Source organism: Pseudonaja textilis, chromosome 2 (assembly GCF_049901715.1).
Source record: "Pseudonaja textilis isolate UNSWEBS1 chromosome 2, rPseTex1.2, whole genome shotgun sequence".
Lineage (NCBI taxonomy): Eukaryota > Metazoa > Chordata > Lepidosauria > Squamata > Elapidae > Pseudonaja > Pseudonaja textilis.
The window spans coordinates 163,086,141-163,230,319 of NC_141991.1; the positions used below are offsets into that span (position 1 = coordinate 163,086,141).

Consider the following 144,179-nt stretch of genomic DNA (forward strand, 5'->3'; position numbering starts at 1 on the left):
GTTATTCTTTTTAATACTATATTTCATCACTGTAATAATGTGCAGAACTGCCTTCTGCTGCAAACAAAGTCACTTTTCCCAATGAGCAAGTATTAGGAACTTCCAAATCCTTTAAGGATTCCTTAGTTAATGTTAGAAGAAATATCCTTCTGAGTTCAGTTCCAAGTTCAAAGACACTGGAAACATGGAGGCTGTTTGGAAAGATGGTTTAATGGTGGACAGGACCACATGGCTTGGAGCTCCAGTGAAAAGGATGACCACATGCTTCAAGATGTTGGGTGAAGGAAAAGAAGGGCCAAGATGCTGAGAGCCCCTTAGTTATATACCCTCTGTTGGGCCCTACTTCAGTGTTTCCTGTTCCTGTGTAAGAAATGTATCACATTGGCTGTCCAACTCCCAGGTGCTGGGGTCTTAGCTAACTTTGTAGGCTTTATCTAGACCACATGGCTTCACCTGAGTGATGGCTGATGCAATCTTCCCAAGCCAGGTGGTGAGATGGGTGGAGGCCTTTGTTATGCAGAATACTCTGGCCCAGGCCTTAATGGCCTGCCTATTAACAAAGGTGGGGGGATGAGCTTCTACTTCTGAGGGGAGTTTCTGCTTCTCAGTTTCTACTCTTTTTAGGGGAAATATTCAGCCTTTTAAATATTTCCTAGGATATTTCACTTTTCTAGGAGAGGTGTAGGTGCTAACTTTCTACAATAATGAGCACTGGATATATCCTTGCATTTAAAAAAATGTCAAGCTGAAGTCACGGTTCCCATGACTTAGTAAAATAGCTTGTTTTTACTTCCTTGATGTGACATCCTGTTTTAGTACTGGGACTCAATTTCATGTGCGTACAAGTCTCAGAATGGCCTTTAAGATAAACATTTGATTTTCAAAAAGATTGACCCAATTGCTGGGAGTTGAGAGATATGCAAAGGGAAAGGTCAAAACATATGGCCAGCCCAGAAATGAAAGCACGTCAGACTGCATGGATTATGGCTGTAGTTCACAGGATCACATGAGCCTTTGAGTTCAAAATTGCATTTGTTCTTAAGTCTATGCCTCTCAGAGTCCCAATGAATTGATACCTGCCAGAATATATTTTTATTCTGGTTGTATGATAAAAATAATGTATGGTGATACCCTTCTTGGTCAGGGACAGAAAAAAGAGAAGTGCAAAAAAAAAAGGCCTGCTGGATCCTTTGTTGAACATGAGCCAACAATGTGATGCTGCTGCAAAAAAAGCAAATGCAATCCTAGCCTACATAAACAAGTCAAAATCTAGACAAATCATCCTTTCCTTTAGATTTTGCATTGCTCGGACAATACCTAGCATACTGACTTCCATTCTGAAAAACCACATTTTAGGAAGAACAATGACAAGTTGATCTCATATGCTAGACAATGGACATGATTCAGACACTGATTTCATATAGTGAACTGAATTCAGTTAGATTTACTTTCACCCCAATATGCAAAGAATTAAGAGCAGAACTATTGTACTATACCTGGAACATTAATATATAACCAGCTGGATCAAGCCAGTGGTAGGATTCATTTTTTTTTACTTCCGGTTCTGTGGGCGTGGCTTGGTGGGCCTGGCAGGGGAAGGATACTGTAAAATCTCCAGTCAGAGGTGGTATTTGCCAGTTCTCTGAAATACTCAAAATTTCCGCTACTGGTTCTCCAGAACTGGTCAGAACCTGCTGACTATCACCTCTGGATCAAACTGAAGACATTCATATGTGTATATTAAATTGTGAATGCTGAAATGCATATTATTGGATCTCATCTTGCAAAGGCATGAAGGATTGTATCTGGAAGATGGTTGGAGAAAACAGCAGACTGAAATTCAAGAATAAGCTCTAAAAAATAAAGACATATATTATATAGAAGAAACCTGGGGGCTTCCTAAACCAATCTTCTTCAATTTGGTGCTTCCATTCATAATTTCTAATGTCTATGTTGTTTAACATATTTGGAAATCACCAGATCAGGGTTAAGCTAATTTAGCCAAGGAAACATGAATATATCTTTACTTCAGTGACACAATTAGATGCACACTTACTTCCCCTTTTAAAACTAGGGGACTTCAGGTTCACTGGATTTACAGGTGTAATTGGAAAGCACATCCCATCACTGTGCATGTGTTTATAATTGAGTTAACCAGACACCTTAAAAAAAGGGAAAGCCAGTTCAAATTGGCAATTTAAATACGTTCATCTTCATGTTTGAAAGAGAAGTTCACCTCCTTTCCCACACACACCTTTCTTACTTTCCCTGAGAGACTGCTGAGAGTGCCTTACACATTATAATTACTAGGTGTGGAATGGAAACTCACTTTGAAATGGCAATACAAATCCCCAAGGTAATTATTGTTTATGTTGTATAAGAGAGAGAGTAACATATTGCTTTGGCAATGCACATGACTTCCTAATATGCAACTATTACACATCCACACGAACTTTTCAATTGCCTCAATAGTTAAAGTTACACCCTCAGGAAAGACACAGGTCTCTGTGTTCTCTCTCACACACACACATGCCCCCTCCCCCCCTCTCTCTCTCACACACACAGAGTGGGGTGGTAGAGAGAGAATATCTGATGGATGTTATGAAACTGATGTTGAAAGCATCCTTATAATTCTTGGCCATTAGAAAAATTTAGCCAAAGAACACCTTTTGAAGCTGTTTTGGAAGATCTGGGATCAACTAGTTTTGTTCAATACTTTTTGAGCAGAATAGAAAACTATCAAATAAATAGTTGGATAGCATGTTATTTTAGAATTCAGGGCTATGGGCTGGGAAAGGAAAGAATGTTGCCCTGGACTCCCCCCCCCCACACACATAAAATTAATTTCAATTACAATAGATTAAAAAAACCACGGAGAGAAGTCTGCAGAATTTTGTTATTGAACTCAATCTGGGAGAAAATCCAACTCTGCTCTTAAGATGTTTGATGGCCCACTGATTTTAATGAGAGTTTTCCTATTTTGATGAGGCCCTTAGAATAGTTACACCCATGATAAAATATTGCTACAAAAGGAGATGACAAATCAGAAGTACAACAGGAAACCACAACCGTTCAAAGATGACAAGGTCACTTCTTTTCCCAATCGCCCTCTTTTCCTCCTAGTACTGAATGTGAACTATGTGATTCAATCTTATGTGATTCACAAGAGGCCCACTCTACAAATGCTTGTGCATTTTAAATCAAATGAAGGTATCCAGAAAGGTTACAGGGAAGATCATTTAAATTAGTAATTGTGAGCTAAATCCATGCACCTGAGAGGGTTTTTTGGAGGGGGGAGGGCAGAATCCAGATCACTGAATCTCAGGTTCGTTTAATCACCAAACCTGGCAGCTAAAAATAAAAGACTGAGGCAAAGCAAGAGGAGTGCCTGCAAGTTTTATTGTATATTATAGCGGGGCCCCGTGAAATGATTCCTAATTGGCGTGTTTTTGATTTTTTTACTAGAATTATATAATTGTTTTATGAACAATCGGCAAACCAATCTTTATTACGGCCACACACCAGCATACACAATGCTAGTCAAAAGCTTGTTGGGAGAGGTTCGGGGCCGCCACAAACGCCGCATGCTTGTCGATCGATGGACGCCAGGTCAACCCTGAGTGAACCGTTCCCTCCTTTCATCAGCGCCCCAACGCGCCGCGTTTTCCCTTAAAGCCGGCGGCTGCCGAAAGTAAATAACGTTCCGCTTCTGAGGAAGAAACGGCCATAAACCCCGCCTTGCTGTAAGCTTTCTAATGAATGAAGGCGAACAGAAGCGCCGAGGCGTCGTTTACTTCCCCCACCCCCCCGCTCCTCATTGTGACGTCGCTCCGGCGGCGTTCCATTCACGGCGAGAGAAGCAAGAATGAGGCCGGCCGCCGGAGAGAAGGGAAAGGAGAGAGGAGAGGATGTGGGGGGCGGAGCCAGGTAGTAAAAGGAATCCTCCCCCGCACTCGAGCCGGCGTGCGGGGAGTATTGCCACTACCAGCCAGCTCCGTTATTAATGACTTGAGCCTGATCCGGCGCGGGAGCCAAAATGTTCTAAGGCCTTAGCCGTTTCCCGGGCCAGGAAGGAGAGCCTGCGCACAAGCCGGCAGCCATGGTGGAGCTCCGGGAGATGGACTGCAACGTGCTTCGGCACCTCCTGCATCGGGGGGACTGCAACGGCGGCACCAGTAGCAGTTCCTCCACTCCTCCCGCTGGCGGGAAGTGCCTCCTCTTGGACTGCAGGCCCTTCCTCGCTCACAGCGCCGGCCACATCCGCGGCGCGCTCAACGTGAGGTGCAACACCATCGTCCGACGGCGGACCAAAGGGTCGGTCAGCCTGGAGCAGATCCTCCCGGCGGAAGACGAGGCGCGCTCCCGCCTGCGTTCGGGTCTCTACTCGGCCGTGGTGGTGTACGACGAGCGGAGCCCGCGGGCCGAATCTTTGCGGGAGGACAGCACCGTGTCGCTGGTGGTGCGGGCGCTGCGCAAGGACGCGGAGCACACCAACATCTGCTTGCTGAAAGGTAAGGGTGGGTGCGCACGAATTTAGCCCCGGAGTTAGGTCAGGCCTTTGGACCCTTCAACCCCATTTCCCGGTACGCTGGACCCAGCTTGAACCAGATCACCCAGCGGATGATGGGTTTAAAAAGGCCGGTGTGGGAATGGGCGGGGGGGTCCCCGGGGTTTAAATCCTCGCACAGCCTGGGAAGGACAAGGCCACTTAAGTATGTTCCTCCGTTCCCCACACCCCTCGCGATTTGGAATACGCAGCACTCTCCAAGGGTTGGGGTGAACTGGAAGGACCCCGCCGTCGCCACTTTGCGACGGTGGAGGAGGGCCGAGACAAGTCTTCGAGTCGGGCCCTTTCCCACCTCCCCGCTTCTCCGTCCCTCCTTTTCCGTCTCTCTGCTGGCTTGCAAAGGACTTCGCCAGTGGAGCGCTGCCGGGGGCGGAATGAAAGGGAGGAGGAGGAGGAGGTCCCCATCCCATCCATTCGAAGGGCACAACGTGTGAGCCGCGTGTCAGTCCCCTCTCACGCCCTTCTTCACTTCCGTCGGGCGTGGTTTGAGCAGCGATGACGCCAAGGGCCCGCGGCTGTTCCCTCGCTTGGCTTGGCGCCCCTCAGCCCGCCCGCCCGCCAGCCACCTGACTCGGGCTGCGGGGCAACAATGTCAGGACGCCCGTTGCTAGAAAACCAGAAGTCGAAGCTCCTCGAGAGAATTTCTCAGACCGGACCAACACCCCCCCCCCGCCCCCAAAGGAAAGACCACTTCCTGCAGACTCATTTCACTTAGAGCAGGGGTCCCCAAACTTGGCAACTTTAAAGGCTTGTGGACTTCAACTCCCAGAATTCCCCAGCCAGCATAGCTGCAAAAGCATTGCTGGCTGGAGAATTCTGGGAGTTGAAGTCCACAAGTCTTAAGGTTGCCAAGTTTGGAGACCTCTGAGGTAGAGGTTTCTGACCTCCCCTAATTTCTCAGATATTTTTTTTCTCTGCCCCATGGCTTGGCTAAGAAGTCAGGAAAGAACCTCCAAGGAAGGTGGGACTGTGTTCCTAATCCACAAAAGGAGCGTTTTCACAGAAGGCCATTTTAGAAAATCTTTTCTTTTGTGTATAGAGAGAGCATTTACACCAAGACAAATTCCTTGTGTGTCCAATCACATTTGGCCAATAAAAGAATTCTATTGATCAATTTTATGAAGAAAATGGCTTGGGGTGGGGGGCGGGTCACACTGTTTGTCAATTCTTGGAGCTTTCCAGTCAAATTGCCCTCAAAGGAAAGTAAATAGTCCAGCAGTCAACAGGATGTGGCCTTTTTTATAGACTAGAACAGAATTGGTCTTGGTGCAAATACTCTCTGTATACATAAAAGAAAAGATATATTTGTCAGGAGTTGAGAATCATAAGGTACGACACTTAATGATAGTTATAGGATACAATAAGCAATCAATTACACTAGGAAACAGTCAATATAAATTGTAAGGATACAAGCGATAAAGTTACAGTCATACAGTCACAAGCGGGAGGGGGTGGGTGATAAGGATTGATGACAAGATTAACAGTAGTAGTCGTGCAGTAATACTAGTTATACGTATAGCTGTATGTGAGAAAAGCAGCTAGGAAATTAACCCAGAGCGAGAAAAACTATTCAGTTATGGAATTGGGTTATCTAAGGTGTTGGGACAAAAAGTTAGCAACAATTCATGCTTTGATTAATAATGGTTTCCCTTATAATCTTTGCCCCTCAGCTAGTTCCCATTTCTTGCTTGGGTGTGGCCCAAGGAAACCAGGCGGTAGGGGAGGGGGGTATTTCCTGCCCATCTGACTTATTAGCTGGTTGTATTCTGAAGGCAGCTGGTGACCTTTTGAATTACAAAAGCTTTGGGTGGGTGGAAGGGAAAAGGGTGAGAGATCCTGTTTTATTGTTCCCCAAATGGCCTCTCCCCTTAGGAATGCATGAGAATAAGGGTGGCAGTGGTGGGAAGTAGCCCTACGTTTTATCTGTAGGGGTAGTGCCATGGCTCCAGGCCATGTATTTGTATCCTCTGGAAGGAAGTTTTTATGGGCTTCTCTGGAAAAGTCACCCCTTCCCCCTGCTGAGTCCCTAAATAGCCCTCACCAAAATATTCCAGCTCAGAATAGGATTTATTTTATGGCTCCTTCTGAGCGACATCGGAAAGACAGCTCCCTCAATTATAATTTAAACATTTTCAAAACTTTGTGTTATAGATGAACAGAAAGCCCTACAGTTTAATCAGATTTGCTAATTACTGAAACTAATAGTGGATGATAAAAAAAAACATGAAACTGGAATCTTGAGATAAATGGTTATAATCTCTAATATAAGGGAGGCTCTCTTAAAATAGAAATGATTCATGGGACAATTCTCTGGCTTTTAAGGCTAGAAAATTGTGTTTAAAGCAGACAAAAAGTCAAAATAAACCAATACCACTGATCAATTTCAAAAGGCATTTGTACTCATTTGACAACTGATTAGTTCTTTTTGCATCTTGGCTTCCTTTGTGTTTCGCTTCAGTTGAAATAATAGATGATTAAGAAGATTGGGGCTTTAAGTTGTAACATTTGTTATCTAATTACCCAATTCCCATAGTTGGAATTCTTGTAGTTAATTCCCAACCCTTATAGAAGCCTCGTGTCTTTCTGATTCCTGAAAATGCTTGATGTTGCAATGCAGTTTTGCTGAAAAAAATGTCTGCTAAAGTTGGAACTGGTTGGGAGTGGGGGCTTGGAAAGTGGAAGACTGCTTAAGCTCTTTATAGGCTCAACCAACTATAGAGGATCAGGTGCCTCTTTAGAATTTAGTTTGTTGTTTCATGGTGGCCTTGGCTTCTCCTGGGCTATGCTAAACAAAGCTAGAATTATGAACATTTGACTAATTTACCTAACTTTGGTTTCCATGTTTGGTTTGGGCATGTCCAGAATATGGACCTTACTGGAAAGGTGTCATTTTGCATTTAGCCTTGGAACGCATATAGTCCTACTTTTTATTTATCTAAATTCAAGATTTTTTCCCACACTGGGAGTCTATTCTATTGAACAATTCAATGCAATTTATTTTTAGCTTACTGCTCTGGGAATAGTGCATTTTTGCAAAAAGATCTTGTCAGTGGTAGGGTTCCTACAAACTCTGAGGTTGATAGAAAATATTTCCTGATGCTTATTCTTTCAAAATTTTAAGGGGAATTGCTACATTTAGCATTACAGAAGCTTCAGAACTGGGGAGGAAGGGTGTCTTTCCTGTTACTTTTCTAGCTTCCTCCAATAGGTTTTGGGGAAAAACCTGACTGTTTTAATTGAGATCTAACCAAGAGAATGCAAAGTATTTTCCTGGATCAGCCTTCTTCATAGAATACCCTACTGTTATGTGCATTTTAGCCACTTTTATTATAACGTCTCCTGTGGCTTATGTACCAAGAAACCTTGATCCATTAAGATCCTTGGACCAGCTGAAACAATTTAATAAATCAATAAATAAAATAATGGAGGAAGAAGAAGGATGATGGCCTTGCACTTAAAAGCCTTCTCACTGCGGGTATTTCTGTAGGACAAGGTGAAATTACTCATACTAAAAATTCATGTGGTAAAGAGCATTTCAGTTCTGTATGAATGGTAAAACTTGCTGTCCCTGGGAAGATAAAATAACAATTTGGAGAGTTCTTGTTAATGACATTTGGCAGAACTCAGACGAGGGTGGTGTGTCCATCCTTATGCTCCATCATTTCTCAGCAGCTTTCACTAGCATCAATCATGGTCCAGCTGAGAATGATGGGCACCGTATTATGGTGGTTCTTGCTGATTTGTTGGTTGCAATGGGTATTGATGGAAGGAAGAGATCATAACCACAGCCTGTTATTTGCAGTATGTCTCAGGTCGAAAGTCACTTTTGTCTTTAACCATCTGCATGATACTTCTGGGTGAGTTAACCTGTCATTTGGGAGTTCAATATGACCAGCATGGGGATGATACCTAATGATATGGCTTGATAGAGAGCCATCCACGTGATATGGTCCATGTCCTGTATGGAGGGCAGTGTCTGGAGGTTGTTCAAATCAGACTTGGGCTCAATCCTAACAAGAACTAGTACTGGTAGATACTTGGATTCCTCAGTTCCCAGGATTTTCAATCTTTAGTTCTGGATGGAGTAACACTTTCCCGTTTGACACTAGTGTATACTTTGAAAGCAAGAGGCAACTTTACCCAAGAAGGCCTTTGAAAACATTCATCTAATGTGTCTGTAGTGCCCATTTCTAATTCAGGATGCTTTTACATGGTCACTCATGTCCTAACCACTCCAAAAATGGACAGTTGCAATGCAGTTTATATTCGACTGCCCTTGAATACCACCCAAAAGCTACACCTGGTCCAGAATGCGGAGGTGTGAGCAGTGATGGCATGCTATGTCATGACCACAGGGCACCACTGCTTTGCAAATAGTACTGGTTGCCAGTTGACTTCCAAGTGCATTACAAAGTCCTGGCTATCACCTATAAATCCTTTCATGACATACAGCCTGGTTATTTGAGGGACCATCCTTCCTTGACGGTTTCTGCTCACCAGGTTCTCTTGATCAAACAAGATAATCTATTAGAGTTTAGGATGCATGGCTGCTCGATTGCAGGACATGCCCTCTGGAACTGCTCTCCCCCAGAATGGCTTCTATCCTGATCTAGTTCTGAAAGTCTGGGACAAGCCTGCCTAACATGTAGCCAATTACCTGACAAGGTTTTAAAGTAACACATTCACCATCACTCTGAAAGACATACTGCTGACCAGCCCCAGGTCCTAACATGGCAGGTGATCTTTTGCAGGCCATGTAGGTTGGTCTGTGCATCTTGAGTGTTCTCCCAGGACGGACGGACGGACACACACACACACACACACACACACAGAGAATAGTGCTTTGGTACTCAGCTCCTTTGAAACTCATTGAATTTGGTAATCATTTTGACACAAAAATTTTGTTTTTCTATTTTGTTGCCATCTGGAGTCAGGCAGCTTCTAAATTGTATGAACAAAATTGACCCAGAAGTTGGGATTTCTAGTTTGGCAAATTTTTGGTGGAGTATTTATTAAATTTGTATGCTGCCTATTCACTATTGACTAGTGACTCCAGAAGTAGAAAATGAACTTTAAGAGGATTTTGTGTTAACAAATTTGCTGTGAACTTTCCAGAAGTATAATCATGTTAATTGGTATGGTAACTAAAACAAAACCTTTTGGCACGTTAGAAAGTAACATAGCTTGGGGTGGAGGGAGGTGCTTAATATAGGTAGATGAATGAATAATATTAGCTACAGCTATGTGTACATGGTGGGAAGGAAAGCAGTGAGAGGTGAAAAAAAGACACCAAAAAAGTAGGCTTGGTTCAAATGAAGTTTGAAATGTAAACTAAGTCACGGTAGGTTCCTTGGTAACCTTCCAACAATCATGAAATCACCAATCCCTTGGTAACCAAACATTCATGACCACGCACTCAGTTTCATTGTGTTTTTAGAGTACAGGTAGTCCTTAACTTAGAAACAGTTGCTTAATGACCATTCAAAATTATGACAAGCTCAAAGTTACTTATGAGTCATCCTTGAAGTTACAACTGCTGCACGGTCATGTAATTGCATTGCAGGAAATTGGCTTGGATTTACAAAAGGTTATAGAATCCTGATGTCACATGATGACATTTTGCTGTTGTTTTTTTTTTGCTGTCTTCCTAAAAAACCAGCCATTAATTAGTTGGACTATTAAAAAAGATTAAATAAAATTAAATTGGGAAAGTGGGCACTTCCCTCTCACACTTTCTGAAATATAAGGCCAAATTCCCAAAGGTTGGTACTAATTGCCACTGGTCAACTACAAGCCTGATTTGGGCAACCGTTTTAAGGTGGTCAGTGATGTTAGAAGAGAGAGTAATTTGGAAGAATGTAGCCAACCTCATTTGCAATGGTGCCAAGCAAACATGGGCATATCCAGAGAATTACCTTTGAGGGAAGCTCTACGTTTAATTTTTGCCAACAGTGAAGCACATTTCATTCCTCTGCACTCCCCTGAGTTTTTTTATTATTCTCTCAAATGCTTAGTTTTGTGAAAGAACATTTTTAGAAATTGTATTTGACTACCAATAGTAGTACTAAATATTTTATTATATGCTGTACTAGGTTTCCTGGTGTGCCAGTTGATTGCTGTTGCTTTCATTATAGCTCTCTTGGTCTCTGGTCCTTTTGATTTCTTTGGCTGTTGTGCTTCGACAGCTCTTCAATATTTCCTTTGTATATAAATGCCTCTATAGATTAACCAAGGATTCCTTTCATTGAATAGAAACCACAGTTAACCATAGCCAGCAGTCAGAAGGTTTCAAATAAAGTAGAGCGTGTTGATCTGAGCCTTTTTTCTTTGTCCTCTATTTTATCCAGTGTGGTGTGACCCATGTCTTCATTTCATATTTGATTTGTCTCTGCAGCCATAAGATCAGCTAATTGTTTTTGAAGTCAAAGCCAGCTTTGTATAAATGCAAATAGAAGCTTGTTTTTCCTCCAAAGCACTAATATAACAGATGGGAAATGAGCAGGGGAATTAGGGATCTGTATCAGTAATATTAACTTGCAGGTCTTTTGAAGACACTTGTGCCAAGTCTTGAGTGCAACTCCAGTCTTCTGCTAAAACTGTCTAGTTTTAGTCAGTCTAGGAAGTCATGCACGGTTAGACCTGATTAGGGTCCTTGATTAATTGGTATGGGACATCACCAGGGAAAAATCCTAGGTTGTAGGAAGTCAAAAGTTCCACAAGAAGATTTCATACTATTGCCAAGAAAATGTCATGAACAGGTTTACAGTGTCATTAAAAACTCCAGAACTTCCTTGACTTTGTGGTCTCTTTTGTTAAAGTGAGTCATATCATTGCCACTGTGCTGCGGCATTATCTCTTCCTCTGCTTTTAAGCAAACATCTGTGGCGATGGCCATTTAGTATGCAAGTCTGAAAACACATTTATGCATGTTGTGCATATGTTGGAGGTGGGCCGGCCTCTGTGTCTCCTTGTGCTTTGGTAATAGTTGAATAAATCTGTAGCATCTTGTAAATGATCACCACCACTTTGTATGTTTTCTTTTTTACTTTCAGGTGGCTACGAAAGATTCCAGTCAGAATATCCAGAACTCTGCACAAAGACAAAATCTCTTACAACAGCCTCTACTTTGGCACCCGTGGAGCATCTGGACCATAGCTGCAGTTCCTGTGGGACACCACAGCATGATCAGGTAGGCTGGCTTTTCTCTATGCTTCAAAGCCGTCTGCTGTCTGAGGCAAAAGGCTTCCTTTTATTTATTGATGGCATCCATATCCCTCTGGTGATATATACAGAGGTTCTCCTCTTGAGGTTGATTTAATCGGGCTTGGTGGTGAGTCATAGGTGATGCAGAACAGCATCCAAGGTAAAATGTGTTTTTTATAGTTATAAAATCCTAAAATGAAGGCGGTATTTTTCTGCGTACAGCAATGGCAGCTGTAGGAAGTTTCGCAATCCTTCCGGAGATGTTAAGGTTCTGAACTGGTAATACGAAGCAAACAAAATCATTTTCAGAACTGATGGAACTTCTGTTGGCTAATAGAGTTATGAGAGTTGAGCACACATAGTTGTAGAAAGGACACTGGAGGAACACACGGGCTGGAATTTCAGGTTCTCCAAATCCATAAGGGCAAGTTGTTGTACTGTTCTCTAATATTGTGGAGGATTCTCCTCTTTTATTGTATCTCACCTTGTGAAATAGTTTGACCTGAGATCTAGATTGGTCCTCAAGCATCCAGTCAAGTGGGGATGTAACTCTAGATTTTCCCATCTGCTCCCAAATTTAACCATGACATTGTTCATATTGGGCAATATAAATTTAGCAGTATAGTGAAGCACTAGAGGGAAATCAAAGGAACTTACTTGCTGTGTGGTCACAAACAGCGTAAGTTTATTTTCCCTCCGCACAGCATTGTTGACCAGAAAGCTCTGGGTAATTTGTTGTCAATTGAAGTGAAATGGGAAGACAAATCTATCTAATTGAGAAATGGCAATATTTTTATTGCACTTTTCCTTTTCTTCGCTTCTGCTTTTGAAATGAGAGATTCAGGTGTGCTCCTGATGGGTGCGTAGTGATGCAAATCTGTAAATCCCTGCATGCGCTTTTTAGCCCAACCAAGAAAATGGGCAGGACCTGTGAATCATGCATTGATGTTCTTGGTTGGACCCTTGTTTTGTGTCTTGGCCTCCTAATGAAGATGTGCAGGCTAGATATGGTTTATTTTGGGAAGCACTGTTGGCTCTAGAGTAGGGGTGTCAAACTTGCGGGCCAGATGTGTCACGTGCTGGCCCTGCCCATGCCTGGTTTAGCAAAGGGGAAAGAAGTCCCGGTACATACATGACAATGCAATACCCTTGCTCTAGAGTTAGAGAGCCAAATTAAGTCAAGGGCATAAGGGGTATGAAGTGAGACCCTGTTCCTGATGTTGGGAATCAGTTGGGATTGTTGCTGCTGTACCAGCCTCTCTGGTTCTTGATTCGGTCTCCCAAGCTAATGGTCACCCAGAGGTCTTTGTGGTGACCAGAGCTCTCCTTGGAAAGGAGGATTTCGAGGTTTACAAGGGTTTGAGGCCTTTCTGGATCTGGAATTTTATCCTCTTTGGTGTTGGATGGAGTGGTACTGGCCAAACAGACCTGGTGCGTTATCTGGGGATCCTAGAATCATGACTCCTGCTGGAGGAGCAGGTGGCAGTCATAGCTAGGAGGGCTAGCTATGTGTAACTTCTTGTTGTGTTCCAGATGCAACCTTCCTTGTGCCCTGAGTCGTATTTACTCATGCCATGATCCTCTCTAGAATTAATTGTTGTAATACGCTGTAATACCCTTGAAAAGTATTTAGAGGCTCTAGCTAGTGCAGAATGCGGCTGAACCGTTATGTCTGCCTTTGTATGGCATAAATTACATCTCTTTTTCGTGAGCTCAGCCAGTTGCCGGTTTGCATCTGGGTGCAATCCAAGGTGCTGGATTTGACCTTTAAAGCCCTACATGCCCTGGGACGAATATTTGAGGAACTACCGCTTCCTCGTTACATCTATCCATTTCATCAGGTTGAGCAGCAGAGGTATGCTATCGGTCTCATCTACTAAGCAGTTTTATCTCTGATGGGACCTAGGCAGCGTCCCTTTTGTACTGTGGCCCCTGCCCTATGGAACATCACATGACTACAGGGGTATGTGATACTCCTAATTTTGAGAAAGGGTTGTAACTTTGGGGGTGGGATTCCGTCATATCTTTGAATGGTTGATAAGCGGCTGGATATTAAGCAAGGATTACCTGGATTGTATGAGTTTTGTCCTGCAGCTGATAGAGATTGAATCAATAAAATTAAAACATGGCTTCATGAGCAGGGTATTTCATAACGTCTTCTAGACTCTTCTTCATGTTGTGTTGCAAGCTACCTTTTGGCTTGTCTGATTAGATCCAGATATTTATACAAAGAAGCTAAGAACAGAAAAGGTACAACTGATTTCAATCAGTTGTGAAACTTGAGGTAAAATAACTTGCAACCCAAAAATCATATAGCAGATGTATGTTATTTTACATCAAGGTGTGTTTGTGTGTGTGTATAGTGCATTTATGTAGATGTACTAACTATTAAACATAAAGTATCTTAATTACAACAGCATCAACAAAAAGTCTAGGATTGCTTTGATTAAGATGGCTTTGATTCTGGCAAACACTGGTTCACTAACAGAGTTCTTTGTGTAATTTTTAGGGTGAATGATCTTTGTGATTGATTGATTGATTGGAACTTAGTGAGCTTTCTTTGCCTAGTAGGAGAAATTCTAGCCCACAAGTATTTTAAGGTTCAGGTGCCATAAACCTGCATACTTTCCAAAAAGGAAAATGTATTCAGTGACTATCATGTTCAGGGACAGGAGAGGGAGGTACTTTTATCTCCCAAATCCATAATTTTAGAATGAAATTATTTTAGCTTTAACTCTCTGCAAGTAAGCTTGTTACACACGTTTCCCTCAAGAAGAGATTAAGACTATTATAATCAAGGAATGTACAAATCTACACACTGACAAAGAGGCAGTGAAATTCCTTTTCAAGCCATGTGTGTAGCAGAAATTAGGCAATAAGAACAGCTTATTCCTTGTAATCCATGTAGGCTAAAGAGAGTTGTCCAGGTTATCCAGAGACAATAGTGAAACAGACTTGCCCTCATTTCTGATAAAAAGCCGTGGTGGCGCAGAATGCAGCATTGCAGGCTAACTCACTGCTCACTCCAGGAGTTCGAATCTGAGCGACTCAGGGTTGACTCAGCCTTCCATCCTTCCGAGGTCAGTAAAATGAGGACCCAGATTGTTGGGGGCAATAGGCTGACTCTGAAAACTGCTTAGAGAGGCCTGTAAAAGCACTGTGAAGCGGTACATATAAGACTAAGTGCCATTGCTATCTTCTGCAGATCTCAATCCTGAAATAGTTCAAGTGGAGGAATCCAGTGATGATTGATGAAACCCTTTCTAGCTGCTAGTACAGCAGGCCATTGTATTGGCTTGGTCTGAGCTTAGCACACACAACCAAACCTGCAGTGCCGAGTTAGAGTTATGAGTTAGAGTTACATACAAAAAACAACAGTACTGTCATTAAGGAAGTGATAAAGTGCATTCCAAAGTTATTTGCTAGCAGGTACGAAAGTTTATTTGGAGAAGGGCAGTAAATGTGCATTTTTCCCCTTGCTGTCAGCAACTGATATGGAGCCTTGGGTATATGTTTCACAGTGCTGTCTGTCCAAAAACCTGATTAGGAGTTACATGTTCACTGTGACTCAGCATGCGGGCACTTCTAAATAAAATTTAGGCAGGCATTTTTTGCGAGCACCCGTTTTTGTTCTGTCATCTTAACTACAAAGTGCAGAATATAAACCTATTGATCCCCCAGTTTGGGTTTAGGAGGTGGGGAGGATTTTGAATATTAACAATGATGGGTAATATCAGAGAACAAATTTCTCTAGTTCGTGGTTGGCAATCTAGAAATGTAATTTAACTGCAAACAACAGAGTCTGTGTGGTGACAGTTTCTGATTTTTGGATTGAAACAAACATAGGTGTGGAAGGAACATGTTGCAGTCTGTACAGTTAAAGCACAATTTAGTTAGAGAGTAATATTTAGTATCTTGAGGTTAGTGAAAAGAAGCCATGAAGTGGATGTTGGCTGTTTGGGGCAATTTTTTCTGAATGGTCAGAGAGCATCTGGACTTTGACTCCATCTTTTCTTAGCAGGACGGGCAAGTTCCTTTATTGCCGAACTTCAGATTTAATCTTCTATTTAAATATTCTCTAAACAGAAATGATATTTTAAAAATTAAATTATGAAATAGTGAAGAGCTAAAGCTATATGGAAATAGATGAGCAGGTGCAACCAAGTCATAATTGAATGTGAAAAAAATTAAATTAGCAAGAGAAAAAATTCCCAGTGGAGAACACTCCATGTGCATCTAGACCAGGAGCCTACAGAAGTTCAGGTGATGTCCTTTTGGAAGGAATTGGCGAGATGTTGACCACTGTTCAGTGTGTTGTTGTTTTGTTCATGAGGTCCTGTGTTTTTTTTTTTTTCTTACACTGTCTCCTCTTTTTCATTTCTTCCCTCTTCTTCTTCTTCTTCTTTCCGTAGGGTGGCCCGGTGGAAATCTTGCCTTTCCTCTTCCTTGGCAGTGCACATCATGCGGCTCGGAGGGACATGTTAGAGGCCCTGGGAATCACGGCCTTATTAAACGTTTCCTCGGACTGCCCCAACCACTTCGAAGGACACTTTCAATATAAGTGCATCCCAGTAGAAGATAACCACAAAACTGACATCAGCTCCTGGTTCATGGAAGCCATCGAATACATAGGTGAGATCATGGTAAAGTATGGCATGTTTGTGGAAATGATTGGATTTCATTTTATTTTATTAAATTTAAGCCACCTAATAACTAAGATCCTGGGCAGTTTACAACAAAGCATACTAAAAATTTGAATAAAAACATAATAAAATCAAGTATTGGAGTAGTGATCAGGTTAGAAGTGGGAGACTGAGTTTTTGCCTTAACTTAAGCACAAAGCCACCTTGGGCCTATTCCCTTTCCCTCAGCTTTGGGAAGCAGACAATGGCAAACCACTTCTGAAAAACCTTGCCAAGAACACTGCGGCTACTTGAGCAGGCAGTCATCAGGAGTCAAGACTGACTCATGGGTGCGCATGTACACACCCAACACAAAGCCAAAGAAGCCATCATACAAACTAGGCAGCTGCAAGGCAAGTCATTCCACGCTTAAAAGCATGCAAATGAAAAGCCAATTAAATCTGAGGAAATAGGTTCTCACCTGCTGCCTGAATGGCACTAATGTGTGCACCAATCAAGTCTTGCTGGAGAGTAATACGAAAAATGGGGGTGTTGCCACAGGGAAAAAAGCTCTCTCTCTCCTTGAACATGGACTGCCACGATTGGATGCGAGTTGTAGAGCCCAAGTTTCTAATCCTAGAACTGTATTCTTCAGAAAGTGTTTGACAGAATTTGGGCTTACACCGTGCCATGTGTTTTTGTGGATGCGACACTTCCTTTGTGTACAGCACAAATACTCTTAAAAAAAAAAAAAGCAACATTCTCAACAGCTTTACTATCGCATGTTAGTTAGATCTCTTTGAGCCTAGTCTTTCTGCTTTCCGATTACATCTGCTCCTTTGCTGTATCAAACAGAACAAAAGCCCCAGAGTGCTGTTTCTGGGCACGGCGGGAGGGAAAAATAGAGTTTCATTAGCACTAAAAGCTCTGTTTCCCCAACTTTCAAACATCTGATAATAGGACTAATAGACACACCACTCCAGAGCTTTGAGTTTTTTCCAGATAACAGATAATCAGAGTTGGAAGGGACCTTATAGGTCATCTAGTCCAACCTCCTGCCCAAGCAGGAGACCCTACATCATTTCTGACAAATGGCAGTCCAATCTCTTCTTGAAAGTCTCAAGTGATGGGGCTCCCACAGCTTCTGAGGGCAAGCTGTTCCACTGGTTGATTGTTCTCACTGTCAGAAAGTTTCTCCTTATTTCCAGGTTAAATCTCTTCTTGTTCAGTTTCCATCCATTATTCCTTGTCTGGCCTTCGGGTGTTTTAGAAAATAGCTTGACCCCTTCCTCCCTGTGGCAGCCCCTCAAATATTGGAAGACTGCTATCATGTCTCCCCTGGTCCTTCTCTTCACTAGACTAGCCATGCCCAGTTTCTGTAACCATTCTTCATACGTTTTAGTCTCCAGTCCCCTAATCATCCTGGTTGCTCTTCTCTGTACTTTTTCTAGAGTCTCAACATGCTTTTTTATAATGTGGTGACCAAAACTGGATGCAGTACTCTAGGTATGGTCTTACCAGTTGTAGCCGTATGTTTTATGTGGAGAGAGATATATATATTTTCTTCCATTCTGTCACTGCTTTATTAGTTGATTGGCCATTCATTCATTTGATTTGTATAACCACCCATCTCAGTCCAATTGACTCAGGGAGGAGTGCCGCAGAATTCTTGCGTATTACCAGGAGCATCATTTGAGACCAAGACAAAATTCTGCAGGCAATTCAGAACTGAGCTTGAATAAAGGAAGCTATTCTCCAAGTTTCTTGGAAAGATCTACTTTCTGAAACAAATGAGGGAGATCTTCCCAGTCACTATTCATTCCACCATTCTTGTGATATGAACAATAAAATTTGCAACCTAATTTAGGTTGCTTTGTGCAATACCATGTATCACACCTAGAACTACGTTTAGAAATAGCTTGCCTCCCATGGAGGAGTCCTGCGTAGATATTTGATCAAGGTGGCTGTATAAAGCGACCCAATAAATAAAGTGAGGGCAGGCGAGATTTCCAAGGCCTCGGGGAAATTGTGGCTCATAGCTCCAGAGTTGGGTCAGAGTTGCACTTTTAAGGGTTGTGAAATGCGCTAATGCTTCTGCTCTGCTCCCCTAGATGCTGTTAAGGTGTGTCACGGACGGGTGCTGGTGCACTGCCAAGCTGGCATCTCCCGATCAGCTACCATCTGTTTGGCTTACCTAATCATGAAGAAGCGAGTCAAGCTCGAGGAGGCCTTTGAGTTTGTCAAGCAACGACGGAGCATCATCTCTCCAAACTTCAGCTTCATGGGTCAGCTGCTTCAGTTTGAATCCCAAGTGCTGACCACTTCGTGTGCTGCCGAGGCTGTGAGCCCCTCAGGAACGCTAAGAGAGAGGGGGAAGGGCTCCTCCACACCTACGTCCCAGTTCGTCTTCAGTTTCCCAGTCTCTGTGGCCGTGCATTCCACTTCGAGCAGCCTTCCTTATCTGCATAGCCCTATCACCACCTCTCCCACTTGCTAGAGTAAGCCTTTGGGGTTACACCTAGGGACATTGAAGGACAGAATCCTACAGCCCCGTTGGCAATCACTATAGGCAATAAAGAACTCTGCCCGCCCCCCCTCTGGTCCCCTCATTCCCTTACAGCCAAATGGAATGCACCAAAGACAGTTATAGTCAACGTTGCAGCTAGGACGGAACCCGGGGGGGGGGGTGGGGGGAAACAGTGGGTTCCGGCATGTCCTTTCTTGGCAAGATGTTTTACCTCATTTTCTAAAACTATATAAAAAGCTTGAAGTTTTAAAGTCCTGATAATGTTTTTGGGTGTTGGGGAGGGAGAAGGCGAAATGTGGTTGAACCATCAGGCTGTGAGCCAGTGCTCCCAATATTTTGGACTATAGATTCCAGAATTTTCAGCCAGCATGAACCTACAGTCTCCAAATAGGTGAAGGTTGGAGTATCTGCATAGGTGTGAAGAGCCTGCTGGGGCAGGGCGCATTTAAAAAATGATTGGGAAGGAAAGCTTTGGGTATTATGTGAACAGAGCCCCCTCTCTCCTTTTTTACGCTTCTGCATGAGCAATAGTTGTGTTAAATAAAGCAGCTATTAAAAGTAGCTGCATCTTTTGGTCAGGCTTGCTTGAAGTCAGAATCAAGGGCTGCTTTTAACAGATGCACAAGAAGTCTTGGGTTTACACAAGGTCCAAAACAAGGCATCCAATCTGATTTTGAAATGTGCATTCTCCTAGTTGACTGCACCTGATCACCTTGTAGCAGCCACAACACCCGGGGTGGATGTATTTTATTAAAGTGCCTGGTTTTTTGTTTTTTTTTTAAATTCTTGATTGGAATTTATAACGTCGTCACCTGTTTTGCGAAGCCGAGGTTTTGCATAAAGGGAAAAGAATGGAAGGCTCACTATGAAGTGACTTTCAGATTCTTTCTCTGTGTCTTAAACCAGTTTAAAATAAAATAAAGGATTCAGATTTATGAACATAGGGAAGATGCTATTTTTTGAAGTAACTAGGGAAAAGTCAGGGACCTGGAAATGCTTGCTTGTCCTCCCAGCTTTTGCCTCTGAAGGTGATGTGACAAGAACAACGTTTTTGTTCATACTTATATTCTTGGTTCCTGATTATGCCTCTCTGGTGTGATAACTTGATTCTGACTTCAAGGAAGCCTTTTTGTGTCATCTGAATAATAGTAAACAGGCTTCACTGACACAAATGGACAGGCAAGATTTTTTCTTCTTCACCTAACACTGGGCAAAACTCTGCATGCCAAGTGGTTTAGTATCTTGAGACACCAGGGAAGAAAGCATTATCTTATTTAGTGGGGCAAGAGTAAAGACAGCTTCCAAGCAGCATCCCCAACAGTGAGCTGAAGATGCTGGTCTCATAAGCTCCCGTCAGTATAGCCGATTTGTAAGCATCATGGAAGCTGTCAGAATATTTGGTGGGAATCAGATGAGAAAAGGCTGAATCTTCCCCAGGCATGCTGGCTCGGGAATTCTGGGAATTGAAGTCCACACTTCATAAATATACCATGATTGAGCAACACTGCTCTATAAAATAATCCTTCACGTGGATCCTCAAAGAGGATGTAAGTGTTGCACTCTCCCTCCCCAGGAATCTTATATAATGTGGAAACTAAAACCTTTGCAGCAACCTTAAGAGAAAGCATGTAGGGAAATATTTTTCTTCAAGAGCGATACCAGCCTGTAAGATTCCTAGATAGCAAGGATATAACCCTTTGGTTCGTTTCAAACTCCTACAATTTACTGGTGAAGCCAATTTTAAGCAGGGTTTTTGAGCAAAACATACAATTCCCACTGGGATTTAGCCCTCATTTCTTTTGCGTATAGCCCCACTCTCTAAAATTGGGCTAGACTCAATAAAAAGCACCTGGCCTTTCTCCAGTCCCACATTGCTCTCCCCACCCCAAATTGGACCCATCATGTTATGCCAAAGATAGCCACATGAATCTTCTACACTTAAGCTAGTCTTTCAGACTAGAATGGTTTCAAGTTTTGCTCCTTGATTATATAGCTGGGTAGAGTTTACTGTGAAGAGATCTTTGACTTCCTTAAAGATTAGCTTTTTACTGTCGCACGTCAGGTGCCTATGGATGATAAGTGTTTTCACAGGCAGGATCTTGCAGGTTCTGCCTCCTGTGGGTACAAAATGGAAAGTTTGCACACCCCTTTGAACATGATTTGGCCTTCCCTTCAAAGTTTTTGATACTACACCCAGCCCAATTGTGTATATTTTATAGGATGTCTAAAATGCATGTGTGTGTTTTTTAGATTGTGACTGTTTAATTTATTGCTTGATAATTAGTTGAAATAAATTTTCAGCTGTGGTTACCTTTCATAATGAAAATTAAAAGGCTCATTCATTCTTTTTTTGTGTACTTAACGACGGTTGCAGTGTCCCAGAGTCATGTGACCATCTTTTGCAACCTTCTGACAAGCAAAATCAATGAGGAAGCCAGATTCACTTAACTATTACTGACTTAATTGCAGTGACTCACTTAACTGTGGCAAGAAAAGTGGTAAAATGGAGCAAAACTCACTTGACTGTCCTGTAAGTCGAGGACTACATGCATTGGTTTTGCATTCCAACCAAAGCGGACTTCCAATTATCGGGATTTTTTTTTCCTATTTAAAATGGGATGTTTAAAAAAACCACATGCCTTTAAATGATACTTTGCAGATAATTTAGGTAGGTTCTAACAATGTTTTTGAATCCTGCAAGCCCACTGGAAGTTGATTTAAGGCATTTTTAAATTTTATTTCCCACCTTTCTCAAGTATTCAAGGTTATTTTGCTTTATTTATTCCAAGCAAATTTGAGTTGAAAGGTATTTCACTTTCATTTGTGACACATGTTCATAAGGAAACAATGATATAAGGTGGTTTAGATCAGTGGTCCCCAACCTTTCTTGCTTGGGGGACTGGGGGGGGGATAGGGGATGGTTCGGTAAGAGCAGCATTTGCACGTGTGTGCTGCTCATACAAGTGGAGCTGTGTGCACTTGTCCACCACTTGTGCGTCCCAGTTCTGAACAGGCCATGGCCTGATACTGGGCCATAGCCCACGGGTTGGGGATCACGGTTTATATAATGAGCAAAGCAGGAATATATCTGGCCAAGTATATAATGCACTAAAACACAAGGAGAATAGTTCCATGGTTAATATATCATAATAAAAGTACACATGTTCAAGTATTAAAAAGGGGGAATTTATTGATTCTTTTCTGTCACAAGTACTATATGTCTGACATTAAGTGAAAGCACAGTAAGAGCTAACTCAGTTGTTACATTGGCTTTATGCAAAATTCCATCACAATGTTAAATTAAGAGCTAACCTAACTCTTAAGAAAAAAAGGAAATAACCAACTTCCCAACTCCAACTCACAGACAATGAAGAAACCATACTGAGACTTCATATGTTCTATTGCCAAAAGAAATCAAGAATAATACAAGGCTAGCTATGCAAGCAAGTTACACAAGATTATTTTTAAAATGCAAAGCTAGTACTTTAATGCCTATAAAAATAAATGAGATGCCATGATGATCTAAAGTGATATTTGTTTTTGCAGAGGCCATCAACCTATATAAACAAAGTCACCAATTCTGAAAACTTGCTGGAAGTCTTGAAGGCATTACAAATAAATTAAAAAATATTGAAATTGCACTATAAACAAAGCCTTTAAAACCTTTTACCAGTAACTATTTTTCTGCAGAACCAGTACGCAAAAACATCTACTTTGTTCAATAAATTACAAAAACGGTGGTCGGTGACATACAGATATTCAGATGTATATTTTGTCTTTTTTTACTTCAAACCTTCTGACTAAAAGGAACATGAAGGGAAGACAGGATAAGGAAAATGTGCCTTATATTATGGCACAAACTTTTATGGAACATTTCTGCTCCATAAACAAGCAAATGCTATAATGTATTTGTTAGCCTTTAAACTGCTAAAAGCCTGATTCAGTAGATGTTGTACAGCTACTTCTTTGAAAACTGTTCTGTTACTTAGTCTGCCTCATGTTTTCCCCAACTAATAAAGCATGAAGGAAACTACACCATAAAACTCTTGTGCAAAGCACAGTTATGCATTATGAATTTTGCTCTAAGTCATTAACATCTGGCACCAAGTGTAAATTTTATAAATAGAACAAATATAGATGATTCTATTTCTCATAGCTTACTGTTTTATCTTTATTTTTTTGAATAATTTGGTGTAATTTTGGCATCATAGGAGGGGGCACTCAAGAAATGAATAACACCGGAGCCCTGCTTTCAAACCATAGAAATTTTGATTCTAGAATTTTAGCTATGGTTGTTTTTCTCTCACATAAAATATTTGTAATCTGATAGCTACACAACTTATGTTTTACTGGAGACACAACGATTAGGAAGCCAGGCAGTTCCAATTCTATATTTTTCCAAAGCTATGAAAAAAAAGTACAGCATATGTAAATCTTGTTTCCATTGGCTGCAAAATACTGAGAAGCTGTTACCGGTATTAGAAAAAGGTGACTATATATACTCTCTGTTTTTAGAACCCACCCAAGAAATAAACTATGGTAGATAAGTTTGTGCACTGTACTACAGTAATTTTAAAACAAACCAACCCCATTATGGCTTACAGTTGTATTTGAATTCTGGAAATAAGGTCTCTAGCAAAAATGGAGTCTCTTTTGCGTAGTTTATATTCTTGCTTTAAAAGAACCAGCTGCAGGGTTGATGGTAGAATGCCTTGTTATACTTTTCCATAAGGAGCTGCCATCATGTAAGGAAATACTAGAAATGTTAACTCTTCTATTATTAGATAGCAACTTTATGAACTAGATAGTAATTGCATAAAACACGTAGCCGATGGCAATTTCATTGGCTTTGTCCACATTTACAATAGCCCATACACAGACACTACCCACAAAGCAAGACATTTGGATCACAAGAATCATTGAAGTTATATAGTCAGGCCTTCAAGGTGATGGACTCTGGTAGTGGACTTTGCATGTTGGCTTCATTCTTGTAAATAGGAACTAGAATTCAAATGGTACATTTGTTTATGCTTTATGCTGCCGTGAGAACATGCTTCAGCAGACTGCATTTGGTTATTTATGTAGTTGTGTCTTAGTCACACCAGGATATGATAATACGCAGTTGTGGCTTGTGGGAAGGAACTAAAAAAATAGTATTAAAATAAGAGAGGACAGAATGTCGTGCATGTACATCAAGTTGAAGGCATATGTAAAAATCAAATTTTCCAAAGTGACAAATTTTAGTAGGCAGATGGAATTGAAAATGTTTTGCCACCTGGGGAGAAAATTCTCCTACCACACTGAGAGAAAATAAATAGCTGGTGATTTGTTGTCTTTTAAATCTCAATCATCTACCTACTGGTTGAGTCATCCCTGCATTTATTCAATTGATTCCTTAAGGGCTGAAACATATATCATGGAAGATCTATGAACTAACTAACACTCCAGTTTTTCTTTTTCCAAGTAGGGGAAATCCTTCCAATTGTTCTCTTTGTGACATTTCCCAACTGAAAATTGCCTTCTTGGAACTGCTGCTTGGCCTACAATGGATAAAAAAAAAGTGTGAAACACACAGCTGTAGTGATTGGCCTGAACATTCACCCCAATTCAAGTCTGTACATTACAATCAGTCATTATACTGGTATCAGCTCATAGATCTCCTATGAAATTGCTGCTTTACCTGAAGATTCCAATCTGGAAATTTTTTTTCTTCATTCTAAAAACAGCAGCTGCCCATCTTTGGACAATAAAATGTTCTCTCGTATCTGTTTAATATTGTTGTTTCTCAGAAGGAAAAAAAAAATCCATTACTATTGGAATATCATCATGGAAGAAAGCAATTCACGATGCCATCTCAGGTATTCAAGAATGCTGAGGGTTATACAACAATAAAAATGATGACCATTCCCAAGATTCCTAGAACTTTCGAGGTTTGTAGAGAAAGATTTAACCTTATTTAAATCCAAGGTATGCAAAACATTTGAAACCAAATATCCCATGGTTGGAAATTACATAAAAATAGTCTAAGAGATTATATTCATAAGGTACCATTTCTGAATTGGTTGGGATTTCTAAAGAAAGCTGTAATATATTTTGCATTTCAGATTATGAATATATTCAGAGAATTCAGAGGCTTCAATGGATGGAAATTTTAAAATATGCTGTATTTTTCAATTGATAGCTATTTTAAAAATCTCTTTTATTCCACTTCTATCCTCCAGTTTATATGATAGTCTGAGGAGAGAGCAACTATGAGACCACCCCATCCTTTGTTTCTTCTATGAAACAATTAACTTAGAGAAAAAGCCAAATCTATTTGTTTTTGTAAATCCAAGCAACAAACCAAAGCAGAAAGTAGCTATCAGCTTATCCAATCTCTCCTCCTTTCTCCTCTCCTCACAATGGCATGTGACACTAGGGCAACCAAAAATAGCCAAAGACAGTATTGTAGCTTGCAACCCCCATTTCCCAGCTCCCAGGATTGTAATTAAAAAAAATATGCTCAACAGATTATTCACCAATTTATATTTATAGGTATGCACCTAAACATGTAATACAACAAATGTGTTGTTGCAAATACATACATCATATAAACATATTCATCAATGAATTGGCTGTAGGGTCCCTTTCAAAACTAAATGTTGCTGCAAGCAGATTTACTGCTATTTGTACTAAGTGTAACCGTCACAAATGTTCGAGGTGCTTAAAATTCCTAATTATGGTTACAAGTGCTAGAATCAAGCCCACATACTGTAGATAATGGTTATATCCAACATTGTACTGTGACATTAAGCCCGTCAAGTTTAATTTCTGAAAAAGTCTCAATCTATACATCTCCCTCAGAGTGGGACAAAACCAATGAATGGCACTAGATTTATGGCATCTTATCATCTCTTGATGTAGCTGGGATTTAAACCCCAGTGGGTTGAAGAAAGCCCCAAATGTAATTTATTTAAGGCTAACACCACTTTTGTTACTTTGAAGACTGTGCGTATATATGACCAAAGCACTTATCAGGTTTTCTATTCAGAACATATTGAGAGATAATCTACTGCATATATTAGTTTAAGTCTTATCCCAAAGAAATATATTTCAGAATCAAGTGTAAAAGTCCTTTGCAGCAATTGTCAACTCCTATATGTGGGAACATTAACTGTTGTGTTACACTGAATGACATTAAATGCTATGTTTGCAATCTATTTTAGGATGCCCGTTATTAGGCTTTTAGATCTCTGAAGACTTGAGTGCATGTATATTTAAAGGAGTAACAAAAATTACATTACTACAAGACACAAGTAACTGAAAATGGAATTCCTTGGACAGCACCTTTTAGTCTACACGAAACATGTTACAAAACAGGAGCAATGTGAGATCCTCGGAATTTAGAATTTAAATTACCCATCAGATTAACCATCACACTGGAGGAAAAGACAACCACAGAATCAATATTCTCTCTTACTGGAGAAAGAGCATTAGGCTTCCACATCCATGTGAACCATTTGGATTAAATGTGAAAAACAGCCGAGTCCTAATTCATATCCACGTGAAGCTGTCAAAATGTAGAGTTTCACAAATATTTGCAATTCAACCACAGTTAGCACTTTGCCCAGAGCTGTGCTTAAAAACAGAGATTTCTAAGTGAATGTTCATCATCTGTATCCTTTCCAAATTTGGATATTTATTTTAGAGGTAAATGATCTTGGTGAGCTTTGGGCCTTATGTCACCTCGTGCCGAGAAACCCAGGCAGACTGAGTGACCTCAAACAACAGAAGCGAAAATGAAAGATTCACAGCAAGTTACCTTGTTTCATCTTCTGGCTCAAGTGCTGAAGTTGACAAATGTTTACATGATTTTTCTTGTAAACTGTACATTATTGTAATATGCATTAGGTATATTTTTCTAATATATATTAGAAATATCTTTGGAGGAAGATTTTTGGTAGTGGCTTTGTTCATCAGGTAAGACCATTGCCCATTTCCAAGCAGGTGCCAGTAGGTTTCATAATATAATACCTTTACTTTCAAGGAATAAAAAACTTCCACAGAAGAACTATATTATAAGCAAACTTTCTTTGGCTGTTTTACTTACCAAAGATTTTGCAAAGCAATATTGCAGTCTCTCTCCATTATATATTCTACTTCTAGATCTCTACTACTGTTCGTTTTTCCTTGAAAGTCGTTGAATTTTTAAAAATGATGTTTTGGGGAGGGCAGGGAGATAGTTTTCATTGGCAGATTTTGTGATATATTAATGACGATGACAATGATATGTAAGTGGATTCGTCACAAAGAAAATCTGGGGGAGGATGAATTTAATGGATAGAAATCAATTAGAAACTAAGTAGCAGTCTTCTGCAATAATACAAATATATGTATGTATGTATATACACACACTCCTTGATATAACCAGCTTAACTGGTCTAATTAGTCTACTGGGGATAAGGGGCTAAGGTGTTGGAGGATATTTGCATGGAATTTAACCGATGAATGAATCCAGACGTAATATAAGGAATAACAGAATATTCCTATTGAAGGAAAAAGGGCCTCAAGCAAGCTTTACAGTTAACTTTTATACTCTAATACGCCCTTTATGGGGAAAAAATGGTCCTTTTGGAGTTTACACACATGTGAGAACTAGACTAGGCCTCTGGCTCACATCTCTGCTCCCTTGCTGTTCATTATCTGATGAAAATATTTTAAAAACCTCAGAACAAATACCCACAGAAGACATCAAATTCCTTCAGGAATCTCACTAACTTGCTTACAACCTCACTTAGCTAGGGCAGAGAGAAAACAGGATCCTGTGTCTATTCTGTTTCATCCAACAAATGTTTCCTATGCATTTTTTCAGACACATCCAAACTGTGCTACTGGAATATTAGACGCAAGAAAGCAATGAGAAAGCAAAACAGAGGAACAGAGACCATTTCCCAGAGAAGCTGCTATATGGATGCTAGCATGAACATCTAATAAAGAAAGAGAAAGGGATAAAGCAGGACTTCTACCTTAAAATTATGTTCTTAGCAACTTAAAAGAATTCATAAAAAGTGCAAAAAGAATCCCAGACCAAATAACTGTATCTCTAACACCTTGGATAAGAAATTCCTATTGCATTGTTAAGTGATTTTAGTCAAATTGACTTTGTGCAAAAATATCCTCAAGGAGGGTCTGGCTCATTTTTGTAACAGAAGAATAAAATGAAAATAAATAACTGACTAAAGACTTCTAAAAAGGAAAACCAGCCTTGCATGTTGAGAGGATGGCATGGGTTCAATAGAGGCTCTGCACTTCACTACAGCTGTTGTTGCTGTCCAGATTGAAGCAGTGATGTTCTCATTACACACATGGCAACTGCAGGGAAAGTGAGCCTGAGATAGGATGTTAAAAGGCAAATCTTTGTAAACATTTCCTCAAAAGGAATAGTAGCAATTGAGTACATATCAGTTACTCAGATTCATTTACAGAACAATGCTTTATAAAACACTTAAAGCAGTTCCAGAATGATGAGAATTCCATATAATTTTGATGTTCTGAAACTAATCTCGACCATCCAGTCCGTAAGTCACGTAATCTACTTCAATGAACCAGCATCTACTAGGTCTTCTGTTCTGCAGCCATTGCTGTCTGTGAGGGAGTATCTGGCTTTACAATTTGGTATGTAATGAGATACTCAGGGTACGCCTACGAATAAGCAGATACACTCAAATTACTACACATTATAGAGAAATAATTAAAAACACAGAAAAAGTTCATTTTACTTAATTTTTATATTACTTCCGTCTAAGAAGCCACGATTCTCTGATACTTTTGCTTCTAACAAAATCCATTTAATATCCATTATGTTATGTTGAACAGATACTTTTCCATGACTTCAAATATGAAAGCTTCCTTTTTATTTGTTCATTTGGGGGCAAATAGCATACTCCAATGGGGCAGAAGGGATGTATAAAAGCCTAGGTCAGCATCTAATATCTTCCCAAATACTGTTTGAAGAGAAACTGATCACCAAGAACTGAAGTGAACACCTTCTAGGGAGTGCAAAGGCCACAGTAGGTGAGACAATGATGTGTAATTAATGGAAGTGGTTTTTTTGTCTGATTTTGGGGAAGAAGTATTGTTTTGTTAAGTCTATTGTACGAATTACATCAGACTGTACTCAAAATTTGTGTATCTGATGTGGACATATATCTATTTGCAAAGTATTACTGTACTCTTCTCTGCCATGTTTGTTCCTTTCCTCTTTTGCAGAAAGGAGATGGTATAGAAACTGATGCAAGTTTTGGAAGCACCAGTCAGAGTCTTATTCATTAAATCAAGGGAAGAACATTTAAACAGGAGCTTAAATAAGATCCTTTCATAGTATGACATAAGTATGATATAGTATAATACATCAGCCTTAATATAAACAATTAAGCAACCTCCTATTTTTCACAGAGTACAGCATTGCTGGAGCAGTCTACCACAAACCATAGGTGCATACTGTTCTCGAGAAAAATTCAGTGGCTGCATATAGACTTTTGAAAGTGTGTATTTCCTGCTTGGCTTTTTTAATATAGTAATGTATTTTTAGTAACATGAAGATGTGGCTGATTTTAAGCAAAGTATCTGAATGTGTCTTCAAAAATATTTTTTATTTTATGGATAGTGAAATCTATTAGTGTTAGAAATTATCCCTCTGCAAATGGCAGAAGGTAGTACTTATTTAATCAAACTTTTAAAACAGGTTTTTTGGGGGGTCTTTAGATTGCAGGAAGAACAAAAGAAGTCATCATTTGCTCCTTATTTAAGACAGTTTGTACTATAAAGCATGAAAGAATCACACACCTTTTTAAAACATGTAGTTTGTCACAGTAATTTGGTGTGATGCTCAAGCTAACCACAGTTTATTGTTAAAAGTATGAAGTATCTCTCACACCTTTGGTGGTGCTTAACAATGTACAGATTTCAGTGAGCCAATGAAGAAGATAGATGCCATTTTCAAATGTCACCTACCTGTTCCCCTCTATAGATGACATACTCAGCATAGGCGAGCCCATTGACACTTGGCCTGCCAATTACAGAGTGATGTCCGGGAGGGGCGTGGGCCATTTTCATGGTACTAAACTGCAAGAAGGACTTTCCCAATGTCACACGGCAAAAAAGCATTTGTCTGAAAGAAGACAGGAAGAAAAGAATTTAAAAAATGAACTAAGTTACAGCAAAACATTTCATATACATCATGTCAGAGATTTAAAGTATGTACAACCTATCAATTTTCAATTTAAACATTGTTTAAATCAGTAAAAAGGTTGAATTTTCATTTTCATTTCATTCATTTTTGCTTAATCATCAGCTCTTAGGACCATGTTAGTATGCCCCCCCCCCCAAAAAAAACCAAAAACAACCAACAACAACAACCTTGGAACATGAAGTCCTAATGGCTGGAATAGTCAAATGACAGTTCAGGAGCTAGTTCAGAAAAACTAACAATTTTCGCACAACTGGAAGAATGGCTAAGCAAGTGATAGCAGAATATCAACACATTCTGCAAATAATAGGTTATCAAGCCATTGCAGTTTGCATACTGAAAGAAAAGACTTATTAAGGTCATTTTTGTCATTTCAACTTTGTTTGGTCATTGGAAACTGCAAGCATGAATTCAGAAGCTGTTCAATGATAACTCCTTGCAATAAAAATGGTGTTTTATTCTTGTGTTCTCTGAATCATGTTTGACTTTGCAGGAGCCTCCTAGACCCTCTGGAGTATCCATATTTCAGCATTCACATTCCTCCAAGCTAGAGAACTAAGAAATGTGCCTGATCTTTTTTCCAATTTTTCCTCTAATTTGCCATTCCTTCAGTTAAGGAAGCAGTGTACCTGCTTTTCCAGACAGTCCAATTTATCAAGAACTCACCTGTGGCAGATATAGCAGGACCTGTCTTTATGTGTAGGACAGCCTGTGCCTCCTCCAATTCCATATACATATTGGTTACTTTTAGAGGAATTTTCTGCAAAGTAAATTCCAGCTCCAAACATCCCTCCAATGTATGCGTGTCTTTCATCAAATCCTTTGTGAATAATAGCATTAATAAAAGGAGATCCTAAAACAAGGAAACAAAATAGCATGTAAACATATATATGTATCATAGGAATTGTAACTTCATCTGAACATCAAATTAGCAAAATAATTAATCCATATCCAATCATATAAACCAGAGTTCCCCAACCGGGGAGGTGGGGGGGAGAAGGGATGGTTCTGTGTGAGCAGCCGGCAAGCATGCGCACATGTGCGGCTCCATTTGTGCAAACAGTGTGCACATGCGCCCACCACTCACACAAAGAGAGCATATGTGCATGGGTTCCCCCACTGCTTGTGCAAACAGAGATGCACATTTCCACAGCCCAGTTGCAAACACGTCACAGCCCACTGATGGGCCACGGCCCGAAGTTTGGGGACCCCTGATATAAACCAAGGACAATCTGACAGGAAATTCTGATTTCTAAAGATTCAACAGATTTTAAAGAAAAGGATTTTCATATATCTAAGGAAAATGTCATACCTCCCACTCTTAACCTTTTCCAATAAACAGAAAAACCTAACTTAATGTAAGGGTTGAGATAACATTGGTACTTAGTGACACGTGTTAGTATTACGTATACTGGAGAAGTTGTTGGGCTAGGTTTCTCTGAAAAGAAAGAATCTTTGTTCAATTCCTTGCACAAAGTAAAGAGAGCAGCTGTGAGGTGTAGTGGTTTGTTTTTTTTTCCTAACAGGAAGCAATTGCAGCACTGGTTAGCATCTATGAACGTATTCATTTTTTATTGCTAAGCAACATATACTTAAAAGATTCTCTGAATGAGTGGTAGCTTCCTTTCTCTATCTGTGGAGAAGGATGAATTGCCTGGCATGCCTCTCTTTTTCGTTTCTTGACCTGCATCTCTATCACATTTCATGAGATTGGATTAAAAAAAGCAGAGACAAAACAGTGGTCCTGATAGAATTGCCTCCAGAATGGAACACTGCTTTTCTCCTTCCTTTTCATTCATAAACTCCTCCCCGGGGTTTCTCCCTGGAAAATACTCTAGAGCCTTATAGGAGGTGGAGTAGCATATTTGTACTGATAAGGGATGAAAAACCAGCTAGAAGTCCAATTTATGTACATTTAATCAGTTTTGTTATACTGCAACCACACATTCTTGAAGGGCCACCTTACATACCATGAAACAACATGCGTTCGTTGTGATGGTTATGATTTTCTTCCGAGACTTCTTTCTGACGATGACAAAATCTCTCTCTTAGCTTTTTATTCACAACCTTCTGAATCTATGGACAAATTAAAAAAAACATTAAGACCAAATTACAAAATCTTGAGTCAATATGATTCTATATAAGCTGCATCATTTTTAAAATGGTTTCTGTGGTTTTAAAAAAATTAGTTTTAGTAATATTTAGTAATAATAATTAAAGGCTAATTTAATTTGCTCCTTTTTTGACAGCTTGGTCTTCTGTTAGTAAGGCTCAGAAGTATACCTTACAAACGTAAGTTCATAGATCTCAGGCAACCTCAAGTTGCTCAATTTTTCTCTGAACTATGAAATGGATATGATTTAACTACTTAAGATTCATACTTACCACAGAACATCATATCACCCCAATTTGTTTCTCTTTCTAAAACTTTATTTTATGCACCATATCTTTACTATATTCTTAACAAATCTAATATACAATGCTTATCCTTCCCTACAAAGTTCAAATTAGCAGATTATTAATGACATGAATATAATTGGAATAAACAGAGGAGAATAAACAGAAAATAATATATGTAGCTCAGGGTTGAATGGTGGAGTCCTTGGTGCTTTCTGAGCTTGATTGTTTGCTTGCAGATGTTTCATTACTAGACTAGGTAACAAAATGTCTGCAAGCAAATAACAAACTCAAGAGCACTAAGAACTCCACAATTTGGACAAAATTAAGTTGCTCACTTACTCACTAGGAGTAAAATATATTTGTTCTTGACTAAAACTGCACATATTCTTGCCATCTCAAAACAATAGAGCAGAATTTTTCATAAGCAGGGAAATGGAACATTACTGTAGCTGCCCTTTTGAAAGACAACAGAATCAAATGCAAAAAACACTCCTATTTTAACTCTATGGAACCGTATGAAATAAGTAAAATAAAAATAAATAAAATAAAAATGAGGGAGAACCTGAACTAGAAATTTGATAGCCTTGCAGATAAGTAAAAAAATCCTCATACACATATCCTTTTTAAAAATTCTGATCAGTTAAAGAAGACAATATAAAATGTAATAAAAATTATATATTATGTATGTGCATATATATATTTACTGTATAAAATAATAATTTAAGACTTAATATTTTAAAGCCACCAGGGAGAGGAAAAGTGCTTGAAATGTTCAGGCTTCCAAGCAGTGGTGAATGTTAGTATAAACAAAGCAGCTGTCCTCCAAGAGTGAACTTAGCTTTGCAAGGGCTGGTACAGTTCGTTTCAAAAGCTGCCTCCAGCCTTTGTGCTTGGCTGCTCGGCTCCACAGAAGTATGATCTGTGCCTGCACAATGCCGACATGTGAGAACAGCCTTTGCGGCAGCTGCACAAACTTGCAAAGGGTGAACTTGCTTTGGTGCTTCAAAGAGACCTGCTTTGCTTGCACTAAGGCACTTGTACTTTTATATATACATAACTTTTATTAAAGATCTTTTTTTTTACAAAGTTAAAAGATAAACACAAAAAAGATAGAAGAAAAAAGATAAAGAAAAATGTATTGAAAACAACCAAGAGCAAGGAAAAAGAGAAAGAATAAAGAATAATTAAAGTGATTTCCAATTTTCTTTGCAGCAGCTATAGATATACTTAATACCATTTCCCCTCTTCAAGATTACATAATGTAGTTTCCCTTCTTTCCATACAGTCCTTTTACATTGGTAAATCCAGAAGTCACCAGTTCATTTTTATTCATTTTCAGCAAAAAGGCCATTAGTAATATATTTTGTAAAGCATCTCTTTCAAATGCTTTGCTCACCGTAGATCAGTGGTGGTGAACCTATGGCATGTGTGCCAGAGGAGGGCACTCAGAGCCCTCTCTGTGGGCACACGCACCCTCGCCCCAGCACAGAGCTCACCAGAGTTCACCAATTGGGGCAGCCCGGGTACGATCAGGAGTCTCGCAGGGTGGCCTAGGGGGGAGGGTCCTCACCCTGGCAGAAAGTGAGGTGGGGGAGAGAAGAGCCTGACGGAGCTGGAGCTGCAGGAGCAGAGACAGATGTTTACCTCAGCCCGCTGTAAACATCAGTCTCCACTTCTGCAGCTGCAACTCTGTCAGGCTGTCAAGACGATATAGAGTGCTGAAAGCCAGGACAAGTAGATTTAAACATAGCTTTTACCCAAGTGCTGTGATCAGGTTAAATGCAGAGTTATGAATCTGGTGGTCTTAACATATATATATCCTGGTTGTACAGTTTTTTAACTGTTATTTGTTTTAATTTGTTTTACATTGTTATTTGTATATGTCTTTTGGTGTTGTTCAGTTGTATGTTGTGAAAGAGCACCTTATTTCGTTGTTCTCAGGTTTCTGAGTACAATGACAATAAATTTATCTTATCTTTATCTTATCTTATCTTATCTCTTCTCTCCTCCCTTCTCACTTTTTGCCCGCAAGATACCTGATCCCACTGGGGCTGCCCCAATCTCCTTCTGGAGCCCTCCACCCCCTGGAGGAAAAGAAGCAAGGAAAGAGTAACATGAAGCACTCCGTTAGAAAGAACCAGACCCTTTCTCCGTGGTGGAGAGGTGGCACCAAGGTTGCGGGCCTGTCAAGCAGTGCCGTAGACAACCCTTGCTCAACCGGGTCCTGAATTAACTGTCTTAATATGGAAACTGTGGTAAAGTCACCCCTGAATCTTTATTGAATTTGTAAATATGTACAACTACAAGTCTCATCCATATAGCACTCTGTCATAAAGGGATTTTTTGGCTTGGCATAGTCCACAAATTGGACTATTTTGAGCAAATCAGTTATGCAAACTATGACATATATTGCATGAACATGACATTAAACATATTCATTGATGAAAGTTCTGGATTGGGATCATACTTCATACTAAGGCACAGTAGGATTTGTGGTAGGTTGTGTTTCTTCAGACAGGTTTACTCTCTGAAAAAAGGAGGATGATTACTTCAGTTATTATCAATGGCTGTGTAATTTGTAGAATTTAAAACAATTGTTGAATGTTGTTTTAATATAATAAAAAACAAACTAGAAATTAGGATAGAAAAATACCTTCACCGACCCCCAAGAAATATTCTAATGGTTCTAGCACTCACAATTAAGACTCTTTTTGCCAAAAGGGCTAATAAACACGCTAGCTTTTAATTGCTGTAAATCATCCTAAACCCATAAATTTTCAATCAAGTGGCTAAACTGATAGGGATGTTAGCCATTGTTAATCCATGTGTAAAAGGACCTGAAAATATTTGTCTGACTGTGTTATGCAACATATTTCTTTAACAGTCCACAATTCTATCTTGTAGACAGAGCATAGCAACCAGGAATATTTGGTGTTTAAGAATAGATGAAGTGGGGCATTCACTTACTAGAAAGATGAATGGGAAGACTGTGCTTGATTTGGGGATTCAAATCCTCTATTAATGTTGCCCAAATGTATTTGGGGACAGAGCTGCCATCAGCAAGATTCCTTCTTTGAGGGAGATGGACAGTTCAGAAATGTAAAAACATAATTAAATAAATTATGGTTGAGGTGGGCCCAAAATTGTAAATATCAAAAGTTGTTTGTATCATTGAAAGCTCTGTTATTGTGTTTTTCTTTAAAGACTAAAGATGTTAAATGTATGAGTTGTTTTTTCTAAACTAAAACCTCAGTATTTAGGTTAAATTGCCGTGTTGGCACTTTGTGATAAATAAGTGGGTTTTGGGTTGCAGTTTGGGCACTCGGTCTCTAAAAGGTTCACCATCACTGCCCTAGATGATAGTCAAAAGAGCTTCAAAATCAAGAAGCTAAACACAGTATCATCACTACTTCCTTCTGCTGGATCAACCGATTTGATGTTTCTATCAATAATTTTTGAGCTAGACATATAAAGCCTTCGAAACTTACCCTAATGACATTATATCTGTTGAAGATTCCCCCAGCATTACCACCATCTCTATGTTCCCTGATGGTGCTCTGCATCTGTTAAACAATCAAATGTCAGTAATTGTAAAATCTTATTTAGTTGAATAAATCTAGGTGCATGCTGCCAATATTCAATTTCAATTCTGTTTATTGAGATCATGGACAAAGTATAGATGGGCTGCCAATAAATTAATGGGGGGAGGGGAGGAAAAGTGGGAGGGAACAGTCTTCACTTGGTGGTGGATCTGGAAAAACAAAGGCATCCTGTTTGTCTTGCTTTCTCTTTCCTGCTGTTTATCTGGAACCAAGTCAGTCAAGAGAGATAAGAATGATTAATGCTGCTAGGCAACAGTGCATCAGCCCAATCTCTCCAGGGTATTCCTCAAATGCTCACATCCTCTTGGGATCTAACAGCAGGCTGTTGTGGGAGCTGCCTTAGGCTCTTCCACTCCTGCAAATCCTTTCCATATGCTCCTTTCCATTTCATCTTGCCACAACCATTCGTGGTTGCAATGTTAATTTTTATCAAACTTTTTTTTTTCTTGGAAGAGGCTGCTTTGCAAGTTCCAATTCAGCATATCTCTGTATAAATCCAATGTGTCTTAATTACAATAAGAAAGAGGTTTGCACTATTTCTGTTACATTTCTTCACCTCCACATTTAGCTTATGTCTTAGTATTCCTTGAAAGTCTCCCATCCAAGTACCAGCCAGCAGACTTCACTTAGTTTACAAGAGCAGAGGACATTTGCTGCCACCTTCTGACTCATAAAGAGACTCTTTCAAACTTTGGAATGTGTGAGACTAGCAATGCAATTTTGGCTTCTCTCGCAATAGCAAGACTTCATTTCTGAATTATTTCTACACCTGGTCAGCTCGCAAGACTCTATCTGCACGTAATGTATTATAAGTATAGAAAGATTTTGAAAAAAAAGCAAATTACACAGGATAAAGTCCTTCTAAACAGAACTATCACTGAGTCAGTGGGTTTGGGACTAGATGTTAGGAAAATGTTTAAACTTTTCCCTGTCCGCTACTTCTGAAATTTCCAGTTTCCCCATTGGCTTTCAAGTAGACATTTAATGATATCTATTGTATTAAATCCTGAATGCAAACTATCCTTAATAGGGGTTTCTTCTTAAGTGCAGGAAGTAGAAAAAGGCATGTAAGATCTCTTCAAACTGAGGAAAAGTAACACTTCCATAAAATTCTAAACTTTTCATGCTGCAAATAAACCATGATGCTGTATTCATTCTAGGAATATCCAAAGAATACATGTAAGCAAAAATATGCGTATTTTTATGTGAAAACAGAATGTTCTTCTAGTATAAAAGTGACTCAAAGAGATGACGAACTTCCACCCTTAGTTTGCCATTCTTTGTATATCTTGGATTATGCTCAGAGATCAACTGTGAAGTCATGGTGCTCTTTGACCTTGATTTGCTTGCAGACATTTACCGTAATTACCCAACTAATGCCAGAAGGGAGTGGGGTTTTATACGGGTGTTCTAGGTTAGCAGTAGCTGCTGGGTAGAGAAAAGACCTCAATCCCAATCTCATCTGTCCTCTTGATTTATGTTTCTTATTTAATCTTTCTAATTTTAAGTGCTTTGAACTACTTCTTTCACTTTTTATTACCCTGTAAGCCACCCAGTTGCTGTTAACACCAAGAAGGGTATCATATAAATCTAGTAAATAAATATAGTAGCTTGCCCTGTCAATGTTGGTGAGGCATTGCTTTCTCCTTGGTAGTTCCTTTGTTATGCTGCTATTTCCTGCTTGACTGCTTGTCTAGTGTTAATCCCTGCTTATCAAGAGTGTTAATTGCTGGTAAGGTGTTCTGCTTTTGTTTCCTTTTTAGCTTTCTTTTGTCTCTATTGAATGGTATGTAAATGTGGTCTACCTCTGTGTGCCTTTTGATGGCTGATTTGTTTGAATGTTAAGCATCAAGGAATTCCTTGGCATTTTGGGGGGATTTAGCTTGTTTTAGGATACTCACAATGTCCTACCTCTGAAAGAAGCTTAAGCCTTTCTATGTTTTGTGAAATTAAGGAGTTTTCATGTCTCCTGCAAGGTAGATTGTATATGTACAAAATCCCACTATGTTATCTAGAATTACTTGACTACTTGGGTGCTGCATAGTACAGAAACATTTGTAAACAAAGAAACAATTGTGTTATATTCAAAGACCTATCTTAAGCTTTTTTAAATTTGATTTTTTTTACCTCTTCTTCTACAGATTGGTATTCTTTATCATCAGGAGCAAGATCTATAAAAATTGTCCCTTGGCTGACACAGTGAAAAGTCAGATAAGGATTGGTGCCTGAAAAGGAAAATATATTAAACTTTTATGCACATAGGTTCACCAAGAAGTACCAACTATAAAACTAGGACTGAGGGAGTACTGTCCGCTGCCATCATTTAAAAAACCACTGGATTTTAAAAGGTAAATTAAAGTTGTTTTCTAAGGTTTGCAATTTCTTTGCCCATAGAGATTAGACAACAGCTAAGATTCTGGAGGACTCAGAAAATGTACTCTCTCATTATAATTGATTATAAGTCTCAAAAGAAAAAAAAAAGGAAAAAAGAACAAGGTGGCAATTCCTTAAACTTGAAAAACCAAAACAACGTCCCTGAATCTGGAGAACGACAAGAGCTACAATACATACATTACATGGGAGAGGCTGACCACATGTGGAACATCACACAATTGGGAATGATAGATATGGGATATCACAAATTGGAAAATGATTCTGAGTATACAAAAAAAAAAAAAGAGTTCTCATTTCATTTTATTTATCAATATTTTTGTTTTTGTTCTCCCTTACTGCTTTCCTTCCCCAAACTAAGACCTCTCCTGAATTTCTATAACTTATGAAAGGAGACTTTACTTCTTAGCTGAATCTCAAATTGATTTTTAGTAGATTAACAGACTTACCCTGTTGCCCACCTAGAAGCCTCTCTACACCTTTTATTAATTTGTGACGGTGCCCATAGGCATTGATGCCAATTTCTTTCAGCTCCTCATGACCCATGTCTGCTAGTACATCCAAGGTAATCTGAACAGCATAGAGAGAAGCAAAAAGTAGCATTTTTCATTAGTCACCTTCAACCTAGTAAAGACAACATCAATATATTTTAAGTAGGGATGGAGAATGCAATCTAGGAAGATTAAGGGCCCAGCTGGTTGGTCAGATAAATTGTACTGGTAGCAGCTGAAGACAGGAGAAAAATAACTAGTAGCAAGCACCAAGCATTTCTCTCACTCTTCAACTTTCAGTGCAACTGTTTGCTTTGGGTTTAAACAGGGGTGGGATCCAACAGGGTTAACTACCAGTTCGGTCATTTATGAGGTTCGGTGATTTACGATGTGCTTCCCTGCACGCTGCGCTGCAGGTGGGTGCCTGTAAATCGTCATCAGCATGCTGTGTGCAGAGATGCAGCCTTTGAAACAGCCCTCTTTTCCTGCTTTTTTAACTGCAGCTGTGCCTCAAATCAGGAAATAAAGATCAGGTAAGAGCCCAGGTGGATGGGTGGGCAAAAACATCAACAGACCCAGAACCGGTTCTATGTCTGCTGCTCTTCAGAGCTACCAGTTCTACAGTGGTGGACAGAACCGGTAGAACCCACCCCTGAGTTTAAAAAAAATGTAATTTGAACTCCTTTTGCTGAAACAATAGATGGAAAAATGCTAGATAAGTAACAAAAGCATCAATATTTATTCCTTCGTTTTCAAGATAGAACTTAGGCAAATTATTTGCACATTAATTGAAATGAGAAGAAACAAAGTAGGCCTAATGCTATACAATATAAGATGTTGATACCTGGATTTGTTTTAAAAGAGGGCAACAGGGCTGAAGAAGAAATAAACTGATTAAAGTTATTACTTAAATTGCTTTGCCATCTTAAGCAAAACTGAATTTAATCAAATAGCTGATTCCAGATAACTTCCCAGTAGCTCTTTTTAAATTCATCTCTACAAAAGCAGGGTTCATACTGTATTACCATCTGCTTTATTTGACCATAAAGTATGTCAGTTTTAAAAACAAAAAACCAAATCTCTCTCTCTCACACAGAAAACTTAACTATGAGATTCTTTGGATGCTACCTATCACATTTCCACTTCATGTACATTATTGAACTGAAATAGAAGAATAAATGTAACACTAGCTTAAGATCATTTTTACCTGTTCTGTTTCAAATATATCCCGGAGATGCTCCAGACCCAAGCTCTTCAAAAACTGGCTGATATTCATATCAAGACCAACAACTACAACAAAAAAAATCCTTCATGTAAGTCATCAATACAAACTATCCACCAAGCTTCCATTCAAATCCTTAGTCCTTTAACTTTTCAATCTGAAATACTTCCTCTTATTGCATGTTCTACAAGAAAGCAAATCTTTACTAGAAAAAAATATAAAGAATAAACAAGAGACATAGACCCAAAATGTATGGGCGTATGTATGTTTGGTGAGTGTTAAGAGTTACATGTGTCAGATAAAGCTACCATCTGCACATTCCATTTTCTCTGCTTTATCCACCTCTTCCTCCTCCAATGTTGTTATATAACTTAATGAGTAACTTACTCATGCTGGTTGGTAGCACAACAAACACGAGATATTTGTTCCTCAAAAACATCCATCATCCTACAGTTTTTACAATTTTGACAATAGTTTTATATATGCCCTATTTCTATGCCCTATTTCTATCAAAACTAAATATCTATGTTCACCAATTTAAAGTCCCAAATTTAAAAAGACAACCAAAGTCCAGAAAAATAGTTACTCCAAAGGGAAAATCTTTTTTATCTATTTCTTCAAGCGATAAGGTTCCCCCACCCCCAACAAAGCTTTAAAAATCATGATCTAAATAAGGACCTTAGACCTACTTCCTCAAAAATTAGTATTAAAGATGATTTCCCATTATGCATATTCTTCAAATGTTAGGTTGTTTTACAAAGCCTTAGAAGTCATGAGCTAAACAGATTTATTTCCTCAAAAATTAGTATTAAAGATGATTTCCCATTATGCATATTTAAAACTGTGACTTTGGCAATTTCCAATAATCAGGAAGAGTACCTTCTCCTTCTTTCCTCTCTGTTCCTGTTGCTCCATCTCCAGCATTAGATGCACCTGCCACAGCAATTTCAGCCAGAGGTCCTGCCAGGTTATCTATACTGCTGGCAGCAGACAAACAAGATGGAGTGGATGTTGGCGAAATGATAGAGGCACTAACAACAGTGGCCTGAGGTTTAAAGCACGTTGGCAAGGCTTCAGGAGGCATTGCATCAATAAGCAGGGCTCTGATATCATCAGCCTGGAAATAAAATGGTGTTTTAAAAAATAAAACCAAAACCAATCATTTTTAAAGAAATAGTTTAAGCAAAATAACTATCTCTATATTCAAAAGCAAACATTCAAAGAATATATGAATATTTGCAAATATTCAAGTCATCGATCTTTGGAACCATTCCTGTTTTTGGAAGTAGTAAAATAGAATCAGAAAGACATTTACTTTCCACAACACTTTGAAATATTACAAAATAGTTTATCCTCAGACAGTTCTCTTTTATGTATTCTGTACATAAAATTTTTAGGTGTTCACATATGTGAAGAATTTAAAAAAACACTTTGTTTTTGAAGTTACAGATAAAGTTCAAGCAATTAAAAAATGAAAGGAATAAAGCAATTTGTTAAATAGTAATTGCAACCACATTACACACTGTAAGTTGTCTAAATGAAGCAATGAATTAAAAAATCAGGGATTCAATCTGTACAAATCAAAAATATTTTCTTATCCTGCCTTACCAAACATCCAATATATATTGAACCAATGTGATATAATAAATTGTGTGGTTTCTGTATTCTCACTGGATTATAATAGAGCAACAACTTTAGCTCCTCACAATTTTTAAAGAAACAGATTCAGGTCAAATCCATTTCCGTACATTTACTGTCATATTTCACTAAATAAATGTGGTCAATGAAGGAAATAAATGATTACCACTGTAGTCAGCTGATCTAAATACTGAAATAAACATCATTACTTACTGTGGCAAGATCCAAAGGGGTTTGGCCTTCTTGATTCTTCATTGTTGGATCTGCTCCATGAGCTAGAAGTAGTGCACAGAGTTGCGTCCTTCCTTTTTGTGCTGCTTCATGCAATGGCGTAAATGCCCATTTATCTGTAGCATTTACACAGGTATTATACTTAATCAATAGAGCTGCTATATCCACATGCTGGGGAAAAATGAAAAAAATAATAGGAAGAATTCCCAATTTAAAAAAGAAAAGCAAACATTGTTAAATGATTTGTTATACATTCAAAGCTGTGACAGAGCTGGATGTATGCAGCAGTGTAAACATAATCAATAATATAATTAGATAGTTCTATTCAAAGAGATCTATGAGCAACAAGCACACTAATTAACCAGTATGCAAAATATACAACTTTCAACCATCTAAACTTTCTTAATATGGGAGGTGCATGTGCCATTTTTATTTTTCTATGCAAGAACTGAAAAAAGCTAACACAACTAATTACAACTAAGGCAGAAAATAGAAAATGGGACTTTTGATCCATACATCATTTAATCTAATCTTAAGTTTTCACCTTCATAATAGAGAAATATTTACCAAGAGATAACATGATATTCACATTACTATTTCAAACAATTACGTGTTTGTTTGTTTTTTTACCAAGTAGCAAGACAGATCTTATACTGGGGTCCTTGGTGCTCTCTGAACTTGGCTGTTTTCTTGCAGAAGTTTCATTATCCAATTAAGTAAAATCATCACTGCTAGAAAGGAATGGGCTTTGCTTTCTGTTTATATACAACTTGTCTGTCCTATAACCTAGTTGGGTAATGAAATGTCTGCAAGAAAACAATCAAGATCAGAGAGTGCCAATGACTTCAATTAAATCCCGAGTTACAAATAGTCTCATCAATTGATACAAATCTTACAATTCCCCTTGTACATATTTCAGCGACATTTTGTAGAAGACTGAAATAAAACCAATTTTATGCTGTTATTCCCTTTTGGTTGCTCTGGTTTCTTCTACTTGTTTTATACTTTTTAATGTAATGCAAGCTGGACGTCTTGACTACACTGGGATTATTAATTAATGCTTACCCCATAGGATGCCGCATTATGTAGTGGAATTAATCCTCCCTTGTCTTGAGCGTTTACATCAGCACCATGTTCTAGAAGATACTCAGCAACTTCCAAATTATTATAACCAGCTATGTGTAAAAAGAAATACCGCATGAATGAAAATTCAGCAATGAAGGAATCGTAGACCAAATACCGTAATAAATTGTTCAAAAGACATGTGCTTGTCAAAGTTTCTTAAATCTGTTCCATGGAGGATTTCCTATGAATAAATCAACACAATTGCTCACTTACCAGCAAGATGTAATGGGGTGGAGTTTCGGCCCTGGGTATCCCGGCAATTGATGTTTTCTGGAGAGCATAATTTCTGAACTCGTGCCAAGCAGCCCTTTTTAGCAGCATCCAGCAGGGCAGCATCCCCTCGCAGCAGGTCCTGGATATCAGTATCTCCCTCTTTCACCAAGTCCAGAGGGGTGTTGCCATCTCTGTTCTTTTTGGTTGGATCTGCTCCATGCTGCAAACAACATTTCTACTGTTTTACAGCTGAAAAGTTTATCCTCCATGTCACCAAATATAGTACCAAATATATTTGCCATTTATGTTTTAATGTTATGTAGGCCTATCAAGGTGCTTTCAAAACGGTATAAGCGAACAAGACACTTATTTAAGAACATATTTTCCAAATTTAAAAGAAGGTATAAACAAATACCATGCTATAACTAATATCTAACTTTAAGCAGTTTTCATTTTTTCATTTCACGCTCTTCTGATTCATTCTCCAAAGGGCAATAATATGCTGAGAACCATATCTTTTTTTGAAAATGTGCCCCACAATGCATTATCTCTGCAGGCAGTCCTCAACTTATAATCATTTAGTGACTGTTCAAAATTACAATGACACTGACAAAAGTGACTTGCAACCATTCCTCATGCTTACAACAGTCACAACATCCCCACAGTCATGAACAAAATTCGGGTGCTTGGCAACAGGCATGTATTTACAATGGTTGCAGTGTTGTAGGGTCACGTGATCGCAATTTGCCACCTTCCCAACCAGTTTCTGAGTGACAGCCAACGAGGGAAACCAGATTCGCTTAATGATTGCCTGGTTCATGTAACAACTTAATTATTTCATTATTATTTAAGCAAACCATGGTTAAGCTTAACCATGACAAAAAGATAATAAAACTGTGCATGACTCTAACAACTGCCTTGCTTAGCAGCAGAAATTCTGGTCTCAATTGTCGTAAGTGGAGGACTACCTATAATTTCTACAGGGCAGAAGAGCTTTAGTTCAATTAATGCAGAGTTACATGACGACTCTAGAATTCATGCATGCTCAAATTACTCCAAACTACTCAGTGCTTCTTTGAAGAGCTAGGCGTGTGTGTGTGTGTGTGTGTGTGTGTGTGTGTGTGTGTGTGTGTGTGTGTGTTGTAGAGGGGTGTTTCAGGATAAGGAAAACAAAGTCATGGTTTTTTTTTACTTCAATCCCAGTCAAAGGCTTTGATCGCCTTTGGTGGCCACAGGAACTATTTAGTCCACTACTCTAAAGCAGGCAGCATAACTGAGCTATAAGCCCAAAGAAGACAAAGTTTGGAGTCTCCAGCCATCAACTGTCCAACCTCAGTATCACCACAGGGACAATTCTTTTTAAAGCCTTTCTTAGGACCCTTGCATTTTAAGGATGTCTGTTAGGTGGCAGTTTGATTATTGACTTAACTGGTATTCCTCCTCTGAGAAATGCTTTTGAGTAAGAATGTCCAAGGATTTCCAAATAAATGTTTCATGAATATATCTGGTTTCTTTAGAGCCAGGGGATTTAAAGTATAAAATGAAGTTATGTATGTGTGTTTCCAAATATTTATTTTTGGTTGATACTCTAATATCATACTCTAATATCACAGAACTATTTCCTGATGCCATGACATCAAGTTCTGGTAACTCATATTATGGCAACCAGTTATAACATTTAACTTTTTTGCATGGTTCTATATAATCAGTTGAAAAATATCTGTTTTTCAGGATTTAAAGAAAATATTTAAAAGTTCAAAGTGTAAATGAAATAATATACACAAAATATATTTTGACTATATTTGAATAAATGTATGAAAAAATAACAGATCACATTTAATTATCAGGCCCAGAAGTCATCAAATTTAACATCCTATATTAAGAATAATTCTTGTAACAGCTTTTTCTAAAAATCTTTTTGGCAAATCAAGAAATCCTTCTTAGCCTTTAGAACAACCATACATGCTCTTGACTTTTGATCTCTAGTCTAAAGTATCATGTGGCAGAAATCTCTTATAAAACAATCTTTTGAAACATTTTTTTGGGGGGTAAATTTTATTTGAGTTTTCACAAAGAAAAAACCAAACAAATAAAACATCTTTTTTGAAAGTAGCATAATCCCGGGTTACATTTCTTCGTACAGACACAAATTCAACTTCATGCTCATTTTTATATTCTATTCCATATCTTATTACTGTTTTACATTTTCTGCATAGCTTCTCCCCTCTTTTAATTTTCTCAATTTTATTTTAATTATCTCATCTCAATTCAAATCATTGTATTTATATTTTTGTCTGTCCTGTTTCATTTATCTATTATCTTTTCTCATTAAACAAAATTTCTCCTGTAGTTACTGATTGGAATATGACATCTTTATATATTTTAAGTTTATCCATTTAACTCTTATTTAGGCTTCAATATATACCGTAAAGTTATAACACTCAATATAATACATAACTTCCATTCGGATTCTGCTTGCTACATTCTTAAAATACACAATATATTCTTAAAAAAAGAAAAAATTATAAATGTATGTAATTAAAACAACACATTCCATTCCAATTCAATTCTATTATTAATATTAATATTCATTAAAATCTTAACTTCTTTAACATTACTTTTCAATTAAATATCATACTTCTATGGGAACAATTATAAGCTTTCCATAATTAATTCCTCCCCCTCTTCACTTATATTTTATAAAACATTAACTAATTAAAATGTTCCCGTTCCTTCCTAATTCAATTTTCTCATTTATTTTATTTCACTTATTTTATTAACAAACATTTCACTAAATTATACTATTTGATCCCTCATTTTAATCATACATTGTTTCCAAAGTAGTATGATATTTAATTGAAAAGTAACGTGAAAAATGTTAAGACTTTAATGAATATTAATATTAATGATAGAATTGAATTGGAATGGAATGTTGTTTTAATTATTTACATTTATAATTTTTTTTTTGTTCAAGAATACTGTGTGTAGTTTAAGAATGTACCAAGCAGAATCCGAATGGAAGTTATGTATTATATTGAGTGTTATAACTTTAGGGGAAAGATATAAAGGCGTCATACTCCAATCAGTAACTACAGGAGAAATTTTGTTTAATGAGAAAAGATAATAGACAATTGAAACAGGACAGACAAAAAATATAAATATAATGATTTGAATTGAGATGAAATAAATAAAATAAAATTGAGGAAATTAAAAGAGGAGAGAAGCCATGTAGAAAATGTAAAATAGTAATAAGATATGGAATAGAATATAAAAATGAGCATGAACTTGAATTTGCGTCTGTACAAAGAAATGTAACCCAGGATTATGCTGCTTTCAAAAAAGATGTTTTAATTGTATTTCTTTTCTTTTTGTGAAAACTCAAATAAAATTTACAAAAAAAAATTACAGACAGCATTGCGTCCTAATTGTTACTAATAGTTTTGCAGCAGATTACAAACCAGCATTATGCAGATGATTGACTGTACTGCTCAGCGCACATGCAAACAATTCCTTTGCAGAGATATTTCAATTTGTAGTTATAAAGCAATCTAAATTTAGAGTACAATGCCTCCCTTAAAAAACAATATAACTGTTTATTATTATCCTAAGTAGAGTTCTATTCTGAAGAAAATTACACAGTGTTGCTGCCTATGTTATTACGCGTCACGGTCTGAAGTAAACAAAGACTGTTTGCAAAAAATAAATAAAGCACATACTTTGAGAAGGAGCTTGCAGATTTCATATTTTCCCTTTGCTGCTGCTTCATGTAGCGGTGTAAACTTCCATAAATCAGCAACGTTGACAGAAGCTCCATGTCGTACTAATAACTCTGCAACTTCATAGTGTCCATATGAACAAGCATTATGTAGAGGCACTAATCCACTGATAAGTTAAACAAAATTAAGAGTATTTATCAAGATCTAAAAGCAAAAAAATAGTTATCCTTCAAAATAACTGCCATCTTACTTTTCTATTTTAGTCAGGTTATTTTAATTGAGGTTATCAACTGTCTACATCCAGGAACTCACTTTACAGGACAGTAGAATCAACAACTGTGAGAAATGTGGCAATAATCTAATGATACCACTGCAAGGATAAAGCTGCAATGACCAAGATGGAGAGACAGCAATCTCAGTTTCTGCACACATTAATACTGAACAAGATTAAACAGATGTGAATTTAAGCTACTGTTTTTCTTTTTCTAGGAAGCAAGCACCGGAAGGCCAGTATATCTGCCAATTGTCCCCTTAATGGGAACAGCATGAATTTGTGCCAGGAAGACATAAAATGTAGGTTTTATAAAATGTTTAAAAAGTATCTAGAGATAGTCCAGGATGAAAGGGAAATTGCACCACAGCACAGATGGTAAATTTTATTATTTATTTTTTATCCCACCTTTACAAATTTTATAAATAATTCAAAGTGATGAAGACATCTAATACTTCTTCTTCATCCTATTTTCCCCATAACAACAATCCTATGAAGTAAGCTGGGCTGAGAGAGTGTGACTGGTCCAAAATCACCACCCCAACTTTGGGACTAGAATTCACAATCTCCTGGTTTCTAGCCTGTTGCCTTAACTAGGCTAGAAACGGCTCTCATAGATACTGGCTCTGTCAGATTAGATATCTTGATCATCTGCTTGAATTTGACCAAGGTTTTAATGAGCAGACATTGCTGGAACTAGTATACCAAATTGTAATTGATTTGTCTCTGTAGGGAAGAAAATAATGTATTTAATAAGGTGAGGTGGACTAAGGAAGTTTTCCAAAGATGAGAAAAGAGTTCATTGTACCCATACATAAAACAGTAAATTGCATGGTCTCAATTACCCCTTATCCTTTGCATGTACATCTGCTCCATGATGAAGCAAGTATTCAACTACTGAAACTCGATTATAACCTGCAGCAAAGTGCAATGGGGTTGAATGACGTCCCTCCAAGTCTCTACAATTCACATTCTGAGGACTGCAAAGTTGCTGTGTAAAAATGAGAAAGGAAAACATGCACAGTAGAATTCACCACAGACATTTTAAATGGTCTTCCACACCTCAAGACATTATAGCAAGAATAATAAAGATCTCCAGACAATATAAAAAACAACTAAGTCTCTGGCTGCAGGTTATCTTACAATAAAATAACTAAGATTCCATATAGGTTATTTTCCAAAAATAAAAATCCAATAATGAGAAGCTAATATAGCACTTTCGAATTTGACACAAATACAAAGAAGTAGAAATCCAATATGTCATCTTTTATTTTTACTAAGAAAAATTAATTATTTGAGTTTTATAGAAAACTATTTAAAATCTGTAGTTCCACTGATGACCTAACAGGAGGGTTAAAAGCAATGCATGGACATAAAAAACATGGCAAACTAAATCTATTTAAACGAATAATATAAAATATATCTAAACAAATAATATCACAAATCGAATACAAAACACACTATAATAAAACTGATTTGGGGCATATTTCATCTTCTGGCATATTTTAAATTTGCTGTACAGAATCGGGCAACATTGTATATTGAAGCCAAATTGGTATCTGAGAGCAGTAGGGAGGTGTAGAATTGTCCCGAATGGTGAAATACGGCTAATATGGTCAGAAAAGTGTCCAAATATGGAAGCAGAATACCTCATAAATATATGGGGTACTATTACAGAAAATGATTTCTATACAGCTATGGATCTGATTTAAAAGAATAATGTGTAATATAATTCTATATTTTATTACATTGAAAAGAAAATTTAATTTACTAAAAATAAATGTTTCATGGTTCTATTTCAGCTTCAATTAAATAGCATTTATTCAAGAGTAGGATATTTTTCAGTTAGGAAAGTTTCAAACCCAGTATTACTTTTCACAATATTAACTACTACATATATATTTAATGTCAAAGACTGCTTTAGCACAAAATATTATTCTCTCTTCTAAGCTTGATTTTCCTGTTTTCATTCATTATAGTTTATCATTTTATTCCAAGGTGTTGCATTTAATTATTTCTGCTTTAAAAAACCTAACTTAAACTAATAGTTAAGCACAATTAAGGCAGAAATGCAATACTAATTAGCGTTAATGAAAAGAACAAATTTAAAAAATTCTAACAACCTAGAAATTGTAGGACAGAAGCATGTAAGTCCAATGGCCACTGCAGACTATCATTGTAAAAAAAAAAAATTCCTCGCTGTATTTAAAATAGCCATATTTATCTTAAATTTTTTATAATCCTTAAATTCCAACATACCTTTACAGTTTCTAAATCTCCAGCTTTAGATGCTTCCAACAGTCTATAATCTACATCAGAAGTATGTACTGGAGTATTTTCTATTTAAAGATGAAAAAAATCAGTAAACATTGTGGCTTTATAGGACATTTTCATGTTAGAAACTATTATTAATGCTCAGAATAACAGCATATTCTTTCTAGCATTGTGATTATGACTGAGCTACAAATATAAACCTTCACTGTTCAAATCTCATCCCATGCATAATAAATTCATGGTCTTTGCATCAGACCCAATATTGTAGACCAAAGTATCATTTAAAGGACTTAATAGTGCGAACATACTAATACTTAAAACACTTAACTCTATACGCATATATATGCACCAACCATACCACTCCTTTTCAGATGGATAACAGCAACTTAAGAAATGAAGGACATGACATTTGAAAAAAAAGAAGGAAATGTAATTAAATCTAGTTTACAACAGCAGCATTGTACTAAACCTGTAGGAAAATATGTAAATTGGAGATTTACACATTGCACTTCTCAATTTTTATTCATTAGCACCTCTTGCACTCTACCAAATACTTCCCAAACATAAACTAATCTCCTGTAGTTTTTGCATTCACACTTTTTCCTCTGTATAGTGAAACAAGAATCACATTCTTCTAATTGTCAGACACAGACACATTCTTCACATATGCATACTAATATACCAGGGTCTCTTTGTAAGACAAGCTCATTCATATTTTAATATTTATCCAGTTATAGTTAATATCTATAATTACAACTTACCAATTTTCAACATTCTTACAGCAATTATGACTTTGTAATATATATTTTTCCAAAAATTTATCACTTGTTCAGTTTTATTCTTTGAAATAGCACAATTATACTTTCAAAACTCTAAAATATTCCTCCTGCTATTTTATTTATCTAATTTACAGTCACCCATTTCACCTAAGGTGACTCTAGTCTATGTACAGTATAATAAATGGGTAAAACAACGCATAAAAAAATATACAAATTATTTTAAAAAGTAAATTTTATTAAAAGCATATTCATAAATCCTAGGCAAAGAGAGGATAAGAATAACCAGCTTAGCATCTAAGCATGTCTGTAGTTCCTCAGGACCCACAGGTTAACAAAACCAGGTGTTGACGGCCTTCTAGTATGGCAAAAGGGATGGAACTAATCTAATTTCAGGAGGAAGAATGTTCCATAAGGCAGGTGTCACATCGCAGAAACCACATCTCCTGGGACACAACAAATGCAGGTTCACAGTTGGTGGTGTCTACAGCATGCCTCTCTGTCAGATCTAATGAGGCAGGCTGATATAACCAGGGAGAGGCAGTCCGTCAGATAGCCCAATCCCATGTCATGAAGTGTTTTAAAGGTTAAACTGAGCACCTTGAATCTGACCCGGAAGAAAACTGTTGTTTTATTTAGAGAATTTATATGGCTGCCCATTCACTTTCAGTGACTCCAGGCAGCTTCCAAAAAATAAAAACCCAATATAGAAAGAGTAAACACAATAACCCCACCCTGACCTGCTTGGTGACAAGAAGTAATTAAATTCATTCACTTCTTTCATCCCAATTAAGCTGAATCACTTTTACTTTGAATTCTTTTTACTGATTCCAACAGAAGGGAACATATGTAGCTCAGGGTTGAACTGTGGTGCTAAGAAAGGTTCATTATCTGACTAGGTAAAATCTTCAGTGCTAGTGAGTGGGAGTTTTGCTTTCTGTAGTTTGGCCTGCCAGTATTGGTGCAGATGTGGTTTTCTCCTTCGTAGTTCCTTAATTAGGGTATTGTTTATTGCTTGATTGTCTGGTGTTAATCCTTGTTGGATGTTGGAAAAGATGTGTTCTGGTCTTTTTTGTTTCCTTCTTAGCTTTTTATTGTCCCTTTTGAACAGTCTGTAAATGTGGTTTACCGATATATGCCTTTTGATGGCAGATTTGTCTGAATGTCAAACATGCAGGAATTCTCTAGCATTTTAGATTTAATTTGGTTTAGTTATGCTTATGATTTCTCAGTTGAAACTATGGTTGAATTTAACCATGTGTGTGAGATTTTTTCATTGTGTCTTCTGACTGCTAGTTGGTGTTCATGGATGTGTTCTGCTAGTCTTCAACCCAGATATCCTACATAGTGTATTGTAGACGTCCTTTTTTCCGTTTTTGGGCTACCAGGTCTTTAGGGTTACTTCAGATGTTTTGGAGAGCAATGGTTGGTTGGTTTCTGTGCTACGGTGATGCCATGTGTTGGGAATAGTCTGTTGGTTGTTTCTGAAATGTCTTTGATATCTAACAATTTTATCTTTTTCATAGCTTGTGTCAGTTGTGCTGAAGTGGGCTGAATGGTGAAGCACTTTTTGATAAAGTTGTTTGAATACACATTTTATTGAAAGATGTAATATAGGTGGTCTGTTTCCTTTTTCTTAGGACTTCCATTTTCTTAAGGTAAATAAAACAGTGCAATAATAACCACAACAGGACCATCCAAATGTAATCAACAAGGCCTCTAATTCCAAATAAAAACATGATTAAATGCATCACTACATGCTTAACATGCCGTCTAGAACAGAGCCCCCTCACAACTTTGCAGCTTGGTGGCTCGGCTGGGAGAGGGGGAAGGGGGAAACCAGGCTGCACGAGCGATGGCTCGCCACTCACACGGCCTGGTTGCAAACAGCTCACAGCTGGTAGTGGGCTGCGGCCCAGGAATTGGGGGCCCCTGGTCGAGAAAAAAAAATTCTCAGCTCTGTTTCTGTAATAATCTTAAGAGCAAAACAGTTCGTTTGATTGTCTGTTTTTTTTTTTATCCCTCTATCATATAATCAGAACCAGGCATTTAAAAAGGACAATAGCTGGAAATAGCAAGCTGTAGGAAACAGACACACACATTTTCTATCCAGATGTTTATTGTTATTTTGTTATTAAATAATAAAAGATGAGAGACATGAGCAGGTTTACGAAAAAGAGAAATTAAGTCCCACTAGGTTTATGTAGCAGAAAATAGTGAGCAGTAGGAAACGATCCCGCCCATTTTTTGTACAGATTTTTCATGTTATTTTGTGGCTTAATAAAAGCTGAGGGACATAAGCAGATTTATGAAAAGAGAAATTAAGGCCCATCAACTGACTCATATTTTTAAAGTTATTTTTTCACACTTTTAAATTGCTAATAATTTTGCAGAACTGCAGAGCAAGATAATCAAAATGAATTTCAAAAATCTAAAATTAAAACCAGACTTTCTTCTGAAAACCAAAATTATCCTTCAGTTGTCAAGCAACGAAAATACCTACCATTCAGTATCTGCTGCACTGCTTCATTGCCCATTTGTGCTGCTGTGAAACCTTGTAGGGAGATGATAGAGGGATCGGAGCCATAATTCAACAGGAGGCGACATGTCTGCAAGTGACCTGCCAAAGCAGCCCTGTGCAAAGGAGTCTGTCCAAGTGTGTCCAGTGCATTCATCTAAGGGGAAACATGAATAATATGTACAGCAGTGGAATAACAGTTTCCAGATTATTTGTTTTCTAGAGATGAGGATATAAAGATCAATTCTCAAGTATTTTCTCCTCAGATATATGACAAGAAGTTGTACTGGAAACTTCCTTTGGATACTGAAGAGAAGATAATAGAAAATGACTGATAGTTATCTAAGGAGCAAGGTATAAAGAACAATGCACAATTCTCCGTATATATTGCAACATCCCATCAGAAATTTAATGCGACCTTATTAAAGCTAACCAAGTAACAATGGCAAAACACTAGATATCTTACATCACAATTTCAAGTTCCTATTAGTGTAAAAAGAATGAAATCTGACTTCCTAATATGTAAAAGCACTGTTCCATGTTTTGGGGTTCCTGGGAGTGATATTGGCATTAGGTTATCTCAACCTCTGCTAAGATGAAAAATGTGCATATCCTCACTAGGGCTCAAGGTGTAATTTCTCCTTTCCACTCCAATATTTATACATCAATAAGTTTCATCTTACCTCATTTGTGCAAAATTAACTTTGTTTTACTGCTTCCCATAGCCAATAATAAGCAAGCATGCAGGTAACATAGTGTCTGGATGCAAAAAAAGTGCCTGTATGTGGACTACTTCCTTTACAGGTAGTCCTTGATTTAATGCCATAATAGAGCTCAGAATTATGGTCATAGGTTGAGGCATCATGTGACTGCACCAGACTGTCATTTTGGCATTAAGCAAAGTTCTAATTTGCCCAGCTTTTTAAAATATATGATATTCTTCCAATCTTAAAAATATTGTTGTATTTTCATTACTACATTATATGACTATTTGAATTGGTTTTACTATATCTGTACTTGGCACACAGTGAACCAATTTTGTGATTTTTTTATATTAATGAGACTATAAACTAAAAATTCACTATCATCAGTTAAATATTCTGTGGCTAGACATAGTACTCAATCAGCAAGAAGCTCACTTGGGAAATGCATTATAATTAACAACCTGAATGCACAATTACAGAACCATTTTTCCATTTAAATAAGTGCAAAGAATCTTTCCTAAAATGCTTCCCTGCAGGAAAATAGAAAAACGGAACAGCTGCTTAGAAATCCAGTACACTTGCAAATGTCTATATCAAAGTATTTTATGGTCCTATAGAACCGGCTTAAAACAATGTTCTACAACAGAAAGCTGGAGAATAGCACTTGTATAATATATGCCTAAATTATAGTGCACCTGTCTTACACACAGTTAAAGCATTGTTGAAGTTAAACACTAACAAGCTGTAATATTGGATAGACAGATACATTTATTTTATATGCGAACTGCAAACATCCTGGGCACTGCTGAATTGTGCATTTTCTTCCTTGATTTATAATCCAAGGTAACAGTTTTACTTTCATAATCTCATGCATAGTAAACTGTCTAAGAATTGTAATCTTAGCTAAGCACATTACTTTGAATAGTAGAGCTAGGGGTTATCACAAGACCTGTGAGTTCTCTAATATCTTGTTGGCTAGATATCATCACTAGATCCTGATGCATCTCACTCAAACTTTATATATAATCTCAAATAGTAATCTGAACATACTGGAAGTGTAGCTTGTGAGTAAGTCAGCTTTCCAGAAAAGATTGAAAAAATTTAGGAGCACATAAAATAGGGGATGTTGTGAAATGTTTTTTCCTATGCTTACATTAATGCAATTATAGCATCCATATATCTAATGACAACTTAAACCCTCAAATTAAATTATTCAATTAGAAAGCATTATTAGCAAGCCTATACCTGGTTAACAATTGATAAATGGAATGATATATAATTCCTCTGAATGATACATCTATAAATATGATAAACTGATGCATTTCTCTAAAAATCCACTCATTAACTGAATAAAAATATTATTTTCTAATATGTTGTCCCAAGTACCTAACAGAATAAATAACCATTTATTGACTAATAGGGCTGGACAAGACTTAAGATTTAAAGGTACTTCACTCTACATAGGCATATAAATGCAGTAGCTTCTGCATATTTTCCAAGTTATGAAGAATGGCAGGAGTTGCAGACATATACCAGATATTAGGAATATATTTGACTTTGAAATATTGACTACTGATTAATTTATTGAATTTCACTTAAAACGTATTAAAAGGAAATGGATAATAACCTTCACAGTGAGAATTACAGCCACATATTTCTTTTTTTTAAAAAGTCATGATCCCAACTATTTAATTAGCATTTACTTAGCATACTGCTTGATTAAAACAGAAAGGCAGAACAATGTCAGCAATGGAAGCAGATTAGCATCTATGATGAAGATGTACTATTACTCTTTCTATATTATTGTAATCAAACACTGCTATGGCAACATCAGGAAAATAATCATAGGATTTTGTTTATTAAATCTAATGTATTATGAATGAATTTAGCAGAAAAATAAAAGAAAATGTTTTATCTGAATTCTTTTAAGTCAAAACAGACTTCTATTATCATAACTCTGTATCAAGTGGAGATGAATAAAATTAAAGACCCCACCCAAAAAAACCCCCCCACGTCTCTAGAAGTTTATAGAAGATTTCAGAAACAAATATGACAAATAAATCTGATCATATAAATCTGATACAATATAATATTTCCAAAGTTCATCTATTCAAATTCTGTTAGGAACAAGACGAATCAGCTATCCATGTTACTGGATCCAATCTGGGTCAGTCTCCGGGACCAGAGGTATCCATGTTACTATTAGAATAAGCAGGACTTATAGCTGTTTATTACACGAGAGATCACACACAAGACTACTCTTCCCATCCACTGCATTACTTAAAATACAGAACAATATTTACCTTTGCACCATGCTTATGTAGAACTTCCATAACGTCATTGTGTGCTCGTTCAGCAGCCACATGCAAAGGAGTCATGAAACTAGATTGGAAAAGAGACAAGATTAAGAGCTCTCAAAGCTTGCCTGATCCATCTAAATGCAAATATTATAATTTCAAAGAATAAACATACTCCTTATTTTTTTCATTGACATTGGCTCCTTTCCGAAGCAGTAATTCAGTGACTTGTTTCCGTTTAGGGTGAAGAGAGGACACAGCACAGTGCTACAAAAGAGACAGCATTGTATAATGAGAAGATTGTAATACAAGGTAGTATATAATATAATAAAATGTAAGCCATTGGGAGTTGCTGTATTAGTGAGATGGCTAGCATGGAAATTTAATAAATAAATAAATACATTAACAAAATAAAATTATGTTCATGTAATTTAAGAGGATGGCACTAGTAAAGCATAATTTACGTGATCTCCCCTATTCTAAGCTGTCTATTTTCTTTCTTCAAACATTAGTACCACATGAGCCATGTGAACAAATCTTTTTCAGTCACTTCATTAAATATCCTTGGTTGATTTCAGCCTGGCTTGCATGTTTCAAGTAGCAGATCTTTCTATTGATATCTATACCAGCAGCAAAATCCAAAAATTGAAATAAGCACAAGAGAACAAACACCAAAACCGCATATACACTTAGTCAGCAAGTTTCTAGCAGTCCTCAGAAGCATTATGAACAAATTAGAATAGGACTAATATTTACTACCTTGACTGGTTTTATTTATATTTTTTTCTGGAAAGGAGCTAATCTGAGGGAGCAAGATTTCAATCAGGATTTACCATATTTGCGACTGAGAAAGAATGAGAGGTAAAATATTCATTTCAGCTCCTTCCTTTTTTCATGCACTGAATCAAAGAACTAATAAAATATGTAAAGAGATAAGCTTCTCTACCATTACTTCCACCAATTATAACAACAACATTATGTTTTTATCCCACTTATTCTTCAAATGACTATAGGTTCCTGGCAAGATTTCCTTAACAAAATCTCATAGTAGTAGTTTGTGCAAGGAGGATGAGTGGTCTCAAACTGCCCATTGAATTTCCTTAGCCAAAGGTAGCCTTACACTTGAATTTCCTCAACACTATTCCAATATGTTAATTATAGTGTGATTACATTTTAAAAGATTGCTTTCACAGAAGACATAAAACATTGAACAGACTGTACAATACATTTCAGAGAAAAAAGAAAAAAAAATGGGTTAATGGAACAGATTTTTTTCTGAATATGGCATTAAATCAATAGCAGGTCAAGCATTAACTTCTAATAGGTGAAACTCTTTGTAAACTATTGCTATGATTGTACCAGAAAATCTTAAATGTATACACAGCTAAAGCAAGAAAAGTTACTACATGATCTCACCAGTGCTGTCTCATGAGACTGTGGCTGCTTAAAATTAATGACCTCCAAGGCAAGTGTTTTCTTGACTTTGGCTAAATCAGCTTCCCTTGCTGCTTGTAATAAGGAATGTCCTTTGAATTCATCTGCAGAAGGGGAAAAACATAGTTATGGGTAGTAAATAGAAGGGAAAAAATCTCTAGTGGACTGTCCCACTATATTCTCTCAAGTAATGCTTCTGAAAGACAGAAAAGCATCCATGATTTAAGAGGTAAAGGCAGTTTTTAATCAAAATAGTTTTCAGTGCAAAATAACATTACTGCAGATACAGTTTCTCTGATAAGTCTCTGAAGGAGATTTCAATTCTTTTGACATCACCAAATAAATAAGGTAGTCAAAACAAAGAATTTTAAAACAGAGAGATATTAAAATTGCAAATGTGGCTCAGGTTGTGCAAACACCAAAAAGAAAGAAAAAAATATAACATCTTCACATATAACCTGACTGAGGTTAGACTGAATCTCTAATCTAGAAAAGAATCTTGAGACTGTAGTAAACGACTCAATTAAAATTCAGTGTGCTAAACTATGAAAAAGGCAAATCCCACATTGGGAATTCATTAGGACAAAAATGAAAATAAAAACTATGGTACAAATATGTCTTGATCCAAGATGGCGCCGACAACGGCTGCCTCAGTGAAATGCTCTCTAATATTTACAGACCCCTCACATCCCGGACATAAACTGTTTCAACTCCTTCCCTCAAAACGACGCTATAGAGCACTGCACACACCAGAACAACCAGACACAAGGACAGTTTTTTCCCAAACGCCATCACTCTTCAAAACAAATAATTTCCTCAACACTGTCCAACTATTTACAAAGTCTGCATTACTATTACTAATAATCTCATCACTCCTTATCACCCATCCCCTCCCACTTGTGACTGTATGACTGTAACTTTTTCACTTGTATCCTTACGATTTATATGGACTGTTTCCTACTTTGATTTGATTGTTTATTGTACCCTATGACTATTATTAAGTGTTGTACCTTATGATTCTTGACTCTTGATGAATGTATCTTTTCTTTTATGTATACAGAGAGCATTTGCACCAAGGCATATTCCTTGTGTGTCCAATCACACTTGGCCAATAAAAGAATTCCATTCCATTCCATTCCATGGTCATATTTAAAATATGGTACATATAATTCAAGTTGACAACATTTCAAAAACAGCTTTCAGAGTGTTAAATAAAGCCATTCCTCATTTAGTGGCTACTTTGTTTAGCAACCATTTGCAACACAAAAATAGTAGGTCCAATAATAAAAATACAGTAATAAATGATATTAAAAATCACTTTCTGACCAAAGGGGAAAAATGGATATTGTATAAGAGAACTTTATCTGAGAGAAACTGCAGCAACTAATGATCTTCAGAGTGTTTTTCTCTCTTTCAATCACTTAGTGATCATTTCGCTTAATGCCCAAGTCATTGGAATATGGTTGCTAAATGAGTAGAGGGTTTAGTATATGTAAAGGAAGCAGATAATCGAAAAGATGGTGGAACTATCCTATCAGCATTTTTTTTTCCCATTTGGGAGTGTTTAGACCAGAAAAGATGGAAATTATAAACAAGATATGAAGGCGATAACATTAATATACACAATTATGTACTGTGTGGAAAAATCAACAATAGAAATGGATCACCAAGAGCAGGATATACAAGACTGACAAAAAGAAGTATCACCGGACTCGGAGCTTTAGGAAATTATGGAAATTGTCACACAGATATGTAGCGATACTTAAATGAGTCAACTGGAAAAGTATGGAAGGTCAAATTCATGGAAAATTGATGTTTTCAATGATTACTAGTTATGATATCTATAAATATTAGTATCTGAAACAATAGCACTTCTGAAAACATTAGGCCGAACAATGCTAACACTCATACTGATAGGCTTCCTTTTAGCAATGACTGAACAATGTGGCACCACAAAGTTGGGCCAAAAACATCTTAAGTTCCACAAAGTTCCTAGGCATTCGTTTCGTAAGTTTTATTGCTCCCAATAATGAGGAAGTGATGGTGATGGGGAGTTATGCTAAAAATTAAAACCTTAGTTCTGTAACAGATAAGGTCCCGACTGTGCTCACTTTTAGGAAAGTCTTGGAGACCAGGCTGTTTTCTTGGGCATAGGAGTTGAGCAAGCAATTCAGCCAATACTGCAGGTATGTGATATCTTTGGTAGTCACTCTATGCTTTAGTTGGTCCTGATATGTATTTTTTAAATTTCTGGTAGCCCCCTGAAGTCACAGTACTAAGATGGGCAGCCACATAAATAAATTTAGATTAATAAATAAGATGAAATAAAATACATAAGCATAAATCCTTTAAATTTCTCAGATGGTACAAAAAATTCATCAACTGAAGGCTGAGATACCATATCAGCCTTACTTTAAAAGAACAGAATATCATTTTTAATACTGTAGAAAAGAATGAATTCTGTAGTCTTGCTGAGAATGATAACAGCTTGCACATAGTCATACTTACAGGTGAGCCTCTCTTTGAGCTCAGGTGTCGGTGCCATATCAACAGCACTCTTGCCATGGCAGTTGACTAATGTTGGATCTGCACCATGGCTGAGTAACAGAGAACAAACCTCCACACGATTCTTGGAAGCGGCTTCATGTAATGGAGTAAACTGCCAGAGATCCATTGCATTAACACAGGCTCCATGCTAAGGAACAAATGTAACAGGAGGAAAAGGCAACAGGCATTTTATGTTGCATCAATATTATAATTATTATTTTTTTAGTTTTAAATACACAAGGTTGGATTAACTGTCTGTGAGGGAAATCATATTAGAATTTCTAACATATATGAAGTCATTTAATCATTTCATTTCATTAGCTGAACAAATGTATTCTACTTGACATCGAAAGAGTGAGATTAACACATGAGATTTGTTTACAAAAACTGGTATAACAGATCAATTACAATAAATCTTGGTATAATAGCACTTGAAACTCCTTTGTTTAGTTCTCTACTTGAAATAATACAAACCCGATCACTGGCTTGGGGCGAGTACTGTAGTGCCTATTCTATGAAACAGTGCCATCTTGTGGGATTCAGGAGACATGCCTTTGCTTCATAGTGCCTGCCCAATGAAACAGCCCCCTTCACTTCCTCTCCACTCCTACTCAAAAATTGGATGCCCCTGACTTGCTGGGTTGCAAAAGGCCATCAAAGCCTGGCATTTCTTTCAGGGATTATTTATGTCTGCTAAAGAAATCCACTATGTGTGTTTCAGAAGCTGTAAGTTACTTGCAAAATACCTTTATATTCCATTTAATTTCATTCTTGTTTTTAATAGTTATTCACTTAAGTTAGGCAGCCATGTAAATTTTCTAAATAAATCTGTTCTACAATATAGATGAGAAAAATAGAATAGGAATGTAATCTTATTTGACTTAGTAAAATTAGACTGGAATAAAGGAGGTGTTTTGGGGATAATTTAGCAAAATTGGTGACAGCTTTAAATGTTTTTTATAGTGATGAATTATTTCAAATAAGAAGCAGCCTTTTAAAAAAAAATACTGAAAAGGGAGGTCTCTAAAATATTTTCTTTATCAACATCACAAAGGCATACAAATTATCTCACATGCAATACAACCTATAATTTGTAAACAGAATAAAACCCTTCGCATTAATGACAATCTTTATATAATTACATAATTATTAACTTATCCACCTTCAATAGCAATTCTGTAACTTCATAATGTCCATAGGAACATGCGTTGTGTAGAGGCACAAGTCCACTATAACAAAGAAAAAAAATATTGTTTAACTATTCAGCAAATTAATTCTTCACTACACTGCACCATATATTCTATCTGCTTTAATATTTTTCTTGTGCTAAAGCATTTGTCAAATTATTTCTTTTTAAAGCTTTGCACAGTTCTAATGTTTCCTGCCTGCATAAATGTAGGGATGGTATCTTTCTAGGGGTTCTTTTGTTTTTCTTTATTTTGGGCTTATTGTTTATTTTACTGCTGTGTGTATATACAGTTACATTTCATTAAAGGACATGTTTTACATATTGAGTAAAATGAGTATTTCCTCATTTTTATATTTTTATTCCACTGAGAATTTCAGACATAAAAACCACGAATAAAATAAGCCAAAGTTCATGAACCAGTTTCAAACAAAAGTTAGAATAGCGATATTCCATCTAAAAGTGATATATGATTTGCTTGTTGGAAAAAGCTGTTGAAAGAAATATCCTTCTGGGTTCAGTTCCAAGTGGGTAAAAAGACACTGGAAACATGGAGGATGCTTGGAAGGTTTAATGGTAGACAAGAGGACCACATGGCCTGGAGCTCCAGAGTGAAAAGGAAGGATGATCACATGCTTCAAGGTGAAGGAAGAGATCAAGAAAAAAGGGCTGAGGTGCTGAGAGTGCCTGGGTTTTATAACTTTTGTTGGGATTTGAATTGGAGCTTGTATTCCGATTGGTTGTCAGACTCCCATGAGGCCATGCAAGAGCAACTCTATAGGTTGTCCTGAGTTCCAGGCTTGGTTGAGCCTTGCTGGATGATGATGATGATGATGCACTGAAAGGGCTTTTAAGCAATTGCTATAGATTTACTTGGAGATCTTTGTTATGTAAAGTATTCTGGCCCAGGCCTTAATGGCCCACCCATTAACAAAGGTGGGGGTGAGCTTCTACTTCTGAGGTGAGTTACTGCTTCTGAGTTTCTACTCTTTTTAGAGGAAATATTCTGCCTTTTTAATATTTCCTAGGATAGTTCAATTTTCTAGGAGAGGGGTGAGTGCTAACTTCCTACAGCTCAAACCAGTTAGGTTAAAAAAAAATGCTTCAGTCTTACATGAACTATATAACATGCCTTCCAAGAATACATACATTTGAAGACTGCAGAAAAAAGTTAAGCTCATTCAAGGATTCATTGCTTCCGTAATAAGTTGACAAATACAACAGAACCTTAAAACTGAGACTATCCATGCCATTCACAGAGAAGAAAAAGGAACATAGCAAATTTACAGCTACAACTGAATATTTTAAATCAAACAAATAGGCTAAAATCAATTGGAAGAGGTCCAAGAGGTCATCAAGTCCAATGCCCTGTCATGACCTTGCTGTCATAAATTACAGAGGAGTGACAGTTACTGTCTAAATATTTCCCTGTATCTGGGCCACAAACAAATGTTATATTTTAATTAGCATCTAAATATGGGGGAAAGACTACTATGTGGACATTCCAGATCTTATATGAGATAGTGCAGGGGTCCCTGGCCGGTGGGTAGGCCACAGCCCACTAGTGGGCTGCAAGAGGTTTGCAACTGGTCTGCAGAAACAGCTGGCAAGTGCACATGCACACACACGCCCTCACTTGCATGAATAACATAGGCATGCTGCTCGTGCAAATGGAGCTGCGCACACACTTCCCAGCCACTCACATGGAACCATCCCCCCTCCCCACCCAACGGTCTGCAAAGCTGGAAATGTTGGGGAACTCTGAGATAGTTGCAACATGGATATATATGATTTGCTCCCATGAATTTGCCCAACAATGCTATTCCACTTTTACTCAAATCACTATCTTATTTTTACTGATAATCATGCTTAGATTCATCTGAATGGCTCACAGAATATTGCTCATGCAAATATACATTGCAATAAAATACGCTACCATAAGATGGAAAGCAAAAATAAAATATAAAAATCACAGAAGGAAACAGAAATTACAAATATTCACAAAAATTAAACAAAAGCAACCAGTTTTAAATGATTTAGGGGGGAGGGAAGAGTTTTGCCTGGCCTCAAAATAGTACCTATGAATCTGTGAGTGTCATTATGAAAAAGTGCTTTCCACCTTACATCATATTAGCACTATCAAAACCAAATTATACAATTTGACATACCCTTTGTCTTTTGCATGGACATCAGCACCATGCTGAAGTAAAAGCTGGACTATACGAACTCTGTTATATCCTGCCGCCAAATGTAATGGGGTTGACTGTAATAAGAAACAGTAATTAAAGAACATAAGCATATTTCAAGCTAAACCAAATCTTCATATTGACATACAATAATTACAAGTAACAATGCCAGCTGAGTATGTATTATCAAAGTACTTAATTCAAATTGCAGTTTTACATCCTGCATAGCAAAATACTTTTGAAATGGATGGGGGGTGGGGGGGTGGAGTTACAGAAAGCTAGAAGTAATATAGTTTTCTTTTTTCTTTGTATTTTTTTGATTGTTTTTCTAAAAAAATATATATCTATGTATGTTTTTTTCTTCAACAGTGTATTTTTATTTTTGGGTTTCACTTTTTTCTGTTTCTCCGTCGTTGTTTTCAAGACAATAAATAAAAAATCTGAAGAATAAAATTTAGTGCAGTACTAAAAAAGATGGCTTTTACAATCTTTAGATCAACTAAATGTAGTTTAAATATGGAAAATCAGGTTTAAAATATACTTTATACATACAATTTACCCTGTCCCCTATTTTGTGGTAGCCAATATTTTTCTTGAGGTTTCTCTTTCTTGCTTTTGCCAGGTTTCTCCAGAATACCAGGCTTTATTTCTCTTTATTTCTCTATTTTTCTTTATTTCTACAGAAAGACTACCGAGAAGATCCCTTAAACAAACTCAATTACAGGGCAATCAAGTCAGAAAGTCTTCTGTGCCTGGTTTATGGTATTTGTGGATAATATAAACTTCTCTCTTCTCTGCAATTCAAGATGCAATATGTCTTACTCGGCTATTATCCTCCAAGGATGCCTATTCAGCAAGTACAGTATTGTGCTTCTGGCACCAAGACTGAAATAGCTTCCCATCACCAACATACTGTATAAAAATTCAAGGCACTGGGATCACAATAACGCTGGCTTTTCCATGTGAGTTCTTCCTCTCAGCCTGTACAAAATTATAGAGCTGCCATGCCAAACAATGCCACAGAAACTTGACTTCAAGAATCTTTAACAAGAAGCTGCAATTTTCAGTATTTCTTCCATTTTAATGCTTTAATGTTTTTGAGGAGTCTGGTCTTTAAGGATTTTGACTCTTGGAAAAAAAGCTATACTTGATTATTAATCATTCTCATAGTAAATGTGGAATCCATAAAGATGTAGCAAAGCCCATGACACAACACTGAAAGCAACCATGATCAATTTCAGATTATATTTAGTTCCCTAAAATGTAAGGCTATATGTTAACTGAGTAAATGAACTGACAAATCTTTCAATTATAGTATTAAATATTTAAGCACAAATTAATAAATTATAATTTCAGAAAAGGAATTCTATATCACAGGTTTCTGCACTTTGGAATCTCAGTTGGGCCTTATCTTTTGCAGATACAATTAGGATTAGGAGAAGAGCTACAAAATCCTCCAAATCAAGAATTTTATGGAGTAACTGATGGGATTTTTTTTTCTTTTTACAAAGCCTCTAAAGTAAACAAGATCACAGATGTTTGTAATATAATATCCCTAATTAGAACTAGAAATCTGCTTCACACAGCATAGACAAATAATAAAATTAATTTCATAAACACCATTCAACACTTTCTGCTTTCTGATTGAATGTAATTATCTGGATAAATAATTAATTCAAAGCAACATTAGCATGTAGTGCTAACCACTTTAGAATAACAAGGCAGAGGAAAACTTTCCTTCTTTCTCCTTTCCCTTTCCTTGTTTTCTTTCTTCCTTCCTTTCCTTCCCATCATTCCAGTCCTCAATATAGCTGCCTATCTTAAAACAACTCCAGATGTTACTGTTTCCTCTAATCAACACAAACAAGAGTCTGGAACTCAGAAGAGCTGTAGTGAAGTAACTGAGGCCAGTAAGATAAGAAAAAAGCACTTCCAGCATTCTCCCTGATCTCTCTTACTGATAACTTTATCCTCCAGAGTGTGGTAGAAGGCTCAAATCAGTTATCATTAATGGAAGATGGTAGCATCAATGAATTGGAAATATCAGAAATGTTGGGAAAACTGATTATGTAATACCTGAGTTCTTGACTTTAAATTAGACTTGGATATAAACAAAATCCCATTTTTAGCTTTAGAAAAGCAAATTTAATTAAATATAAAGTAATACTAAGGAACATTCTGCACAAGAAAAAGTTAAGGGGAAAAGAAACACAAAACACACTGTACTAGAAGCAGGATAACGAATAATTCACAGAAGAGAAAAACAGAATACTGAAAAAGCCAATGTGGCTGCTATAAAAAATTTGGGGGGGGGGAAGATACGCTGATGTGTTTGGGACTATAAATAAAACAAATTTTAAAAGATACATACAGAATTTACAAAGAGAAGAAATCAAGACAGCAGGTAAGTTAGAACTGCAGAAATTGTTTTAAAAAAGGATATTTAAGAATTAAGGTTGGCAAAGGATACAAAAGGGGCTTCTTTAATTATGTTCAAAATAAAGTAATGAAAAAGTATGCCACATGTTCAGTGAAGATGGCACAAGTTTAAAGGTAACAAAGAAAGGGATAATTGATCCATTTTTGGTCAGTCTTCAAAAATAAGATAGGTATTCTACCAAATAATTGTGCGCACCAAAGGGACATATTAAGTTGGTAGAAATAGGGTCAGGGAATACCATTTATATTGATTGGGTTCAAATTTCATGGACATCTTTCATGCATTTTAAGGCACTAATAGGATGTGTTAATGTTCTGGCTGAATTTTTTATTTTTATTACACACACACACACGAATAACTCTGGAACACCTTGAGCAATTTCAACCAAAGTTGGTACACAGATGACTTACCCTCTGGAAACAAATACTGTGGGGGTAAGACACCCCTAACACCTCTCGGAGAGGGTGTGTGCTTTAAAATGACTTCTACTGTACAGCACAGTAGACTTGCCATGGTAACAACTTCAAGTACTCCACAAAGGAACTCCCTCCCAGCTCTCCAAAGAAACGTCAGGCAATTGGCCAAGTGCAATAAAAAAAAATGAAACACCAGAGTAGGCAAGAAACTCCCGAGGAGAGGAATAGAAGACGTGCGATGCTGCACGAGAGACAATACAACAGCATGAGTCCAGACTACAAGATTTTCCTGTCTAATACAGGATTGGGATAATTAAAATAATGCCCGGGCAATGCCAAGTTATCAGTTAGTTTTTATATAATTATCTTTGAAAATTCCTGGAGAACAGGCATGCCTTTCTTCAAAAATATGATAAGGATGGTCTAGAGAACTGCAGTCCAATCAGTCCAATATCAATATATGAGAAGACATACACTGCTGGTTATATTGCCATTTTTATAGGGACCCCTGTTTATAACTTATCTTCACTCTATTCTCTAAATTCCAAGAGAAGTTGAATTAATTTGGGAAAAGTGTATTTTTGAGGTTTGATGGCTAATAACACCACTTTTTTTTGAATAGTACTATACAATTATAGAAAGATAATTTAATCAAGAATGTAATGCAGCAAAGTTTGTTCAATTATCTGTATTCTATGAAAAGTTATAGCCAAATAACCAGAAAAAGGAAGCACAACTTGCTTAGGTTGATATCAGGTAGCTTTCCATCATCTGATTGTTAGCCAATGAGCATGAGTGTTTAGAAAGCCAATTAGGTGTCATCTTGTTTTGGCAATGAGCCAATCAGATCACAGTAGGATTCAGTTATTGATGTCATGTATTGAAGCTGAGAGAAGGACATTTGTCAGTGTGTTATGTGATCGGTATCAAGTTGGTAGAGATTTTTTTGGGTTTTTCATTTAGTGAGCTTGTAAAGCATAATAAAATTAAAGTAATAGTGCAAAGAGTTGACTGGTCACCCAGAAAGTGATGTAAAATAGTATTATTAAGTGAACAAGGCTACAATTATAAAGAAATTAGAAGAAAAATTGGTGGAAACTTAACCAAAGGTGGCATTTCTAAGTTTTTGAAAAGGCATAAGGAAACTCGGTCATTACAAAACCACACTGGTAAAGGCAGGAAAAGGGTGCACAACAACAAGTGATGATAGAAGAATTAAGAGACTGTGCTGATGTGACAGATGAAAATCATCTGAGTATATACAAGATGAAATGCCGCAATGCAATATGAAGTTGAGTACAAGGACTGTTTGGGGCAGACTGCAGGAATTTGGTCTAAAATCTAGAATTCCATGAAAAAAGCCACTTTTATTTCTCAAACAAAGGTTGAAAAGACTAAACTGGGCTAAAACCCATGTTACCTGGCTAGAGGAACAATGGGACAGTGTTAGTTGGAGTGATGAAACCAAGATCTCCCTGTTTGGTAGTTATGTCATAAAAGTACATTTTCCCCAAAAGGTTTCTACAATTTTGGCCACTACTGTATACTCAGGAGACATCAGGTGATAATACATTTATCTAGAAAATAACAAACAAGAGGAAAAATATAGTAGCAGTAAAAAAATGTGTGGACTGAACTGGCTGGCCATTTTAATTGGAATTCAACTGCTAGAGAATGACTATAGAGACTGTGGACTGTATTTTAGTTAAGGGTATGGTGCATGCAAATTCAACTTTACCAATGTAAAACATAACCAAATTATCAGATTACAGTATCTAAAACATCTTAAGAACACTAGGTTGAGTATAGTATGCTATTAACATCAATAGTAAAAAAAACCCCACTTTCTTCAGAAAAATTCTTCAGGACACGAAAACTGCCTGATAAGAGGGGCTGCTGACCAACTTTTCTCCAACTTTGAAAAATAAAAAAAAAATCTATTCATGGAAGCGATCAAGAGCCAGCTGAAACCTTGGCTGAAAGAATAGATATTTTTTACCTGTTTTCATTACCCACTGCAGCCTTTAATACCATCTCAGACATATTTCTCTAACTCTCCAAGTAGCTTTTGTGGAGATGTAGGGAGTATAAGCAAAAAAAAAAACGGCCTTCCCCTCTATTCACATATTAATAATTGGGACTTAAACAATAATGAACACAAAATTAAGGAATCACAATTGAAACAGGATCGGCTTAACAAAGGAGAAACTTTAATTAGTATTTTACTGGGAAGTTGCCAGTAACAAGTTACACAAATTGTTATTTTAAAAATAACTGGTATAAAATAGCAACTTTTCTATTTTGCAGATAAAACTTGAAATACCACAATGAATGAAAGAATGAAAACAAGAAGTCAATTTTTCCTATCTGAACTTAAAGGCTTTCTATGTATAACATTTATATCTTGTTTTTCTTCCAGATTTCCTCCAACTATTTAATCTAGGACTCCTCTAGGGCAGGGCTGAGATACTGTATAGTAACTGGCTCAAGATCATTCAGAATGTTACATGGTTGATTGGAAATCTGAATCACAACTACGATCACTATATTATCTTTTCTCTTTGATGACCAAAATAAGGACAGTTTTACAGGATTCCTGAATCTCCCACAACAAAACATTTTCCAGTTAAGTATAACATGATCCACTGGCAATGTCTGGAATGGGGCCCCTCCTTTGTTTCCCTTAAAATTAAGTTTTACAATTTATATGCAAAAAGTGCTTTGTATATTAAATTTCTCTTTGCATTCTCATCAGTTACAATATCTGAATTATGATTTTTTACCAGTATGTGATTATAACTAATCACAGATCAGGAATGGTGAATCCCAGGTTCTTACTTCCAGTCTTTCTTACTTCTCCTTTGACATCTGGGTACAATTAGAAAAGGCAACCACAGAACTAAATATAAAACACCTAAAACCACTGTGATCCTATTGGGAGACTTTAATGCTAGGGTAGGCTTGACAATGCCCATTTGGGCATCATACCTGACGACTATTTATCAACTGGCCTACCCTGGCATTTCAGAGAATATGGTGAGTTCTAAATTGATCTTCTTGACTTACATAAGTTATCTTCATATCCTGGGAGGCAGTTGCTTTATATATGTTTTTACTTTCCGTACTGGGAATGTTAGGATTACATTGTGTTTGAACAGACAAAACCAATTTATTCTTAGACATTCAAGTTTATGTGAGGGAGGGCAGCAACCATAAATTAATTGTAGTACCTTTTATGGCAGTTCTGATATAAGACTGACTACCTGTATCAAACAATAAGAGGCTACCTGCCCACCTAAAGTGAGACAAACAAGGAGGTTCAAAAGCAAGAGAGCCCAGCCTTGGGTGAAAACAATCTTACAACTATTCAAGATCCAAATGCAATTTTTTTAATTGGGTGTGCCAATGTGTGTTTCATGTAAAAAAAACATAACAGAAAAATTGCCTGTTAAGAACTGACAGCCCACGAGATCTAAATGGTTGGTCCTTGATTGCTCTTGGTCAAGAAAGACTCTAAAAGCAGCTATGTGTTTGGTTCAAAGAAACCTTACACTAAGCCAGGGGTGTCCAACCTTGGCAACTTTAAGACTTGTGGATTTCCACAAGTCTTAAAGTTGCCAAGGTTGGACACCCCTGCACTAAGCAATCGTGCCAAGATGTTAAAGCCAAGACACAACTACAAGAAACTAATAGCCACCAAGAAGACTCACTACACAACTACAGTGTGGTCTGAGTTAGAAAATCAGCGGTTCAATTCAGTCATATTTTGGAACATCACATCTGGCATGCTGAAGGGGTGTAAAGCTAACTAGTATCCCTATCTCAGCAATACTTTATAGGATTTTTAGAACTAACATATTTGCCAATCTCAACCAGGATCATCCAGAAAACATGATTACTAAATTTTTGACCTCTTATAATCTTCCTCTCAGCCACCAATATGAGTGGCAGAAATTAAACACATTTATTCTTGAAGCCCAATAAGACATCTGGTGAAGATTTGCTAGCCCAGAACTCTTTCAGACTTATATTGACTGGTGAATTCCACTGCTGGCAAGTTGTTTACATATATGGGCAACACTGGTCTTATTTTCCAGGAGGCTGGATACTATCCACCATATTTCCCATATACAAAAAGAGAGAGAAGAAAGTCTCCTCAAATTACATACCCATAAGCCTTATAGATTATAACAACTAAGATATCTCTTGAAGAAAATAGAGGATTGGGCAAAGAATATATCAGTGGAAGAACAAGCTAGATTCAGATCTGGATATTCCTCAATAGACAATTTCTTTGTTCTACACCCATGATGGTGAACTTATGGCATGTGTGCCAGAAGTAGCACGCAGAGCAATCTCTCCGTGCATGTCAGCTATTGCCTGGTGCTCTTCTGTATTCCGGCTAGATGTTTTGTGTGCGTGCAGGAGCACTGGAAACCAGAAGAGCATCTCCCAGTTTTCGGGATGCCAACTGGTCTTCATGAGCTCATGCATGCCAGAAACTGGAAGACCAGGTGGCCAACTCTTCCAGTTTCCAGCACTCCCGTGTACCCACTGGGGAGCTACTCTTCCGGTTTCCAGTGCTCCGCTGTGCACGCGCTCCCGTTTCGGCACTCGGTACCCCAAAAGGTTCACCAACACTGTTCTACACCATTGGATTTGCTTAAGCAGCATTTGCTTAATGGCCATTATAAAAAATGTTGATAACTGAGCATGGTCATATAGTGACTCGCTTAATAACCACCATGACGTATGACCGTAATCCCAGGCTCAATTACAGTTGTAAATCAAATATTACCTGTATTCTTTTATCTTTATCCTATTTTATCTACCATATATTTTATTTCACCCCACGCTGGGGTGGGGTGTATCATACCTTATCTCATTTGTTTTAATGTGGCTGATGCTCATGCTTTGATATGGTAAACTAATCAGTAAAGTGTATTACAATTAGTATTTGCCTGAAATGGTATAGGTCTCCTGCTTGATTAGGGGACTGGACTAGAGGACCTCCAATGTCCATTCCAATTGTGCTATTCTGTTACTCTTCCAATCCTGAAATTCACTGAATCATCATAGACTAAAAGACAAAAACTGTACTAAAAAACTCAGTCCTGAGATGGGATTGTGGGCAGGGAGGGAGATTATTTGCGTGGCAGATTATTTGCCTTACATTTTTTTTCAAAATATATGTATTTTGTACATGCAATATGTCCTTATGTCCATGTATAATTTTATTCTAGTTTTCCAAGTGCATAGGTTTATGCAACACAAATAAAAATAGTATATATTCATTGGACGAGATATGGAAGTATGACGTTCAATAGAGTATTATATATTTCCTCGCATATTTCATAAATATCCTTAAGGTATGCCGAAAATATTAAAATTAAAATAAACTGTATTTATATAACATGCAGAAAGGGGTAAGCCATTCAAATAAAATCACAATAGTTAGTATTTCACATGATAGTGATATTTTGAAACTGAAGAATTTTTGAACTGAGATCCACTCAAATAGCCTTACCCATCTGCAGAAAGTAAGGAGAGGTTTTGGCGCTAAACTGGGATGCACCAGTCCCATATGATCTTTCCTTTATACGAAGGGCTTTACATTATTATTAAGTATATTCAGCATGAAAAGTACATTCATTTGTGCTTCAAGCTCCTTTTGTTTTCTAATTTCTAGCACTGTGCATTAGTATGAGAGAAATCCTTTATAAATATAAATATAAAGCAAATAGACAAAATAATGCAGAGATATTGCAGTTTACTTTCTGTAAACTCCATCTTGCATCATAAACACTTTAAGGATTGGAAGACATCTTGGGAATAGTAGGAGGGGGAATCTAGTTTAGTGGCTAAGAAAGATTCAAATAACAAACCCATGTTTAATTATATCACTTGAAACTACATATAAGACTATGAATAATTTAACACACCAATATAACTCATATAATCAATGCTTCTGGCACAAAATTCTAGGTATCAAGAAGGCCTCTAGGCTTGTTGCCACCTGCTATACCAGACTTCTATAAATACAGATTTATTCTGTAGGGGAGAGGGAGAGAAAACATTTATATATGATTGTCATTTAAGTGATAAGGTACGAAAATCAATCCAAAAGTCTAAGAAAAATATGTGTAACAAATCCTGATGATTTGTCTTGTAGGATTTTATTTGAAATAAATAACAAGTAAATTAGCAAAAGGTGGCAACTCTCAAGTTATCATCTTTTATAATATAGATGAAAAATGAAAATAAAATTTGGAATGATTAATTGGTTTATCAGTGAAGAAAAGACATTCTTGGGTAAGAACTAAAAATAATTTAAAAACTTGAATGGAGTGAAATTGTTTTTAAAATATTAGCTGTAGTTCCATTGTGGATCAAACAATTTGGCTTTATGTCAACCAAAAAGATTTCTTGAGATAGCTAGGCTCTCCATAGTTTGCTTTTTTTAAAAAGAAGTAATTGCTTTACTTGGTTGGAGAGCCAATCTGGTGTAGTGTTTAAAATACCAAGCTGGAAATTAAGAGACTCTGAGTTCAAGTTTTGTTTTAGGCACAAAGGGTGACCTTGGGACAGTTCTCATCTCTCAGCCTTAGGAAGCAGGCAATGGCAGATGACTTCTGAAATCTTTCCACAAAAATGTAGGGACTTAGGGAGAGAGGCGAGGAAGGAAGGCCCTTTACTGGGTGGGAAATTTATTTCAATGCAGTATTTTAATCTATTTGGTTTGGTAACAATTTGAAAGTTTATTTTATTTTTTCTTTATTGTGGTGCCCCAAAATTAACACCTTGGGTATCACATGTTTTGTTAACTGAAAGATAATAAAAAAACAGATCTGCCAACATCTAGAAATAAGTAAAGTAATAACTAGCAGCCAGCATGGGTTTGTTAAAAACATATCATGCCAAACCAATCTAATTTCACTCTTCAACACAGTGACTAAATTAGTAGACCAGCAAAATACTGTGGGCATAATATATTTAGATTTCAGCAAGGCATTCGACAAAGTAGAGCACAACTTACTTCTTAGTAAGCTAGAAAAAAGTGGAATAGATAGCACCATCACTAGAGGGACTCGCAACAGGCTGGCAAACCGTACTCAACGAGTAGTCCTTAATGGGTCAAAGTCTACATGGAGGGAAGTAAGCAGTGGGGTGCCACAAGGTTTCTTCTTAGGCCCAGTACTCTTCAATATCTTCATTAATGACTTAGATGAGGGAATAGAAGGGGAACTTACCAAATTTGCAGATGATACTAAGCTGGCAGGAATAGCTAACACCCAAGAAGATAGGCTCAAGATCCAGATGGATCTTGACAGACTAGAACATTGGGCCATATTTAACAAAATAAAATTCAATGTAGAGAAAAGTAGAGTCCTGCACTTAGGTAAGAAAAACCAAAAGTACACATATAGACTGCGTGAAACCAGGCTCAATGGCAGTAACTATGAGAAGGATCTTGGAGTCTTAGTGGACAACCAGCTAAATATGAGCCAGCAGTGTGCAGCAGCCGCCAAAAAACCTAATGCAATCCTAAATTGTATTAACAGATCAAGATCAAGGGAAGTACTAATACCACTCTATAAGCCTTAGTAAGACCACACCTAGAGTACTGCATCCAGTTTTGGTCACCACATTATAAAAAAAGATGTTGAGACTCTAGAAAAAGTACAGAGAAGAGCAACCAGGATGATTAGGGAACTGGGGGCTAAAACATACAATGAACGGTTGCAGGAATGGGGCTTGGCTAGTCTAGTAAAGAGAAGGACCAGGGGAGACATGATAGTGGTCTTCCAATATTTGAGGGGCTGCCACAGGGAGGAAGGGGTCAAGCTATTTTCTAAAGTGCCTCAAGGCCAGACAAGGAATAATGGCTGGAAACTGAACAAGGAGAGATTCAACCTGGAAATAAGGAGAAACTTTCTGACAATGAGAACAATCAACCAATGGAACAGCTTGCCCTCGGAAGTTGTGGGAGCGCCATCAGTTGAGACTTTCAAGAAGAGATTGGACTGCCATTTGTCAGAAATGTGTAGGGTCTCCCGCTTGGGCGGGGGGTTGGACTAGATGACCTACAAGGTCCCTTCCAACTCTGATTATCTGTTATCTGAATCATTATCTACACTTATTATTTTATTATTAGCAGCCACATTTCCGGTATAGTCTTTTAAAAGGTATCTTTAATCTGAAAGTAAGAAAAACCTTTGCCTTTTGCATGTCTATTAGAAGATCTGAGAGATATTCTGTGTTGAACCCCAGTGATTACAGGTAGTTCTCAGGTTAAGAAAGTCCAACTTATGGAACTTATGGACAACCCACACTTACAAACAGGTGGTCTTCTACTAAAAATGGTGGATTGCATTCTGTTTCCTTCGGCCAACAAACTACAAACCATACAACATTTTCATGTACTCTGGACATCACTGCAGCAAATATGTTTAGACCAATTCCCTTAAATGTATATTTCTCCAATAAATGCAACATCACTCTTATAATAAAATGAGTATACTATGCATGAGCGTCCATTACAAATGTATTTAATTACAAACATTTAATTACAAATGAATGCTCATGTATATAGCAAAAGAGTTCTCCTTGACAAAACATAGGTCAAATATTATGCAGATGGAATCAAATGAGCAAATCTGAAGCCTGCATGGACAACATGGTTTTAAGCAACAGAAAGACCCAATTCAGCTTTAATTTTAATAATCTAAGAAATAAAATCCAATTGTTGCCCTCATAATAATAATTTTAAAAAGTCAACTCGCTAATCATTAGCTAACATATCAAACATTAGAACTGCCATTATGGGACATGGCAACTCACCTTACTGATCCAGTGATGTACTTATACATTGTTAAAAGTTCTTAACAATAACTGTTTAACCCATTAATTGAATCGTTTAATTACTCTATTAAGTCCATTAATTAATTTTTAACCTATTTCTGTTCTCTGGCAGAAATTTTAGACCTATTTATATTCTGCTACAGCTTCACTTTTTAAACAGTCTAACACCTAAAAGCTTTCCTCATTTAAATACTGTGCATTTCAGAACATTCAACTGTATTAGTTATAGATTACTGAACGATTAATACTGTCCTTGATTAAGTGCTGCTCTGGATCTCATTTAGCCATTATTAATATAAGCAAAAGTCCAGGGCCTCCAGATATCAGCAATCTACAATAGCAACTGGTCTTGTAAGCAATTGACACTGCATAATCAAGTATGAAAAAGCTGAACTCTTGCTCACCTCCTTTCTATTTCTGCTGCTCTGACTGCTGTCAAAACTCTGGGCCCTTAGCTGCTACTCTGCTGGAGGAAGAATAAAAAATGGGGGTGGTAGACAGAGTAGGTGAGCAAAATGGGCAGTGGCAGGCTTGAGAAACTAAGAAGTGCGGGGACCACCTTTTACAGGGGCAATCACTGTGACAACAACAAAAAAATGATGGGCCAGATAACAAAGTGGACAATCGGTTTGTCAAGGCAAAGCAAAAATATGGTGTAACAGAGCCCAGCTTTGCCTGGTGACAAAACTGAAATGCCCAGGAGTTGAACCACACAGTTTCAAAACTCACGATTTGAGAATTAATTAACCGATGGTTGATCTAATGCAAAAATAAAATTAAGACAGCCAGTCAGTTATTTTACAGGAAGAAGAAATACAAAGTTTAAAACTGGCTAAGTGTCAATTACAATTAAACCAATCATACTTAACATAGATGAGTATAAGGTAAGAGCTATACATATTGAATTATAGAAAAATGTGTTTAGGCTGCGAATTGCATCCAAAATATTCTTTTAAATCTTCACTGCACTGAATAAACCCCAAACAGTCTGCTGGCAGAGTATGAGCCACAATCTGTCCCAAATTATATCTCTCATGTCCTCTCTCCAAATTACCTGGGGAGATTTCAGTCACGGAAGCTGAGGTACCTGATTACCCATTTCAGACAGTTATTAAGAATTGATGAGACCTAAGAAGCACCAACAGACAAAACAACCATGCTGTGTGAACTCAGGTAAACTGAGATTAGAATCTATTACCTCAGATTATAATAATACAAAAATTAATGAAACATTTAATTAGAATTCTGAATGTATAAGTTCTTCCTTTTCTTACTTCGTACTGATTAATATATTTAATTCCCCATTATGTAAAGCTGCAGTTAGACAATTAAGTGAGACTATAAAAATTTGGAATGAATATCCAACAAGATTAATGAAATTGATCTGAAATTGGCTACAACAACCTAGAGTACTGAAACCCTGTTTTTCACAGCCTGAACACTCACACAGAGAAAAATGTTCATTTACAGTTATTAAGAAAACCCAAACTCACAATTGATATTTATTAACAAGCATTCTGCAGCACAATGCTAGACTGTCATTTAAAATGCAGTCAGTCAACTACTTTATGTTCCACTATCTCTGTCAAACTGTACACATCATTCAATCTTATGTGATGAGACCCAAATTACAATTCACAAACTGGTTGGTTATCAAATTTTTAAATTGATACGTTATACTGACCAGCTGCCAAAAAAATTATAACAATTATATTTACAGAGACTTACTTTTCGCCCATCACTTGCATGACAATTCACATTTAAAGGTGTTAACAAAGCCATTAGTTTTTCTTCATTGCCACTCCTGCAAAGAAGAAATGGAAGGGAGAGGAAGTCTCTTATAGAATATATGAAATGGAGTTTCACATTAACATCTGTTCACAATTCACTTTGTGCATTTTGACTTAGCAAAAATTTGCTTCAATTATTTCCTTTAAAATATGCCTATATAAACATATATAATATATAATTTACTGTATTTTAAATATAATAAATATACATTTCCCAAATTGTTGCAATATTCCTCAAGCTACTATAAATAGCTTTCAGCCTTTCTCTAAGCTTTTCTATAACATATGTAAATGAAGGATGTGCCTTTAATTCATAAGGTAGAGAATAAAAAAATGTCCTAACACATTTCTCATTAAAAATTGCTTTTTAAACGTAATAGAATTTGAAATGCATCTTGTCGAAATTCAACTGTAACTATACTGTAGAATTACAAGCAACTGTTTAGTTTTTTGCAAGTACTTAAATACAAAAGACTCATGTTAACAAGGACTGCTTATCTGCCCAATTTTATAAAAAGATAATGACAACATGACAGATCATAAAATCCATTTTCACCCTGATTTCTACTAGCTCTCTTCAAAAACAATACATTTGTATTCTGAACAGCACTTACCTAGCAGCTTCCAAGAGTTCGTCCTTCTTGTATTCACCTAAATGATTGCAAAATATCATGCTGTTAGCATTTGGCAGAAGACAGATGAAGAAATGCAGCAGGAAGCAAATACAGAATTAAACAGAGAACAGGAGGGGGGGGCGACAAGCAAGCCCACACCCCGCTGGGTGATGGAGCTGTGACGTTAGTCAGCTTGTGAAGGCAGCATCACCAGTGCCTTGGAGACGGGCAGCAAATTGACGCAGCTTCTTATCCAATCCTCAGATGAAATGGCTTTCTTCAGACAACCAATGAATGTTGAACCTCTGTCCAGAAACAATCCCTCTGATAACAGCATGGCAGCTGAGTACAGTGTCTCCTCCCCCATTTTTCCTATTCAATCTCAGCACACTAGTATAGCATAAAGGCACTGACACACCCCAAGACTTTTTTTTTTAAAGGTACACATAATAACATCTGGAGTATTTGTAGCCTCAAAATGATCTTGCAATAGATTTATTTCAGAGATTATTAAAACTGTGTCCAAAGCATATGTTTTTTAACCTTAAGAAAACCAGTGCACCATAGTAGAACATGTGGGAAAGACAAAAGTATCCTGACAACAGCATTTTAAAATCGGCCATTAAAATGGTTGTCTGTTTTGTATCTTTTGGAAAGAATGAAAAATCATACCTTGAAATTTAACTCTGTCTCACTACCACGTCCTCCTCTAAATATCTGAAGTATACTGCCTTTGAAAGTTTTAATGTTTTGGTCTTTGAAATCTTTATTAAAAATTGTAGTAGATAATTTTCTATTCTATTCTATGTAGAATGGTAAGACATTTCAGAGTAAAAGTTATAAATTCAAGCAAACAGAATAATCTTTATAATGACAACCTGTCTCCAAGAAAGAAATATTAAATGCAGGTGGATTACTCCATTTCATTTGAGGGTCTTATGAATGGCAAAGCTTTTATACTCTCCATAGAAGATGCTAAGAAAACGCTTGAGTCATGAACTACAAGAAAACAAGAAAAAATGGAAACAGAAAGAAATTGGTTCAGATATTTTTCTACCCTTACATTTAATTAATCACTGACTTCATGGATTAAATTTTTAAAAAAATCAACAAGATTAAGAGACTGAATACCACGTTCAAAAGAGGAGAGGAAAAGAAAAAAATGAGAATCCAGACAGTATAGGTATTTATGAAATACAATGTTTAAAATATATTAATGTGTTAGAACGTAAACATTAGGTCAAAATCATGTTGTTTCTGGTAGAAACAAGAGTATTAAATTTATCATGAAACAGAAAATTCCAGATGAAATAGAAATATTTTTATTACTACGGTTGAACAATGGAAAATTACAATTACTTCAATTTATGCTTTAAAAGATAACTAGAGAACAACTTGTGGGTTTTTTTCCAATTTCTTCTTGAAATTGCAAGGTATTTTTTTATTTCTGGAAATATTAACTGGATTCTTTGTGCAAATGTTTGGTTCACACCAAAAGCGTTCTGCAAATTGCCAAAAATATCATAGATTATATGTCATTATTTTCTTCCTTAGATGTTTAAGACATAAATACCCTTTAGAGAAAAATATCCATATTGTGCCTCTTCTCTTAACATTAATTCAAGAATAGATATACACTGGATATTTAATTTGCTATTACTTAAATATAAAGAAGTTGCAATACTTAATTCCAAATGTAATATTTCACAAAGAAACACTGGCTTGAAAAAGTAGAATTGAATGGCCTATTATTATTACAAGAAGCTATCAAATTAAAGTGTCAACCTGAATTAAAGAGCATCTTCCTGTTGATGTTTCTTTATTCACAGTATGTGAATCCAGTAAAGCATTTCTAAGAGGATTATTTATTTCTTTGGCATTAAATAAAAGAAAACTTCAGAGAGCATTCTAGTCAGTTAAAAATGTCACCATCTTTTATCTTTTATTTTACTGGCCTTTTATTTTTTACTTTATGATATATTTCTCTTATATTTTTGTGGAAATGGATGGATAGACAGAAAAATGATTCAAAACTATCAAAATCAATTCAAAACAGAAACCACTGCTTGATATTATACACAAGATTAAAATGATTTACACACCACTAGAAGTGGCTAAGACGCTGAGCTTGTTGATCAGAAAGGTTGGCAGTTCAGCAATTCGAATCCCTAGCACTGCATAACGGAGTGAACTCCTGTTACTTGTCCCAGCTTCTGCCAACCTAGCAGATCAAAAACATGTAAAAATGTAAGTAGAAAAATAGGGACCATTTTGGTAGGAAGGTAACAGTGTTCCATATGCCTTTGGACAGCGCTGGCTCTTCGGCTTTGTAACCGAGATGAGCACTGCCCGCTAGAGCCAGAAACAACTAGCACGTATGTGCAAGGGGAACCTTTACTTTTAGAAGCAAGTAAGTTATAAAAAGGTGACTTTCAAGAAATATAAAAAAAACCTGTTGTTTTACCCAATGAGAAAAAGATCTATCACTTCACTATAGGATAGTAGCAATTGTTTAAATTATTGATGAGATGATACAGAATTTTATTAAATTTAATTTTCAAATATATGAAAAACCAACATGAAGTTTCAAAGCGATTACAGAGTACTCAGATGCTGATTATGAAATGTACACATCAGCAAAAGGAATCATTTAACAAGGCTACAATATTACAGAAAATGAAACAAAGGAAGCAATGCTTTAATTAAAATTGAATAAATCTCCAGGAACCAGATGCATTTCTACTGCATTTTTGTGCAGTGAGAAAATTTAAAGTGAAGTTTGATGAAACCATTAACTAGGGTTCTTCTTTTTCCATGTCTAGATCAAACTTTAAACTGTCAGAATGAAGCCACCTGCTTAGCTTGTCCAAAAGTAAGTTATCGGTACACGTTTCTGGTAGTAGACGACATACCAGCAGATAAGTCAGACTCTGTGTCTCCACATTAACACAGCGTGTTGTTATCTGCTAAGAGCCTCCATTTGAGTATATTGGTTTTTACATTTAGGTACTCCAACTCTCAACCTATTCAGGGTCCTCCAAGTGATATCAGGGAGGTAAGATCTTTCAGCCATATCCTCCTTTAATATTATTCCTTTCTCACTAGCATTTTTCCTCCATCTTTTAATTCGATTTTGTTCTCATGTACCCTTCAAGAATATTTCTTCTTGTCATAAAGCTGTTCCTAGTTCTGAGTCGGCGGGCTTGGGGCATATGTCTGTTCAGAGAATGTCAAGGATCATCCTCTTGCTTAGTACTCTTGGCATCCGCTGCTACTTCTCTCTTGATCTTAGGTGGGGCAATGCCAGAGAGAGGATATATTTTCTCCACTAAAGTAGGTTTGAGACAACATGTCACTAAATTTATTGCTTCACTGACAGCGATATCAACTTGTTTCACAAGTGTAGATATACTCCACACTGGAGCAGCATACTTTGTGGCAGAGATGCTCAACGCCAAAGTTAATGTGTGCAACGCAGATGGTTGAACTCCCCACATGTATAGTTTATAAATTTTCTGATAATATTGTTCCTCAAGCTGATTTTAGCCTTAGAACTACTTAAGAAATACTTCAGTGTTGGCCAGTCTTATAACATAACATCAAATTCCTCCCTTGCACCTCAGTTTCAGAGGTGAAAAGAATATATTTGGGTCTGGTTTGGGTCGGGCTTTAAATGATTTATGGTATAATAATGATCTAATTCTTTAAGTGTTACCGTAAGTTTCCCACCTACCTCATCAAAAGTTGATTCTTGTGTAGCCCCTGCTGTATTATTTGTATAGATGAATAGATGAGTGATATCAAGGTCTGGTTGATTATTTGTAAGTATGTTATACAATGTTGGAGATAATACATTTCCTTGTAGCAGCCCATTCTTTCCCATCATCCATCTACTGGGGTTGGACTAGGTGTCCTCCGAAGTCCCTTCCAACTCTGTTACTGTTCTTAACATTCAGAGTCACATGAAAGTTCTGATTCTGGCAGAAGCTGCCAATGACCCTGGTAAGCTTATTATCTCCAGTGATACTATTTAACTTGTGTAGCAATATTCCCTGGTTAACAGTGCAGGTAGGGTCGATGAAAACCACTTCAGGCTTTCATCAATTAGGGTGATGAACAAGGTACAACATCAGGCACTTTTTCCTTCATTGCAGGAGGCCACAAATGTGAGCAAAACTATTCGTATCCCCTTTCCAAAGAATCCCAATTTTCTGTGAAATAACTTGAAATTGATAAAAATAAATGGCACCTACCATTCTTTATTCTATAGTCCAAAGAGCAGCACCTTGCTTATAATGTATGATTTAACATATTCTTCTTCTAAATAATAACAGAAAGTGACATGGAAACACCTTTTTGAGCAATAACTGTAGTCAAGTACTTCCTAAAACTCTGAATAAGACTACGCTTCTCAACTTGCAGTTTGTCTCTTTCTTCTTGAGCAAATTGCTCTAGTTGTTTTAGGTTGGATAGTTTTCTTCAGTCAAGCACAGGTAGTCCTCAACTTACAACCACAATTGGAAGCAGAATTTCTGTTCCCAAGGAAGGTAGGTGTTATTAAATGAATCTTTGCCATAGTTGTTAAGCGAATCACTGCAATTAAATAAATCACACAGTTATTTGACAAATCCAGCCTCCTCCACTGGCTTTGCCTTTTGGAAGCTGGCTGGGAAGGACTGTGGCTTGTCAACATTTAAATTAACAAACTCTAGTCTGGAGTTTTTGTATCTGTTTTTCAAAAATTGGGTCATCTTAAGTCTTTCACCTAGAAATAGATCAACAGTGATAGGTAATACAATTGGATGTTGTTATACCTTGAAAGTTAATTAGTTCTTCTTTCTTTCTCCACTATTTCAATTAACCTTCTATTTGTTCTAGGGATAATTTTCCCCCTGCAGCCATGTCCAGAAAGGTTGCCTGCAGTCCCATGGATCTTAAATTTCTTCATAATATTAATAATCATAGTCACAGGAATGTAAATCTCTTTGAAGATGGTTTTGGAGCTTTTAGCATGTTTGGTTATTACTTCCCTTATTTCCTTCACAGACAACTGCTTTTCTTCGTCTTATCCATGTTCACTGTGCTGCACACAATAACACAAAATGCCTCAGTACTTTTCTCCATTCACATTGGCTAAGTGACTGATTATTAGATTGAAGGCATTTGTGATACCAATTAAAATAATCTGGTTGAGAGATCACTAAAATCCAATAATAACTTTTAACATTTAAAATACCAATTCTTAGAACCAAGCCTTTTTTATTTGTTTTATTATTTTCAATAATATGCTAAGTTATACATCAAAGATAAAGAAGGGTGATGACATAAATTTCAACTTATTCCATGGCAAATTGGCATTCTATAGGAAAAAGTGGAAAAGTACTTTTGGCCTCAAATGTGTTTCTAATTTACAAGGAGTGGAACAATCCAACCCATCTAGAGCCATATGATTTATTTCCTTACTGAAGATAGACTAAACTTTTCATGACTATCCTTGAAGAAAACTTAGTGTCTTTTTAGTTGAACCCTAATTTATCCTGCTCACAGTGAATTTATCACAAAGTTATATGAAAGAATTGTACACATATTTTGACCACTGATAAAATCAACCAGAGAAGTAATAAATAAAATATTCACAAATTTTCATGATATGAAGAAAGCTTTTGATAAACTGAAATGGCCTTTCATATTTATGATTCTGAGAAACATGAATTGTGGTTAAAATTTACTCTCACAGATGCAGGATATTTATCATGAACAAGAAGCCAAAATAATGATAAATGGATTTCTGTCACAAAAACGAACAATATATTTAAAAAAGCAAAATTTTTAAAAAAATAACTACAAAACCAATGCTACATATTTAGAGACTTGACTGAATTTGAAATGTTTATAACACAAAATTCAGGTCACTTACTACAATTTTATACATTCTTTCTAAAAAAACATAATTCAGAAATTGAAGTCCAAGATTCATGATTAAGTAACGCTGAATTTAAACACAATGGAAAAACTATTAGAATCTTCATAGATTTGATCATTCTTCCATATCTGGTAGGCACAAAGCTCAGCAATTTTGAAATATAGTTCTTCATAAGATGAAGCAAATTCTAAATAACGATTTGCTTTTCTGGCCAGCTGGCCAAGCCTTATATTTCTATAAAGCATACATACAGCTTTACATATATTATATTTAACCAGTATCAGGATTCTCTACGCTTGTCATTGAAAGTTACAATAAACTCTTTCAAAAGGACTGGAAAATTAAGCTTTGGGAATATGTATCAATGCCAAAAATAACTTCATATCTAAAAATAAGCCTGATGCTGACTTTAATTTAATTTAGAAACATTTTATGGACAATAAATTTACAGATAGTCTTCTACCATATTCAGAGTTAGGATTTCTTTCAATTTAAGTTTTTAAAATATGAAACTTTACCTGATTGACTATAAAGTTAAGGATGGACTGCTTCAGGCTCTTGTTAATTGCTGTAGATTTATATTAGTTGTTATTCATTTGTTAATTGATTAGTTCTTAAAGTCCTAAACTCTCATATCATTATCATTACATCTGTTCAAATCTAATGCAACCTGTTAAAAAATAATGGCAGACTGTTTTTATTTTTCCTGTGAACATTGTTATTTTTTTTGTAATTTTTGTATTTTATTTATAAAATTACTCTGTATAACATACATTAAAACAATGTAAAACTGCACAAAACAATAATAGATTTTTTTAAAAAAATCACACAGCTTCTGATGGAGTTCAAGAGGCCATCGCACAAGGGGCCTGCTACCTATCCTACCTATGGCTTTAAAGGAGGGAACGAACAAATGGCTTGTTTAAATGAGGTCAGAATTGGGGCCAAGGTATCATTGGGGATATAGTTCCAGAAGGCAGGTACAGGTACTACGATAGAGAAGGCCTGCTTCCTGGTTCCTATTAGGGTTTTTTAGAAACTTTAATGTGTTTCTTCTTTTTCAATTTAATTCCATTTTTTTTCTGTTTCCCCCCTTGAAATATATTTAATAACGTATGAATTGTTGTCTTTCCTCTGTATCTATAATAGTTGTATCTATAATTGTTGTCTTTCCTCTGTATCTATAACATAATATTAGTAAAGACACATTTTAAACTATTGTCACTGAATTTTGTGTCATCTCAGATTACCCTTTGAAATATTACTACTGGAAATTGGAAGCAATGTTTAATGTATATTTAAGGAAAAAAACACAAAGCATATGTCAAAAATTTGGTTTTATTTAAATTTAGAAACTTATTATAGGGTAATGTGCAGGGTGGGATTCTACCAGTTCGCACCTATTCTCTAGAACTGGTTGTTAACATTCTAAGCAGTTTGGAGAACCGGTTGGTAGAAGAAATTAGTGGCCTAATCCTGTAAAGAAGGCAGGAAGGAAACATTCTGGTGTTGCTTACAGAAACTGACTCTCTGTTAACCCTTATTACATTCTTGGCAGGACTAGACTTCCTGTCTCAGGAACATCTCTGGAGTTTTTTCCCCCTCCTTTGCTGGTACTTTGCTTGTGTGGAGTGACCATTCAAAGTTACAATGCCACTGAAAACTTATGACCATTTTTCACACTTACGACTGTTGCAGCATCCCCACAGTCATGAGAGGCCGGGGAGAAGATGCATGCCTCGATGTAAGTGATATTGAGTTGGCCACATCAGCCAATAACATGACCACCAAGCCATGTCCACCCAGTCACATGACCACCAAGCCACACCCACCACCTAAGCCATGCCCACAGAACCGGTTGTTAAAAATTTGAATCCCACTCCTGGTAATGTGTTGTGAAATATGAATTCCATTCAGGTAGTATGACACATGAGCCAGCAGTGTGCTGAAGTTGCCAAAAGAGCCAGTGCAGTTCTAGGCTGCAACAACTGAGGGATAGCATCAAAATAACAAGAAGTGGTAGTACCACCTTACACCATACTGGTGAGACCACACTTGGAAGGGAATGGGACAACCTGCCACAGCCAACTTGCTGCGGCCAACCCACCATGGCCAACTCACCATGGCCAACTCTCCGCTGCCAAGTCATCATGGCCAATTTGCCGCTGAGTAAGTCACCAAGGCCAACTTGCCATGGACAACTCGCTACAGGACAATTTAACAATTATAATTATTTAAAATAAATAAAAATTATTTTAATTTTTTCCATTCACATTTCATTTTGTCCCTCCTTTTGCATCCTTTCTTTAATGATTCTATTCCATCATTTCTTTGATATCAGTGTCCTGTGGCAAGATGGCTGTGATAGTGTCCTGCAGTGAGTTGGCCATGGCAAGCTAGCCATGGTGAGATTGCCATGGTGAGTTGGCTGTGGTGAATTGTTATAGACCACACTTGGAATCCTACATCCAGTTCTGGTCATCACAACATAAAAAAAAATGTTGAGACCTTGGAAAGTGTGTCGAGACGAGCGACAAAAATGATAAAGCGTTGAAGGCTAAATCAGATGATTAATGGTTGAGGGGCCTAGATATAACTAGCCTATCACAGAGAAGGATTGGTGGGATAACTATCTTCCAGTACTTGAGAGTTGTCACAAAGAAGAGGGAATTCCCTAGGGTACAAGAGGGCTGGACAAGAAACAATAGGTGGAAGCTTGTCAGAGAGACACAACCTCACTGTCATAATTTTTCTGACAGTGAGTGCAATTAATCAATGGAATAGCTTTCCTCCTGGGGTTGTGGGTGCTCCATCACTAAAGGTTTTCCAGAATAGGCTGGACAAGGACTTCCGGTTGCAAGGCTTCGGTGGCGGCAGGAATCCACTTCTCTGCAGGTCCCTGTTGCGCTCGCTGCTGAGGTACCCCAGATCCAACTGGATTTGGGGGTTGTCGCTACCCTGAAGGGGCAGCGGAAGACAGAGGAAATCTGGGCAGGGATCTGGGGATATCGCACCCCCTTTCCCCAGCCGGCTAGACTCCTTTTTCCTGAGGCGGTGGAGCGGCTGTCAGTAATGGCAGCCACAAAGAAATCTTCAACCAGATAAGATTGTGCAGGAGGAAGAGCCAGAAGGAGAAGTTTTCTTGGCTGAACCGGGACATTAAGTTACTTTCAAAACACCCTGGAAACCTGACTTTTGGATTGATACATTTGTTTCCAAAAGAATTTGTTACAATGGCGAAAGTGCTGAAGGAAAGTTCACTCCCTTTCCTTACGGAGAAAGCAAAGGAGCACAGAAAAACCTGCTTTTTAAAGGTAAAAATAAGCTCTTTGTTACAAGTGGGAAGGAGAGGACTAAAAAAAAAAAATCTTTAAAACTTTGTTGGAGGAGACGCCTTGAAGATTATAAGACCATTAATTAACTGTAATACGGCTTTTAAAATACATTTGGGATTTTGCCCCTGCAGGAAAAATTGTAAAGAGAAGAAGAGGAAATAATTTTTGTTTGTTTGGATTGTTTGATAACTTTGACATTTGGAAATTACTTTAAGATTGAAAACATCTGGGTTGTTTTTAAAAATTTACAATGGCACCATCTGTGGATGAACTAAAAATGGAATATGAAAAATTAAAAGAAAGACAGCAAAATGGCAAGGATTCCTTGGGAGCTGCCTTCCACTTTTTAGAAATGGCGGTTTCTACGTACCAGCAAATACTTGAGGAAGAAGGAAAAGGAGAAGAAGAAGAAGAAAAGGAAGTAGCCATCTTTAATGGACTAAAAAGTTCGATTAAGAAAGAAAATGGGAAGAGAGGAAGGAAAAATGAGAATTTAAGATTTAATAAAACAACCAAGAAAAAGAAAAATAGGGTGAAAAAAAAGGTACAATGTTAGAAAGCAACTGAAAAGAGAATTACAACAGAGAGGGGAAGTTAAAAGGGGGAGGCTAGGAGGGGGGGGCAAAAGACCAGACCGGAGAAGAAAGGGAGGAAAAAGAAAAAAAAGCCACGGGCTAGAACAAGATCTCAAAAAGCATTTTTTTTTTAGAGGTAAAGGATAATGGATAGTGCATAATTAAAGAAAGATTCTGCAAGAGTACATAAGATAGTATTGTAGTATTTGCATTTGAAATAGTTTATTGGAATATTTAATAAAATATTAATGTTTAATAATGATAGATTTCAATATTTAATAAAATATTAAGGAGAATGTGTAAAATGATTAACGTTTAGTTATAGTTTAATTCATTATTGTCTTAATGTTATTATAAACTTAGTACTTTATTTTCTTCTTCTAAAATAATGTACTAATCAGAATTAGAATTAGAATGGAAATTATATATTTAACTATACTATAAGTTTATTATTCTTTTATTTTAAGATTTAATATGTAGAATGTACTATGCAGAATCAGGATGGAAATTATGTATTATTTTAAGTTTTACTTTAGGGGAAGGCGTCACACTTTAAAAGTGATTACAGGGGAAATTTTTTGCTAAAGAGAAGAGATAAATAGATGATTGGAAAAGAACGGACAAAAAATATAAGCATAATGATTTTGAAATAAGATGAAATAAATAAAACATATTTAAGAGAGTGAAAAGATGGGAGAAATTATATAAAATGGTTAATAAGATATGAATGGTATATAAGGTGAGCATGAATTTGATTTAGGTCTGTTAAAAAAGATGTAACCCGGGGCTAAGCCACTTTTCAAAAGAAGTTTTATGTTTTGTGTTTTGATTAGTTATGTTTGATTGATTAGTTTGATGTTTGATTGCGAATTAATAAAACCTTGGAGGAATGAAACTAAAGGGAGAGAAATTTGGAAAAGACATGTATAAATGACAATTAAGGAGGTTTTATTTTTTTTTATGTCTTGTTTTATGTTATGTATTTTGTGTGTTTATGATTGATTGAGAATTACTAAAACTTTGATAGAAAGAAATATAATTGAACAAAAATGAAGGGAGAAATAATGAGAAATTTGAAAAAGATAAATATGTGTAAATGGAAATGTGATAATGTGGAACTATGTTTTAAAAAATGCTTTATGCCTTGTTAAAATTTATAAGTAATTCTTAGAAAGGAGGTTTTATACTTTTATGTTTTATGTTTTGTTTGTCTTCAAAAATCAATAAAACTTGTTTCTAAAAAAAAAGAATAGGCTGGACAATATTTAAATGGGGTAATATAAGACTCCTGTCTTGAGCAGGAGGTAAGATTTGAAGATCTCCAAGTTTCTGTTCCAACCATGTAACTCTATGTTTCTAAAGTTACCAAAAGGTGATCTACTCCAGCTTTATGATATTATATATTCAATATTTGTGCACAAATACTTCCCTCTCTTTCTCTCTCTTCCACACAAAAGAGTTCATTGGCAAGCATGATAATTATAGGTATCCAAGGACTTAACACTTTAATCAAAATGGTGCAGACACTGTCACACTGTGAGCTTCTTTGCTTTCATAAATATCACAATACATGCACAAAAGGGGCAAAGTTTGCATTGTGTCAGCACAATGATGTTCTTGTTATGTGTCTCCCCCTCCATCAAATGTCACTGATGTTAACTGATTCAGATGCTTTATTAGGTGAAAACGATATCATAACTCCTTTAAAAAGCCATTTATCTTAGTTTAAACATCTATGATAAAGCTGCTATTCTGTGTCTCATCTTCCTTTCTGAGTAGTTTTGCAGAAAAATTAATCAACTGGATACATTCTCATCTAGGTTTATACCTAGTTTGAGATCAAAACTGCTATCATTTGGCTATTTATATATTATCATGGCCACATCAGAGCCTGGGTCCAAGGAGGAGAATGAGATGGAGCTAGGGCCTACAGAGGAAAATGGTGTGGCCTCTCTAGCCCTGGAGGAACAAACGGAGGAGCAAGATGAGGCAGTCCCAGGTCCCTCAGGCCTGGGAACGGTTGCCAGTAAAGGAGAGAGGGTGCAGAATGACCAAGAAAGGGGAGAGGAGAAGGCAAGCAGAGGAGAGACAGAGCTCCAGTGACAAGCAATTACCTCCCCCACCCAATCCCAGAGAATGGAGAGGAGGCAGAATCAATGCAGGGCGATCTGATGACTTGGAAGCCCCTCTTCACTAGGCTCACCTGAGATATTAGATTTAGAGATGCCATTGGGAGGGGCGCTTGTTGGGAACAAGGGTTGCCTTTTTTCAGCCTCACCTGCTATTACCGACATCTGAATACTGTGCCTTGCCCTGCTTGCCTTGCCCTGTTTGTCTTTCTTACTTGGCTATGTACAAGTCTGCAGTGACACAGTTCTGCTCTGGGTTGTGCTGCAGTCCCAGTGAACTCTTCCTGTGGCAAGGACTCCCTGGGCCCAAGTTCCCTGAACTATGGCTGCCTCAGAACTCTGCTGCTTCTCTGGACTAATAGCAGCCAGGAACTATGGGAGGTGCATGTTTAGAGCTTTGCTCCTGGACCTGCAGCGAACTGTGGGACTTTGGGGGGAAAGTTGGAGCAATAAAGGGGAATTAAGCCTTTGTTCTGGCTGTGTTGCTTCCGTGCCCAGCCCCGGGTCATCCCACTATGCTTGTGAACTGATTCGGTTCTCAGAAGCTTTCAATATACTGTAATTGATCCAGTACCCTTGAGGGTTTTTCACTGGGTTTAGAGGACACCTGCTAATTTCAGAGCACCCTTTCACTGAAGCATATAGCATATACAGGTAGTCCTCAACATATAACTATTATTTTAGTGACTGCTTAAAGTTTACAATGCTGCTGATAAAAGTCTGATCCTCACACTTATAACTGTCACGCTACTCCCATGGTCACATGATCACAATTTAGGTGCTTGGCTCACATGTATGACCAGTTGCAATGTCCTGTTGTCAAACGATCACCATTTTCAACTTTTTCTGCCAATTCCTAGCAAAAAACACCCATTCAGAAGAATGGGTTCTCACTTATAACCATGGCATTAGCTTAATGACCATTGTTAAAATGGCCATAAACCCAGATCTGATTCAACTTACAATCACAATGACTTATAATGTAAATTCCAATCCTAATTGTGATCATAAGTTGAGGATTACCTGTGGGCAGCTTTTGGATAGAGTAGGAGAAATATACTTCCATTTAATCCTATAATGGAAGATGGGAATTATTTGCGGAGACAGGGAGAAGAACCATTGCCAGACCAATGGTTGAATGCATGGCAGCTTAGCCCACAGAAGTGCTTTTTAGGAGAATTACCTAACAAGGCTGACAAATCCAGGCAACATTGAAGTATTATTAGCATGTATTGCCTCTACTGTCTTAGGTTCTGGAAGGGACCTGACTTTATTCCAAGGCCTAGGCTTATGGAGATCATGTTTATTATTATAGCTGGTTTTTATCCAAGATGTCAAGTTTTGCTGTTACCATTTTTATATGATGTAAGCTGTCCAAAGTCTTTTGAAATGGGCAGTTATAATAAATATAAATGTAAGCATAAGAAGGAGAAGGAGGCACTACTTTGATATCATTGTGGGGCTTGAGCGCTTTGAACAGGATGAGAACTATGCCAGAGATTCAATTATAATGGTCAGGCTTCATCAGAGAAGCCAGATGAAGATTGCCGATATGCTGAGGCATAATTAACAGAAACCCATACCAAATTGATCATTGTCCAGGTCAACAAGGATATAACCAGACTTAGGTCAACAACGACTACACTGGACCTCTGGAGGAAAATTGGAGACCCGATGGGGGAAGGGGGAAAGGAATAGTCAGAACAAATGTTGCAGTGCCTCTGCAGTTCTTCGTAAAGGTGAACACCAGACACATGGCTGTAACATTTATAACTTTGGGACTGGGTTGTAAGTACTTTGGGGGGGGATGCATCATAGCTTTGAATGGTCGCTAAGTGAATTGTTGTAATTCGGGGATTACCTGTAATGCTAGAAATAGAAGAATAGAAGAAAAAGAAAGGGAGAAAAATCACAAAACATACAGGCATGCAAAGAGAAGAATGACTGTGGCACGAGAAAGCAAAAGTAAAACCAAATAGTAATAGGTTCCTTAGATATAATCCCAAACCATCTGAAGCATCACTTGAACACCATCACAACTAACAAATTCTCATCCATCAATTGCAAAAAGCGATTTTCCTTGGAACAACTTACATCATGCAACAGTAACTTTAATACAGATAATCCTCGAGTTATGACAGTTCACTTAGCGGCTATTCAAAGTTATGTGATACCCCCAAGTATTTACGACACAGTCCTGAAATTACGAAAGTTGCAGGACCATGGTTCACCCTTATGAATGATTACAGAGGCACTGCAACATTCACCTGGCCCATTTCCCCCCTTCCGCTCTCCACAACTGCTTCCCCGCCTCCCATCCTGCCATGCCAGATTCTCCTTGCGAAGATCTGTCTCCTCTCTGCCGCTGTTTCTTTGAGAGCAGGGCGATTTCGCATCCAGCATCCAATTGGCTTGCAAACACTTTTCACATGCCAAGAGTGAAATGTTTGGGGCGCTGTGATCACATGGCCTGAAGTCCCGCAAGATCACAGCTCCCAGAACATTTCACTTCTGGCACAAAATGTTTGCAAGCTAACAAGACACTTTGAGGCAACACGATTTTGTGATCTTATGCGGCAGAGAGGCTGGAGAGAAGACAGTCGCTAGATCTTTGCAAGGTAAATGACCCCGTGCGGCAGGATGTGGGTGAGGGAAGCAATTGCATGAGGTATCTCAGTGGGTCAGGGAATGCCTTGGATGGTCTTAAGCAGGTGGCCTGTTCCATCATTAGCCCCCCCTCCATGGCTTTCCCCACCTTGAGACACTTCATGTACACTTAACAACCAGTGCATTTGATTAGCGAATGAATGGGTGAAAGCAGGGACTTTTCATGTTCATTTTACTTGATTCACTCCAACAAATCCTAATTGGCAAACTCCATTACATTTGTAATTTAAGGACTATCTAACAACAAAATCTGCTTATTTCAGGTCCTTGGGAGAGACTTGATAGGCGGACACAAATCTAGTCTAAACATCTGGCTGTGCAACCAACAATAATAATGGAAAAAATTCTTGGTAGCAGAATTCCTAACATTGGATAGGGTTGACCACTTTTCAAGAACCAGATTTGTAACTGGATGAATTTGAGAATTTTTGTGTGGAATCACAGGTGGCAGAGATAGCCAGGTATGTCTTTTATTAACTTTGGTTGATATAACAAATGTGATCCTATCTAGATGAAGAAATGCATGAACTTATAGTAGTCTAATTTCTGTAATTTATTCTATATGGGACAGATTTTGAAGGGAATCTGGGAAGTTCAGTTACCAAATGGAAATACTTAGATCCTGGATAGTTGCTTTTATTTCCATGTCCAATTTGTTCAATTCATTAAATATTTAATATATAAATCCATTAAATATTTAAACAATGCCATAACGTGATTATTTGAAGGATATATAAAACTATCTATGATTTATGTCGATGTAATGGAAGTCATGTTTGAAGATTCACAGAAGCCCTATTTCTGGGATACCATTTAGACAAATTACCACTAATGATAAGCTTTTCAGTGGTCCTGTTTCCATATCGAATTCCAGAAAATGCTGCTTTCTGGGGTTGCTCTTGAGAGGTGTTTTTTTTTTTTTTTTGGGGAGTCTTTGGATTTCAATTCAAAATTTTTGATATGTTAATTGTTATATATGCCACTTTTGCTATTTAACTTTAAAACTAGTTCTGATTTATTTATAATAAAGCAGACCGCTAATTTAAATAGCTAATTAGATATTCCAAACACAGAGATGAAATTATGAAGTTAAATTGTAATGTCAAACACAGAGATGAAATTATGAAGTTAAATTGTAATATGTCAATTAATGTAAAATATACATGACAATCTGAGCTATTCTCATACAGTAACATTGTTAACCGAATAAGTTTGTAAAACATTATGTGGCCAAAATGTCCTGCTCAGCCAGCCTACTTTAAATTTGAAAGGTTTACAGATTACAATACAGAAATCAAATGGTCCATTTTATGGTTCAATTACTTTATGTAAGGTTGAAATAGGTCACTCTGATGTTGGGACACTTTCAACCATTACTGGATGTTTGTAAAAAAATAAAAATAAAAATCAAGCAATTTGGAAGAAAACATAATCAACAAAGCATCTTCTTTGACCTCCCTCTTGGGGCAATTTACATTTTGCCACTGTGTTCTCTTCCCCTCCAACGAAATAGGTCTAAAATGAGCCTGTTTTACATAGCCTCTTACCTGCAATTTTCACCTTATTCTCAGTGAATCCAAAACAGCAACCCCATTTTAGAGGGGATGTATTTTGAGAGGTGGCAGGAGACTGAAATCTTTTCAACTGAACACAGTAACTAGCAACCTTACTACATTCTCATATGTTAGGTGATAATTGTTCTCATTTTACAAAAACCATTTCATCAATTTACTAATGATTTGAAAAGTTTGGTTGTCTTGCTGGACATTCCTAACATTGGATGGGGTTGACCACTTTTCAAGAACCAGATTTGTAACTGGATGAATTTGAGAATTTTTGTGTGGAATCACAGGTGGCAGAGATAGCCAGGTATGTCTTTTACTTCAGTTTAAAAGTTTCTTTTGACACAATCAGTTTTTGCAACAAAGTCAAACATTTTCATTGATTTATTCACTCAAAGCAAAATAAAACAAATTTTAAAAATAAGAATGTTTATTTTTATTTTAGTTTGTGAAAAAAGAGACAGCCATCTCGATCTCTGGAACTAAAATTTTATATTGTACACTAAGCTTTCTTTAGCCTCTGCTAACATTGTCAGAGTGTAATACTACCATTAAGGAGATATGTGCCTTTATATAACATTAACCAATGGCCATTGTGCGCATGACTTTGACAGCATTCTCTCTAGTTCTCTACCTCATCCCAACGGACTTCCGTTTTAAAGGCCCCTTTGGTTTGTGCATACAAAGCAGGACTGTAAAACATTAGATCCAGTTATATAACTTTATAATAGACTATATAATTTAGCCTTGTTGTGTCTCTTTTACAGTTAACAAAATCTGAAAATTACAAAAACTACTGTTGGATCCACTAACTATGGACTGCTGCGATTGCAAATATGATTTGGGAGAATAGGGGGGTTAATATTTCAGATCTTGTTTAATAAAATGTTAGAGCCATTTTATGTGTGATTAGCACTGATCTGCTACTATTTCTGCATCTGCACAGGAAATGAATATAATTACTACTTTCAAATAGATTTATGAATACATCTTCAAAATTACGGAAGTATGCACATCATCTTACAAAATACATTATACCTTAGAGCAGGGGTGTCCAACCTTTCACCTTCCCTGGGCCACATTAGAAGATGAAAATTTGGTTTGGGCCCCACATAAAATAAAATAACAGTAACGATACCTGATCATCCAAAAAAAACCATAGAAAACATAGTTAACATATTAAATTTATTTGGAAATGAAGTTAGTGAGATGTTTTTATTATTTATTATTTATTAAAAATTATTTATTTTTTATCACGGTTTATCACGTTTTATTTTCCGGCCAAATTTTGCGGGGGTGGGGGGGAGGGGGGGGAGAAAGCTCGCCTGCCTCGCGCCTACCTCTCCTCCTGCAAATGGCCCAGCTGGATGCGGCAGGACTGGAAGGCAGAAGCAGCAGCGGCGGCAGAAGCAGCGGTGGCAGAAGCAGCAGTGGCAGCAGTGGCAGCGGCGACAGAAGCAGCAGAGGGGGGCAGAAGCAGCAGCGGCGGGGGCAGAAGCGGTGGCGGGGGTAGAAGCAGCAGCGGCTGCGGGGCAGAAGCGGCGGCGGCGGCGGCAGAAGCGGCGGTGGCGGCGGCACTCTGATGGCGCCCACCTTTTCTGTTGCTGCTTGGCGTGGCGCTCGCCTTGCCCCGCCTCGCGCCTGCCTCTCCTCCTCCTCGCTGGCTCTGGCACGAAGGTTGGGGTGGGCACTGGGCCACATTACGAGGTGACCTGGGCCGCATGTGGCTCGTAGGCCGCGGGTTGGACAAGCCTGCCTTAGAGGTAACCCTTCCTTAAAAACCCTAATGGGGACTGGAATTTCCAGGGAGGCTGTTGTTAGGCGAAACATGACAAAATCACTTAGTGACAATAATTTCAGAAACCCTGATTGCAATCATTAGACAATGACTATCATCATTAGGTGAGCATCTCATACCTCTCCTGCCCTGCTGTGGTCTCCTCCAATTCCTCCCACCTGCCTGTCTTCCCCCAATTTGTGTCCCCCCTGCACTGTGCCTCTGCAACCTATCCCTGATGGCTGTCACCAACACCCACTGACCTATGCCATCTTCCTTTCACTGCTGACCAGGCATGCCCAACCAAGGCAGCTGTCGTCCTTTTGCGACATAAGCTGCACTGATTTCAAACGCAATAGGAAACTACAGGTGGCAGTGTAGTTGTGCACCTCTTTGAGTCTTCTGATAGAAATAGTTCTATCAGTGAAAGGAATGCTGCAGATTTCATTCAGATTTCTATATAACATTTCTTCCTACTGATCACCATCCAACAATATCATTGTATAATATTCATTACTATCATTGACCACTGCCTAAGATGGGTTCAAAATATGTGATTTTTTTTTAAAAAAATCCAATACTGTTCAAGGTGGAAATTAGGGAACATCAAAATATTTTAAGACCCATTTGAACATTTAAACAAATCAAAGAAATCAGCTATAGGGCAACATTCATTATGAGGAAATCTGTGTTAGCATGGCAGATTTTGCTCTCTTCACTTCCCAAAATATACTTTAGAGCAGAGTTCCCCTTTAAAAACACCCATTAATATTTGCAGATTTCTAGATCCAGAATGGTAGCTTTATGTTAATACCACTAATCATAACCGTGTGTCTAATCTTTACTCTTGTCAGATTACTATCAAATTATAATGTTGCTACCGCTGTTGTTATAATTACTATCCAGATTTCAAATGAAATCACTGGAAAGCCTATGATGGCAATATCCTAAATCATTCTGTGGAAACAGCTAAATTATATAAATAATATTTAACTTTGGTAAATTAAATGTAATCTAAAAAGAAGTCAGCAAATTTATAAAATAGTAAGACATTGACTTTCCAGGCAATTTTTGACGGCCTGTATCCAAATAAATTATAATTTTAATGGTTAGATGTCAGGAAGCTTACAGATTTTCAGCTTACTATTTAACTTCAGCTAGCCTTTGAGTCTCAGCCTCATTTAACCCGAAATGATCTTGTAAGAAAACAATGAATACCATTTTCAACTCCTAAAAGGCAGAATATAAAACTAACATAAAAAGAATATATAAAGTCCTTAGCTATTTTTCTGAGTTAAAATGCTATAGTAGGCCTGTCAAACTGGTGGCCCGTGGGCTGGATGCATTTTTGTCTTTACCACGCTCATCCCAGCTCCGTAAAGACAAAAAATGCTGCAATACATCGTGATACATCATATGATGCAATTGAGTTTGTCAAGCGTGGGCTAGAGCAGGGGTTGCCAACCTTTTGGACCTCAGGAACTACCAAACTCATAATTTTAGATCCCAGGGACCACTAACCGGTTCTGCGGGCATGGCCTAATGTGTGGGTGTGGCTCGGTGGTCATGTGACTGACTGGCTGGACATGGCTTGTATGTAAATATTATAAATATTTATATACATATTGAATTTTTTGTAAAAAAGAGCAACTTTTACCCAAAATGAGGCAAAACAGGCAGACAGATTGAGTTGCTCACAGAATCACAGATTCATTCAGAAATCTATCTATCTGCCATTGGCTAGCTCAATCTGTCACATAAAATTTGCTTGCAAGCAAACTCATAAAATTTACTAGCAAGCAAATTCACAAAATTAACTCACAACACACCATGTATGTAAATATTGAATTTTTTATATAAAAAAGCAATTTTTACCCAAAATCAGGTAAAGCAGGCAGATTGAGTTGCTCACAGATCCATTCAGAGATCTATCTATCTGCCATCGGCTAGCTTAGTCTCTCAAATTTGCTTGCTGTGAGTCTGCACTGAATTTGCTTGCAAGCAAACCTTCAGTCCTAAGGGAAGCAGAGCCGAAGATCTAAAGACTAGCTAGAAAGCAAGAAATCCAACCATTTTCTGCTTCCTAGCTAATCCAAATCTCCCAGCACAGCAGAACAGATGCTGGTCGGAAAAAGGAAAAATAGCAATTTTAGCAGGCAAGTTTGCTGGGTAAGGAGTGAGTGGGTGGGGAGCATACCTGCAGGCCATGTGGGCGGTGCAGCCTTGTGTTTCGCAGCCTGGATTAATTGCTTTAGGGGTGGTGTGCTCTGGGGGTGACATTTCTCTGCAGCCCACCAAAATTTTCTCAAGGCCCACCAGTGGGCCGTGGCCCACCGTTTGGTGACCACTGGGCTAGAGGATTGCTTCTGTACTTTAAAATAGAGCTGAATAACTTGTAAAATCACTGGGAACTATCTAGGTTCTCTGGAGTAATGCATGAATGAAATATTTCAAACAACTATAGATATTTCTTGTTTAGCAACCAAAACTGGGATCATCAACATAGCCACTAAGTGATGCAGTCACTAGTAAAAAAGAAAAATCACATGACAGTGACTACACTTATAGTTTTACTTCAGCCTTCTTTTGTCCCTATTCTCTACAGTTTGGAACACTCACCCTGGTGCTCATATAATTACAGGTCGTCCTCTCTTAAGTACAGTAATTGGGATCAGCAACTCTGTTACTAAGCAACGTGATCATAAAGTGTGACATCACATGACCTTGTAGATAGCAATTCTGGTAGTTCCAACTGCCATCATACTATCCTTTCAATATATATTGCTTGTTGTGTGCCTGCTTACTTTTTTATAACCCTCTTCAATCTCTTTGGTGTATTAGGGAGAGGAGGAGAAAAATCAGGTCAGGCACAGGAGACATTGCAACAACACTATAGTTGTTAAATTAGTGACATGGTTGTTAAATGAATCTGGCTTCCCCACTGGCTTTGTTTGTCAGAAGGTTGCAAAAGGTGATCACATGACCTAAGGATGCTGCAAACATCATAAATATATGCTAGTTGCCAAGCATCCAAATTTTGATCACCTGACCATGGGAATGCTGCAACAGTCTTAAGTGTAAAAAAGTAACTTTTTAAAGTGCTGTTGTAACTCTGAACACTCACTAAATGAATGGTAATAAACTGAGGACTACCTGTATTTTATATGGACATGAACACTCCTTTTTCAAGAGAAACAAAATTAAAGTATTCACAAAAATGTTTCTGGTTAACTAATCATGTAGTAGACTTAGACTAACTTTATTGTCACTTTGAATGCACACTAATCGGCATACATTAAAATTAAATTTTGTTGCATTCAGCTCTCAAAGGGTCACCACCTCCAATATACACTACATAAACATGACAAACAAAAACAAATAAATATAAATTATGCATATACCCACATATTATATGACACATAGAAACAACACAGTCTAGTTTGGATGTATACATTTGTGTGATTTGCAAGTCATTGATACTGTAATAAAGAGCACTCTTCATTCTTGTTGGCCCTGGGAGGGAGGATTTACACAGCTATGATTAGTAGATTAGAATATATTTATATAACAGAATTGGAAAGGACCTTGTTGGTCTGATGGTTCCAAAACATGAAGAACTGTAATCCTAGTGTCCTATGTTATTTTCAACCCACTTGTTAGAATCAAAAAGTATCTATAGCTGCTGATCCTAAATGTCAAGGAGAGGTTCCTTTGGAAGCACCCGATTTATTTTTGTCTTCCCTACACGATACTATATTCCTATGCTATCACAATAGATGTTATAAGCATACCACAATAAATTATTTCATATTCCATATTGGTGTTATTTTTAACTCAATTCAAGTAGCTATACGTTTATCTTCATGTCAGCTGAGTGTGGTGGATGGAAAGTCACAATTATAGTTTTTGCAGATTTTCTTTCATCTTTCACAATATGAGTTTTCTTTTTTTAGCTATAATAAATACGACTGAAAAGCTAAAACACAGTGGGACACCATCAAACCAAAAAAATAAGATGTACATCTAAACAGAATAAAAGCAGGTCAATTTAAAAGAGAGAAATACGCCAGCTAAGTATGGAAATGGTTCAAGTGGACTTAATATGAATGTTCTTTTTTTCTACAACAGAGACATTCTGATGTTAGTTCTTAAGGGAAAGGATAATTCCCTTCCCCATTTTAGACTGATAAACCAGAGATCAAGTCCAAAGAAATAAGCAACCTTACATATATCTGCCAGGGGCATTAGTAATGAGAACAGCCAAGATGTCTTTACTTCTAATGGAAAAAGATGCCCTGTGAAATAAACTTATTTGGACCATTGCCTGATGCAGGCCCTGATAATTTGGTTAGGGAGATTGGCAAAAATTTATGAGGTCCAGGTGGCTACCTAGCCTGAAAAGATCAGCAGCTATATAATCTACTTGTCAGGATTCGGGCAGTGCCCTAATTAAATCATGAGCTTTGAGCCAAGCTTCAAAACCCGAGCTGCTAAGCATACCCCTGGTTCCGGGACAATCAACACATTTTGACAAAAAGAGTTGACCCAGCATGGAAAGGGACAAAACTCTACGTCCCAGAATCCCTAAGCACCCTAATCCTTCAGAGGAGCCACGCTGCCAAACTGACAGGCCACTTCAGGTAATTAAAGACTTTACACTTAGCTAGGAGGCAATTCTGGTGGCCTGGCATAAAGAAAGACGTGGACAGTTTAGCTCCCACTTTCCCGGGCGGAGTTTCGTTCCTGGACTCCCTGTCTTTAGGACATTTCTATGCCCATTTTAGAGTTGCCAACTTCTTCTCTTTTGGCATGGAGATCAGGTCTCCCTTATTGTCCAGAACAGTACTATAGAGATAAAGGATGTTTATCTCTTTCTTTCTGAAATCCAGGTCCTTCCATTAATACTTTGGGATGTGATAACAGCAAAAGTAGGGGATGTGAATTAACCCTCGGGGCCTTGGTCATAAACGGAATATAGGTGGGATGGGTGGACAGAAAAGTATAAACCATCTCCAATAAATCCACCGAGAGCACTTTTTTTTTTCTTAAGGGGCTCTATTCTGTTGTATTTGATATGATCATTTATTTGCTTGAGATTCATGATAATCCACCAATCCTATTCTTGGGACTATGGAATATAAACCAGAGAAGTTCTTGCTTCATTAAACTTATCTGATAGCTTGTACATCTTCGTTCTGACCTAGGCTTCCCCAACAGCACGAAGCTGAGTCCTCGTCCTGATAAACCCCTTTTATTTAATTTGTAGTGAATTCCTCTCTATCAAAGTCCTGGCCAACAGCCTTTCAAGACAGTTCACAATTACAGGCCTTTATCAGGCTTAGGGAGTGGCCAGGCTGATATCTTTCAAACACAATACTTGGCAAGAATGCAAGAATGAATTGTCTCCTGCAAAACCCCACTTCTCTTTCGCTCCTCTTTTATTCCCTATGGGAGGAGCCATTCACCATCCACCTGTGGCTTTACTCCCAAATCGACCCTTGTTCCTTAGCTGTTCCCTTCGTCTGGAACTCTGTACACGTGCATACTGGGAAGAGGCTCCAGCTGTTCTGCCTCACTAATGTCTGACTCCGAAGACAACTGATAACTGTTGGATGGTCCTGGCCCCATCTCTGCCTCCAACACAGAGCACTCATCAGAGCCTTCCCCGACTCCAGGACCGGCCCATGTTCCTCCCCAACCTCCTCACTGTCCGAATCTGCTGCCAGCTCTGCTGGCTGCTGACCGGCCATAACAATCTTGGATATGGCTTATGATCTTTAGGATCAGCTGCTGTTTGGTTGTCTTATGAAAACTTGGGGCTTTTCAAGGGGACATGGCGAATTTGAAATGCATCTTTGTGACCTGTGCATTTGATATTTCATGTGAATCTTGATGTCAGCAACTACTATTAGTTTTCTATACACAGGGAAGTTAAGAGACTCATTAAATGGATACACACGAACACCCTGCTGTGGGTGAATAAGGGCTATTGCCCGACATTCTGGTATAATCTATTTTGGGATTTCTACCATCACCCACCCACCCCCAATGTTTTATGGCTTTTCTGCAGATCTGTTTGAATGCTGCAAATATGAAAGAATGGGAGGTGTAACTGGGTGTTCTGCTATCTCTGCTTTGTTTTTGGTATTGGTGATGATGGTAATTAAGGACGTGGCTTTCTTCATGTTTTCGATTAGGACATCTCGAAGAGCTTCTCTGAACAGCTTTCTCTTTAAGCCAGAGGTCTTCAAACTTGACAGCTTTAAGACTTGTGGACTTCAACTCCCAGAATTCCTCCTCCAGTCATGTTAGCTCAGGAATTCTGGGAGTTGAAGTCCACAAGTCTTAAAGCTGTTAAGTTTGAAGACCCTTGCTTTAAGCAGTCTGAAAAGAGCTTTCTTTTTAAGCAGTCTGGACAGGAGGGCAGAATTGGATTTAGAGACAACAGTCCTATTCTTCAAAGTTCTCTTTTTGTAGCCATATTAGACACAAAACCCTGAAAAATAAGGGGCAAGGATGTATGCTTTAGAATAGGTACTGAAGCCTATTCTAGATAGAAAGGATTTGTTTTTAAATGTAATGGTGGCATGATTAAAAGTTAGGAAAGGGATAGAAATAAGAGTGGGGGGGAATATTAGTATACACATTTTTATACAATGAGAAAAAAGTAATAATAAGGAAGATTAGAAATTGAATGATGGTATTATTATGAATGTTTAAACAATATTGTGATTGGCATTGGAATAATGTACTGGAATACTGAATAACTAAATAATGAAAGTCTAAAATGTAATACAAATATGTGTATCAACACTAGAACCACATAAGCTTGAGGAATGTAACAAATATGATTAATAGTACTATTTTATTTGTACTAACATGTATGATACCCAGGTGTCACACTGTTCACGCACTGATATGATTTATTGTAAAACAAAACAAAAAAATTGAAACAAAAAATAGAATACGTACTGAAGGAAACAATTTAAGATTGTTTATCTGGGTCACAAATAATGGCACATCTGATGTACATTTTTATATTTTTATGAGGTACTAGTTAGTAATAATTTGTAGATATATATATATATATATCAACTTTCTCTATAAATTATCTCTAGATAAGACTCAAAAGCTGCTTTCAAATCACCGAAGGTGACATAGCGAAGTCTACATGAAAGACCGGAAACAATTAGCAAATTTCCATTAAAGTTTCTGTTATATAACTTACTACTACTCGATACTGACCCAAAATTGGACAGGCTGGTCCTTATTGCATAATTGGCTCCTTAATTGCACTAGTGTATTTGAGCTGGGAGGCTGTCATATTAAACAATGGGAAAGTAGCACTTGCAAGCTCACTAGTTCACTTAATTTGGAATTCTCAACGAGAGCAATTCTGACCCCACATTTAAGCATGTACAGTGTCTAGTAATGTACTGGAAGCTAAACTCACAATAAGAGCAATATTATCAGGATTAAAAGTTACTTTAAAAGCAACAAAATTGGTAGAAAGAGATGAGGGTATTATCGTACTAGCACCTCTCTCATCCATTAACTTCTCCAATTTAAATCAATCAGCCGATCAAATTTCATGGATAATTGTACCAACCTTCATACCTCTCCACTGTTTTCTTTGTCTACCAGTAGGGTCTAATTTGGGATAATCTGTTGGATTTAGGGACAGTATTATTAAAATGAAAGATCTGTCATCAGGGCCTTGTCTAGGATTAAGACTGACTTCTATAATCATAGTGTTTAGGGCCTATATTAAGCAATTCTGAAACAAATCTCATTTGTCCCAATTTGAGATGACAATCTATTGGGGAAACTTAAGCATGTATTAATAAAAAGTTTTTCCTTTTTGGTCAAACAGTTGCACAAAAAGTGTTTGGAAATGACTGGATGCAATTTAGTTAAGCAGGGCATTCAGAAATCCAGGGGAATATTTTTTCCTAGATGTAATGGTGTATAAGAATAACCCTGAAAAAATAGGAGTAAGAGTTGCAACCAAGGCAACAATCATATAAAAACAAATGCTGGTCTAAAGCAGAAAAGTAATTTAGAGAAAATGTCTCAAAATGAACCATCCCTAGTTTCTTAAAGATAAAGGCAGGAGAGAGTAAATGAGTTAGTCTTAGAAGATTCTGTTATTATAGATCTATAATAATGAGTTGCTTCAAAATGAAATGGGTGACAAATAAAATTGATAAATATAATAAAATAATAAAATAAAGTAGTATTAACAGTCATAATTTTAGTTTTCTAGTCTGGTCTATGCTGAAGGGCTGACTTCGAAGGGGATAGCAATTGAAAAGACTTGTCTCTCTGATCCTTGAAAATGGTAGTTTATGAGTAAGTAGATAATCGATGAGCAAAGAAACTAAGATGGTGAGCAAGACCACCCTGATTATATTATGTGGACAGGACTATTGCGATAATCCAAATCCTAAACCATAAAGAGTTGCCTAGTAACATCAAAAGGGAAAGCTACTGAATAAAAATAGGAGGAGGAAGGTTTGTTGGATATGTTCACCGCCTTGTGTTATTTGTAAAAATAGACAAACAAATAAATAAAAATACTGTATGTAAACATCGAACAATCCTCTTCTAGCACTGAAGATGTTACTTAATTAGTTAATAAAATTTCTGCAAGAAAACAACCAAGCCTAGAGAAAACCAAGGATTCTAACTATCACCTTGAATGGCACTCAAAGTCAGATGACGATCAATGTAACTCTCAAAATGGCGGTGTTATGTAAACAAAGGGTCAATAATAAAATAACAGAGTTGGGAGGGATGTTGGAGGTCTTCTAGTCCAACTACATGCTCAAGCAGGAGACCCTGTACTATTTCAGATAAATGGTTGTCCAGTTTCTTCTTAAAAATCTCCAGTGTTGGATCACACAACTTCTGTAAGCAAGTCGTTCCACTGATTAATTGTTCTGTCAGGAAATTTCTCCTCTGTTCAAGATTGCTTCCCTCCTTGGTTAGTTTCCATCAATTGCTTCTTGTCCTACCATTTGGTGCTTTGGAGAATAGGTTGAACCCCTCCTCTTTGTGGCAACCGCTTAGGATATTGGAACATTGCTGTCATCCTACTCCTTCTTTTCATTGAACTAGACATACCCAATTCCTGCAAACGTTCTTCATATGAAAGTGACCTTAACTACGGAAGACAGTATATTTTTTTAGATAATATTGTTAATAATTTTAATTACAATAGTAAAATCTAAAACTAAAATAAAAAGGAGTGAGACAGGTACAAAAGGAAAAATCAGAAAATGGAAAGAATATAATAATAAGAAGAAAAAAGGTGACCTTCAACCTTCAGCACAATTGTAAATAATTTCAGTAATTCCTCATTCCTTCTTGGTTTACAATGGATGACCCATATTCCATCTATTATCTATAGACAAATCCACAAAGCATGATCTTTTCAGTATTGGCAACAGCAGAAAGTTAATTAAGGTTTTTCAGAAATAGCAATGTATTTTATTTTAACTTTGATCAAATAAACCAACTGTGTTTTCTTTTTACTTTAAACAGTCTTAATCTTTAATCCAATCATATATAATATGTTTTTTTTTCATTCATTCTTTGCCTCTTTTTCTCAAAGCTTTAACAGTTCTTTTTTGTAAAAACAACACAAAAATTATTTAGGTCACTCTCTTTGTTCATTATTTGTATTTTCCTTTTGATTTTTGAAACATCAACCAGATTCTTTTGTTATGTCCAGTGAGACATCCTTTTCCATGTCATGTTCATAGCCTGTCATTTATAGATCCATTTTCAATGCCATCTCTATCATGTCAAATAGAACTTGTTTCTCATCTGCTATTTTTGCCATAACATCTTTAGGACATAGTCTATAGAAACAAACACTGCTATTATTAACACTGTTTTTCTGATTCCATTTTTCAAAAGTGTCCTTCAGTACCTTCACTGTTACGTTTTGCATCATTTAATACATCCTGTCAATCAAACCTGTATATTTTTCTCCCCTAATTAAAGTATTATTTCTCTCTAGTGTCCCAATTTTTAAAGTTACTTAAAATTAATCAGTTTATAACTTTCAAGGATCAATGTTTTATTTAGCTTTTGCTGTTAATTTCAATTTTTTTAAATACTTAAGCTTATGATTAAAATTTTCTTTCATTAAGAATTGAAGGCAAACTCATCTGGATTTTCACATTTGTTGATATGAAGGTCTCCAATAGCATAAAAGTAGTTAACGAGCAATTTCCAAATATAATTTCTAAATTCTAGGAGAGCCTTCCAACGTAGTGCTCTTTCAAAGACACTGACCGTGGCTATTCCCATCATCTCCCAGTGCTCAAAATCCGCCAGGGACTGCTGTCTTTCATGCGGGTAATCTATCCTCTTCTTGTCTGAGGAGAATCAGTCCATTCTTTGTTCTTCACTATGGTTATCAGCCCCACTTTTTGCAGAGCCATCTTTAATTTGCACTTCTTCCTGTGGAAGCCCTGATGGCACTGTATTATTGACCAACCATAGCTTCCATTCTTTTACAAGCCGGCCCAATGTAGAGTGCAATGTAATAATAGTATAATCAGTAAAACAGTAAATAAGACATGACTATGATTAGAGCCTATCAGTGGAGTTCAATAAGTGTAATTGTACAAAGCTTTGTTGGACGTAACTGTAACCTACTCAATCAACAGAAGCTAAAAAACCAGAAAAATCCCATTTACAAGTCAGTTCCATAAGAAAGAGTGTGATTTCACCCAGTAGTAAAGATGATAATTCTCTGGAACTGGATAGCTTCCAAACCAAGCATAACCCTGTTTCTCTGTATTCAGATTCTGTCAGCCACTAGATACCAATACAACACTTCATTGGTATTATATGCTTGGCCCAAAGTCAAGATGGAAAAATAAGTATCATCAATATATTGATGATATCAGAATCTGTGTTGTAAGATGGCCTCACCCAGGGCTTCATGAAAAAAATTGAGAGCTTCTTGTAGAAAAGAGCACTGGCCACTACGGTACCCCACAATTAAGGAGTAATGAAATGGACTTGTCCCTTCTTATCACCAATTGGAACCAACAGTCTAAGAAGCAAAACTACTGCAACTCACAGCTTCCCACTCCCAACCATTGGTGAAAGCCCGGAAGGATATAATAATATGGTAAGCCACTAAGAGATAATGCAACACAAGGAGGATTATACTCACACCAGAGTATCCACACATGCAATTAGTCACTTCTGTACAATTCTGTGCCATTTCCATCCTAAGCCTTTGCAGATTTGTTAAGAGTACTTACAGTCAGGGGTGGGATTCAAATTTCTTACAACCGGTTTTGTGGGTGTCGCCTAATTTGTGGGTGTGGCTTGGTCATGTGACTGGCTGGGCATGTCTTGTATGTAAATATTATATTTATGTAAATATTGAATAATTTATAAAAAAAGAACAACTTTTACCCAAAAGCAGGCAAAGCAGGCAGGCAGATTGAGTTGCTCACAGAATTACAGATTCATTCAGAGATCTATCTTTCTACAATCGGCTGAGCCTGTCACATAAAATTTGCTTGCAAGCAAACTCACAAAATTAATTTACAACACACTATGTATGTACATATTGAAATTTTTTATTAAAAAAGAGCAACTTTTACCCAAAATCAGGCAGAGCAGGCAGGCAAATTGAGTTGCTCACAGAATCACAGATTCACTGTGTTTCTGCCATCTGCTACCTGAGTCTGCACTGAATAATAGAAGCTTCAGGCTCAGCTCTGCTTTTAGATTAGCTAGAAAGCAAGAAATCCAACGATTTCCTGTTTTCTAGCTAATCTAAATCTCTCAGCACAGCAGAGCAGCTGATGATCGGGGGGGAAAAAAGGAAAAATAGCAACTTAGCAGGCAAGTTTGATGGCGTGCGTGCCAGGTAAGGAGTGGGCGGGGCCAGTCAGTGGCGCAATTTGCTAGTTCTCCAGCAGGTAGAATCCCACCCCTGGTGAGAGTGTGTTTTGCGCGCATTTAGACCATTTCTTAAAAACCTCAGCTGTGCTGCCTGGACAGCTAATAAGCGCTGTGCTCAGGTGCACGGCATTTGAAAATCCTCTTCTTTCCTGCTTTTTCAACCTCGCAGCAGCACAAAGCAGCTGAGGTTGAAAAAGCAGGAAATAAAGGACAGCCAAGAGCCTGCACGGGCAGTTTGGCCAAACAAAGCAGCAGACACCAAAACGGTTCGGTGTCTGCTGCTCTTCAGAGCTACCGGTTCTATAGAACCAGGCCAAACCGGTAGCATCCCACCCCTGCTTACAGTTATGTAAACTTAACCAAAAACATTAAATTATAAGTTCCAAGTGCTATCATATGCCTAAAAGTAAGCACAATAAGCAAAGTAGATTTTGATCCCTTAATAGCAGTAAATCAATACACACAGTGTTCTGTTTTTATCCCAGAAAATCTAGATAGAACTTTAGAAGGCTAATTATATGTGTCTTAACAACCATATATACTCACCAGTAAGTACAGCTTTTGCAGAAGGATCTGCAAGATCTAAAGCTGATTTTCCATCTGTATTCCGAATATTTGGATCAGCTCCATGTTGCAGCAGTACTAAATAAAGAAATAATAATTCTCAAACATTTGGCATATAGAATAAATGCAACTGCCAATAAACACATATACTGATCATGCTGCCAATTTTTTCAATGAAGATCATAATCCAGAAAGCTGCTTTTGTTTAATAGAGTATTCAACTACTGATTGGTTTTTCCTCAAGGGTGAACATCCCTTCTTATATCATGTAACAATTTAGACCCATAAATCTACTATTAGGCTGCAAATTTTCTCTAAACCAATTATGAACAAACAAAAATGACATGAACGTACAGAGCACATTCTCTATCCCCTTTAACTGACATTTGTTGTAAAAGTTTCAAAAAGTATTTTTCCGTGAACACATCCATTGTCTAGAAAATATTTACATATAATTTGCTACAAAGTTTTTTGAATAAGCAGATTGTCTGTTACATTGATTCTTCTAAAATATACCAAGCATCATGAACGTGCAGTCATCTCTGCTAACACAAAATTGTCGATTATCCTTAAATAATATTGAAAATTGCTATATTTTCTTTCAAAAGGTATTTGATACTAATAGATAATCATACTTTGTAGTGTTGAAACACTAATAATGCTGATTTTAGGAGCTTAATTTCAATTAAAGCTACATAGTATAATTTCTGCAAATAAACTGCAGTTATCTATTTTACTTTATCAAATACTTATATACTTTCAAAAACAAGAAACCCAAACTATTTTTTTTAATAAAACAGATAACTGAGAAGTATAATTTTTATCTATTCTTGATCTTCAAACTAAAAAGCATGAATATATTCTCTGAATATATATAATAAAATATAATAATACAGTAAAATTAAGTAATTGGCATCCTTCCTACTTGGAGACAGGTAGTTGTTTATAGCAAAATTAATTTAAAAAATTGAACATATACTGCATAAATATTTCATTATTTCCACTTTAATAACCCCCATTCCTCATATAACATTCTGAGCAGGCTGCATCATCTTGCTTTATTCTTTACTAAATTTACTAATTACTTAACTCAATGTTCCAATTAACAGAAAGCGAAGTAAACCACAGGGAAGCAAATTTTCTTCAATGTGATAACTTGACACTAATATTTATTTAAAACCATTACACTCTTCAGGATATAACTGTAGATTTTAAAGCATCAGTTAAATTACTGTTACAGTATAAATTTTAAACTGATTATGTTTATCAAATAATTGTCTTTTGAAAAAATTCCATATCCAATGTATATCGCACTAAGACTGAGATGGGTGAATTTGGATAATAATCATCTAATTTTTAAACATTCCAAGAATAAAGTATTTCATTCATAGGCCTTTGTAGTAAAAAACATTTCAGGAAGAAGAAGCAGACACTAATTTTTGATGGAAAGCAATCTAAATACTTTATATAGGTCAGGGTTTCCAACCCTTGGGCCCTGGCCTGGTACTGGGCTGAGGCCTATTTGGAACCAGGTTGTGGCTCGCGAGTACTTGTGCACGGGTGTAAAAACTCCGTCACACAAATGGAGCTTCATCTGTGTGTGCACACAAGCACCTGCCCCTTGCACAAATGGAGCTGTGCATGCATGTATTAGCCCGCCCTTCACACAGAACTATTTCTCCTTCCACTCTATCGGTCTGCAAAACTGGAAAGGTTGGGGACCACTGATATGAGTAGTCCTCAGGTTATAATGGCAACTGGGATGGGAATTACCATTAATTAGCAATGAAGTCATAAAATGTGATGTCACATGACTGCATCACTTAGAGATGACAATCCTGGCCATTAGCAGAGGAGCTCCAAGTCCTGAAAATCTAGAAATAAGGGGTGTCACAGCCATAAATTTCTTGTTTGGTTTTTAGTAAAAACACTGTACATATATTCCATTTTGGGGGACTAGTGCTGTAATTTCATTTATTTACTTAATACCTTCTCTCTTGGTGATTGTCTGGACAAGTCCCTGTAGTTTTCTTGGCAATACTTTAGAAACAGTTTGCCACTGCCTGCTTCCTAGGGCTCAAAGATGGGCCAAGGTCACCTAATAGGCTTTGAAGGTAAAGTGTGATTAGAATTCCCAGTTTCCAGATTTCTAGCCTGGTGCCTTAAACACTGTAACAAACTGGCTCTCTGATAATTTCGGTTATACGTGCAGTATTGATGCAAGATTGATTGATAGAAATTAAATACATATTTTAGAATAAATTAAATACATATTTTAAATAACCTAGAAGCAATGTTACATAATTATTTGAATGATGCACAGCAATGTCAAATTAATCTGGTATACTGTTGGTACATTTGGTACGTTTGTTGTCAGTTTTAATCAATATGCAAAGTTTTTAAGTTTTTATTTTTTTAAAAAAAATATTGCCTCAGAGAATGATTCAGAGAAATATATGCATTTAATATTGGAAGTATTAGTCTTAAAAAACTCTACTTAAATCAATTGCAGACATACAAGGGCAGATTTGAAGATAGAGCAATTTGTTCACAAAGAGGATTCTAACAACACTGAACCTGCTTCTATATGTAGTCCTTAGTTAATGGCGATTTGTTCAGCAACTTTTCAGTGACTATTTAAAGTTATCACAGGGCTGAACAAGATCTATAGTTAGTCCTCAAAATTACAGCCATTGCAACAGTCACACAGAGATGTGATTGCAATTCAGATGCTTGGCAACCAGCTTTCAATTAGAATTGTTAGTGTCCCATGATCATCATTTGCAACCTTCCCTGTCAGCTTCCAATAAGCAAAGTCAATGGGTAAGCTGGCAAGAAATTACAAATGGTGATTATGTAAAACTTGTGCCTAATATCCATGTGGGACTTTGCCTAAGGATTGGAACTGCCAGGACAGCCATCATCATGTGTTTTTTACAATTGAGTTGTTTAGTGATGGAATTCCAAAATCCAATTACTGTCATTAACAGGAGACTGCCTGTACTATTATATAAAAGAGATACTATAATTCAATGAAACTTGAGTCTAGATACCACTTTTATAACCCCCCCCCCTCTCTCTCTCTCTCTCACACACACACACTTTTTTCTAAAAGCTAATCTTGTCAGAAAGTTTTTCTTCAACAGAAGAATGTTGTGGGGGGGAATGGAAGAAAGGAACATTATGTAAGGGAGGGAGGAAGGAATCCAATAATTAATAAAAACATTATAAACTACAGAGATATCATATTGTTCTAATTGACCCCAAGAGTTCAGTCCTCAAACAATTCAACTATCTTCCTGCAGTTGTGTTTCCAAATTGATACTTTTGCTACGCTTCTAAGCTTAGAAATATTTTTATTTGTAGCCACAGATTTATTTTGCTTTAACTTTTTTACTTTTTACCAATATTCCAATACTGTTTTATTGCTTTGTGTACAAACAGTATTCCACTGTTATTTTATTATATTGTATTTTATGGTATGTTTTATATTTTATGACCTGTGATTACAATTAAACTTATTTACTGTACTTACTACTTGTTTAGTGTTAGGAGGATTCTGGTTACTTTGGGAAAAAACTGTTAAGTCAAGAATTCAATAATCAATAAAGGAAAGGACAATTATGTACAATCTCAAAACTTAACTGATATAGAGGTTAAATTGCAATCAAATATCTATGCACATTACTGCTATGATGATGGTAATTCAGCATCACAGCTATAAAACCTGCTGAAAATATTATAGAAAGTATTCTTAAAGTTAAAATATGATAAGGGTAGATAGCTATCTCTTACCTTACATTTAGAAAAGTTGTAAGTTATTCCCAAATATTCTATGAATCAAATATCAAGATTTTTCAGTCCACAGATGGTAGCATTTTATATTTAAACTGAATTTGGCAGTGCTGAATGTATTCATTGTTTTGGCTGATTAAGTTTCATTCTATTTTTATTTGTGTATTGCACAGTAAGAATCATGGATTATGAGATATAAAATGCAGTTAACTGATTTGTACAGACTACTCAATGGATTTTCCAAATGAGCTTTGGCTTTGATACTTACCATTTTTTAAACATAAATAGTTAAGGTGTTTTGAAGAAAGATGTACTTACCAATACACACATCTATCTTGCCTTTGATTGCAGCTTCATGTAGAGGGGTATAGTTCCAGTTGTCTCTGGCATTTGGTTCTGCTCCTTGACACAGCAAAAGGCTAACTACCTCAGCATGACCAAAGGAGCAGGCATTGTGAAGAGGTATCAGTCCACCATCATCACGAGCATGGACATTAGCTCCTGTTTGTAACAAGTGTTCCACAACATCCTTTCTTCCAAAACCTAATGAAAAGAAGTTGAATTAATGCAATATAGAATGCATAAATATTACCACTGTATATGGCACTCAGGAGTATAACTCTCTAAAATAAATTTTACTGCATTTATAATTTACTCCATTGCAAATATACTGCAAATAGTATAGCTCTATTTTGCTTTGTTGGTTTTTAAAAAGTTTAGAAATGCCAATCAAAAAATATTTTTACCTCTTTTTTGCTAATATTCTTTCACACAGCAAACAGTGTTAAAATATAGAAGATAATCTAATTTACTTTACTGGCCTGTTACTTTAATTCAGATCAGAAACTTTCTAGAGTTGTTATTTAAAAATAGCTACATATCAAAGTGCACATCTACAGTAATAACATCCAAACAACTAATAAACAGATTTAAATCTACTTGCTGTGTATCATTGTGTACATCAGAATTCAATTCCTTCAATCAAAATTTCAATAGCAACAATATTAATATTTACATAACACTCAAGCAAGATTATAGGGCAGAGTTGCACAACCCCAAAGAGCCCCTGAAAGTCTTGCATATCCAACTCCAGAAACCTTAAAAACTATTACCAAACTACAGTTTTTATATGATAGAAGGGGGAAATGCCTAAATACTTTATTAGAATAATTATATTATCTACATTTATCTTAATTAAATCTAATTACTTTAAATTAGCTTTGTCCTGGCTTCTCCCACTAGTTTTTGAAGTGTATCCCTGATTCTATTTATAGGCTTAGAAGAGTTGCACATCCAATTCAATTAACTCTGTCATCCTTACTTTATATTTTTTTAAAAATCAATTCATTCCCTTGGATTTTGGACAGTTTCCTTAAAGCTCCCTGACTGACCAGAAAAAAATCTTCCATGGGGATGTAAGAAGGGAATAATACACTTCATTCAGGGAAGGAGTGCAAAACTTTTACTGTCAAATTCTTTGCGCAAATTTTTTTTAAAATTTTAGTTAAGTTTCAGCTGTTTGACCATGACTGTTAATTCCTATGAATACCTTATTAGCAGGAAGACAAGTATAAACTGAAATAAAATAAATATTTGTGTATATTTAAGTGTCTCATCAGAAATTGTTTCACTGAAATATTAAAGCAACTTTTTAAAAAGTTGTCACAGAAGATATTTTTGACATTTGATCAATTAGAAGTGGTTGGATCTTATGCGACTTAAGACTGTGGCAAGTACCGTGTTTCTCCAACAATAAGGCCTCCACCGATAGGAAGGCCCAGCATGTTTTACTGCCATAAAATTAAGTTGAGCCCCTCCCCCCAAAATTAAGGCCTATATTAAACATGCAAAATGGGGGGGAATTGCGAGGGAGTGGCTTGCCATTAGGAAGTACTTTTGTTGCATCCCCGGATATGGTGCTGCCTGCATTGATGGGGCACTTCGTATCGGGAGACCTTCCGTCACCATTGCTTTACCTCTCCCCGTGCTGCTGCAGCGTTTAGAGCAACGCCGCGGCGTTTGGCGCAGCCATGCGCGGCCAGCCAGGGCTCCTCCCTGTAACCGGAGTCCCGCAGAGACACTCTTCTTCGGGCGCTCCTGTCGCCGCCTTCCCTTTGCCTTCGAAGGTAAAGCCAATTCTTTTAAAAACAACACCCTACTACAATAAAGCCTCCCCTGCCCAAGAGGGCAGCCCAACCCCATGTGGGGAGGCGAATCTCCCGGGGCCGCAGCGCAGGATTGGCCCACCCCAAGAGAAGCACCCAGCCGCCATCCCTGGCTGGCACTGGGCAGAGCGCGAAGAGTTTCTCCTGGGGCACCCAGCGTAGCTGACAGGCGGGCCCTCCTGCCCGGAGGCAGAGCTCTCGCCAAGGTAGCGAGCGCTTACCCACCGGGCCCTCCGCTCATCCCACTAGGGCTGCACTGGAGCCGTGTGGGCTGGACAGAGCTGGGAAAGCGAGCCGCGGATGTGCGCCCGCCTGCCAAGCGAAAGAACCAGGCTGACCCAAGCTTGGCTTCCTTCCCAAGTCCCTCCAGCTCAAACCTGAAGGGGCCACCGGGAGAGGCCGCCCGAGACAGTGATAGCAGCCACCCACCCGTGGACAGGGAGGCAAGGTGACGGCCTGTGCTGCGTCCTCCTCTGAGCTGAGCCCTGCCAGGTCAGCGCCTCTGCCTGATGCCCATTCCGCTGCAGCATTTGGAGCTGCCGGCACATTTGGAGATGCGTGGGGACAGGGACGGGCTGGGCGAGGGGTGGAAAGGACGGGCGGCTTCGGGCTCTCTCCGCTGGCCAGGGAAGCAGTGCTGCCATAACCTCGCCTCCTTGTCTATGGATGAGTGGGTGCTATCACTACCTCGGGAAGCCTCTCCCAGTGGCCCCTTCAGGTTCGCGCTGGAGGGTCTTGGGAAGGAAGCTAAGCTCAGGTTGGCCTGGCTCTTTCGTTTGGCAGGCGGGCGCGCACCCACGGCTCGCTTTCCTGGCTCTGCCCAGCCCGCACGGCTCTGGCACGGCCCTAGTGGGATGAGTGGAGGGTCCGGCGGGGAGGCACTTGCTGCCTTGGTGAGAACTCTGCTGCCGGGAAGGAGGGCCCGCCTGTCAGCTGCGCTGAGCGCCCCAGCCAAAGCTCTTCACGCTCTGCCTGGCGCCAGGCAGGGATGGCGGCTGGGCGCTTCTCCCGAGGTGGGCCGATCCTGCGCTGTGGCCCCAGGAGATTCGCCTCCCCATGTGGGGTTGAGCTGCCCTCTCAGGCCGAGGAGGGTTTGTTGTAGTAGGGCGTCGTTTTTAAAAGAATTGGCTTTACCCTTGAAGGCAAAGGGAAGGCGGTGACAGGAGCGCCTGAAGCTGACTGTCTCCGCCGGACTCCAGTTGCAGGGAGGAGCCCTGGCTGGCCGCACATGGCTGCGCCAAACGCCGCGCTGTTGCTCTAAACGCCACGGCAGGAAGGGAGAAGGGAAAGCAACAGTGGCAGAAGGTCTCCTGATACAAAGTGCCCCACCAATGCCGAGGTCAACATCCAAGCTGTCACTGCCCGCCCACCCAAGGTTGCAGGGGGAAGAATTAAGTCACCCCAAAAAGACGGCCTAGCCGTTTTTTCGGGGGTCAAAAAAAAATAAGGCCCGGCCTTATTTTGTGAGAAACACGGTAGCAAAATGGATTATTTGGAAAAACTGATAAAATGTGCATATATATCTTATTCTGATTTAGAAACAAGTAACAGTGTACCATGGAGTAAAGTATACATACAAAAATGAACAGAAATGTTATAACCACAAGTTGACTCAAAACCAATTTTCCAAATTCTACTTTTACTCCAATTTAGAATGAGTGCAAAAAAAATTTGATTTGTTTTGAATGTTAAAAGTTACATTTTCTGTGCTTCATGAATGTTTGGGTTTTCTAATCACTTATGTAAATTAAAATAATATCAAATGATTGTTTCCCTGACCAATTTCTGGTTTATTTTATTCCCTCAGCTACTTATTCCTACATCTCTATAGATTAAAAGTTCTGATATTATGGATTAGAATTACAGTGTAATCCTAAAACAAACTGTGTTCCACACCATTTTACTCATCAAAGTCAAAAACACATTTTAACTGCTTGGTATTATGAGTCTAACCTAAGTCATGTCACTCCGGAATCTAATATTATTTATTCCCCTAAAGTAACTTTTAATGGCACCCCTGATTAATGTTAAGAAAACAATTCGCACACCAATGCCCTATTACCGAACCTATTTGACACAGATTGGGTGGAATTTCACACAGATTACTGCAGGTATGGCCTAATCAATATTACATATAAACTGAGAGCATCATCTCCAATGCATTTACTATGTGTTTATGCCTTCAAGCTAGTTTTTGATTCCTAATGACTGTCTGGATAAGTACGTTCCTGCCATTTTCTCAGAAAGGTGTTTTGGAAGTGGTCTGTCATTGACTTCTTCCTAGAACTGGAGGAAAGTGATTTTTCCAAGATTACCCAGCTGGCTTTGTGCCTAAGGCAGCACTAATTCAGTCTCCTAGTTTTTATCCTGACAATCACTACATCAAACTTTCCCTCTTAATGTATCTATGCACCCCTATATATTCAGGATAACCTATCAGGGCAAACTACACTACATTACTGGAACAAATATTAGAAACTCCATAAGGTTTTTCTTTAAAATCAGAAATATTTAGATAAGAAGAAGAGAGATGATGGGAGTAATTTGAAATAGCTTTACCTCATTTTATCTTATGCATCTCAGAAAAGTTGCACAATTTTTTAAAAAGTTGTGGAGTTTTACTTATAAAGGGAGAACAGTTGGTTTTGGATAGTCTGCATTCAAGCATAAACATGTGTTTTCCATATTGTTGGCCCAAACAGAGAAATAAATGGGAGATTTTTTTTCAGTTATGTACCAATTCCAAATGTGGTTGTGGAAATAACACTAAATTTGTTTCATACGGACCAACATGTCTTCCCAAGAGAATACTGGAAATAGCAGTTTGGGGGAGGGGGGGGAGTCTATTTGATTTAAGCTTGTGATTTATCCTTTAAGTCCCTCTTTTGGAAACTTTAAAACATTTGCTGCAATTATAAACAGTGCTTCTGAAAAGAAAAAAACATTATTTCTGTGCATATTGTTTCTCACATTTTATACAACAAAATTAAAAATGCCAGTTATGTAATCAACCAGTCTTTGAGCTAGCTTTTCAAATCAACCATTCAATTCCATAAATAATTGTTTAAGTAAAATTATTCTAAGAATCACACTTTCAAGTTTTTTTTTATGCTTTCCCACTATTGTTGCCATTTTTTTCTTGGAATGTGAAATCGCAAACAAACTTCTGTTACTTCATACTACATAGATCACTCAATGGAATAATTTAATATGCAATTGATTTAGCAAGTCTAGTCCATGAAACTCTATACCACATGGTCTTGAGACACAGTATAAAAATTTCTGACAATGCATCTTCTGCATAATTATAAGTTCACATTACTGGACATTTTATGAAAGCCATAAGCTGAAAACCACAATGTGAGGAGAGAGCCTTAGAAACAACTATTACTAAACTGGGATTAAGATCCTAAAATGCTCTACATCCTTTGTTCTTTAAATGAGTCCTGTGGTAAGGGATACAGGACCCTCCACCTCTCCAGGAATGATTCCAAGTTATATAGAGCAGGTCGCCAACCTTTTGGACCTCAGGGACCACCAAACTCATAATTTTAAATCCTGCAGACCACTAATATGAATTCTGACTGATGGTGGCTTGTTGACTTTGGTAGGAAAGTCGGTCCCATATTCCAGAGCTGTAGTAGTCACAGGACTGGCCCTTTAGCTGCTCCTCCACCTGAGTGCACCAGCCTGCCATGGACTGGAGGAGCTGTTGGTCTTACCTTCCAGTTCCAGCTTGTGTGGCTGTATTCAAGGTAAGGTTTGCACTCGGCAGAAGGGTGGGGGGCAGAGGGTGGGCGGGCCACGTGGGCGGCACAGCCTTGTGGTTCCCACACAGCCTGGATTAACTGCTTTGGGGTGAGTGCTCTGGGGGGCACATTTCTCTGAGGATCACCAAAATTTTCTCGCGGACCACCAGTGATTCCCCGGCCCACCGGTTGGTGACCACTGATATAGAGAATCCTTTTCCAAGAACTTCTTATTCTCATCCTTAGGAACTATACATTTCCTCATCAAGGGATCCATAGAGAATGGGCATTCTCCAGGCAGCCCTTCTGAGCCAAACCCTCCTACTTTTCTGGGTTCATTCACCATATTAATACAATGGCTGGATTCACATCGTAGACTAAGCTGAAATCCAACCAATTAACCATTTTATGGTTTAATACAACACGGAAGCCTACTTTGCTGTTACAGCACGATCTTTCCCAATGCATTGCTAAGAAAGCCAAGGGCAGGGACAGCAGTTGCTCCCTCAATACATATTGTTTCACCTCTTCCCCAGCTTATTTGTTTCTCTCTTTCCTGAGCCCTCAGAAAGAATGAAAAGGAGAGCAGAAGAAGGCAGGCCCAACCTCCTACATTCTTCACTGGCCTTCTTCACAAGAGCCAGTCTGAGCAGGGCAAACCCTCCTTTATCCTCAGCAGCTCAGACAAGAGCAGAGAGGATGGTTCCCACAGCCGGAACCTGTCACTTTGCTGCCCCCTGTGCAAGGCTCTTCCTTGCCCCAGGCAGGTGATGGAAAGCCTGGAGCCAATTATGGCTTACTACCACCTCCTTCAGGGAGGGAGTTGGGGCCACTCGCCCTAGAGGCCTTGCACGGTGAGCGGCTGTTTCTTCGCCTCAGCCATGGCAAAGCATCGCAACCAAAGGGCTGGCCCGGCGCTACACTTTTGAGCACACACCCCCCCCCCCCCGACTCTCACCTGCCGCGAAGTGCAAAGGGGTAGATTTCCGCCCGGCCATATCTTTGGCGTTGACGTTGGTAGCATCCACCAGGCGCCTGACCCGGGTTACGTCCCCATTGCGGCAGGCCTCGAGCAGCTCCCGAAAAGCGCCGCTTCCCACGGGCGGAGGAAGAGGCTGCAACGGCGGAGGGGGTGGGTCGGGGCTGTCGGGAGCAGCCGGGCTGGAGGCAGCAGAAGAGGAAGACGAAGACCCGGAGCTGCTGCTGCTGCTGCTAGTGGCGGCGCTGCTGGCCCCGGAGCCCGGCGGCGGCGGAGGCCCGGAGCTTTCGCAGGCGCTCTCTGGAGAAAAAGGCCTCTCCGTTCCCGCCGTCCCTTCCCGGCCGCTGTTGACGGGGGCCTCGCCCTCGAGTCCGGCCAGAATGGGCCGCTGCTGAGGGGAAGCTCCGGTGGGAGAAAGATTGGGGCTGCGGGGCGGAGATACGGGCGTCTGGACCGAGTGATGACTTGGAGGATGAGCGGGGTGATGGTGATGATGCTGCTGCGAGCGACGCGACGACGATGATGCCGCCGCCATTTCCCCGCTCCGAGAGCGCTCTGGTCCTGTCACTGCGGCAACGGGGAAGGATTGCCCGCCCTCGCATCCGGCTCCGTGGAGCCAATCGTGGGACGGCGGGGGGGAAGTGACGTAAAGGCAGTGAGATGACGGAAGACGAAAGCAGAACTCTTTCCCCAGAGCGTCGGGTGTTTGCTGGCTTAGGAGCGTATTGTTTACATTGCTATGCTTTCATGGAGTCCTCGGGGGTTCCAACCTTAGCAACTTGAAAACTTGTGGACTTCAACTCCCAGAATTCCTCAGCTAAGGTTGCTAAGGTTGGAGACCCCTGCACAAGACAATAGTTTGCCCCTGCTTTTTTCTGGGTTTCCCCCCCCGGGTCATAATTTTAATTTCGTGTGATTAACAAGATGTTACCCAGCATACAGTGGCGTTTGTTTTGTAAACTCTTTTGAATTTTTAATATTTCTGCATAAACATGAACTGAAAACGAGAACAATTCTCCGCCCAAGTCCTAAAACTAGGTTTTTTAAAAAACCAGTTGAACAAAGGAGTTCAAAACACTAGTTTATTGGTTTATTGAGGAAAATAAATTCATTTAAAATATGTTTAAAGAATCCATTCGCAGGTCTGCAGAAAAGGCGTTTTGTTTGCCTTTTTGGTTCTGCAATAAAACCTCGAAGTCTGCTTACAATAAGTGCTACAATGAAACCCGACATCTTATAAAACTGAGGCATTCACAATAGATTCAGTATCCGGGCAGAAAGTCTTAACACTGACTCAAAAGAGGCTAGGGAAGAAAACCGTTTGAATTTTTTTTGTCTGGAAAAACACCTTAAATGTCTTTCAGACTGCGGGGCTTATAATGTTTAGTAGTGGTTACTCCCAAGTAAATGGAAGAGACCTTGTTAGGCTAGTAAGTTACTGAAATAACCACCAGGTGGCAATCTTAATGCATTTTTGAAATAAGGTTATATTCTGAATCTTTTCTACTATTAAATATTACTTGTAAGATTTAGAAACATATTTTAAAAACCCGCAGAATTAGAACAAAAGCCCATTTAATCCAGCATACTTTGTTCTTCTCTGACTAACCAAATAAATTCAGGAAATTCACACATAAGGGCAAGAGGATGATACCTCTTTTTCTTCTGTGGCTGCCTTACAATTGTTTTTCTAGCGTGCTTCTTGTTATTCAGATAAAGTTTAAGTTGAGCTTGGTTCATAGTTATTGCATGCATACATCCATGAAGTTTTCTTGGCAATAGTACCCAAGTTATTTATCGTTGCCTTCTGAGATAATTTTCAATTTCTCAGATCATCCTATGACCAAGGTTATACTAGTACTAGTAACTGAGTTGTTAAACTGTTTCATTAAATTAATTTTCCAAATTAACTTTCTCAATCTATTTGCAACCCACCCACCCCCACCCTGGTTCTTTGAGACTAACATTTGAATTAAATCAACACAATTTTCTAAATTGAATTAATTCAAATTGGATCAGATATGTTTCACATCATCTCTCTACTATTAGTTAAAGTACCATAATTCCTACTTTTCCCGTTTTGGTTTGAGCCCGAAAAAGAATTTTAGCTGCTCTATGAGTTGCTCTTAAGTTTAATGAATGCACTTTTTTGGCAGTCTTGGCCTTTTTCTCAGTCTTAGACAAAAGCTCCAAAAAAGATCATAAAAAGTGATCAAACTGAGCCGAAACATTTCCTCCAAATCTTTCTGGAAATGCACACAGCCCTGTTAGCTGCATGAGCCTGTAAGAAATAGAAGTAGACATAGAAAGAAACAATAGAAATATACCATTGTGGTAAATGTAGTCTGGATTCCCAGGGTAGAAGAGTTGCATTCCAGAAGGCAAAAAGACTTCTGAGTTTTGAAAGTTTGAGTGACAGGAAGATGGCTCCTCTCCAGCAATTCCCATCTACAGTAATGGGTGCAAATGTGTTAAGGAGTGGTTCAACCAAGAAGTAAAGAAAATTTTCTGACAATGAGAACAATCCTGGAGTAGTGAGTGCATTATCACTGGAGGTTTTCAAAAATAGACATGACATAACTCAATCTTCAGGCATAAATTGAGGTAAGGGACACCAGAGGGACTGACAGCTTTATTGGTGAACTCACAACTTCAATAGGAAAGTATTTTTTCAGAAGAACACAGGCCCAACCTACCCACTAGTGATTCTGCCTAGTGATTTGGAAGGAAACTTGCAAGTACACTAAAGAAGACCGAAACATTTGCATCTATCAGATAAAATTTTATGTTTAATTGTCGTAATCAGGCATCAGCCTTTTTTTAACAACAAAGAATCAGGTGAACAGTTTCTTATTATATATACATTTATTCAAAAATATACTAAGAGTATATTAAAATAATTTGTTGGGCAATAAATTATTTTGTTGGTGAAATATGAAAGTAAACCTTCTTTTAATTACAACATTTCCAAAGTAATTATTATTAAAGATCTTAAAATCACTACTGTTAATATATTGGGTTTTGGAAAGTTCCAGGGGTGGATGGGAAGCGGCTCCTTGGGATGATGGTGATTCATCTCCGTTCCTGAAACAGAATAACAAAACAGAATAATCAAGTTCATAACCCCCTGCTTATGAACAAGTTCCCAGCGTCTGCCTGCTTGCCTGCTGTGTTAAATAGCCGGCTTCTGGTGCGGCCCATCAACAAGGGTGAGGCTGCCTCCTTGCAAGTAATCGGGATGACCTTCATTGCTCCTGCCTTTTCCCTGCCCAATCTGTTCTCAGATGAGGTGCAGAAGGCAGTTCCTCCTCAACGTTGAACCTCTGCCGCTGAGTTCTTTGCCCACTTGAAGCCTCGGGGCTACCCTGCTGCAGCTGTTCTTCAGCCAAATGACTCTCAGCCAGCTGCCTGGAGACATTGACCAACTCACCTCCTGAGGTGTCTGGGACTTTTTCCACCCTCCCACAAGCTGGCATCTGGAGAGGTGTCAGAGAAAGCATCTGGAAAAGGCTATTATTAGTACCACACGCTTTCTGTAAAAGCTCAAACACTTTGCTCTTTCTGGAGTTGCTTGTAATTACCCTCTGCCCTTCCCAGGTAGCATATTGGGCAACTTCTGATCTGAGAGGGTCATTTACTGGCATCATAGCTTTTAGCCTTGTGAAACCTTTCATAGAGTTTTCTTAATAAGGATACTGGAGAGCTTTGCCACTTCCTTCTCCAGTGGGCCACCTTGTATCAGCACCTTCCATGCTGACCTGCCTGCCTTGGATGGCCCTGCCCGGCATAGCTCATCGCTTCATTGAGCTGCAAAAGACTCTTTGACAGGACAAGGCAGTGCTCCATGAAGAATCTGAAATGGATACCCTTTTAAATTAAAGAAAGCATTCCAGGTCCAGGGAGTCTTCCTCGAGGCTGCTAAGGTCCGCAAGTCTGGCTCCCGATTCATCCGGAGAATCCTATGAATGACAGTGATTCCTTTGTAGCCATGAGGGCAAAAGAGACCTAGAATTCCCCAAAAGAGGGGCTATTGAATGGGGATGAAAAAATAGGCTTTCTATGCTTTGCCTGTTAAATCCCTGCCCGGAAGCGGCCGGATGCTGGAAAGGTGCTGGAAAGGATGGACGCGGAGAAAGGAAAGGCATAAGCCAGGTGGGCCACATCCATTTAGCATACCAGTGGGCCCTTCCCTGCTGCTTTGCAGTGAATGAACCAATTGCACCAGAGCTTTGGGTGCATATAGTTTGCCTAAGTACGTTGTCCCAAGGGCCAGGTGGGGTCACCTTGCTCCAGCACCCACGGCACTCCAGCACAGTTCACTCCAGTTAGGAGAACTGAATAGAAGACCACCATCCCTTCCCAAGAGAAAAAAGTTTGTCTTTCTTACTCACGGACTGGAAGGCTCGCTAGCATCGGAAGCCACTGCAGCCTCCTCCCAGCCTCCCTCTGACACCTCGTCTAAAAGCATGTCCGGAGAGTCCAAGTCCTCTAGGCTGCTCCTGCTATTCGATCCGATCAGGACGTTCATCGAATCCAGCAAATGAGAGCATCAGGGCTAAAGCCAAAGCTCTCTGCATCTCAACAGGATGGCTAATAGGCTGCATTCAGCCCCTACGTGCCAAGAGAAAGACGGCCTTTGGAAGCCTTATGCCGAGGAGGACGTATCACACAATTTCCCCCTCCCCCACCAGGACTTGTGGCATAGCCTCCATCGGCCCCATTGCCAAAACGTTCTTACCTTGGAGGACGCTTTCTCCCCACTGAGAGAGGGGAAGGGCTCCTGTTCCACGACTTCCGATGTGTAAGCCCTGTCCAGAGGAAGAAGGCGAAATGTCTAGGAATCAAGCTGGCTCAGCTTCCCCTTTCCCTGTCTATCTTTATTTCCCTTCTGTGAACCAGCAGGGGTCTTCTCCCTCCTAGGTGCTACCTACCTGGATGGAGACGGGCTCTCTGCATCTGTCCAGCTGTCCAAAGGGACGGATTCTTCCAATGGATCCTGAAATAACAGTACAAAGTGTCTGTTGGCATATCAACACATTCACAGCGACAGGGCTTCTGCGATTAGCATGAGGAGGGGGAGGGTCAGGCCTCACCAATTCAGCAGAGCTCTCCATAATGGTGGAGAGGCTTGGCATCCACTTCTCCACCTTGACATCTCTGGGGAGAGAATTAGGGGCCAATTAAAACTAGCCAGGAGCCCCTTTTAAGAGTGAACACGTGGAGGATCTGAGCGACCTGCCGGCTGGCCTGCCAATGGGATCGCCCTGCGTCGTTTTTCCTTTAGCAAAAGCAAAAATAGAGGGTAGAGATGCCTCCCCTCTGCAAACCCTTTTTCTAGCCTTTCTGTTTAGGGCTTTAGTGCAGCCACCTTCAGAATCCCTCAGCTCAGAATACGTACCTCCACAAATTTTGGATGCATGTCACATCTTCCAATCTTGGGTTCCTGGTGGTAACACCCATCCAAACCTGAAAGTAATAATTGCTCATTTGAATGTAAAAATCAAAGTTCTCTGCCAGATCTCTCCACGAATCGAAGGGGCTCTCCTTGAGTTTACTAGGGTGGCCAGGTTCCCCAAGTGAGAATTCCTCCCTTCCCCCACCTGGTTTTGAGGTAAGAACCCCCTTTGGCCAGGTTGCAAATTCATCCTTACCCTTGTGGATGGAGATGTTTCCCCATACTCCTATGCCTTGTCAGCCCTGACCAGAAGAACAAGGTGACATGTCAAATACCATGAACCTCGCTCAGCCTCCCCTTTCTAAGACTGGCCAGTCGGCCTGCCCATCTTTTGCCCCTGCAAGCAAGCCCCTTATGGACAGGAAACCATCTTGGAGGGAGGCTCCTACAGATTCTTTTACAGTCCAACAATGGTGCCCCACCATGCCCAAGATTTAAGAAGAAGGCCATGGTACCTGTTGGGAGGCACAGGAATGTCTTCTTCAACATTCTTCGTACAGCATAAAAGCTTTGAACATCTTTTCCAGATGTTTTGTGAGGACAAATAGACATTAGCCAGTCAGAAGGGCTGGAAAGCATAACTTTTTTCTCCTTCTGCCAGTTTCTTGGCATCTGAGATGGCCCCACTTATTCTAAAAAATCTCCTGACAGCCATTATCACCGTGGCTATTCAAACTGACCACCTTGTTCCCTCGGCAACCAGGTAAACAATGGCCACATTCTAAACCTGCAAAAGGAGGGCATCTCACCTGAGACTAGGAATGGCCTGAGGCTGACTCTCTGGGTGGCCTTTGTCCACTGCCTTTCATGTGGGAAACTGTCTATTCATGAGCAATAGAGAACCACAATCATTGTGGCACAAAGCCCAGAGGGAATCACAGAATCCTAGGGTGGAAGGCACTTTTAGTCCCACTTCCTACCCGAGAAAGGGCTCCTCATATCAACTCAGGCAAATGATTGTCCAATATTTTCTTAAAAATCTCCACAATGGAGCACACACAATGCTAGGAAGTAAACTGTTCCACTGTCTAATGGTTCTCACTGTCAGGAAATTCCTTCTTATTTCCATGGTTGGATCTCACTCTGATGAGCTTCCATCCTCCGCTTCATGTCCTTCCCTCAGCTGCTACGGAGAATCAACACCCTCTTCCCTGTGGCCTCCCTGCAAGTACTGGAAGACTGCTCTTATGTCTCCCCTCCTTCTTTTCTTCAAGGGGCCCTGGGACCCAAACTGCTTCTCAGCTGGGCCTTCTGGGCAATTTCATCCTCCTTTCCCCTTTGGGCCAGCACAGCCTGACATGTCTTGCTTACCAGTTTGTGGGTCCCCATCCTGTCTGCTTAGAGGAAAATATCCTTTCTTTGTGCTAATATACATTTTCAGATTTGTGTTTAAGGGGCCCTGAACTCCTTAAAGTATAAAATCTGATATTTCCAATAAAATAACTAGCCTCAGGAGAAAAAAAAACATTTCCCACAGTTCTGCTGATACAACATGAAATCCACAAACTTTGTTTGGCTACTATTAGCATCCAACACTTTCTGTGAAGTACAGCACAAGGGTAGATAACGTCTTCCAATGAAATGTATATATATTCATGCATTGCCATGGCCTGGGAGCATCGCAGGGAAGCAGAGCAGGTGCCACTTGAGCCTTGCTTGTCCAACCATTGCGGTGTCCACATATCCAAGAAGACCAGCTGTGTGCCCGCCCACCTGCCTGTGTGCTGGGGTCACATGCTGGGTCTCCAGGGTGGGGAGGAACCAATGTGCGCAATCCCCACTGGTCTGCTAGGGTCTGCTCCTCCCGAGCGAGCCGTGTGCCAATGAATGTTGGCGGGGCTATAGCCCCGCCTTGACTGGGACATGGCTATGCTTGGCCAGTGAAAGAGCGACTGCTGGCTGGGCTGGTGCCACTGCCTCCACTGCTGCTTAAGAGCCATACCAGACATGCTCGCCTCCTGCCATGGCCTGGCTCGGGAAGGGACAGGGCAGGCCCTCTTCTCCCCTGACAGAGATAGATAGATAGAAGATAGATAGAATACTTTATTGGCCAAGTGTGAATGGACACACAAGGAATTTGTCTTGGTGTAAATACTCTCAGTATACATAAAGAAAAGTTACATTTGTTAAGAATCAAGAATCATAACGTACAACACTTAATGATAGTCATAGGGTACAATAAGCAATAAAATCATACTAGGAAACAGTCAGTATAAATCGTAAGGATACAAGCAACAAAGTTACAGTCCTACAATCACAAGTGGGAGGGGATGGGTGATAAGGAGTGATGAGAAGATTAACAGTAATAGTAGTGCACACTTTGTAAATAGTTGAACAGTGTTGAGGGAATTATTTGTTTAGCAGAGTGACGGCTTTCGGGAAAAAACTGTTCTTGTGTCTGGCTGTTCTGGTGTGCAGTGCTCTATAGCGTCGTTTTGAGGGAAGGAGTTGAAACAGTTTATGTCCGGGATGTGAGGGGTCTGTAAATATTTTCACAGCCCTGTTTTTGACTTGTGCAGTATACAGGTCCTCGAATGAAGGCAGGTTGGTAGTAATGGTTTTTTCTACAGTCCTAATTATCCTCTGAAGTCTGTGTCTGTCCTGTTGGGTTGCAGAATCAAGCCAGACAGTTATAGAGGTGCAGATGACAGACTCAATAATTCCTCTGTAGGACTGGATCAGCAGCTCCTTGGGCAGTTTGAGCTTTCTGAGTTGGCGCAGAAAGAACATTCTTTGTTGTGCTTTTTTGATGATGTTTTTGATGTTTGGTGTCCATTTTAGGTCATGTGTTATATTGGAAAAAAGATTAGGACCTAGAAATTTGAAGGTCTCTACTGTTGATACTGTGTTGTCTAGTATTGTAAGAGGTGGTAGTATGGGAGGGTTTCTTCTAAAGTCTACCACCATTTCTATGATTTTGAGTGTGTCAGTTCCAGATTGTTCCAGTTACACCACAAGGCAAGTTGTATAACCTCCTGTCTGTATGCAGATTCATCATTGTCTTGAATGAGACCAATCACTGTTGTGTCATCAGCAAACTTCAGTATTTTAACGGATGGATTGTTTGAGATGCATTCATTGGTATATAGGGAGAAGTGGAGATAGCACACAGCCTTGGGGGGGCCCTGTGCTGATTGTACAGGTATCGGATGTGATTCCACCTACCTTCACCTGCTGCTTCCTGTCTGTTAAGAAGCTTATGAACCACTTACAAGTGTGTTCAGGTACCGCTAGTTGGTTTAATTTACCTAGAAGAGTGTCTGGAATGATGGCATTGAATGCTGAACTGAAGTCTACAAAGAGGACCCTTGCGTAGGTATTTGGAGATTCAAGGAGTTGTAGGATGTAATGCAGAGCCATGTTAACAGCTATGAGGGTTTTCCCTTAAAAAATAAAATTATTTAATGTTGTTTTTGTGACTTGAAAAGTTCCTCCTATGCAAGTAGTAATAACTAAGTTTTTGTTTCTACCACATCTACAGGTACATTTTATTGTATTTAAAGAAGCCATTCATTATAGGTAGTCCTTGATTTATGACATTTCTTCTTTCTTCCGAAATGGACTTGCTGGTAGTAAATATATTCTATTTTAAATTTCCAAATATCATAAAGTAGGAACAAAAACAAAAGAATAAACACCCAGATCAAAACAAGCAGCTTCACAACTTGTACTTCAGATACAGTGAAATAGAAACAGAACAAGAAACAGAACAAGTTCTTACTTTGTTTCAAATCCCAGTTTGCAGGTTTACTTCTAACACGTGTATTGTTTCATATACGTATAACTTTTTTCCTTCCTCCAATGGGAGAATTCTCAGTTATTTCCACATTTTAAATGTGTCCTTGTATTCTCTCTGAATTTATAAAATTTCTAACTTTGATACGATGCCAAAAAACAGGAACAAACTGAGTTATCATTCTAACCCCATTCCTCAAGGATAGGCTTCAGAGTTGTGAAGTGATTAGAGAAATTTCACAGAAAAGCAGAGGCAAAATATTGGAAAAAAGATTAGGTACACTTACAACAGTTCATTTAGTGACCATTGAGAGTTACAATGGCACTGAAAAAAGCAATTTATGGCCATTTCTCAAACTTATGACCTTTGTAGCAGTCCCATGGTCATGTGATCAAAATTAAGATGTTTGGTAACTGGTTCATACTTGTGACCATTGCTGTATTCCAAGGTCATGTGATCACCTTTTACAATTTGCTGTAAAGCAAAATCAATGCAGAAGTCAGATTTACTTAACAACCATGTTACTAACTTATCAACTTCAGTGATTCACTAAAAAACTGGGGCAAGAAAAGTCTTAAAACGGGGCAAAACTCACTTTAAAATGTCTCCCTTAACAACAGAAAGTTTGAGCTCAATTGTGGTCATAAGTTGAGGACTCCCTGTACAGGAAAATCAAGCCAAGACTTGAGTCCATATCAAGCTGATATTTACTATGACTGTCCCAAGAAGCTTTGAATAGGAACAAAGTTGTCAATATTGTAAAATTCACCTTAAAAAACCCTGAAAGTAGAATATAAACAGGTTCCCCTCAATTTCTACCTAATCCTGCCTTCCTTGGCTCTAAAGATGTATTTATACAGATAGACATTGAGATATAATGGTTTGTTTAGTGAGTGTTCAAAGTTACAGTGCCACTGAAAAAAGTGACTTATGATTTTTCTTACACTTACAACCATTGCAGCATCCAAGTCACATGATCCCAATTCAGGCACTTGGCAAATGGTCCGTATTTATGACGGTTGTTGTCATGGAATCTGAATGATTGAATTGGAAATGGGAGGTGCCTCTGATAATATATTGGAGAGGGAAAAGAGGATTACAAGGCGAGGATGGCTTAAGAAAAGATATAAAGAACTTGGTTTCTTGGCAACTGACTTGTACTTCTGACTGTTGCAGTGTCCCGGGATCATGTGATTCCCCCTTTTGCGACCTCCAGACAAGCAAAGTCAAAGGGGAAGCCAGATTCACTTAACATCTATGTTACCAGTGGTGGTATTCAGCCGGTTGGTGCTTTATTGTATTGTGATTTATTGTTTTGTGTATGTATTTTATTCTTATTTAAGTAGTAAGTGCACGAAATAATAAATTAACTTTTTGTATATCTTCTTTTTGTAGGTCATTCATTAGGGCAAAGAAGTCAGTGACGTTGACTTGGCCATGCCCACCCAGTCACATGACCGCCAAGCCACTCCCACCCAATCACATGACCACCAAGTGATGCCCACCAGTCACATGACTGCCAAGCCATTCCCACCAAACAAGCCATGCCACAGAACCGGTAGTAAAAAAAAATTGAATCCCACCACTGGACATGAACCACCATTTTACCAGGATCGTATAAGGCAGGCTTGCGGCGGCGAGGCAGCGCAAACCAAAGCGCGCGGCGTGCGGAAAAGGCCGGGGGGGCGGGGGGGGCGGGCGGGGAAGGGGCGGGGGCGGCGGGTGGCAGCGGAAGCAGCAGGTGGCGGCTGGGGGGGGGGGGGGGGGGGGCAGCGGCGCAGGGCAAGCGCAGCAGTGGAGGCGCAGCGGGGGTGGCCCAGGGCTTACAGCGGTGGCCAGAGCGGCAGTGGCGGGCAGAGCGGGGGGCGGGGCAGAAGCGGCGGGGCAGCGAGGAGGAGGAGGAGAAGCGGCGCAGCAGAAGCGTGGCGGCGGGCAGCGCCAGAGCAGCGGGGAAGGGCCGTTGCCTTCGTCATCAGCCAAGCCAGCAGGAGAAGGAGGCTGGGTCGCGGAGAAAAACGTGATAAAGGAAAAAATAATTTTTTATTAATAATTAATAATAAACAACATCACTAACTTAATAAATTTGTTGGTTTTGAATGACTATTTCTTTGGTAGTTTTATTGGTTTGATTGCTATTTTTTAAAACAACAACAACAATAATTTGGGTGATATTTTTAGGACAAAAAAAGCAGTTTAAACATGTTTAAAACTAAATATTGCTATTTTGACTATTGAGTTTTACCCCTGCAAATGAACAATAGATAACTTCATTACAATATAAAAGAGGAATCCTCTGTCATCTCTAAAGTGTGACATCTGTCTTGATCTCTCAGACAGACTTCCTAGTCTCCTTGCCTTTTACTCTCTTGCTACTTCAATCTTTCCTTCGGAAGCCGGCTGAAGGCTCATTGAATAGATAGCAGAACTGGCCATCTGATTCGTACATCTCCATGTTGATGTACATGCTTGTAACTTTTTTTTTCTGCTTGGTCTTACAAAATAGACACTTACCATAGAAACCTTGCAAAATTATTTCAATGAATTAGGAAAAAGGAACTTAAATATATATTTCGCTTGTGTCTCATCACTGAAAACCGTAAAAAGTACTGTATGTCTAAATGTGTTGTATGTGTGAGCACATATGCTGGGTTAAGGGGATTTGTAGCCCATGGGGCACCCAGATATGAGCTCTGAATTGCAGGAATACCAGTTTTAGGTGATGTCTGGCATAATTGGGCAGCTATAGAAATTAAATAAATAAATAATCGTTAACAGAAGATATGCGGTTTAAAATGGGTCTATCAGAGAAGTTAGTTCTCATCAGTTAAACCCTTGGCAGTAAAATATGAAAAGCTCCCCAGACCTAACATCAGTAGAAATTTTTGGAAAACTTAAGACAGAACAAAATAAAATTACCTTTCATTTGATCTTGGCTCCTAAGAATTATATAGACCCGTCCATGTTGGGTTTTTATCTTTTGTTTTTTGGCAAGTCTTTGGAACAGGGTTTTCAAAGAAACTCTTTGTCTACTTCCCAACAGAATGTGTAACACCTAAATGAGTCTGTGCCAAATACTTTAATTGCAAGGTGCAATTAATTGTAAGGCGTATGCCAATCCCATACAACCAGTATGTAGCCAACTCTCTGGTGTTTTCAGTCCCGCCGACCTTCAGATGCCAAAACCAAGCAGTCAGTCATTTTTCCTTTCAGGTTGCCAATAGATGAGCTTGCAAATTCTGCAGCTCATGGACATACATGCATTAATAAGCTATTAATATGCTCCATCCATGTTTTCAGTACATTTATGTTGTATATGTTGCATAATTTTGCAATGGCAAAATCAAATGACAATGACAAAAAGCCCCGCGGAGAACAAAATTGTTGAAGCGCTCTATTTAATATTGGAAAAAATCAAACTGGGCAAGTTTTTTTTATAAGCAGAGGCATTCACAGCTAGTCACGAACTTGCCAAAATTGCAAACATGTCATGATATTATGATGCAAGCTCTGCTCCTAAAGTACTCACATTCTCACATTCTTTAAGTTGTTACAACACAAGGCCAAAGTTTGCATCATGGAATATGTTTTATTTCTTTGCATCATTCCCCTTCCCACCACATCCCCACTTATTTATAAAGACAATGAAAATAGGTACCCCTTGACTAAAAATCAGGTTCACTAATAAGGGTGCTTAAATACCTTCTCTGGCTTAAATTAAAATAGATCTTAAGCAAGAGCTTACTTGAGCCTCAGTAGCTGGGAACTATGGTGCGGCAAGGGAAAAAGCAATAGAAGAAATACTTCAAAGTATTATTGAAGGGAGAAAAAATATTCCAGTCTGCACTCTCATAATTTCAAATGAACAAGAAAGAACAAGAAAAATATATGTTCAAGGTGGTAACTGTAGGAAGGTTCAGGATTAACTGGGAACAGGGCAGAGTGTGCATTTGACAAAACAAATGGCTGCTTTATTTCTGGAACACACTGTTCGTATTATTTGTTAGATTTACATTCTGCCTTTCCACAGCGATACGTTCTTCTGATATTGCTGCCCCTCAACAATTAATTTCTCCCAACTCCATTTGTAACAGATCTGTTGTACAACTACAGTTTTCAACCTCTGTTGTTTTAAAGCTGTAATACTGTTGGTTATATTTGGGGAACAATGATAGGAGAATATATACAGTATTTTCCTTGGATAAGCTGAGGATATCAAACTGGGAAGATTGTTATTGTGAAACTGAGTAAGAATTAAAAAAAAACTGACTAGTGAAAGTTTTCTGGCAAAATCAGATTGTAAAATTTACTAGAAAATGGGTGGAACAGCAAGGAAATGATGATGAATGATTATTATATCCCATAAGGGTGAGTGGACAGGAAGAGGCTGGTTTCTCATTGATTTCTTAGAAACATCAAACATGAAGAGGAACAAAAGAATAATAAATTATAACTGTACATTAATTGATGCGAATTGAAATTAAAAAAAAAACTTCACTCATACAAAGCAGCAAAAGAACCTGCAGCATTTATATTAATAGATTTTCTGGTACTCCCTGCTCTGTTTAATGGGTTCCTCTTGGTCATGTGCCTACATTTGTTTTTTGAAAAGTTATCTCAATTCATTGGTATAGTTCCTTATCAGGAAGTGAACCAGTTATGGTAACAATATGTAAAACCTGCAGATATTAATACCTGAAACAATACTTAGTCTATAGGAATATTTACATTGTACTGCTTCTGTATTATATTGCATTTTTTGAAATTTGTTTAAATTTATCTCCACCAACTACTTATATTTTCCCCAAAATAAGATCAGCTCTTATTTTATTTTGGGTACCAAAATAAGCACTAGGGCTTGTTTTGGGGGGTGTCTTATCCTCCCCCATGTACTTCTGCTTGCTCATGGCAGGGCAGAAGGCTGTGCAGTGTGCCAGTGCCGCCTCTGTGAGGCAGGGGAGGGTGGAGCTGCCCCATGCGCCCTGCATTGGCTTACCTCAGAGCCCCCACAGCCAGGTCACCCATACCCCAACACCTGCCTTGCCTCACAACAGCAGCTCCGGCAACCCCATCCAGTAGGACTTTGCATGGCCCCTGGCCCATTTCTTCTGCTTGTTTGTGGCTGCAATAGAGCAGGAGGCTGAGTGACATACTGGTGCCATGGCCACAAGGTGAGGCAGGGGGTGGACCTGCCCCATGCACCCTGAACTGGCTTAACTCAGGGTCCCCGCAGCCAGGCCATCTAGGCCTGAGATTGATTCCTGTCTCACCTTGCCGCCAAAGCACCAACACACCACTCAGCCTCCTGCTTCATTGCAGCTGCGAACAAGCAGAAGTGGGCCGGCAGCCTTGTAGGCTCCTGCTGCACATGGCTGTTTGTGCTGCTGCCACGAGGCAGATGGCAGGGCATGGATGGCCTGATTGCAGAGGCCCTGAGGAAAGCTGTTGTGGGGTACATAGAGCAGCTCCATCACCCCACCTCATGGCCACGGCACCATGAATGACCAAATGGAATGGGCAGCAAGTAGGGCTTATTTTTGGGGTAAAGCTTATATTAAGCACACACATAAAAACATGCTAGGTCTTATTTTGGGGATACATCTTATTTTCAGGAAAACAGGGTACTTATAAGCAATGAGCTCTTTTTCAATCCTTTCTCATGCTACCCATTAAAATGTAAAAAAAGGACTAAACGTAAAAGTACTAAAATCTTTTATTAAAGCAGTGATTTTCCTGTGTTCTAATTTATTTCCCAGAATCACAAAAGGCAGGTGTTCTTTCCTCGCCTGATTTAGGATTTTCAATATGATGATGCATTCCCAATTTCTTGTAAGAACGGCTGCTGAGCTATACTGTGAACTGGCAGGGAGACTTCTACTCTTTGCTTTAGATGGGATTTCAGGAGGCTTTGTCTGGGGCCAGGGAGAGTCAATCTGGGTTTGATAGCATTAGATAGAGATAAACTGGGTCTGACTCTAGTCATGTCAAAGGACAGGAAGCAAAAGGGTGAAATCTCCATTTTCTTTGCTAGGTTTGCTTTCTGCACTACCGAAAACACTAGTTTCATATGCACATATACATTTATTTGTGTCTGTGTACCAATATACTGCTCAATTTGAAGAACTCAGGATAATGTACAATTATTGTAACTTATCTATGCTGCTCACTTTGAAGGACTCAGGATAAAATACACAAACATGCAAAACATATCGGATAAAGCTATTAGTGAATCATCTATGAAAAGCTGAACAATTTTGTTTTTAAACCCTTATTTAAAAAAAATTGAAATATTTTATATAAAGAGAACTTATATTATTTCAAAAAATTTAACCCTAAAGGAAGAAAGCACTTTTTCTAGCTTTTTATATTTTACAATCTTTAAAAATTACTCAAATATTATATATAAAAGGAGAAAAACCCTTTCGTTTTAAATGCGGAAGCTAAAACACAACACTACATTAAAGCTTTTATTCAATTATATATATATCACACCAATTAAAATCCAATTAATTCCAATTAGCTCATTGGATTTAAATCTCTTCCTCAAGTTTATCCTCATAGAGTAAAATCTTTTTTTTTTCTCTTATTTTGAAATTTGATCAATAATATTTTAATATTTGGAGATTATTCAGCATTACATAGAAGGACCGAAAACATACATATAAATTATGACAGTTTATAAAGACTAATAAATAAATGGAAATGTATAGTATTCCCCACAGCAAGGAGAAGCAGAGATGGTTAAATTGGCTTTTATCCAAAGAAGAGAATATATTTAATTTTGTTTCTGTTTAGAAATTACTTCGGGATTTTGTACTTGCAAGGGGGAAAAATGAAACTTTGATTTTGTTTTTGCTGATTAAATAGGGTTGTTGCTATCGTATACTGTTGTGTAAAAGAAAGAAGTTGAGGTTGTAATGCTGTTATCTTCTACTGTGGTAAAGAGAGTTGGAAGTCAATGCCTTTTTTTTCCTTTTCCCTCTTTACACTACATTTTCTTTTTTTCCTCTCCCCCCCCGCCCCCCAGTTTTCTATTACATTTTAAAATTTCTCTCTGTGTTTTATATTTTTGATAAACTAATAAAAATGTATTATTTTAAAAAATGAGAAATTGTGATGACCCGGGGCATGGCACAAAGGCAACACAGTCACATAAGTAAGAAACATCCCTTTAATACCTCTAACTTTGCCCCCAATGTCTAGTTACTTTCGGCTGGAGAAAAAACTCTCCCAAGGATAGTCTTTAAGTGGAGGAAATTCAGTCCAAAAACAAAGTACATATAAACTGTAAATAAACTAAAAATAAATAAAATAAATATCCACACAAACCACGCTGCAGCAATTAATTGGACAGGGCAGGTTAAGGTATTGCAGACTTCAAAGGCCAACAAAACACACACAGTTGGGAAGATGCCAGAAACCCAGATAAGCATCAACAAAACAAGATAATACATGATTCATTTCAAACAAGTCGCTGTGCACAAACTCCCTTTTTAAACACTGTTTCCAGCTGCAGCTAATGAAGGGAATCAGGGCCCTTTCCTCCCCCATAAGCCACACAACTCATGTTGCTCCCTTCTCCATTCCTCCCCTGCATGCCCTAGGATGAAGAGGGGGTGGGCCTGGATCTTCCTCTGAATTCCCCCTGCCTTGCTCTACCTCTCCCCTGCTCTGCCCAGCCACACTGTGCCCTTCCCCAGTTTCTTCCACAGCCAACGGAGCTACACTCCCACTCCCTGTCAGCTGCTCGGCCTCCCCCTCAGAATCAGATTCTGACAGGGGCATGATAGAAATATAAGACCTGGCCTCAGCAAGTATAACATGGGGAATTCCGCCCCCCCCCTTTTTTTTTTCAGGCCATGAAGCTAGGAATTGTCAACAGTACTTCTCAGGATGCACATATCAGCCAAGCTGGAGCTCAGTGGGAGAGACGATAAGTATCAGGTACAAAAACTGGTAAAGCTTCATTGCTGAAAAATGACATCTTGAATCAACCCAGAAGATATGGCAACCAAAGAACATTAGTGCCTGTCATTTGAATGCTTCAGTCAGAGGCTGAAGAGGCAGACCAGGCAGACAGTCAAACTAAGAGCCAGCAGGCAATAAGACAGTTATAGCCATTTCAAGAGGCAATGGATAGGAAACAAACTCCATTCTGATAACGAGGGACTAAATTCTGGCAGGATGCTTAATCCAAGCAGAGGCCACAGCTATCAAGGGCTCAGCAAAGGCAATCAGCATGTCTTCATCAGAAGAGAGAATAGCTCCAGCCTTAATCAATCCATGTCACAACCGTGGCCTATATATTGCAATCTCCAGCCCCAACTTTCCAATTTTAGATGGTTGCTCCTGTCACTCTTGTTTCTGGCCTTGCATTCAGACTCAAGTCTTGACACTTGGACCAGTTTGTGAAATTCAAATCTTGGATCCTTACAAATAACTATTATGGCTCTTACTTTATCTTGCTAGTCACTTGCTACGATTCATGATATACAAGGCCTTTCAAGCCTTTCACTTTGCCAAGTCTCAAGTGCTCTCTGGCTAATTAGTACCTAATTCCAAATTATTACCAGTAAGTTTATGACATGGCAATAAAGTTTTTCAAATGTTATTTTCTTGGCTTTCTATTTGGCATTGGATGGTACAAGAGAAAAATAGGGGTGACGCCAGTAAACTTATTCCTCTCTCATCATCGCCAATTCAGTTGTGATTGCACCTTCCAAGACACTTCCAACGGCAATCTCATATCAAGCATTTTGCACTAATCTAAATACAAGAAGCTTTTTGGGGTGGTGGTAGTGGTTATTTTGAGTCATTGATGGTTCCTTGCAACTGCTCAGTCAAGTTCCTGTGGTTTTTCTTAGCAAGGTCATGCAAAGTGATTTGCTATTGCCTTCTTCCGGGAGTTGAGAAAGAGGGCGGCCTAGCCCAAGGTCAGTCAGTTGGCTTTGCAGCTAAGGTGGGACTACAACTCACACTCTCACAATTTCCAGTCTGATACCTTAACTCCTACACAAAACTGCTCTCATGAAATTCTACGTAACGAGACCAAATGTAGGAACCAGAACATGCTATTTTTTTTTCTATGAAAATGGGACAGAATGCAGGTTTAGGTTTGGACTCAAAAGAATCTGATGATGAGGCAGGACGAGCTTCTCATCTATTTGCCATCTTGAACGATAGAAAGCAAATACTAAATGATTGACAGGTCTCTGTATTCAATTATTGATCAGAAAATGCACACTGAGTGTTGATAGTGGTTTGAATTATATGGCTACTGTTCTTGCCAACTTTGGACACTAACACAGCTTAAAAATAGATATGACTGTGCTCATACCCACACAGATCTGCAAATAGTCAAAGGCATCTAAACCAATCTTAAGTGCATTTTAACCTGGACTGAGAAAGACTATCCCCCAGATTCAAGAATTGGGGACTGGAAGTACATTAGCTGGTTGCAGTGGGCATCATATTACAACTCCGGTTTATGAGGGTATCTCACAGGAGTGACTTCTTGTGAGGTGTTTGCTTAGGGTGTAGCACAATGAGGCCCATGGGGTATTACTCTAAAATCAATATTGACTTGAAAATTTGAGACATTCCTTAAAGTCTGGGCACAGTTAGAGCAATCCCTTCTATTCATTTATGCTACTTGTCAGAATCCCTCTTGCGTTTATAAACAATGGTATAACTTTGTCTGGATTTGCCTTTCTCAGCTCTGTTCAATTTTGTTGATTCTCTATTCTCAATCTATTCTCTCTCTCTCTCTTTTGCACGACTGTAATGCTTTCTTGCTAGACAAAAATTTTATGGAAGATGATAACTTTAGTTCTATAAAGACCTACTCATTAACAGCTTTGTGTGTCAGCAGGGTTTATTATTGACTGAATTTCATACTGGTATTGGCTAATCCAGAGTTAGATATTTTTATCCTCTTCTGAGCCGTTCACTATTGCCTTGCATTAGCACCCCTCATTCTTTGGTGAATGTGTTCAATCTCTCAGAGAAAAAAAGAGACACAGAGGGAGGGCAGAAGGGAGAGAGAGAGAGGGAGGAAGGGGGAGAGAGAGAGAGTCATCTATCCAATTTCAGTCAGATCAATGAAAAAGGCCTCTTCAATTAAGATTATATACCAAAACCTACTATGGTGATCAATGTGGATTGGTAGATAGATGTTTTTTTGATTTTCCAGTCTACTGCTGAGAAAGAGAGAAAGAGTAAATCACCCAACCTTCTTCCATACATAAGCAATTACATAACAGATATACACATATAATCTCCTTCATGCTAGGATAGAACATTACAGCATAGTTTATATTGAGCCAGTTCAGTGGAACTCCGGTCCAGGCTGTAATTATTCATTAGAGCAGAAAGATAGTTTACCCATTGGCTAAGTCTGAAAAGTCCCATTCATTTTTTTTAGACTCATTAGCTGTGAAGCAAACCCCTATCTCTCCAGCTTGGCTTTCCAATTCCTGCACTCTAGTGTGGGCAGAGATATATAAATTTCCTTCTCGCCCCTGTGAGTGGTATTTATCTTCCTTAATCTCAGGTCCTCTACCAAAGGCCTGGGAGTTAGAGGGTTCGGTACAGCATCTTTTCCTAGAACTGCACTCTTCTGGGCAGAGAGTTCTGATGTTGCTCTCGAGATCTATTGGAGCTACTCTCCCTGCTTAGGAGTCATAGCCCCAAGTGTCCCCACCACCACTGGGATCATTTTGGCCTTGACTTTCCACATCCTCTCTAGTTCTTCCTCCAGGTCCTGGTACCTAAAATTAGCAGGCTAGAGGAGTGATGCTAGTAGCCAAACTATCTTAATGAGGCAGATTTTGATACTAAGCTGCCTTTGAAGCTACCAGTCCAGCTTTTGTTCTGATTCAGCAGATATTCTGTTTGGATGTCCCTGTGAAATTGAAACAGTTCCTGGTTGAACATGGTACAGGTAGTCCTTGACTTACCACCTTTAATTTAGTGACCTTTACAGTTGCAACAGCACTGAAAAAAATGACTAATGACCCTTTTTCGCACTTATGACTCTTTCAGCCTCCTGATGGTCACGTGATCAAAATTCGGACACCTGGCAACTGGCTCATATTTACGATGGGTTGCAGTGTCCCAGGGTCATGTGATCACTGATCCTCTGACAAGCAAAGTCAATGGGGAAACCAGATTCACTTACTAACTTAACAACTGTGGTGTTTCACTTAAGAACAGTGGCAAGAAAGATCGTAAAATGGGGCAAAACTCACTTAACAGCTATCTCACTTTGGGGCTCAATTGTGGTCATACATTGAGGACTACCTGTGCCTATATATTGATTTCCCTAGGGAAAAAATATTTACAAGCCAGACAAAATGCCTTGAATACGCCATATACATTTTAATAAAGGGAAGAAAATGGGAGGTGGAAAGGCAATACTGTACAGGAGAAAGGAATCTGAAAGAGGAAGGGTGGCTAGAAGGGTTTTATCACAGAAGTTATATAAATAAATTTCTGTGTTAATGGGCAGGAAACCTCTTGCAGAACCTGTTGTGCACAATCTCCATACTATACCCTCAAATGTTGCTTTCTACTTCTCAGACTGGGAGATAATTGCTCTATGTATTTGCTTGGGGAGCTCACATATTCATTCAGCTACATAAAGAGTTCTTACCTGTTTGCAAAAATATCCATAATGAATAATTTTAAAACATATAACATGTATATAATGTATATTTTATGTATATGTATGTGTTCCCCATTCTCCCTGAATACAAAGCTTGTGTGTGTGTATGTATGTATGTGTGTGTGTGTGTATATAATATATATATATATATATATATATATATATATACACACATACACACACACACACACACACATACACATACACACACACACACACACACACACAAACCCCACCTAGTATTAATATCAAATAACCACAATGAATATTTAAAGCATATTATATATGTGTGTGTGTGTGTGTGTGTGTGTGTGTATAATTACAAATACAGTATACATGTAGACATTAGCAAAAATACCTCAATCTTCCTGAGTACAAAACTTACGTAAGAGTTAAAAAAAGAAGCATATTTGAACAGACCAAGCTGGCAGAGGTATGAAGCCACTGCTGATCAGTTTGGTTTTAAACCTTATGCAACAGATCTGTATCTCAGCCAGCTTTCTGCTGTCCTCCGGGCATGAAACATGTTAATCCAAGAAGATGGATTCTGTAAGTGTACAGTCTAAATTAGAACAAAACAATCCATCCTAGGTTTGCTTGATTATGTGAAAAATTAAATTTGCTGATTTGGAAATGGTTTGCCTGATGTTCAGGAGGTCACCTTCAACACCAAGAAGATATTGAACCTGATATGTTGATCAACATGTGAGGAAACATGATCTGAACTTGAAATCAGGATGACCAGCTTGGTTTTGAAGCCTTGTGTCCCATTCTCAGATGCTTTGGGAATTTTTCAGAGTATTGATAAGTCTACGATAACCATGTCTGGATCAGGAGGTCTGAGCTATCCCTACCACTCCAGAAGAATTTCTTGCTTGATAATAGAACATCCACAGGATGAAATGGAGCTGCAACCTTCTTTCCTTGCCAAGTTACTGGCCATCCTGACTGGGGCAGATGGCAAATCGTCCCTGAGAGAGACTCGCTGCAAGAAGTATTTAGTCATAGTTGCGGAAAATTACTCTTTTGTTGCAGTTAGAATTCGATGCAAAGTTAGAGTTCAATGAATACAGTAGGTACGTTTGTAAGAGATTTACAGCTGTATGATCTATAAAGTATTCAGATACACAAATAGAGTTTAAAGGCACATATATATCCCATATAAGCCAAAGATGGAGAACCTTGAGCTCACAGATCTAACCCAACGGAGGCAATCCAGCCTACAGTACCACCACCACCACAAGTAAAGCCATTCCCATCAGAAAGCTCACCTTTTTCCAAATTGCTTCTTGCACTCTACATTTTCCTTTTGTCTTGTAATTTATGCGAATGCATAAACTGATTCTAAAACAGAGCCTGGAAGATCATGAAATGACAGTGATCCTGATAATGATCAAAGAAACAGATTCTAAAGAAAAGTAGCATATGTCATTCTCAGCTGCTGTCATTGGTATCCTGTTTGATTTTAGCCTAACAACATCTCTCTTGGTTGTACAAAATAACTTTCTATGAATAGCTGCTAGTCAAATTCTGTAAATCCAAACTAAGCTATTTACAGCAGCCAACAAATCCCACATTCAGAGGTGGTGCTGTATTTTCAGAAAGCCTGGGGAATATCCACCAGTGCTACACATTGCTACTTCTGTTATGGACACAGAGATGAAGTGTAAAGAAGCTTCCTGATGTGAGATTTAGCAGATGACACATCTTGTAAAAACTAACTCACCCTGCTGCATTTGTGTATGTGTGTGTATGTACACAGATCTGCACTATTTTACTGCGTTTTACTGCATTTGTGTATGTGTGTGTATGCACACAGATATGTGCTATTTTCTGTCTGTGTGTCTATTTAATCTAATCAAATCTAACCTATCTCATATTGCTCTGTTGTTGATTTATATGAATCACTTGTGCCCCTTCTGTTTGTTATGCACTGGGTGGACTGTCCATCTTAAAAAAATAATTATACTCATTCACACAGTAGAGTTTGTTTGACAATTTTCCTATCCAGGAAACCCAGCAAGAACTCTACAGAAACGAAAGTGCAGTAACATTTTCTGACTTGTAGTCCAGTGGCTGGTAGAAAAGCAAAATGCCTGTGTTGCTGAAGTATAACCTACATGGTTTTATCTAACCACTTTTGAAAATTATTTGAGTTGGCCATTATTCCCACATCTGATAGAGGAATTATATTATTTAATGAAATGTAATATAAAGGATATCTTAACTGGGGAGGGGGTATCAAAAAAAAAAGTCAAGGCAGTAATCATTATAATGTGATTTAAGTTCCATCACGTTGTACATCCTTGCAATGTCAATGCAAGTGCAAAATAGTTGAGGCTTTGATCATACAGAACTGTATAAAACTATGGCATACCGTACAGTATTATTCTATAGGAAGTTTTACTTTCATTCTTTTCCTAGTGATCCTACAAATGATTCTGGAACAAGGAGAAACATTTAATCCTGCCCTGAACTATTTTCGTAATCCAAACATTTGTTGTTAGGAAACACAAATAAATATGTGTTCCAATAATGGATTTGCTGACTTAATAGTTTGACTTCCAGGAGCTCCATGGCACCTGATAGATGATCACAGAAAATATGTTTTTATAGATTTGAGTCTATGTTATGACATGCAAATTACAGAATAACAGAGTTAGACCTTGAGTTTTCTAGTCCAATCCCTCACTCAAGCAGGAAAATATATACCACTGCAGGCAAATGGCTGTCCAATGTCTTCTTAAAAACACCTAGTAAAGGGGCACTCACAACTGTTCCACTGATTAATTTTTTTTCACTATCATGAAATTTCTCCTTAATTCTAGGTTGGAATTGTCCTTGATAAGTTTCTGTTGTCCTGCACTCAGGTCACACAGAGAAGTGACAACGCCTCAAAGACTGCTATCATGTTAACCCTAGTCCTTCTCTTTGTTAGACTAGACATACCCAATTCCTGCAACCATTCATAATCTGTGTTTGCCTCCAGTCCCCTAACATTCTCTGCATTCTTTCTAGAGTCTTAACATCTTTTGTATTGATTAAATCTGGATGAATATTCCAAGTGTAATCTTACCAAAGCAGTATAAAGTGGAACTAATATTTCATGTGACCTTGATACTATCCTTCTGCTGATGCAGCCTAGATTTGCATTGGCTTTTTTGGTAACTGCAGCAAACTGCTGGCTCATATTTATGAGGTTATCCACTAGGACTCCTACATCCCTCTTACAGTTACAGCAGTTGAGTCAAATACCACCTATTCTATGCCTGTGTATCTTGCCTGATCTGTTATTCCAAGTCTGTGGATAGATAAATAGAAAGATAAAATGGAACTATGAAATATGATTGCTTCTGTTAATCTCCAACCATATTTGTATATACAGACAAAAATTAGCTCGGTCATTATTTTCTCTTCATAGCCCTATTCAGCTATAATGCCCTGTGAAACCCTGTTTGCAGATTTTACTAATTGCCTCACTTTAAAGTGTCTATCAGAGTTAAGCCATTCAGGCACAACTGGGAACAGCCAAAATAGATACTAGAAGTCTGAAATGGCACAGTGTTACTTTAAATCACAGAGCACGCTCTGATTACACAAGTTAGTTGCAATATTAAGTCAAACATTTCCAGAATGTTCAATCGTTTTCAGTGCTATTATTAGAGGGTTAGAAAGGCAATACTGAGATTCTATTTAAAAATCCTATTAGATTATACCTAAAAACCCCATATAGTACAGATATTTGCTACTTTCCTTCCAATTAAGATTCACATCAGAACAAGCCTCAAATCTCCTTGATATCTGGTCTGGGGTAGATTCCATTCCTTAAAGATCAGGTGCTCTTCATAAGAGGTTCAATTCCCACAGAGTGGATTCTATAGAAATCTCACACAGGGCATTTGGGGTGTGACCCTCTGTCCCTCTTTCCAAGTACATTTGTGTATTTTTCAGTCAAAGGTACCAGACATTCCGCTCAAAACCAATGTCCCTTCTATGTATCTTACACCAACAACATCTGCCAAAATGATGGAAGGGAAGTGATACTTTTGGGCTCAAGACCTCTACTCTACTCTGCCCTTTCCTCCCCTCCCCACTCCTACACCTGTAGCAACCATTGAAATAAAGCACGGCTGGAGCAGGAAAGTTGAGGAGGAGGGAACAGAGCTCTCAGCCTTCACATTACATATATTATTTTTCTAGACATGAAAAACAAAGGCAGTTTTAGGCTGTTGTTGCTGTTCCCCAATCAGTTTTCTACCATTCTGAAGTAGGCATACAATGAACCAGAGGTGTACACCCTATCCATGGGGTGTAAACAGAGCATGTAACTTGGTAAATCAAACTCAGGTACATAGGATATATGTACAGTGCTGAGATGACATCTAAAGTATTCCAAAAGTCCATTCCAAAAGAAATGAGACAAAGGCCGAGATCTAGAGAAGCAGGTACCGCAAATTATCCAGGCACTTTGACAGAGGAAATAAAGGTCATGATCTGAAGGAGAACTGCAAATAAAGTTTATGTGTAGAATTCTAAACCCATTAGGATTCATTTGTTCCCATGAAGTGAAGTTGCCCAGGTTGCCCAACATGAGTAGATAAGAACTTTATTCCAAGTTAGATTGATCCATTTAGCTTAGTATATTTTTTCCAACCTAGCCCAAGACTCTGTGCACT

General features: G+C 38.2%; 2 protein-coding genes across 3 annotated transcripts; one reads left to right on the plus strand and one right to left on the minus strand.

Annotated features, from left to right (window-relative positions):
• The first annotated feature begins 3,389 nt into the window (after positions 1-3,389).
• DUSP4 (dual specificity phosphatase 4) lies at positions 3,390-21,245 on the plus strand. The gene is made up of 4 exons (XM_026712686.2): positions 3,390-4,511; positions 11,620-11,756; positions 16,183-16,402; positions 18,504-21,245. The coding sequence occupies exons 1-4, from the start codon at positions 4,100-4,102 to the stop codon at positions 18,887-18,889; spliced, it is 1,155 nt and encodes a 384-aa protein (XP_026568471.1). The 5' UTR covers positions 3,390-4,099; the 3' UTR covers positions 18,890-21,245.
• A 4,182-nt stretch (positions 21,246-25,427) lies between these two features.
• Positions 25,428-119,222, minus strand: TNKS (tankyrase). Of its 2 annotated transcripts, XM_087926291.1 has the most exons (28): positions 118,630-119,211; positions 112,076-112,300; positions 107,945-108,040; positions 77,491-77,527; positions 76,815-76,890; positions 75,816-75,845; positions 63,351-63,445; positions 61,159-61,225; positions 59,958-60,144; positions 57,432-57,553; positions 56,191-56,282; positions 56,022-56,100; positions 53,000-53,171; positions 49,706-49,785; positions 48,292-48,437; positions 47,176-47,341; positions 43,460-43,679; positions 43,187-43,296; positions 42,104-42,292; positions 41,132-41,369; positions 40,238-40,320; positions 38,989-39,109; positions 38,276-38,373; positions 36,035-36,109; positions 32,117-32,222; positions 30,813-30,999; positions 29,912-30,068; positions 25,428-28,600 (listed from the first exon to the last, which is right to left on the minus strand). In XM_087926291.1, the coding sequence occupies exons 1-28, from the start codon at positions 119,183-119,185 to the stop codon at positions 28,514-28,516; spliced, it is 3,897 nt and encodes a 1,298-aa protein (XP_087782417.1). In that variant the 5' UTR covers positions 119,186-119,211; the 3' UTR covers positions 25,428-28,513. The 2 variants fall into 2 exon arrangements, with proteins under 2 accessions (XP_087782417.1, XP_026568470.2); XM_026712685.2 differs by lacking the exon at positions 75,816-75,845 and having other exon boundaries at positions 118,630-119,222.
• Between the last annotated feature and the right edge of the window lie 24,957 nt (positions 119,223-144,179).

What these genes read in the sequence shown, in the direction of transcription:
- TNKS (XM_087926291.1), bottom strand. Translation starts at nt 119,185, where the DNA reads ATGGCGGCGGCATCATCGTCGTCGCGTCGCTCGCAGCAGCATCATCAC. An exon ending in GGTTAATTAATTCTCAAATC is followed by an intron (nt 63,446 to 75,815) that starts GTGAGTTTTGAA and finishes TTCTTATTACAG; the next exon opens with TCAACCCCATTACATTTGGC. An exon ending in TCATCTATAGAGGGGAACAG is followed by an intron (nt 28,601 to 29,911) that starts GTAGGTGACATT and finishes GCTTATTCGTAG; the next exon opens with GCGTACCCTGAGTATCTCAT.
- DUSP4 (XM_026712686.2), top strand. Translation starts at nt 4,100, where the DNA reads ATGGTGGAGCTCCGGGAGATGGACTGCAACGTGCTTCGGCACCTCCTG. An exon ending in CAACATCTGCTTGCTGAAAG is followed by an intron (nt 4,512 to 11,619) that starts GTAAGGGTGGGT and finishes TTTTACTTTCAG; the next exon opens with GTGGCTACGAAAGATTCCAG. An exon ending in GGACACCACAGCATGATCAG is followed by an intron (nt 11,757 to 16,182) that starts GTAGGCTGGCTT and finishes TTCTTTCCGTAG; the next exon opens with GGTGGCCCGGTGGAAATCTT.